Source organism: Pteronotus mesoamericanus, unplaced genomic scaffold (genome assembly GCF_021234165.1).
Source record: "Pteronotus mesoamericanus isolate MK-2021 breed Mesoamerican mustached bat unplaced genomic scaffold, CSHL_Meso_final contig_171, whole genome shotgun sequence".
Taxonomy (NCBI): Eukaryota; Metazoa; Chordata; class Mammalia; order Chiroptera; family Mormoopidae; genus Pteronotus; species Pteronotus mesoamericanus.
The window spans coordinates 1,136,216-1,277,400 of record NW_026555070.1 but is presented as its reverse complement, the minus strand read 5'-3'; the positions used below and the strand labels follow the sequence as shown (position 1 = coordinate 1,277,400).

The following is a 141,185-nucleotide window of genomic DNA, read 5'->3' as shown; positions in this document are numbered from 1 at the left end:
CAAGGTCCTGCTCCTTTCCCCCATTTTTGGCCCCACCCTGGCCAGCCTGTAGGCCCGGGTATCCTAACAGCTGCTCCTTCCCCACATTCCTCCCACCCCATTCAAGGACCTCTCTACTCCCCGCCCCGCCGTCTGCCGGCCATGAGTTTAGCCTCCTAGCCTCTTTTCCATCGTTGATAATCCAAACGATACAGCAACACCCAGCACCCTGGCCTCTCCCCAATTTCATACAACCTGCTGGAACCCGACCCAGGGGCCGGAGGGCTGCGGGAGGTGCATCAAAAGGGCAGTATCAACTGACCCCAGACTCTAGACACTCCTCTCCCTTCCCCCCAGTTATGACCCTGTCCCAGCGCACCAGCCTGTCGACTCCTCCCCTCTGCGACTGACCAACAGGGGACATTCGTCCGCACTAGGCCATCTTCTTGGCAACCCCTCCCCGTCCCCGACTTCTGGCCGCACCCCTACAAGCCCGTTCTCAGCGAGCAGCGGAGTCCCAGGCCCCACCTCTGCTCCCCACTCCGCCGCCCCGTCTCCGCTTCCCGGGGACCAGCACAAGCCGGGATCCCGGGCGCCAAGACTCTGGGCTCTCTTCGTAACGGGCCGGCTCCGTCCCCGTCCAGGCGGTCTCGCTGCTGCCAGTTTGCACCTGCAGCCTCGAGGCCCGGCTCTTCGTCCCGCCGATCCTCCCCTCCGCCCGCTCCAGGTCCGGCCGCCGCGCCGCGGAACCCGTGGGGGGCCGCTGATTCAGAGGGCGCTCCGGGCCGTGCCCGCGGCCTCCCAATTCGCACCAAGCCCCCGGCTCCGCCCGCTGCCCCGTAGCGGCCCGCCCCGCGGTGCTACTGGCCACACCGGTCTGGATCCCTGCGCGCTGATTGGCCGGCGTTTGGATCGCTCAGGCTGGGAACCGCGGCGGCGGCGGCGGCGGCGGCGGCGAAGGGAGCCGGACCGGAAGGGTCGAAGCGCCCCGGCGCCCCTCACACCCATTGCGGCGGCGGCGGCGGCGCGGCGGGGCGGGGCGGCTGGCCGAGCCCGGGCAGGAGCCGCCAGCGCCAGCGCCGCCAGTCCGCCCGCCCTCCCTTTCCTGTGGTGCTGCGGCAGGAGGCGAGGTGAGTCCGGCGGCGAACTAGGCCCGGCGGGGGCTGCTCGGACAGCGCCCCGCCCCGCCGGGGAGGGGTGGTGGGAGGGCCGCGCGGCCGGGGTGCTAGGGGTGACGCGCCGCAGGACCAGGCTCTGCGGCGCGGCTCCGCTGGCGCGGGCGGCCCGGCTGACGCCCCTGCCCTCCGGGCTGCCGCAGGCGCCCCCGCCCGCCGGCGGTCAGCAGCCCCGGGCCGCGGGCCCGCTCTTTGCCGGGCCTGGCCTGGCCTGGCCGCGCGGACCTGCTGGGGTTCTGCGGGCGCCAAGCCTCCGGATTGCGTGCACGCAGCGGCACCCCACGCTGGGATGCTCAGGACTCCGGGTCTGGTTCCCGCGACCTTGGCCGTGGCACTGACCCTCGCTGTTCCTCGGTTTTCCACTCGGGAAATTGGGGGAAATTCCTGCCCTTTTGGACAGGATTGTGGTCAGGTTGTACGACTGTGTGGTAAGGCGCCTGAGCAGGAGCCTGTGCCCAGCTGCGGGAGACTGAGAGGGAGACTGCCTCCTGCTGGCGTGAGTGTGGCAGAAGCGCCCCGCGCACCCGCCCAGGGTCCCCCGTCTTCGCGCTCTTCCCGTGCCTTGTCATTGCTCAGCCAGTGTCCAGAGTGGGTCCTGACCACCTCCCCTCCGTTCCCGCAGCCGGGGCTCCGCATCCCTGTCCCAACGTCCTCTTACCTGCCTGGAACACGCAGCCTTGTTTGTTTACCTTTGGACCTTTGCACTTGCTGTTTTCAGAGCTTGGAGTTGCCGCCGGGTTCTGCGCACAGGTGTCCGCTTCTGGTTCTTCCGTCTGGTCACGTGTCTCATTTAACACGAGGCCTTCCTCGACCACCCTCTTGCATCCCTTAGTCGTTCGATCGTTATTTTGTTTGTTTTTCCTAGCATTCATTCTGATACTCTTTATTTGCCTATTTATCTCTGTCTCCCGTACTAGGATGTAGCTGGAGGAAAACAGGTTGTCTGGTTTGTCCACACTGCTCCATCCCCAGTGCTTAGAAGCGCACGGTAAGTGCTCGGGAGTGTCGGGTCGGAAGGTGAATGAATGAGCCTGCATCCTGTTGTCTCTGCTTCATCTGCTCGTTAGTGACGTCCCATTTGTGAAACATGGAAGCAGATGGATGCTTGTTCTCGTTTTGTGAAACGTTTTAATGTCCTTGACCCCTTTATTTGGTAACACTCAGAACAAGCTGTGATATAAAAAAAATCTTGCATTTTTATAATGGTTCGCTCTAAATTTCCTTCCGCGCATTCAGGAGACGTTTACTGAATTCTACATTATTTAGGTCAGGCTTTCTGCTCAGCCTTGGGGACAGAAATACAGTAGCCACAGGGTCCCTTCCTCCAGAGAGCCTGAGAATCGGCCTTAGAGAAGGCAGACGTGCACACGCAGTGCCAGGGCCGCGTGGTGCGCGCTGCTGGGGAGGGGCTTTGCATGGACGTGCGGAGATGGCAGTGGATGCTGGCGTTGGCCCTTGAGGGGTGATGAGAAATTTGCCAGGGAGGGAGAGGCACGAAAGTGGGAAAGGGCCAGATAAAGGAAGGACCTTCGCCAGCGTGGGGCGGGAGTCAACCTGTAGGGCCAGGCGTGAGAGAGACGGGTGGGAACCCTGCGGAACCAGTGTCCCCTAGCAATGTGTAAAAAGAAGTCTGCCCTGGCTGGGTAGCTCAGCTGGTTAGAGCCTCATCCCAGTAGGCCAAGGTTGAGGGTTTGATCCCTGCTCAGGACACATACAAGGAGCAACCGATGAGTTCATCAGTAAATGGAATAACGTATCGAAGTTTCTCTCTTTCTCCCTTCCTCTCTAAAATCAATAAATAAGAAAATAAATTATAAAAAAATTTTAAAAAGAAGTCTGAACTCCACATTTGTTAAGTCCACTCTCTGGATTTTTAAATGTTGGCAGTAGCTAATTAAAAAAATGTTTTAAGTACTGTGAGCCAAGCAAAATATAGAGGTGATTCAGCTTGGTTGCAGGATTGTGGATCTCCAGGGAAGGCAACCCAGGAGGGAAGAGGTACAGTGAGCGGGAAAGGTAGCTTGAGGCCAGGGGAGCGAGTTTTTCCAGGAACTGTCATTTAATTGTCACTGGAGCCCTGTGAGTGGCCACTCTGAAACCCGTCTCTACAGAGCAGGAAGGGACGGTTCCCAGAGTCTCGGTAGCCCGGTTCAGAGCAGGCAGCTGGGAGGCGGAACTTGAATCCAGGCCTCCCCAGATCAGCACACCTTCCTGCGTCGGTCAGCTCTGATATTCTTTGGGCTTTAAATTTGTTCTGGAAGAACAATATCTGATCTAGATAATGTTTTCCTTCATTTAACCTGTTTGTTTTTTTTAATGTTTGTTTCCTTCGCAGGAATCCTTCAGGGTTAAAAAATAATCCTATTTTGGCATAGTTTTCTCTGGAGAGCTTTGATTTTTTTCTTTTTTTCTTTTTTGACAGATTAAAATGTGTTTATTTGTCCCCCCTAAATAATGTTAAAGGATATCTTTCAGTTTGTATATTTAAAATAAACTTAATTTTCTAGATAAAAAAAGTTTCAGGTGAAGCAAGTGATAGTGAGTAAAGCAGTTGTTTTCATGATGCTTAAGGTAAAACTTTTTTTCTTAACACTAGTGTTTCAGCAGTAGGGCGGCTATTTTTGGTCTAAATACGTAGTGATAATTTACTCCTAGTTAAGAAGGTGACATTTTTACCTTTTTTTTTTAGAATAATTACATTTGTGCTTGGCGTTTTGTGATTGTGCGAACTAATTTCAATATCAGTCTTTAGTTCAACTGTATATTATGAGGACTTTCAAATATATATATAAAACAAAACCTAGTAGTATCCACCTTCAACAATTATCAACTCATAGTCAACCTTGTATCATCCCTAACTTCAGCTACTTAAACCTTTCCTCACCTCCTCATAATATTTTCAAGTAAATTCTAAATAGGTCATTTTAAACTTGGAAAAGCAATAATTTCTTAATAGAACCAAGTTACCAGTCAATATTCAAATTTCCCATTGTCCCATACATTTTATCATTTCTTTAATAGTTTGTTTATTGGAATCAGGGTCCAGCTAAGGTCAATACATTATGATTGGTTGATAGGTCTTTTAAGTGCCTTTTAACCTGTAGATTCCCCCTTCTAGTTCTTTTTTTTGTTTTCCTTGTAGTTTTATTTGTGGAAGTGATTGGGTTATTCTATAGCATTTCCATAGTTGGGTTTTATTGATTGCATCTCTGCAATGTAATTTGATGCGTTTCTCTGTATTTCCCCAAAAGTCATAGTTGGATCTGGATGAGGCCCCCTCCGGGTCAGGGCCCCTCCTAGATGGGGGCGCTGTCCTGTGCGGGGTGTTGGCAGCAGCCGACGTCCGTCTTGAGCCCAGTGAGTCTTCAGGGGGATGAAGTGTGTGGGAGGCAGGTTTGTGTATCTGTTGCCCACGGACTCATTTTTTAAAAAAAGAAATGTGGATCTCCAATTTTTTATTGGCCTTTGAGTTGCCACGTAAAATGTTAATTGATGCCTCATATCCTCTTTGGAAAACATTTGAATGTAAATTAGTAGTAAATACAAAAATATTGAGGAAGAGTAGTCACCGTTTTAATATAAGAATTCTACATTAAGGAAGTTTACTAAATGTTTGAAGGTGAAATTCAACAAATTTCATGTTATTTAATTCGCTTTTTTGTTTGTTTGTTATTTGGTCCTATAAAATATTCTGCCACCACCACCACCACCCAACTAATTTTACCTTAGTATCTTAAGCAAAGACTATGTATTCTAAAACATTTCAGCACTCGTAAAAATCGATTCTAAGGATAGGTGGATCACAGATGCGATAGCTATTATTTTTTCTTGAAAATGAGGCATTCATATTGACTTTTATGTTAAATAGGTTCTGAAATAAGTTCTGAAATTGCTTTTAAACTTTTTTTCTAAAACAAAACGTTTTAGAAAACTTTTACACACACGTACACACACACACAGGGTCTGGCAGAAGTAAGGATTGCCTGCTTGAGTGTGGCTGGTGGGGTAATAATATGGGCGTAATAATTTATAGTTTTAGTTTGAACATTTCACCTAAAATGTCATGTGGTGTGCTTCATTGTGATATTGTTATGTTACAGAATTACATGCTTATGGTTTTGTAATAAAATATTTTGTAATAAAAAGGGGCATTATTTTTGCCAGTCCCTGTATATGTTTCTACAGAACTGTAAGTGACTTAATTTGTTAGGCTATTTAAATATTGTGTATCTCAATTGAAGCTACTAGTTTGATTTTTGTATCTACGTATGAGAGTGCAGCCCAGTGATAAATCCACCAGCTCTTATTCTGGAATCAAAATCTGTTGCACCAACTTTTAACTGTACTCTCAGAAACATAGCTACTATTATATGTTGCAAAGCATATGTCTTCAAAAAAGTTCCTGAAACATGCACCGGCCACACCCTGGAATGGAAAGTGAGTTCTGTACTTTGCCGTCTGTCTGTCTTCTCTTTTTCTGGGGCGCTTACCCAGTGTTAGTCATGTCACCAGCTTTTGCACCTCCCACATTTTAGTTCACATTTTCAGAATTCAAACGTGTGTTTGGGGAGCAGCAATGGGTGTGGCAGTATCTGTTCCAACGTCAGCCGACACCGAGACGGCGACCTGGGCCAGGCCCAGGCCTCTGCCCCCCAAGGATGACTGTGCAGGTGCCCCCGTTTGCCAGATGAGCGTGATGGCTCGCCCAGGGTCCCCCAGGCAGGTGGCAGGCCCCTGCCCTCCAACTCCAGAGTCCTGATCTTTTCTTAATGTAGACACCTTTTATTGTATTATGTACCACGATTAAAAATTTGAATATATAAACTCCAGATAGCTGTTCTGATAATTATTGTGGGAAATATACATTCTAAATGTTACATCTGTATACTGTAGTTTAGAAGAGAGTAGTATATATTTTTTCTTCTTACCTTTTGATCGCCTTCACCTGTTTCTTTAATTTTATAAACTTTTTAAACTTTTAATTATATTTTATTGATTATGCTATTACAGTTATCCTAGTTTTTTCTTACCTCTCCTCCTCCACCCAGCACCCCCCACTCCCTCAGACGAGCCCCCTCCCTTGTTCATGTCCACGGGTCATGTGTGTAAGTCCTTTGGCTCCTCCATTTCCTACACTGTACCGTACTTCCCCATGGCTGTTCTGTGACTACAGCTGTTACTGTTACAGCTGTGACTATAGCTATTCTATAACTATAGTATTTAATACAGAATGTTAAATGTTCTATAACTATGTACTTCTTGACCCCTCACCTCTTCACCCACCCCCAGGGCCCCTCCCGTCTGACAGCCGTCCAGATGCTCTTCGCATCCATAACGCTCTCTCTGTTCTTCTTTTCTTTAACCTTTAGCATTTTAACTGGGACGTGTCTTGGAGTGGCCTCTTTGCATCCATCTTGTTTGGGACTCTCTGTGCTTCCTGGACTTGCATGTCTATTTCCTTCACCAAATTAGGGAAGTTTTCTTTCATTATTTTTTCAGACAGATTTCCCATTTCTTGCTCTTTCTCTTTCCCTTCTGGTACCCCCATGATATGAATGTTGGAATGCTTGACGTTGTCCCAGAGGCTGCTTATACTATCCTTGTATCTTTGGATTCATTTTTCTTCTTGTTCTGATTGGTTGTTTTTGGCTTCCTTATGTTCCAGATCATTGATTTGATTCTCAGCCTCATTTACTTTATTGGGTTTTTTCCTGTAAATTGTTCTTTATTTCAATTACTGTGCGCTTCATTTCTGACTGGGTCTTTTTTGTATTGCTGAGGTCCTCACTAAGTTCCTTGAGCATCCTTATAACCGGTGTTTCAAACTCTGCATCTGATAGATGGCTTGTCTCCATTTTGTTTATTTCTTTCTCTGGAGTTTTGATCTGTTCTTTCATTTGGGCTATGTTTCTTGTCTCCTCATTTTGGCAGTGTCTATTAAGCCATGTTTATGGTCCTGTAGGGCCCAGTGGCACAGCCTCTCCTATCACCCAAGCTGGGTACTCAAGGTGCACCCTTCATGTGGGCTGAGTACCCTCACCTCTTCTGGTTGAGCCTTGGTTGCTATTAGCAGGTCAATGGGAGGGATTTACACAGGCCAGTCAGCTGCAAGGACTTGCTGTGACCACTGACCACCACCCTCTGCCCTCCAGGTAGGATCAGCTGTGCAGGGGCAGGGTGGCGGTGCTCTGACGTGGTCTGTGGCTGTCCACTGGGTGCACAGGCTCTGGGGTTACCCGGCTGGTGCAGGCCACGGTCAGCCCCCACCTGTGTTTGCCCGGGGCCACCCTTCATGAGCTATAAAGCTATCTGAGATGGCGGCTACTTGTGCTGGGCTTGGAGATTCCCAGGTAAAGCCAAGCCGTGAATCTAGGCTGGCTGCTGCTGGTGCTGGTCCTGGAGCCACTTAGCAAGAGGTAAGGGGGCTGGGGACTCACTGAGGCTGGCTGTTGCTTGTTTGAGAAGATTTAGAAAGTTGTGAAGCAGGAGCTGGGACCAACTATTCAAGTGGAAAAGCCACTGTTAACAGCCTGGGTGGGCCACGAGTTGGGTGGGGTGGAGCTTCTGATCATCTCCGCTGGGGGTGGCAAACAGTGTTAGCCAGGCTGATGGAGTCTCAGATACAGCACCTACCTGCCAGTTCCGTGGCTCTGTTGTGGGAGGGTTCAGAAAAGGGAAAATGGCCTCTGCCCACCTTTCTGTCTGAGAAGAAGCTGTCCCCCAGCTCTCACCTTGATGGGCAGACACTTCAGTCCCTCCCTGTGTGCCCCTGGTGCCTTTCAAGCTGCTACCCCAGTGCTGGAGCTCACAGAGAGTTAGTCTGAATAAGTCTGTGTGTGGGTTCTTTTAGGGGAACTGCTTGGGACTCTAGAAGTTTCTTCTACTGACTCAGTCCCCACTGATTTTTATAGCCATAAGTTATGGGGACTTCCTGGCACTGGAACCCTGGGCTGGAGGGCCTGGTGTGGGGCTAGGGGCTCCTCGTTCCTGAGACATCCCTTCCAAGTTTTTATCTACCATACATGGATATGTGACCAGCCTACTCCTCATCTGTGTCCCTCCTACCAGTCTGGATCGACGTGGTTTCTTTAATTCTGTAGTTGTCAGACTTCAATTCAACTCGATTTCTGACAGTTCCAAATGATCGTTGTTGTATAGTGTAGTTTAATTTTGATGTGGTTGTGCGAGGAGGTGGGCCGTGTTTACCTGTGCCCCCATCATGATGTGAATTCCCACCTGTTTCTCCTACCTCACAGCCCTCTTCCCTGGCATCTGTCAATGTTCTCGGTAACTATAAGCTTGGATTTTTTTATTTGCTAGTTTTTGGGGGAGGGTTTTGTATTTTGCATATAAGATTGTATGGTATTTGTCTTTCTGTGTCCAACTTATTTCACTTAGCATAATGCCCATGAGGTCTGTCCATGTTGCTACAAATGGCAAGACTTCCTTCTTTTTTATGCCTGAATAATATTCCATTATATATACCACAACTTCTTTATCCATTCATCCATTGATGAATACTTAGGTTGTTTCCATGTCTTGGCTATTACAAATAATGCTGCAGTGAATACGGGGGTACATATATCTTTAAATTAGTGTTTCATTTTCTTTAAATAGATACCCAGAAGGGGAATTACTGAATCGTATGGTAGTTCTATTTTTAATTGTTTCGAGGACTCTCCATATTCTTTTCCTTAGAGACTGTACTAGTTTGTATTTCCACCAACAATGCACAAGGGTTCCCTTACCTCCACATCCTCACCAACATTTGTCATTTCTTGTCTTTTTGATACTATCCATTATAACAGGGGTGATCTGATGTCTCATTGTGGTTTTGATTTGCATTTTTTTGATAATTAATGATGTTGAGTATCTTTTCATGTACCTGTTGGTCATCTTTATGTCTTTGGAAAAATGTCTGTTCTGATCTTCTGCCCATTTTTAATTGTACTGTTGGTTTTTTGCTGTTGCATTTTATGAGTTCTTTATATATTTGGGATATTAGTCACTTATAAGATACACATGACTTGCAAATATTTTCTCTCATTCAGTGGTTGCCTTTTCAATTTGTTGATGGTTTCCTGGCTGTATAGAAGCTTTTAATCTGATGTGGTGTCACTTGTTCATTTTTGCTTTTCTTTTTGGTGTCAGGTTCAAAAATCATCTCCAAGACCTATGTCAGGGAGCTTACTGCCTGTGTTTTCTTATAGCATTTTTATGGTTTCAGGTCTTACATTCAAGGCTTTGATCTATTTTGAGTTAATTTTTGTGTATGGTATAAGATAATGAATGAGTTTCATTCTTTTTCTTGGGGTTGCCCAGTTTTCTCAACACCATTTGTTGAAGAAACTGTCCTTTCGCCATTGTGTATTCTTGCCCCCTTTGTTGTAAATTAATTGACCACATACGTGTGGATTTATTTCTGGACTTTCTGTTCTGTTCCATTGATTTATATGTCTGTGTTAATGCCAGTATCTACTGTTTTTATTGATGCATTAATTGATTCTACTCACCTGAGGACATCTTTTGATTGCTTAGAAAGAGAGGGGTAGGGGGAGAAACATCAATGTGACAGAGAAACATCGACTGGTTGCCTCCTGTACACACCCTTATTGGGGATTGAACCTGCAAGCCAGGTATACATCCTGACCCGGTATTGAGCTGGCAGCCTTTCAGTTTACGGGACAATGCTCCAACCAGCAGAGCCAATTGACCAGGGCACCGTACTGTTTTTAAATACTATAGCTTTGTAATGTGTTTTGAAATCAGGGAGCATATACCTCCAGCTTTGTTGTTCTTCCTCAAGACCGCTTTGGCTATTCAGGGCCTTTGGTGGTTCCATACAAATTTTAGGATTATTTGTTATATTTCTATGAAAAACGCCATTGGAATTTTTATAGGGATTGCATTGAATCTCTACATCGCTTTGGATACTATGGACATTATTTAACAATAACGATTCTTCCAATTCATGAGTATGGAATATCTTTTCACTTATTTGTGTCTTCTTCAATTTCTTTGATTGATGTAATATATACTACAGGTATTTTACCTTTTTGGTTAAATTTATTCCTAGGTATTTTATTATTTTCAATGCAGTTGTAAATGGGATTGTTTTCTTAATTTCTCTTTCTGATAGTTCATTATTACTGTATATGAAAACAACAGATTTTCATGTATTGATTTTGTATCCTGCAACTGCACTGAATTTGTTTTTTAGTTCTAACAGTTTTTTTTGGAGGAGTCTGCCTCTGACTTCACAGTCCTGATCTTCAGCACTGCAACATGCTGCCCTACCCATTTATTCTCCCACCTATTTATTTACTGTTTTGCCTTTACCAAATGCTCACTGGGCACCCACTGCATAGTTAGTAGGGGACTGAAATATGAATCGGACACATTTTCTCCCCTCAAGGAGATCACAGAGTAGAAGTAGAGCTAGACTTGCAATGCAGTATAAAAGGAACATTGGTAGTGGCGGCAAAAAGGGAGCATGCCTGGCATAGTTTGACGGGAAAGGCTAGAGGGGAAAGCTTGGAGGAGAACAGGTGCTTGCCCAGCGTTTGGAAGGAGGACGAAGATTGGCTGGAACAAAGGGGGAGGGAGGCCGTGTCAGGCAGGCAGGCCTACCGTGCGCACTAGCCCGGGTGTCTGCTGGCGCCCGTGGTCTGATGCTGCCTGAGAGAGGCCCAGAGGGCCTATGGACTCCTCTGCTGTGCTAAGGATTAGAATTTTATTTTCAAGGCAGTTGGTCACTGTTGAAGGAATTTAAATGGAGAGCAGTATGATCATTGAATATTTTTAACATCTTTTTTTTTTCTTTTTTAATTCCTTATCTTGAAATATAGAGTCACCAGAAATTGCAAAAAAATAGTACAGAGTGGTCCCGTCACCCAGTTCCCCCAATGGTTGTGTATTTACATAACAATATCCAGCACCAAAACCACGAAAGTGGCATTGGTACAGTGAGCGCTTACAGTTCCGTCATTGTGGCCTGTGTGAAGATTTGTGTAACCACACCGCAGTCAACATACAGACCAATTTCATAGCCCAGAGGTCTCCCTCGTGCTACCCCTTGTAATCACACTAACTCTCTTCCCCTCCTCCGCCATCCTTAACCCCTGGCAACTGCTAATCTGTTTACACAGTATGGAGCTTTTGCGATTGGCTTTTTTCACTAAGTATAGAGCCCTTTAAGATCCACCCACGTTGCTGTGTCTTTTAGAAGTTCGCAGCAATGGTTAACGATTCACCATTGATGGACATCTAGTTGCAGTGAGCATTTGTGCACAGGTTTTCGTGTGGACAGGCCTCTCTTTCTAAATGATGTGGGCATAGTGATGTGGAGGTAGGGGGACCGGAGGCTGGGAGAGTTCTTTGGCTGTTACCGTGTCCAGGGGACGATGAGAAGGCCCTACTGCGAACACCGGAACAGGGGCTGGGGATGGGGAGCGTGGGCAGGCCCAGGGCCTGCGAGGCGCCGGTGGAGGAACCCACTGGATCGTTAGGATGCAGCCATGGGTGGCGTGATAACCAAATACTCGTGCTCTTCATCGTAGTGTGTACGGCAGCTTATGAGCCGACCTTCAGAAGGATGGTCCGGAGCTGCTCTAGGTTCTGGATTATCGAAGAAAGATTAAGTTGTGTTGTGATATTTTTTAATAAGAATTAAAGTGGGAAAAAAGAATTTGATTAAAATTTTAGCAGCAAGTATTGAAACAGAGGGTAGTTGAGGAAATTTGCCTTTAACCAGCACAGTCAGTTATTTTAAATATTGCGTGTCCTTGGTATTCTGAAGCCTTAGTGTGATCAAAGGCTTAACTGAGCCTCGTTACTGAGTCATCTTCAGCAAAAGAAAACGTGTCTAGTGGAGTGAAGCCAACAGGTTGAAAGGTGAAGACCTGTGGTTTTCAGGCCTGGTTCTGGCCTAGTCCTTGGACACCTCGCTTTCCTTCCTCACTAAAATTAGAGATATTAGAGCGGTGCACTGGAAAGAGCACGAGCACTGCAGTCAGCCACACCGGCATTCAGATCCGGGCCACGCCACCCCCAGGGCTCCAGGCTGTCCCCTCATCTGCGGACCCCACTGGGGCAGCCGCGCGCCTCAGGTGCGGCTCAGAGATCACTACCCGCTGCTGCCCAGCGCCCGGCCGCGCTCCCGCCTCCAGCACCGCCTGTCCCCAGCCCAGCCTCCCCACGGAGGCCAGAGTGACCACTCTGCAGCTTTTCATTTAAAAGTGTTTGTTTAGTTAGTTTTTTTTAATGTGAAATATGTGCATGGCTACCAAAAAATAAAAAGGCCCAGAAAGGTGCAACGGGAAGGGAGCGGTCTCACTCCCGTTGCGCTGCGCACTTGCGAGCTTGTGTGTGTGCATGCGCATTTCTCCATGGGTTGATACTTGCCTTGCGCACTCTTCTTTAGTTTGCCTTATTTCTTTTACATATTTTAGATATCGGTTCATATCAATACATGAATTTCCTCCATTGTTTTTAATGGCTTTATTGTCCTTTTATGCCATAATTTGTTTAGTCTTTCCAAGTGTACATATTAGGTTATTTCTAATATTTTGCCTGTCAAAAGAAGTGCTACAAACATCCTTGCACAAACATCTTTGAATATTTATACACCTACTTGTTGAATACATGTGTAGAACTGTAGTTGACAGGTTAAAAGTCATGTGCATTTGAAATTTTTGTTAGATATTACCTATTTTCCTTCCAAAAAATCTTTTACCAATTTTTCCTCCTTCCTGGCATGTATGAAAGGATCAGTATCTTCACACCTGGGTTGACACTGTGAACAAACTTGCCTTCAAGTCTTGCCTCCTCCAGGAAGCCCTCCTGTGCATCCACCTCTCAATCACAGGCTCCATCCACTGGGTCACACCACTCTGCGGCGCTCCTGCCGTGCAGCCTGTCGGTGCCCCGAGGACACTTCAGATGTGGTGTGATAATTGTGCTCTCGTGGCTCGAGGGAAGGGACTGTCTGGTTAGTGCTTGCTCTCAACAGCCCCTGCCTCATGCTTGGCACACATGTGGCCCTTGGGAAATGTTTGTTGAGAGAACTCAGTGAATGGTAGCTGATGTCCCCATGAGAATGGGACTATATGTTCTGCAAGCTATAGTTAGAACAATTTTTTTAATTTGTAAAAAGTAACCAAACATTTAATATTATGTTTACAATACCTAAATGGCTTATACTTAGAAGAATATTAGATTCGGAGAGGTGTTTTTTTTTTAAGTATTTCTTACTGTAGGTTCTAAGCAGGCAGGAATGTTCCCACCAGTATTTATTTAGAGTTCACTCCAGTATTTGGAGGGGATTCTAGAAGAGTCCCAGTCTTAGAGAAATGGAGATTTTGGATGAGAGCATGTCATTCAGCAGGCGTCCAGGAAGTAGCATGGGCGGTGGGGAGGCGGTGGCAGGAGCCAGAGCCCCCAGCAGAAGCCTTGCCGACCTCTTCCCCCAGGCGCACACTCAGCACGCGCAGGCCTGGGGAGACCCAGGGGCGGGGCGTGTCCCCAGGCGCCTTGTCCGCGGATCCCTGGTGGGCCCTGGACATTTCTTTGTTTACCAAGCGGTGCTGCAGGAGAGGGAAGACAGGGCCTCCCTGCTTTGGAGGAGGGCCTGGCCTGGCGGGCACCAGGCCCCACTGCCGGGAGTGAGGTGCAGACCCAGCACCCACTGGGGAGGGGCGTGGAGGCAGCGAGTGCAGCTTCAGTGTTGTAACATGTTTGCACGAGGAGTTCTTACACTTCGCAATTCGTAAACTGTTCTCTAAAACCCAGTTGATAATCCATTTTGTTGAAATACAGTCGCAGCAGAGTTGATTTCACCAATAACTAAATTACACGTTTTCTCAGGTCCTCTGCAGGTTCTTTGTCTTGTGGTCATGAGACCCAAGCTTGACAGAGAGGCTGGCTCTGACAGGTTTCTCTTAGGCGCTTTCTTCCTGCCTAATAAGGAAACTTATTTTAATTTTAAAATTATTTTAAACCTTGAGATGAAATTATATTGATAATTCTTGAACCTAATGATACAGTGTATTCCCAAAATTCACAAAAGCTAACCTAATATTGCTCCTGTCAGGCTGTAGGTTACAACAGCTATACCAGAGAGGGTCCCCCCTTCCTCAACAAGGCTGAGATTAATTGGTGCCCGTCTCAGTGTGGGCAGGGGGACCAGAATGGGTGCCATCTCTGTGCTACCAGATCGTTCGGAACACTGGCTGGTGGGGGGCTCTAGCATGTGACTTCCATCTCAGTCTGTTACTGCTCATCCCCCAGCCGGCGGCAGGGGGACAGGTTGGACAGCAAGCAGCTTTCTGTTAAAAAAAGATCTGGAGGTAACACGCAGTACGTCTGCTCGTAGCTCACTAGCTAGAAGCTGGTCACTGGCCACACCTGGCTACCAGGAAGGGGGCCAGAGGCCGTCTCTCGTAGGGCGGCCATTTGTGCGGCTGGGACAGGGAGGCTTCTGTTCCTGGAGCAGAGAAGGGAGGGGTGGGTCCGGGAGCGCCTCAGGAGCCCGTGCCTCTCCTGCCACCTGTGCCTGAGGTGCTTCGGGCTCCCAAGCGGAACCCACAGCCTCGGCCTGGGCCTCCTGCCAACCTCCGGAGGCTTCTCCGCCTCTCCTGTCTCCTCTGAGGGCAGTGCGTTAGGTGCATCTTCCTCCAAATTGTGCGGCGCTCTTCCCCCACCTGCCAGGACCGTCACTTCTCCCAGGTCTCTTCGTCTTCTGTCCTGCCCACTCAAATCCACCCCTTTCTAGGCTTCCCAAAGGAGCGCTCTGAAGAGCACGTCAGAGCACATGCCCCCTGTGCTTAGGTGGCTCCACAGCCCTCAGCCCTCGGCCCTCAGGCCCAGGCCCAGGCCCAGGCCCAGGCCGCTCCCAGCAGCAGCTGGGCCCCTGGCAACTGGGCCTCATTTTCTCTCCAGCCTCTTTCCCCCACTACCCAGTAAAACCAAATCTCACATGGCTGGTCATGCTCAGAGGCATCTCCAGCTCTCTGCGCACTCTCTTTTCCTCCCTTGCACCCCGAAGCTTCTGCACCCCCCCCCCCCCCCCGGTTTAGGGCTTTCCTGGCCTCGTGTCTCTCTGAGTATGCCCACAGTGTGCACTGTCCGTGCGCTTGCCGAGGACAGACACACCGGCTGCCCTGGCACAGGACCTCGGCTGCAGCGGTGCTCAGGACGTGCCTTAAGACCTACAGCACTGCTGATGTGGCTACAGTACGGCGGAGAAACAGCAGGTCGAAGTGGCTACTGCCTTTTTGCCAAGTCTGTCTCTGATGCTTTCCCTCTGTACCGCACTCACTCAGCTGAGCAGCTCACCAGGTCTGAGCAGTCAGCTGGAGCCCTGTGCCTCCGCTATCTGTCTCTGGCAACACAGTCCAGGCCAGATGCCACCTCCTCCAGGAAGCTTTCCTTGTCTCCTACACTCTCACCTGTGGGTAGAGCCTCTGGACTCGGTTACATTTTGCTTATGGCCCTTGCCTCACAGTCACTTGTATTACCGTGTGAATAACGGATGCACTCCTCACTTCTCCCCGCTTCGTGAGCTACGTGCGGCCTCAGGGCTGCTCCCTGGCTGCTGCTGTGTATCTCCTACATGACTCGTTGCCAAAGGCACCCCATAAATGTTGAGTAGAATTGTGTATAAATAAATTAATCTTTAGAAGAGGATATTCTTTCCTCTTCTAAAGTCAGTAAAATGAGCAGCATTGTGAGGAAATCATTAGATGCTTTATTCCGGGTTAGATCGACAAAGGTCTGTCGATCGCCCTGTGAGTGTGGGATGCCTGGGCGGGCAAGACAGCCCCGCCCCGTCCTCCTGGAATACGGGCGCCCTCCCCGCAGCAGCATGACTCGGTGGGCTCTGCTGTCATGAGCACGTGTGATGGTTCATCGCTTCACGTGCAGGGTGGGCCTCCCCGGACGCGCGGCTCGCAGTCACAGTGGCTGGTGTCACTGACAGCAGTGCCTGAGCCACTGCCTGAGAGGAGTAAAAACCTGAAACAGTGGTCAGTTGGAGAAACTAGTCATTGGACTTAAATTCTTTGTTTAGACTTGTCATTAATGCATTTATTTCCATTTTTAATGGAAATCTCAGACATCGTGTTGAAATACAAATCATCACTCAAAAAAAGTCGGGGTAGATATTAAATATTAGATCGTAGAGCAAACAGGCAGGAATTTGCTGGTGGTGTAGAATAACATTTAAATCTGTGTTTTTAAACAGCATAGGACGTTCACATAATGATTCAGTTGTTGGCCTTTAAAAAAAAAAAAAGACAAATGGCTCGCTGACCTGTTAGTACACATTGTCAAATAAGAGCCAGGGAACCGTGAAAATAAAGAATTGCGGCCTGACGATTTTCTGTATGAAATCACGTGGGCTCCTGCAGAGTGGCCACTTGTGCCTCTGCCCAAAGCCCGGAGGCTGCTCCAAGGCTGCCAGGTTACACTCAGGCCACACGAAGGCGCATCGTGGCGTCCGTGTTCTTGGTTGTCCTCTAGTGACGGTGCGGGGACGCAGGCACGCCATGACCGCTCTCCCCAGGCAAGAGCACGCCCCTGAGCAGGCGCGGCACCCCGTGTTTCCAGGGCCCTGGGAGCCTGCTCTTCAGCTTCCCTCTTTCCGTCACTTTGACACAGGGCTTGTTCTCTGGCTCATCTCTTTAACCTGCATTTATGGACTTAGAAGCCTGGTCCCTTTGTGTTTCTGCAGGAATTGCAGGTGTGATTATTTGAAACAGCGCCTCCTCTCCGACTGAGACAGCTTCCTGTCAGCGGGCCCACGGAAAGCAAGCTGGTGAGAATCTGCAGTGACATATGAGGCCTGTCCAGAAGTATCCAGCCATGTAATATGAAAAATAGAGACATTTGTTGAAGAAGATACGAGATACAAGAAACACTGTGCATAGGACAGTGGCACCTCAGTCCCCGTCAAAGCAGGCACCTCGGGACCTCACACAGGTCTCCCTGTCGCCATCAGCTCCGCCGTCATATTTTTCTGAATCTCATTGATGGTCTGAAATCTCTTCCCTTCCAAAGGGGATTTTAGTTTTGGGAAAAGCCAGAACTTCTCAGGGCACCAAATCTGGACTGTAGGGGAGCTAAGTCACCTGGGTGATTTGACGTTTCACCAAAAGACTCTGCACGAGATTTGGTGTGTGAGCAGGCACGTGGTCATGATAAAGCTGCCAGTCACCAGTTACCCCTAGCTGTGGCCTTCGGCATCATCAGAATAGTTTCTGCGGACCGTCGGTCCAGCTTAATGCAAAATTTGACGCAGATTTGTTGCTCTACTTGCTCAGTCATTTTGAATGCAACGGCCACACAGCACACACGCTCACTCAATGGCATCTACCGCCCCCCCTGACTAGCACAGTGAAGTCCTCATTGTTCACACATGCGCAGTCCAGTCCACTCGCCTTGGCTGCCAGGTGACATCAATGCCGCACAAGCTGTTCTTGTTATATTAATGATGGCTGGACCTTTTCTGGACAGACCTCGTAATCTATGCATGACTAGAAAAAATGTGCAATTTCTTTTCTCCAAAGGGGGTTATTTTCTAATCCAGCTCCATAAAATGTGGTCATGCAGGGCCTCAAATTTTCTTTCTTTAATAATGGCCTTGTACCAGTGAAATGTCTTTGCCTTTTTCATGTGTTGCTTAAGTTCAGAACTTGGTCCAACTGAATTTATGAACTTACAGCCACATTGTCTTATGTACTGATCTATTTGAAACACTATTAAGCTAGCTATATGTATAATTTCACTAAGACTGTATATTCATTCTGTTTTTCTTTTAAGGAATCTGACAACGGCACAGCCTTTGGAATATTACATGACACTACATCATGAGTGACAGTAAATGCGATAGTCAGTTTTACAGTGTGCAAGTGGCAGACTCAACTTTCACTGTGCTAAAGCGTTACCAGCAGCTGAAACCAATTGGCTCTGGAGCCCAAGGAATTGTCTGGTAAGTACTGTCTGTCTCAGTAGTGCACATTGAGTTGTTTTTGTAATAAAAATGAAGTAAAACTAAGTCATTCAGAATTCAGAAATGCTGATGATGATATTCTTTTCTTTGCCCAGGTTTATGAGCGTAATTGAATCAGCGTCTTGCTCTAGTTATGTGTAGTCAGACTGTAGGATACAAACCCAGATTCTTAGAATGCTGCATAAATTAAATAGGTAGCGGTTTTTCTTTATTTCTTTTTCTTTTTTTCTTTTCCATTCTCCCTGCCATTATGATATTAGAGTGATAGGTATGACAGTGAGTTGTAACAGGAATTACGAGTTTGAGTCATTTCTTCATCCTGGCCACCCTTCCCCGCCCCCTTTTCTCCCCAATCACTGCTATTCATTTCTAGGCACCGTCACTGCAGTGCCTTGCCCTTCAGTGGCAGGATGAGGCCAGTCAGTGTCATTATCACCCCATGGATTAACCAGGAAGGGGTGCTGTGTGAGGGGTGGGCTGGCCGTCTCCTCCCTGGTGTCTCACTTTAACTGTGTGTCCAGCCCAGGACGTCAGAACCGTTGGTCTGACCCGACCCTTAGTCTCTTGCATGGTAAGACAGTCAGCTGCCGCGGCCTCACTGGCCAGCTAAAGGTAAAGTTTTTCACATGTTTTCTAGATTACCATTATCAGCACTTCCCAAACTTCTTATCCCTTAGTTTTTTGGGCAAAACTTTTTTTTCCTTTTTTGGTCAATAAAAACAAAATTGTCTTTGCATCTAAAAGAAACTGATGAAGCGAAACACACAGTGTTTACAGCTGGTAGCAGTGGGTTCAAGGTGAAAGGGAACTCTTGAATATTGTGGTAGGGGAGTTTGTTTTCCTTAGAGATGGTGGGTTTAGAGAATCCTCAGCAGCATTTGTAACGGATCCTCTATTATAGTGACATGTGATCAGGGAAGTGGGTGGTTTTCTTTGGCCTAGGTGGCTGGAGCCCTGCCAGCTAAGAGGAGATGGGGCAGTTCAAGAGCTTCCGGGCAAACTAATGTGGGAGAAAGGCTGGGAGGGATGCACAGCTTCTGTCTAAAACGGTGGTGACCTTCACTTTTGAACGATAACACGCCATCCTGGTATTTAAAACCAGTGTGCCAGGAGAAGCTATAAAGCCAATGGGTGGCTCCTGTTAGGGCATTTTGATGTTAATAAAAAGTTCCTGATGATAAAACATTCTTTTGATTTTAAATCCATCTCTTATTTGAAATTGCACGGTGATCTGACACCGGTAATTCCCCAAGACTGACATCAAGGACATTTAATGTAATACCTACATTAAGAGGCTGACTGCAAGTTCATAATTAACTGTAAAACTGAAGGCTGTATACAGATAGGCAGTGAAAATTAATGACTTCATTATACATGACTTCAGTGACAGTAAAATCATGCGCTACTTTATAAAATACGGTTTTGCAGAGATTGGTTTCAATTTTCAATTTGCATATGCTACTTCTCATCTTTATTTTTTAAAGAATGTTTAATAATGAAATTATGAGTGTTCATTATGGATGTATATTTCTCATTTAAAAGTTCTAGTTTTGAAATAAAAGTTCCTAATATGCATTATAAACAATCTCTGGTAAAAGCAGTGGTAGAATTACAGGATGGGAAGATGTGAATTTATTTAAAAATTTAAAAGCTGAGAGTACAGAAATAAGTCCGTACACCTATGGCCTAATTTTCAAAAAGGGCCCTGAGATTGTGCAGTGGGAGCAGAGCAGCCTCTTGGGGCAGTGGCGCTGGAACAGCCGCACCCACACATGCAGGAGAGTGAGGCTGGACCCTGTCTCACTTGGTGGAGAGGTCAACTCAGAATGGGCCAGTGACCCATGAAACTCTTAAGAGGAACACACGAGGGGAATACTTCATGACTTGGGATCCTTGGAAATGACACCAAAAGCATAAGCAACAAAAGAATTGGACTTCATCAAATTGTGCATCAAAAGACACTATCAAGAGTGTAAGAAAGCAACCTACAAAATGGGAGAATATTTGCAAATAATGGACCTCCTCAGAGTCTAGTATCCAGAATACATAAAGAATTTTTATAACTCAACAACAAAAAGAAAAGCAACTTTAAAAAAATCAGGCAAAGGATTTGACTAGGACTTTTCCCAAAGAAGATACACAAATGGCCAATAAGGACATGAAAAGATGTCAGTCATTAGTCAGTTTGGAAATGTAAATCAAAACCACAATGAGACACCACTTTACACCCGCTAGGATGACCATAGTCAAAACCAAAAATGACACTGTTGAGAACAAATTAGAGCCCTGCACACTGCTGGTGGGAATGTAAAATGGCACGGCCACTGTGGAAAACGCTTCGAGGCTCCTCAACAGGTTAAACATAGAATTACCACGTGACCCATTAGATACTCCTAGATAAATACCCAAAAGAATTAAAAACAATTTTTCAAATGAAGACTTGTACACAAATGTTTATAGCAGCACTATTTGCAGTAGCCAAAAGGTGGAAATAGACCAAATGTCCATCAGTGGGTGAAGGGATGCGCAAAGTGTGTAATATACATACATGGAAGATGAGTCCCAGAAAGGAATGAAGCGCTGACCCACGCTGCCGCGGGACGGCCCTCAGAAACCTGCCCAGTGAAAGAACCCAGACATGGAAGGCAGCATATTAGTCCATTTGTGTGTGTGAAATATCGCAAGTAGGGGAATCCCCAGGGACAGGCACAGACTGGCAGTGGCAGGGGCAGGAGGGAGTGAGTCCTGCGGAGCTCCGCTCACTGGGCGCGGGGTTTCCGCTTGGGGCCCTGGAACTCGTGACGTTACATTGCTGCAGAGGGTGCACAAGAACGTGAATGTATCCGACGGCACGGAATGGTCCCTTTGAAATGGTTAATTTTATGTCTGTGTGAATCTCACTTCCATAAAAATTATTTTTAAAAAAGTAAACTGGAAGGTACCTTAAACTAAGGATATTTGTCATTGTTAATGGATATTTAACCCTTAATACTACACTATTATATATAATGATATTTTCATGTTATATTATGCATACGTTGTGATTTTCTTGTAGTAGCTTGTTATATATTGACAGAATATTTACAGTGATTTTATTTAACTCAATACTCCTATTTTCATTTAAATGATTTTATGGCAATTTTATTAGTATTGTAGAAGCAGCTTTCATGTCACATACAGAAAGGTAGGAAGAAAGAAGTATAACATTTTAAAACCATCCTAAATCCCATCTTTTGGAAATCCCCATTTCTATAGCTTGAGTTTTGATTCTAAGGAAAGGTCAAAAGTGTGTTTTGTTCTTCACGCACAGCTAACAATCACGATCTTTAATGTCATTAATTCACTTAATTTTGTAACCCAAGCCAGTTATTCATTACAGATGAAAACGTTTTTGTTTGGTTTACTTTACTGAATACATGGAAAGGAGCGAGTTACTTACCTTGATTCAGATTATTGATATTTCCTTTTAGAAATGTGCAATTATGAAAATCGTTCTTAGACTCTGGGTGTGTTTCAGTTTTTGGCCTTTAGATGAAGTGCCATCACAGTGTTGGTCGTAGATGTTTGGAGACCTGGTCTCTGATTGCTCTATGGCTGCCTTCTCCTCCCAGAGCCTGCGCTGGCGGTGGGGGCTGGGCGGCGCTGGGCGCCCGCCTTCGGGTCTGGCGTCTTGCGCGCCTGCCAGGCTGCGGCAGGGGCAGTGCTGGGAGCGGCGGTCCTGGGCGGACAGGAGAGAAGCCTCTCCTCTGATGATACTCCCCGCCGTGTCTTCTGAGGACTTTTTCCTGGCTCTGTTCTGCCAAGCATCTTGGATGTTAGCATTATGCTTTAAGTCCTTTGTAAGAAAAGAATTCTGTACATGCTGTAAGAAGAGGTTCTCTTACCTCTTCCTGCTGTTCGGATAGAACAAGAAACTCTTAACTGGTGCCAGTCAGGCCCCTTTCTTCCCCATCAGAGAAGGGAGGACCTGAGTGTCCCTGTCACTGGGTCCTAACTTTCATAGAACCTTTTCTCTTTGGTGACCCCCTTCCCTGAAGACAGGGCAGGTTCTTCCAACCGTCCCTCGCCTGTGTCTCCTGGTTGGACTCCTCTCTGAACAATCCCCCATCCAGGTCTGTTGAGACACTGTCCCTGGTCTTTCAAGACTTTTCTACTCGATGAAGGGTCCCTCAGGTGATCTCAGCTCACTCTTGGGAGAGAGCCTCCTCTCGGATTGACCCAAGGGCTTGGTTGACGTGCGCGCGCACAGGTGCACTCCAGAGCTGTGAGATAAAGTGTTGTAAACCAGTAAATTTGTGGAGACCTGTTACAGCAGCAACAGGAAAGTAATACAGGGGGAGGTATGATTTAACATTTTGAGAAATACAGGAGCAATAGTACTTGTTTATAAAACTTGTTAATTGTCTGCTTAAACTAGGGCTTTATGAAGACACAGGAGCAGGCGTTCAGGTTAGCCAAAGTGCAGGTCCTGGTACCAGGTTGAATGGGAGAGCTGGAATTAGAATAAAATATTGGACTCCTAATTTTGATTTGTTTTTGCAGCTGCCTTTGATTTGTTATTTCCGTGTTTTTGTTGTTCATTAAAAATGTTAGTACAATTATTTCCTTAGGTGAATGCCTCAGTCTTAAATTTTCACATCAAGAGATTTATTTTTGGTTCTTTTCATAAATGTCTACATTGTTTTTCTTGGGGTTTTTATTTTTATAATAGATATGGAATTTTACTTATTATCTAAATTTATTATTATATTGTGTTTATCAACTTTCTGTATTATTAAATGAGAATATTTTTCCTAAAAAAGCTAGTAAAAATAATCAGGAAATGTTTTTAAATGTTTACCATTTTGAAGTGTTCATCAATACCAGCAAGTCATACTGTAAAATTAAGTAATTCTAAGATTTTGCAGCTCTAATGAGGAAAATGTGTGTATATTTTTTTCATACATATTCAGTTTTTCTTTTGCCTCCTATAATCTCAAGTTGTTCAACCAAAATAATAAAAATTACTTATTTTAGGCAACAGTTCTATGAAATGTTGAGCTTTAAAAAACAAGTCTTTAATATCAGGTCTGGCAGCACTTAGAAGTAACAGTTAAAACCTTAATACGAAGTGGTTGTTAAAGCTCTTATTTCTTTTTGCTGCAGCTTGTTCTGTGCAAGCAGGAAAACTGGCCTGGTCCCACACCGTTTTAGTGTCTGCGTGTTAGTGTGAATGGAAACAGTGTCTAGCGCGCCCTGTCTGTGATAGGGGGTGTGGGACGGGGCTGGAAGGCTGTGGAGGCGGGGCTAGAAGGCTGTGGGGCGGGGCTAGAAGGCTGTGGGGGAGGGGCTAGAAGGCTGTCGGGGGCGGGGCTAGAAGGCTGTGGGGGCGGGGCGTGGGCTCTGCTTAAGCTCTGAGCCTCACAGCGGTAGTTTTCAGTGACCCGGGCAAGTCACATGTCCTCATGGGCTGTGATCGTTTTCGCCTCTAAAACGACCAGGACTTCTCATATAAGATGGTGGCTCACACGCTTAAACAAAGAGGACAGTAATCAGTGGATGAGAACTTTTTACAAGTTTCTGAAACATAAAACGTAATTATAAACGATGTAGATAAAAGAGCAGAGGAAGTGAGAATGAGTGGATGAGACATTTGCAATGAGGAAGAGAACCTGTGTATAGTAGATCCCCGAAGGCACTGTGGGTATAGAAGTGGCAAATACAGAAAACGAAGATGAAACGGCTGGCTAGAAATAGTGTGTCTGTGAAGCAGCCGTGCCAGTCAGCTCCCCACACGCGGGCCCCCACCCCCACGTTCAGCGTCGGCCTCTGTAGAGTGTGTAGGTGAGTGAGGAGTTATTGGGCCAGGATTCGCGGAAGGACAGAAGCCTAAAGAGGGGAGCCCCGGGTTTGAGGCTGTCTTTCCCTCGAGGGCATTTGAAAATTCAGTAGCAGGCAGCGGAGAGAGCGAGTAGTGCTTTGGCAGCTCTACGGCTTGGAGACCGGATTTGAAGGTCGCGTCCTCTAAAGGGCCCTAGTGAGCTTCCTTTGCTTTGAATAGGTACCAGTAAAGGGCTGCACCCAGGAAGTAAGAATGAACCAGGAAGAAAGAGGCCCTTGCAGGAATTGCCACTCAGTTTCAAATCATCTCATTGGCTGAACTTGAACTTGAGGAGAACCCACATTGCCAGAGCTCTCGGGTAACTAATATATAGCAATCGAATATGAAGTTAATGGATGGGTTTAACAGCATAGCATATTAGATATAACTGAAGAGAGAATTAGTGCTCTGAAAGATAGGTTAGAAAAAATATCTAGAATGAAGCCTGGAGAGATAAAAGGGTTGAAAAATACAGAAGAGAAGGTTTTCTGTTGCTGCATAACAGATTGCCACAATCTTGTGGTTTAAAATAACACCCATTTACCATCCCACAGTCCCAGGGCTCAGAAATCTGAGTGGGCGTGCCCAGGTTCTCTGCTCAGCTTCACACAGGCCGAAGGAAGGGCGGCACCTGGACCGGGCTGTCATCGGAGGCCAGGGAAGACGGCGTCCGGGTGCTTTCAAGTTATTGGCAGAGCCCGGCCGTGGCGGCTGTAAGCCGGAGGCCCCGCTCCCTTGCTGTCAGTCAGCCAGGGCCGGCTCTTCTCCCAGAGGCTTCCGCCCCGTCTCCCTTTTGTTAAAGTGAAGAGTATGTTTAGCTCCCTTGCAGGACATATGGTCAATATACAATAATAATGATAGTAATAATAATATGCCTAGAAATTGGTAGGACGAACCACTTTGGAAAGTAGTTTGGTGCTACCTACTAAAATAAAAGACATGCAATCCCGCTGTTAGCTATCTACCCACCAGAAACGCACGCATGGGATACCCAGAGCAGTGTAAGAGAATGTCTGCAGCCATGTTTTTTGTAATTGCTTGCAAATTGAAAACAACAACCTTATGTCATACAGTCGTGCAAATGAATATTAGAGCAATGACACAGAATGAAGGCCAGCTATGCAAAACAACAATGGATGAATCTTACGAGTGTAGTGTTGAGCGAAAGAAGCCAGGCACAGATGATTTCAAAATCCAGGCAAAAATAAACCATGGGGTGGGGCTTAAAGATGCATGTTTAGCTGGTAAAAGCAAGGAAGTGGTTATCGTAAAAGTCAGAAACGGGGAAGGAGGGACAGTGATTAGCAAGGGGTGTGGGGTGATTGGGGATGCTGACAAAACATGCTCTTTGTGATAAGTCATTGAGCTGAGGAACAAAAAAGGAAACAAAGGAGTGGCTGTCAGGCAGACAGAAGCCTCATCTCCAGCAGTGCCCGGCGTTGGAAGTCCATGGCGTTCCGAGAGACGACTGGTTTTGGACTTAGTGGACAAACTGTCAAGGGCTAGGGCAGAGGGAGATCAGTTATCTCCCACACACGTTTTCTGAGGATATTCCTCGAGGGCGTACGCCAAGGAAAAGAATGCCAGCACAGTGACACAAGAAACAGTGAAGGCCAGCGACACGAAGTTCCAGGTGGTAGCTGTGCAGCAGGCCTTGAAAGACACCCCAAGAAAGTGTCTCCAGAAAGAATGCAATAGGTTCCAAACAATAAGTAATACGAGTAAGAGGGTAGGAAGTACCAGTGGTAGGCTTAAATAGGTATGTTAATGTTTTCCTGCTCTTAATAAGGGGAAAAAGCATTTATTAGAAACTGCAGTGGAAAAACTAGAAAAAATCATGGTCTAAATATAAAACAAATTTAAAGGATATGGTGTTTGAACAATTGATGGAATGTAAGAAAACAGACTGCACTTGCCCTTGGTGCTGGAAACAACCTCCTCTCATGAACAGCAGTAAGAGTCGTGTGGTCTTTAGGAAATGAAGTAAAATCCCAGCTCTGCAGCCAGCACTGCTCAGATCTGCATAGACACACGCGCCCCCTGCTGCTGACTTTCTACTCTCAGTCACAGCCTGAGTAAGAAACTGGGAGGACTCAGTGACAGAGATCACATCGGTGTTACCAGGGCTGGCCGTGTAAGACAGAAGTTTGGAGCAAGGAGAGTAGGGAGCTGGAGGAAAAAGGACACGGAATTTAAGTCCCATTTGACGCACTGCGGAGTCAAGTGGGTCCTTTGGAAGTTGATGGAACAGAAGTTTGGGCATGTTATTCAAAGTTACTTGGGTAACCAAGGGAACGTTAAAAATAACACAAGAGCAAAGAACTGGGAGAAGTTGAGGTTTCCAGTAAGTGACTAAATTCTCCATTTTTATAATGGGGAATGAGTAGATAATTTCTAAAGTTGATAAATGAGAAAATAGTGATAAAAGTATGTTCTTTGGAATTTAGAAATGACTGCAAGGAGTAAAACCAGGCAGGTGGTCGCTGCTGGCGTGGGAGCCGGGGTGGGGCAGTATGTGTCTGCTCAGCTACCCAGAATTGGTCTGTGGGGCTCGTTTTGGACAAAAACTGTAGAGACCAAAAAATATGTATCTTTTTTCACATTCCTGAGACTGGGAAATATAGGTACAAATACACATGCGTACAAGTACACTAATTAATGATTTGTTTCACAAATAGGTTTTTTTCTTTAACATTTTATAATTTAGGCGAAAGGTGCATTTATATATGATCATGAGAATTTATATATGTGTGAATATGTACGCATGTGAACTGAACTAGTGGAAAAATAATTCCAGAGTGACATGAAGTTTGTAGCCATTCTTAACCAAATGTTACAGCCTTCAATTTAAAAGCAGGTTGAATTAGGGTTTTTTGGCCAAAACACATTATGTATAGAATTGCCTGAACATAGGCCATGTTATAAACTGAATAGGATAAAGCAACAGGAGCAGTACTTGAAATGTTGCTTGGGTTTTCAGGGGGGTCTTCAACAGCTTTTAGCCCCTGATGGGGAGCCAAACGATAATCACATGAATGGTGCTATTAGTACTCATTTAAAATTAGTACAAAATGTGCAATCAGACGACTCAGTTTTTTTTTCTGTCTATTTTCTGGAGGAAAATCAACGATAAATTTCGAGTAGGAACTGGAGATGCTTGGAAACACAGGTCCTAGAAGATACTGTTCTTTCTACACCAGCATGAGGCGGTTTCTCATAGAATTTTATATATAGCAATTGATTATGTTAGGGATTTTGTATCTTGGCGATTTAGCACGAGCTGAGATTTTGGCTTCTGTTCCTCTTAGATTCTTTCTGGGAAAAACACAGTCAATCAAAACGTGCATTGTGTTCTTCCATGAGCTCAACCATTTCCTCCACTGTGATACTCTGAAATATAGTTTATCCTGTGATAACTAGAGGCTTTGTTACAACTTACTAGCATATTTAAGCTGAAGGTTTCATTTCTTGATCGATGTTCCATGCTCTGTATTAAGTGACTTGATTCTGAATGTAATAATCGCAACTAATATAGTGAGAAGCCAGCATGCCCAGGATGGCCGAGCCCGGTCCTAACGGCAGCTGCCGTGTCCTGTCCACGTGGCGCGTCAGTCTGCGTGCGCCCTGAGCCAGCTCACCTGGCCCTCCCTGTGGGGAGTCCCTTGGGTGGAGACAAGCAGGAAGATTTTTCCTTGCTTGTTATTCATGTAAAAAAATTATACTTTGTACATTTTGCATTGCTGTATTTGCAAAATCATTCTAATGGATTGCTTCTTATATTTCCTAATTACAGTGCTGCTTTTGATACAGTTCTTGGGATAAATGTTGCGGTCAAGAAACTAAGCCGGCCTTTTCAAAATCAGACGCATGCAAAGAGAGCTTATCGGGAACTTGTGCTCCTAAAATGTGTCAATCATAAAAATGTAAGTTATGCCTGTGCTTCCTCAGTGTGCTTGAGTGTTGTTAGTGGTGTGATAATCTTGTAGGTCACATTGAGTCCAGACCTAGGGTAACCTGGTGATAAAAATAACTATTTAGTCCTGGCTGGTGTGGCTTAGCGGATTGAACACTGGCCTGCAAACTGAAAGATCTGCAGTTCAAGTGCTAGTCAGGGCAGATGCCTGGGTTTCGGGTCAGGTCCCCAGTTGGGGGCGTCCAGGAGGCGGCTGATTGATGTTTCTCTTGCACATCAATATTTCTCTCCCTCTCTTTCCCTCACTCTGAAAATAAATAAATAAAATCTTTTAAAAAGTAACTATTTAAATGGTTATATTTTATTGATAAATTCTTTCCAACATTGGGGAAATTGCGGTGCGCAAGAGGCACTGCAGTCTGCGGGAATTCAGGCCCCGCGGCGGGTGGGAGCGGCAGGCGACCCTGTAGCCGCCTGGTTTCCACGGGCTCTGTTCCTATTAAATGTCATCAGTACTGACTGAGCAAATTAAGAAACAGCTAAATGTTTTTTAGAAAGACATTGTTCTGTAAGTAGCTTTTTACCTTATAATACATTTCAGTTTTAAATAAATGGCAGTAGGCGGTGTTATATTCAAGATGGCTGTACCCGCCGTCCCCGCAGAAGTCAAAGCACTGTCCGCTGTAAGGAGAAGAGGTGTCTTTACAAAGCGGGTGCTCGGGCGCGGTCTGTGCTCTTCACTGGCCTCTGGGCTTGCTTTCCTAACTGCACTGCAGCACAGTCGCGGTGATAAGTCCCGAAGGGCCTCTGGAGACCCCCCATGTGATCTCTGTTTGTTGTGGGGGATTACGATCACAACCAGTGTTTTAGTGGGTCTTTAAAGGGTCCCTGCGGAATACCCAACCAGGTGGTGTCATTCTTTTGAGTCTGTGCTTTCAGTCTGATTTTAATTTCTTTGAAGCATGCTTTATTTTACTTATTTTAAAAAATGTTTTCAGATCACAAAAATACGGTTATTATTTTTAAAAGTTCTAACATTGTAAACAAGAAAGCAAAACACTGGACTCCCACCCCTCTGATCCCCATCATTGACGCTCTGGTGAGCGTCCTCGAGCGCACGTGACCTCCCACGCGCACGTGAACAGCTCAGTGGTGTGGCCATGCACCCTGCTTCGCCCCTCATGGAATGCCGCTGGGTCTCCTGTACATTAATGAACGCAGACAGACACCATTCTTTAAATGGCTGCCCAGTACCGGTGCCCAAGAACTTCCTTAACCAGTCTCCTGTTACTGGAGATGCCGGCTGCCTCCAGTCTCTCCCTTCTCTGAGCAGTGCTGTGGGGAGCAGCCTTTCACATGCATCTTGACACAGTCACCAGCTGGATTTCTGGACCAAAAGCGGGGGGTCCCAGAGTGCGCGCACCCCTGATTTTGTTACACGCTGACAGATTGGCTCCGAGGAAGGCTGTCAGCTGTACGCTTTCACTAAGAGTATCTGAGAATGTCTCTGTTTCAAAATTTCCAGCCTCACATACTGTTGGTCTTCTGGCAGGTGACAAAAGAAATGTTTTTATTTGTGAAGTTAAATTTCTTTCCATTTATTTTTACTTCTTGAGAATTTGTCTTCCATGGCCTTTCTCCGTTTTTCCTTTGGGCTGTTGACCTCTTCCTCACGCATTTATGGAACACCTTTGTATGTGTCAGCTGTTAACCCTCACTTTTTCTTTTCCATTTGACCTTGTTTAGGTTGCTTTTGCCCAACTGGTTTTATTTCTGTCGGGTTGATTTTAGTTTTGGTTTAATGGAATCAGATTTCCTAGGTTTCCTGTCATACTTACAAAAGGCTTTTCTATACAAGGATTATATAAATGTTTATCCACATTTTATGCTTTCATGCTTTAGGATTAAGTCTTTGTTGCATTCCAAGCTTATCTTGGTGTAAATAAAGATGGAAGTGTAGATCCAGCTCTATTTTTTCCTTGGTTAGCCAACCACCCCAGTTCCACATACTGAGTAATTTCCCTTTCCCTCGGTCGCTTAAAATGATTGAGGATGCACGTTTGATGCCCAGGCAGCTCCGCGCTGCCAGGACCAAAGCCCCTTCTAGAACCCTCTGTAAGTAAATATCAAATGCTCTGGGGCATTTCATTGTCATTATCCCAAAGACATAAGCTCGGCCTTCATATTTCAAAACGTTTTAGAAATTTGCACACAGTATTTACATTTTCGGAGTATGTTGCTTTATTTAGTGTTTTTATGCCCATAATTCCTACTTTTGTATGTTCAGAGTTAGAGACACAATATATGTTAGAATTATTTAATAATAAATTAGTAGGGACGCACAAAAATGATTTGATTAAAAGTACATCTTATTTCCTAGGTGAGAATCCTAATCATTAACTTTTTTAAAATATGGTGTAATAGAATGTTTTTGGTAAAAACAATAAAAATAAATACTGAGCTCTGCTGTAATTGTTTTTATTTTTAATTTTGATATGTTAAACTTAATTTTTAGAGTCATCTGACATTCTGAGGTTTAACTGATTTTCTCTTTCCAGATAATTAGTTTATTAAATGTGTTTACACCACAAAAAACTCTAGAAGAATTTCAAGATGTGTAAGTATCATTTTTATTCAGTAATGTACTATGCATCAAAGACTGAATACTTAGAAAAGAAAGTAGCTGCTTTTTCTTTACTTATGAAAGTAACTGCTGTTTTCTTCTTTTTTGCTTTGGGTAACAGTACATTTTTAATGCTGTCTTGGCTCCTTTCTCTGTGGAAGGGAACCGTTAGGGAAATGGACAGTGAGCCTCAGCCGCCTGCACCTGGGTACTTGTCACCTCCTCAACAGACGCGGCTCTTCAGAGCAGACAGTAACCATTACTTCCACTAATTTGCTTTACTGAATATTAAACACTTTGTTCCAGTTCCTCAAAAGCCAGGATTGTAGAATTCAGGTGTTTACAATTATTATTTAAAATGGTTGTCATTACACATTGTGTTTCCAGAATCTGAAATAGAATTATCTTACTAACAATGAAATGAAATATGAATTTAGTCTAAATTTATTGGTGTATTCGTTCATCCAACAAATACTTGATGGCCAGCCCTGTGCGCGCATTCGCTTAGACTTGGCATACTTTAGTAGCCAAAGCAAGAAAAACATCCTTTTTGTTAGTTAAGAGTTGCCGGTGGTCAGCCTCCTTTCTAACGGGTGCAGGAAGGCCAGGGAAGAGAGAGAATCGACCTTAAGAAGGACGGAAAGGTGTCATGCATGGGTGTGGCTGTGCTGCGGGGGAGGTGCAGCTGGGTGGGCCACCTGGAGTGCTGGCGTTAGGGCTCAGGTGGGAGTCTGAAGTCAGAGGGTTGGGGCTGGGGTAAGACCTCACTGGATGGGCGACACTTGGAGAAAGCCTTGGAGGGGGCAAGGAGGTGGGTCCCGCAGAGATTTGGGAAGATGGACGAGTCCGGAGAACAGGCCCTGCGAAGGAGCAGGAGTGGGAACGCGCCTGGTGTGCCGTGAGAACAGCAGGGGGCCCGTGCGCGGGGCCAGGACGGAGGGTGAGAAGGGATGGGGCCAGCACTGTCCGTCCTCCAGGCCGGTAGAAGCGGCTCCTTCTGTCCTCAGGCAAGTGAGTAAGACATGCAGCAGAGGGAGGCGCTTACCTGACTTTCATTTTTAAAGACTTCGGTTTCTGGGTTGGGAAACCACCATAAGGTGTGGGGATACAGACGACCAATTGGGCAGTGATTGCAGCAGTTCAGGCGAGGGGTCACGGTGGCCTCGTTTAGACCAGAGGGGTGCTAATGTGGTCCAGGGATGAGACTGGATGCCGAAAGTGCCAGAGGGTGGAACTGCAGCGTTTGCCCTGGGAGAGGGCATGTGGTGAGAGAGCCGCAGGTGGCGCCTGGGGTTTGGGCGCCCTCCTGCTGCTGAGAAGGCGCTCCATCGGGACAGAGGGTGCTGCAGGGAGAGCGCAGGCGGCGCGCTCGGGGGCCAGCTTTGGACGTGACTGAGACGTCTGCCGGTCTCCCACGTGGAGCTAGAAGTGAGCGCTTAGATAAAGGAGCCTGGAGAGAGGTCTGGGGTGAAGGTATGAATGTGTAGCTGGTGGTCCGTGGGTGGTACTTAAAGCGTTGAGACCAGAGACCGGGGAGATCGCCAAGGCTGTGCCGGGCCGGAGGCTGAGCGCCGAGCACGAGCACTGGCCGCCCCGAGAGGAGCAGGGCCCTGTCGGCCAGGACTTAGCAACACGGAAGTCACTGGGGGGCCTTGAGGGCGGTCTCAGCAGGGGGAGGGGGCAAAAGCCTGATCAACGCGGGACCAAGGCAAAGGGGAGAAGTGGAAATGGTGAGTGTAGACACCTCTTTGGGGAGTCTTGCTTACAGATGGAATAATAAAGGGGGGCAGAATAGCTGCTGGGGGGACTGAGGTCAAGTTTGTTTTTTTTAAATTAATTTATTTCCCAATTACCAGCAACATGCAGTATCATTCAGGTGTATATGCAGTATCTTCAGGTGTGCAGCACAGTGATTAGACACTGTATAATGTAAGGAAGCGATCCCCTGATAAGTCCAATGCCGACATGGCACCACATTTGTTACAATATTATTGACTATTCCTTTTACATCCCTGGGAATCAAGCTTTCTTAAGATAAGAGAAATAACAGCAGGTTTCTATACTGGTAAGAATGATTCCATAGCACAAAAATTTCAGATGTAGGAGAATTTGGATGTTTGAGATTCAATTTACTATGATGTAAAAATTGTTTTTGTTTTTAACTTGAAAGACATTGCATTGTTAGTTGTGTGTTTAAAAAAAAAAACATTTACAAAGTTCCATTGTACATTTGCTTCTTTTCAAGACACTTTATAAAGTGTTTAGACAAAGGGTATTTTACTTTAGCCAGTGCATTGACTAGGGAGTAAGATATTACTTTTTCATAAAAATTCTGGCTTAATAGCCATAAAGGAATTTTGGATGATTTTTATGTGTACATGACTGGTCTTTTTTCCCTCAGGTATTTGGTTATGGAATTAATGGACGCTAACTTATGTCAGGTTATTCATATGGAGCTGGACCATGAGAGAATGTCCTACCTTCTGTACCAGATGCTCTGTGGTATTAAACACCTTCATTCAGCTGGTATCATTCATCGAGTAAGTAGTGATGCCATATTCATTTTATTTTTAAAATCACAATCATTTTGTTGTCAGAATCTTCCAGATACAAAAGAACTTAATATTTTTTTAAAAATTTATCGGTGTTGAAAAACCACATAAACTATGGGATTGAGTTGAGTTTCCAAACATTTCTGAGATCAGAAGAGATCTGTGTCTGCCTGGCTGGCCTGGGCTCGTGTGGGCCGCGTTAGAGGCAGGCCAGCGCCAGGCGCTCGGCTTGATACTGCAGAAACATGGGACAGAGACCTCCTAAGTACCATTTACCCATATTCACCTATTGTTACTCTTTTTGCTATATTTGAAATCCCATGCTTAATGAATCAAGGGATTGGATTTGGAGTGGGGGGAAATGTAGAGGCCAAGTAGTAAATGATAAAGGTGTTTGAAAAATCTTGCATAAATTATGGCCCAGATTCTGTTTCTTCTGTTGTAACTCTGCCACTCCAGCATCCACCCGGCTGGGCCTCTGGACTAACACCGGGGTTTGATGACAGTTGCCTGTACTGTCAGGAAGTAACAGTTAAAAGCCAGGGAGATACAATGGAATTCTCTAAGCTGGTTGTATGAGTTTTTATTTTTTGACTTGGACTGCTTTATAAGCAGAGCATCATGATAGAAGTTCTGAAACAAAGTGTTGAGTGAGATTAGAGGTGGAAATAATGTAATTTTATTGGAAGCATTTATAGCATTCTCTAAATTATTACCGTACTAATTTTGTTCACAGCCTCTTTAGATACTATGTTTCAACATCAAGAAATTGTCATTTCTTGGAACTAAATCTGTATGCGGAGGAAGATAGTGAGACAAGAACAATGAAGCCTATTCATACAGAGAAGAATAGAGATTTTCAATGGTGTAGTAGATCCTTTAGGTGCCAGGAAAGGTTGGTCCCATCACAGCTGCTGAATGGAGGTCTCCATGGTGACAGAACCCACCCACTCAGAGAGGGCGCAGCATTTGCCCCTGCCCTGAGCCTCAGGTCCGCAGCGTGAGGCCAGCACGCTCGAGGCTTCCCTGGTTCTCCCCGGGCCTTTCCCTGGCTGGTAGGCTGGCTGGTGAGCACTTGGCGCCTGACCAGAGAGCTATTAAGTAAAATACACCCTCTGCTGCCACCAAGTGTTCAGTTAAAACAACACAAGTTCCGTTGAATCTTTCAAAATAATACTTTTTTAAAAATTAAAAATGAAGATTTCCCAACGTACCATGTATTTCTCTCCTAAAATTTTCATGGATGTTTATACAATTTAGGCATTCTGAATATCTCTTAAATATATTTTATATTAAATTCATGCTTTGGAATAAGTGCCCAGATTACTATGTTAAGTTGTATTAACTTTGTAAGGGGAAAGGGTTTGCGTTGTTTGTTTCTTCCCTCTTAAGCCCGGAGATTTCTGGGAAAATACCACCATCCAGTGCCCAGGACCTGGTAAGAGGTGACAGGGGCCAGTGTTAGGGGTTGTGCAGACCCTGTAGCCTGGGCCCACAGCTGCTGACCGGAAGTCAGCTGTGGTCCAAAGACGGAGTTCAGAAACCTGAGAAGACCTGAGCAGATGATTCCGTGGGCCAGCTCTCCATCCTGTTCACACCGTCCAGAGCCTGCCAGGCTCCCTGCCTGTGAAGGTGCCACATGCTCATGTTGGAAAAGCAGATAAAACAGAAGGGAAAGGCCATGTGTGCCCACCTCACCCTGCTCCAGGTCCTGAGAGGTGAGGCAGTACAGTTAACCTTTAGTCTGTGTACCCTCCCCATCCTTTGTCTCGGTGCAGTACCATGCACATAGGCGCACACTTTCAGTCAGTGCCGCGCGCACAGATGCGCTTTCAGTGAGTACCGCGCACATAGGCGCACACTTTCAGTCAGTGCCGCGCGCACAGATGCGCTTTCAGTGAGTACCGCCCACATAGGCGCACACTTTCAGTCAGTGCCGCGCGCACAGATGCGCTTTCAGTGAGTACCGCGCACATAGGCGCACACTTTCAGTCAGTGCCGTGCGCACAGATGCCCTTCCAGTGAGTACCGCGCACATAGGCGCACACTTTCAGTCAGTGCCGCGCGCACAGATGCCCTTCCAGTGAGTACCGCGCACATAGGCGCACACTTTCAGTCAGTGCCGCGCGCACAGATGCACTTTCAGTCAGTGCTGTGCACACAGGTGCACTTTCAGTGAGTACCGCGCACATAGGTGCACACTTTCAGTCAGTACCGCACATAGTTTCATTCCTGGCACACACTTTCAATTTTACTCAGAAGATGACTTTATACTCTGCGTAAAATTTTAGTTATTTAAAAATAAAACAGCATAGTCCCACCACTTTTTACTTTATATAATTTGAAAAATTAAGAATCCCTAAGCACTCCACTGCCACCTGGAGGCAGCCAGTGCCGGAGGGTGGGGGAGTGGGCAGGGAGGAGGTGTTTCCATCCTCACTTCAGGTGGATACAGACTCCCTACGTAAGCTGATACCAGTGTATCTGTTTATGCTTATGTCTTTTTCAACTTATATTTCAAAAACGGTATCATCTTGTATATAATTGTCCTGCAATTTTTTAATGAGCTGGTTGATTTGTTTTTTATTTTAATCAAGGATCAAATAGTTCTACAAATATTTATTTAAAAAAATAAGCAGAATCCCAACTCCTCCCTCATTTTTCTCTCTTGCCGGAAACAAGCTCTTTCACTTCTTTTAGCTGTTGTTTTGGTGTTCATCTCCATATCTTGGAACAATATGATTAGATCTCTGTTGACTTTTTTTTAAATTTGGAGGCTAAGTTGCTGATTTAGTTTTCTTTCACCCTCCATGACCCTCACCTGTCCAGTCCCCCCGCCTCCCAGGAGATTCTGTAGCTGGGTTTGGATCAGAACCCACAATGTGGTTTTCATCGTGGTGACCAGTCAGTGCTTTTCACAGGCTGCGCCCCTCACCCACGCCCCTCCCGGGTCTTACACCAGAGGATCTGTTGGTCTGGAGTCTGAGTCCCTTCTGGACAGTTGGTTTTAGCTCTTCTAGGTGATGAGCCAGTGAGAGTAAGGAAGGAGCCCCTCTCTTCTTGGAGGTCTATCTCTGCCTTCCGGAACCCTCCCTCAGTGTCCCTTCCTGCATCGCCCTGCCATCCCCAGTGCCCGCCGCTTGCTTCCTGGGCCTGGGTGTCCCTGGGTGTTGGTCTGGACTGTCTCCCTGTGGGCCACTCATACTCCCCGGTGGCCGCTGGGGGATGCCACGCTGTATTAGCTGTCCCTACACTCTGTGGATCAGGCCCCCAAATTCAGATGTCATTTGTATTTTCACATGTGTTCCTGGTTTTCTTGTTTTGGACGGTTTTTAAGAGTTAAAGAGGCAGAGCTGTCTTTACTCTGCTCCCTTAAAACTGCAAGTCCAGTTCGTCCTGGAAAGCCGCCTCTGGCCATGTGTGCAGCTGATGGGAGTGGGGCTGGCCACCATCAGTGGGCAGCCCTCCTGGGCCCTGCCCGCTTTAAGCCCTTCTGACCGGCCTCCTTGTTTGCATTTTATCGCCATTTCCCAGCAGATGGCGGTAAAGCGTAGTCACCCACAGGATCAGACCAACACGGCAGTGTTCGCACAGGTGGATGCCTTGGAAACAGGGGGCCTGCTTCCCAGTTCACTCAGGCTCTGCAGCTGGCCGCAGCAGGGCCCCGTCACCCTAGTTCGTGCGGCTCTGCTGTAGTTCAAGGCCAGGTTGGGTGGCAAGGGCTGCTCTGTGTGTAGACATTTTAATTGTTTAAAAAATCAGCCTCCTAAAAAGGCCTCAGCCCAGGCTGAAGGGTCTGCTTGGGTCCCTGCCACCAGTACAGGGCATTGCTGTGCTGCTCCTCATTGTCTGAGGTTTTGAAAGAAATTTTCTGTGAAGTTGAGCATTATTTTATCTTTTAGTTATTTGTATTCTGAATTGCCTGTTCTTGCCATATTCTTGCCATATTCTTTGATTTTTGAAAAAGGAAACTAGAAACAAATTGCATTGTTCTGTGTTAGCTGCCTTACTGTGTGCGTCTTCTCACAGGGACAGCTGCCAGGTGGATGTGACCAACCCTTGCCCGGCTGCGCCGCGTGCGGCCAGTGGCTGGGGTGGTGGTGGGGGGGGGGAACGGGGTGGCCTGCTCCCCTGGGACCCACGTTGGACGCGTGCAGGGCTCTGGGACCTTAGGGGCCAGGGCGTCTGCACAGGACTTGGGAGGATTTTCGCTGTTTCCAAAAAACTGTTTATAATTTCTGTTTTCCTGAATCAGAAATTTTAGAAGGAGAGTATTTAATAGTAATAGAACAGAACTTTAGCTGTTGTAATTTTTAAATGGTCCTCTGCTTATCCCAGCAACACTTCACAGCATCAGACGCCCATTTGCGGCACCTGAGCTGGAAAGTTTTAAGTCAGGTAGTGGGCCTGAAACTTCCCACTTCAAGCCCCCTAGGCGCTTCGGTGAGGCCCGACTTGGCCGTTTGACACTAGGCATTGGGAAACGCTTGTGAATAGAGGAGGAATGGATTGGTCAGAAGTCACAGTTTCTAGGGTGGGTTTGTGGTTGGCGTCCCCAGGCAAAAGTACATTCCTGTGGCCTGAGGAAGGGGCTGGGCTGTGGAAGATCAGCTTGAAGAAAGGCCTCCGAGTTGGAGGGAAGAGCGACAGAAGTTGTGTGAAAGCAGTGAGAGTGGTGGGGTGCGGCCTTGTGCCCCTCAGCAGGCATTTCCCGAGTGACCCTGTCGGCGCCGTCCTGAGTGCGGAGCGCAGCAGGGCCGCCCCCCGGAGCCTGCACGTGGGGTGGGGGAACAGCGAGGGGGCTGTGCACGTGCGCAGGCCAGGGGTGTGGGTCGGGCCGGGCCTGGGGTTGGGGGTCACGGAATTGTCTACCAAGGGAAGACGGCGCTGGGGGGAGATTGCGGGGGGCGGGCTGCGAGCCCGGTGCTGTCCAGTGTGGTAGCGCCTGTCACCCAAGGCTACTGAGCTCCCAGACTGTTGTAATTAAAATGACAAATAATTCTGTCAGGCAAACTCAAAAAGAGCCTGGAGGCTTTGGTGAGAAATAAATGATAGATTTATTCCAGGGTCTTAGTTTTGCATACTGGGAACACACTAGGCAAAAACCCAGAAGAAAGAAAAGTTGAGCTTCTGTAGTAAAAAGCGCATTCCTGGGACCGCTCTGCCCTAGGACTGGCCCAGGGTGGCCGTCCGTCGGGGGCCAGGCGGCCTGCTCCCGCCCCGTGGCCTGGGCCCGGGATGGCAGGGCGACAACAGGTGGCCTGCAAACCTGAGTCCCTCGGGCTCATCAGAGGGTTGTCCGGGGCTCTGGTGTGTGTCCAGGCAGTGACGCGGGTCTGGAAAGTTCAAAAAGTTTAAGTTCTCAGGCTACTCAGAACAAGAATAGAGTCTTTCCTTAGGCCTCAGACTTCATAATGTTAACAATTTTAGCAGCTTGGTTAAAGTGACTCCATTTTATTTATTTCCTACCCGCATTCTTTCCTCCATACTATGGATATATTGGATTAAATAAAATGTATTGTTACAATAAGTTTTACCTGTTTCTATTCACTCTTTTTAAGGTAGCTACTGGAAAATGTGTTAGTACACCTGTTGGAAGCAGGGAAGAGCCATGGTGTTGGGAACTGAAAGACGACCGACCGGGCGTGGAGGGAGGCGGGGAGGCAGGGAGGTGGGGGAGGGGTGGTGCGGAAGCCCTCAGAAGGCTTTTTTCTTTACCGAGAAGAATGAGATGGTAAAACATCTGAACACGCACACTTCTTTCACGTACAAAGTTTGGTCAAGCACCCAGTGAATACACAGAGAATTCGAAAAGTCTGCAGCAAACTGAATACATTTCTTGGGTTCTAACATTTAAAAACAATTGTCAGACACAGTTTACCTTCTAAAGAAATTTATTTATGGGGACAGACTACTTTGGGAAGATGAACGTAAGAAGGAACGGGAGGAAGGGAATGACTGCTCCGAACTGCAGAAACAGACTGGCTGCCAAACGTGGCCCAAAGAAAGAACTCCAGTGGGGAAAAACCGTTGACAGCAGATTGTAAAACTAGAGCCCTGCTCCAAGGTCAACAACCTGAACGACCAGAAAAAGACAAAGACCTTGCCCAACTCTGGGGTCAGCGAGGGACCCGGAAAGGAGTTACGTGGTGATGGCCCCCCCAAGAGCAGGGAGCAGCGCTCGTCAGGGGGCACGCCTTGAGCCTTGATCGGAGGCCCAGGCACCCCCAGCCGTGACCCAGAGATTCACTGCTGTGCTGGGAACAGCAAGCGCGCCTAGGGCTTGGGGACCAGCAACAGGCACGTCCCGCGTTCATTCACTTGTCCCCCCGAGGGTGGATGTTGAGTCTCCTACAGCTCCTTGCTAGAAACTTGGGTTTTTTTCTTCCTCTTCTATGTAAATCATAGGTACAAATTGAACATCCGTACCTGTCACATCTCCTGAGCCGAGAGCAATAAAGGATGATGGCTTAGAATCAGTTGCTAGATGTATCTCCATGGAGGAACCGCCTTCACACAGGGTTTCCATGACAGAGGAGGAGAGAGGCTGCCGGTGATTTTCGGGAGGCTGCCAGCGGGCCGCGGCTGAGCAGACCAGTCACATCACAGGAAACAAGAACCAAATCCTCCACACAAATAAGTGAGAACTTCTGTGTAAAACGGTGCTTGCACATAGGTATATGAGTGTCCCAAGTACCCCTAGAGAAAGATCTGAGAGCCCATGGTGCCAGCTGCTAGCAATTTGGCACTGGGTTAGAATGGAATAGTATCTTAGATTTTAGACAATTTTAGATGCCAGCATCTGGTGTTCAGGGCCTGCTCCTGAAGGCTGTCAAAACAACTGCCTTGAGAGAACATGCGCATTCTAAGAGGCCAAACATTGCATCTAGGGGAAGGGATGGCTTTACTCATGAACCTCAAGAACACAAGAAAACAACTATTTCCTTGAATATATGCAACTATTGAGGCAAGGCATTTTCCTATATAAAACATCGTCGTTTTCCCACTACTCCAAAGAACCCAGGGCCCCGAGCAGTCGCAGCGGTGGAGGTGCCCAGAGTGCCAACCCCTCCGCACGCCATGGCCAGCAGTTTGTCTTTTTCGAATGTGACCCACTGGTGTTTCCAACCTGCTTTACAGATCAGTCCCAGCTAGTGAAGCCGCGGGGGTCGGGGGCGCAAAGCTAAAGCATACAACCCAAGAAGTGGCCAAAGCCAAGGTTCCACGCGACGCTTCTCTTCTCCCAAGGGACCAGTGCCTGCCGAGGCCTGGCCTCAGGCCTCAAGGGCTCCAGCCACGTGTGCGGCAGGTCTTCTGTGCCCAACATGAGAGAGCTAGGGAGGCTCTCTTGGCACCGTATTTTGCTATGGGGTCCCTATCGGGGAGGGTGTGCAGCCCGCCCTGGGATGTGGTCCTGCATTTAGCCAAGCAATTCAGAGTGATCTTCGACTGCCACGAGGAGGCCCTGGATCACCCCAGCAGCCGGCTGGGAGGCGGTCCCGGGGACTTGCTTGGTGGCGGCTGCAGCTGTCGGACCAGCAGCCATCCACCAGCCACCCCTTCCCAGCTCGTCCGTCTGTGCCGCCTGTGCCGAGGGCTTCCCTTGAACGGAGTTCCGGCACTTGTCGCTGAACCCGCTGTTAAACTGCGTTTTCCACGGGATGGGCTGACACAGCCTTGAACCTGGAAGAGATCCCCATCTGTCCCTGCCCTCTCCTGCTGCTCAGGAGGCAGCGCCACGCCAGGGACGCCATGCCTGCCAGCCGGGGCCTGGGCGTGGGGTGGGTCGGGGTGCGCCTGGCGGCGTGCCCCTACCCCCCGGCAACCCCGTGGCTTATGCCGGGTGCCGGTCCCACGGCCCTCCGCCTAGCCAGCGCCCCTCGCAAGGCTTTAAGCGGGGAAGGATCGTTAAGGCTCCCACGTGGGGGTGAGAGCTACCATCTGACCTCTTCAGGGTTATTTGTATGCATTTCAGTTTGAGAGTAGGATTTCCCACGTTGTCCAAAATGCCACGGTTTGCTTCCCGCCCTCCTCCTCCTGCCAGTGCTGTCCAGTCCTTCAGTGGTCACAGGCCTCACCAGGCCTTGCCCGTGTGAGGCTGTTTATTTAGCATGCTGATTCATTTTATTCATCTAAACCGTTTCTGTCCCAGGATTTGAAACCTAGCAACATCGTAGTAAAGTCAGACTGCACCCTTAAGATCCTGGACTTCGGCCTGGCCCGGACGGCGTGCACCAACTTCATGATGACCCCCTATGTGGTGACGCGGTACTACCGGGCGCCCGAGGTCATCCTGGGCATGGGCTACAAGGAGAACGGTGAGTGCGCAGGGGCCCGGGAGAGGCGAGACGCCTCCCGACAGTGCCGCGGCCCTCCCGGGTGTGTCTCCTTCCTGTGAACTCCGGGCAGTGTAACATGGGGACTGTGTCACACACAGGTTATCATAATCCACATGTAAGAAATCATTACTTCTGTATCTCCATGAGTTACAGTCATTCACTTTTGAATTTAATGTTTTTGGACGTTTAGCAGAGTGTGACGTACCTACAGGAAAGGTTGCAGGCCTCCGTGGGCACCCGCCGGAGCGCAGCCACAGGCCGGCGCCGCCCGGAGCCCGGGGTCCCGCCCAAGGGCAGCCTTCGCCCTACTTTCTAGCACCATGGATTGGTTTTGCTTATCTTTGCACTTGATATAAACAGAATAATACATGTTCTTTTTGCATAAAATTGGTGTTTTTTAACATCAAAACTTATTTTAGCAATATCAGAGGTCTTTCAAACTTTTCACAATTTGTCAAAAAGAAAGATGGCGGGATGCTGGTCTTTTCGACGAGCCCTGCCCTGCGGCCTGTGCTCCTGCTCTGAGAGGCAGCACCCTGTGGGCTCCTGCCGTTCCCTGGGGAAGGGGAGGAGATCGGATTCCTGGTTACCTCCCCCCACGCCCCGCCCCCGCCCCGCAGCAGGCGCCCTGCACAGCCTCTGCCTGCCCTGCGAGGCCTGGGCGCCAGCCGGCCCCACAGAAAAAGGGGAGTCCCGGCAGCGCCCACCTGGAGCCCAGGAAAGCCAGCTGCCTCCTTGAGGCCCGCTTACAGACTGCCTAGAAAAGGGCCATTCAGGAGGCGCGGGCGTTTTACAAGAGCTCCCGGTAACCAGTGGGTTCGCGTGCGGGAGGGGGTCTGAGGAAAGAGGTGTGGGTCTCCTGCTGGCTTTAATCACCTGGTGTTTGGTAGTGGACATCTGGTCTGTCGGGTGCATCATGGCAGAAATGGTCCTCCATAAAGTCCTGTTCCCAGGAAGAGACTGTATCCTTCCCAGGGAGACCCTGCCTTGGCCACGGGGTTGGGCAGAGGGGGTGTGGCCGGACGCAGCCTCGGGTGGACAGGCACTGCTTGCTTCGGGGGTTTCGTTTGTTTTTTAAGCTGTAAAGTTTTGGCGTCTCCGGCACTGAAACCCCAGGTTGCTGCCCGCTGGCCGCCCCGGTGAAGGCTGACGGCGTTCACACTGTGTGGGGTCCACCCTTCGCCATTTGTTCTTCCACGTTTCTGTGTTCAGTGCGCTGTTAGAGTTCCTTTTCCTCACCTTTGTTTTGTTCATGGCACTTTATAATTTTATCATTTCATTTTATTTTCAGTTGACATCTGGTCAGTGGGTTGCATCATGGGCGAGCTGGTGAAAGGTTGTGTGATATTCCAAGGCACTGACCGTATCCTTCCTGGGACCTCCCCGCCGCGCTTCCCTTAAACCCTCGGGCAGCCCGCGCTCAGAGGAGACTGTCCCAAGTGCAGGCTGGGTTCACGGGGGCTCCATTGTGCTTGTTCAGTTAGTATTACAAACCAGACCGTTCACTTTGACGTTTCCTTTTTCACTTGACTACCTCTAATGATTTTATCGAGCTTTGGAGTTAAGTTAAACCAATTATAATTGGCTCTTAATGTTATCATAAATAGCTTATTAGAAACTTATTTACTGTTTGATTAATGTATTCTGATATAAATGAAAATACTGTTTATTTAGTTCATTCAATTAATTTAACTAGGCAAGTTGCTATCTAAATCTAATAGGCCAGTATTCTTGCGTTATTTAATTAATACACCATTTTGTTAACTATCCGTGTACATTAGAATATCTTCCCCAATGAACTAAAGCACACGGCGTGCAACCTGAATGAAAAAGATTGAAGTGAAAGTTTGTAAGGAGCAATATATGGTAAATTTTCTTGTTTGTTACTCTGCTGACATTTTGTAGAAATTTTTAAAAGATCCTTTTAGCAGGTTATTTTGTGAGACACTGTGAGGTTAAAATAAATTTGAAATACGAAAGATTAACTTATCCTGTGGTCAGGAAATCATATTAATGACATAGCGTAGAGTAGATAATATATCTTTCTTTCCTCATATTCCTCATATTCTGCCATCTTTAATATTTTTTACTCTAACATTGTTCTTTACATAATGTCCTTTTTTATTTGTGTTCTAACCACTTAATATTTTCATTAGTCTTTGATTTTGTTTTTTGTTATGAAAGCTTTAAGTGTCTGAGTTCATTGCCGATTGATAGCTATTTTTAAAGGAAATCAAGGTGTGTAGTCAATGGTTATATTTTGTTAAAGTAATTTTAGTTTCTTTTTATAATTTTTTGAGGGTGGTTTTCTTGTATTTTAAATTCTTCACAACACAAATTTGGAATGAAAAGATTTTGTTCCTGTAATTTTATTTACCTTCCTTTACATTTTCCACATCACAGATTTTATGTGAAGTTAAATGCAGCATTTTATTTTGTTCTAATAAGTATTCTAGCGGTTTCCCATAGCCTACCCTAGATTCCCTTGTTTCAAAACTGTAAGGAGGCCTTTATTTTGCAAATAAAGTCAATTAAAAAGGGAAAAGTTGACCTATTCTAAAGATAAATAATTTGGAAGTATCTGTTTAACATTGTTTGTCTCAATTCTTACTCATTTTGTGCCTTCCCTTTTTGTATTAATTAAGAAATGTTTTCTTCAGAAAGTATAAAAATGAAAAGTATGGGTACTTTTTAGTACATTAGTAATTTAAAATTCCTGCTTTACATATTAATATCTTGCAATGTCAGTAATTAATAATTATATATAAGGTCACCTAATGCCATTCTCAGAACACAAATGGAGATTATCATAATTTTCCAAAGATAATTTTGCCAATTTTTCAAGCAGATTAAGAATTATTAGGATAGAAGAAGATTCTGGAACCCAGATTGCAGTTCTTGTAGATTATTTTAGATCTGTGACCTGGAGCAGAAAGGAACCCTGTCCTGACGTGGCCTATGAGAGAGAGGAGGCTTTAGCCAGACCACCATGGGTCGAGCTGTGACTCGTCCGTGCTGTCTGCATCCTTGCAAAGCCAAGGCCTCTCTGAGCCCCGGTTCCTCTTTAGGATAATGCGAGCACAGAGGCGCTCACACACCAGGACACCAGCCAGGCCACTGGGACTCCCCTCCTGCTGCCTACCCCGCTGTACCCTGTAGACATGACCCTTTATCACAGATTTGTTGGCAGCGAGGATAGCCCCCCAGGTCAGACCGGTGGGGTCAGTCTGGACCGTGGTTCAGCAGCCTCTGTGTTTGCGTTCTGGCCAGGAAAGAATTCAGAGGCGAGACTCAACTATAAGAGAAAGCTTATTTAGAAAGTCACAGAGGTAGAGAAAGTGAGCGGTAGAAGAAAAGGGCTCAAGAAACAAGTTACAGAGGCAAAAGAAGGGTCCTTGGGGCTCAGGCCAGAGAAAGGTAAAGGTAAGGCACTGAGAGGAAGAGGCGGGGAGGGGAAAGACGCCAGGTGCCCCAAGGAGAGCCTGCTGGGTCCTCCTCCGAAGGGCTCTGAAGGGTGGAGCCCAGGGGAGGGTGTCGGTACAGCAGTCCTTGGCTTTGCAGGTGTGTCCTTTCGGGGTCGTGGTCTGCAGACTGGTTGGTGCCGGGGCAGCCAGGGTGTCACTTGTCTGGTCTTCCTGCTTTTCTGGGCCTGGGGCTGAGGCACAACTGAGGCCTGGACGTATTTGATGCGGGTCAGGACCTCCCTGTCCTGGGGGCTCCATGCTGAAGGGCTGTTCCCCAGCTCCTTGTTCGTTCCCATTCCAAGGGGTCTAAGCTGCGTGACTGGTGACGTGCCAGGGGGGAAGAGGTCATCCTGGGGGCCAGGCCCTTGTTTTCCCGGTGTTGCCCGTTGCCCGGCACCCGGGGCTTTCCGCCCGGTGACCTCCAGCACCTGGCCCACCGTCCCTGTCCTGCTCTAACTGCTGACCACAGACCCAGTAGCTATTGAGCACCCACCTGTTCCTAGGCACCCATCCGACTTTCAGCGGGAAAGGGTGGCCCAGCTGCTGAGCTGAGGGTTAGACTGGCGAAGGCCACAGGCTGAAGCAGGGAGGCCACCAGGACGGCAGGGGCGGGGCGCAGAGAGCTGGGACACTGCAAATGTTTTGAAGCCTTCAGGAGAGGCTTGTGGGTCCGAGCCGTCTGCAGACCCTGGGGATATCAGAAGCTGAGCTCAGGAAGGAGGCACAGGATGGCATTAAGGGGCGGTCCATCCGTGGTGCTGAGTGGAGCCAGGACACTGTGTGGAAGGCTGCAAGGGAGGGTGAAGAAGGGGGCCCCCGGGGGGAGGCAGAGAGAAGAGGATCAAGAAGGGGGCAGAGGCCCCTCCCATGAGGGGCCTGAGAGGCCGGGTCGGGGAGGGGCGCGGGCGGGGGGGCCGGGCGATGCTGTCACAGAGGCGAGGAGTGAGGGGCAGCGCAGGCAGCCTCCATGGGCCAGTTTTCAGGGAGTGATGGGGGAAGGCCTGACAAGAGAGTATTCAAGAGAGAGCAGGAGGCGGGTTCAGAGATAGAGGTGTAGACAACTCTTTTTTCCCCCCTGCACATGGGAACCGCAGCTAAGCGGCGGGTGTGGGCCCTGCCTCGGGGGGCTCTGCGTCCCTAGCTGGGCGCCGAGGGGTCCCACAGGCCTCCCCGCTCCAGGGGCTTTGGATCTGACCTGGCTTCAGTATGAAAACTGACTTCAATGTGCCTGTGTCACTGCAGTCTAATTCAATGTATGAGCATTTCTGTCATTGGTATTCTTCAGTTACGAGATAACTTTAGTTTGACCTAGAATAGGACGGCACGTAGACCACATTGTGTTATTTTAATAAAGATGCAGAGTATAAGAGTTTGTTTCTTTAATGATCTAAACTTGGACACTCAAACCTTATTTGAATATTATTTCAAAATGACCCAGTACGGTGGCCTACTTACTTGTTGGCAGGTATAAATATAATTTATTTGTCTTTGAATGATGCTACTTCATGTAATGGGAATATAAGACACTTCAGTTGTATTTTCCTCAAGAGACTCCTCAGATATTGATCAGTGGAATAAAGTCATTGAACAGTTAGGAACACCGTCTGCAGATTTTATGAAGAAACTTCAGCCAACGGTGAGGAATTATGTAGAAAACAGACCAAAGTATCCAGGAATCAAATTTGAAGAACTCTTCCCAGATTGGATATTCCCATCAGAATCGGAACGAGACAAAATTAAAAGTAAGATATCCTCTTTTCTTGTACTGCCTTTCATAATCTGGGTGAAGCTTTCATTTTCTGTGTTTGCATTCTAAACTCTGTGAACACTGGGAGACAAAACAGTTGCAACAGAAGCCGTTGGCAGGCCAGCATGAAGCCGTGGGCGGGGAAAGCCTCACGACCTACAAGTTGCGTCCTTGGTAAAATGGCTTAACTAGAGGCTTTGGCCAAAATAAAATTACTCCTGCCAGTCAGAAGGCTCATGCGCTAACTACAGCAATGGGAATTTTGCAAGTTTTCAGGTTTACAGAATGCTTGACCAATGATCTAGCCCAGTTGAAAAGTCAGAAACAGTGCAATAGTAGTTCCAATACAAAAGCTCCTTCGCCATTTCTCCTGTGTCCATCACCAGAATGTGCCTTAAGGGAGAATAGGTTTCTCTCCACATCAAGGTTAATTGCCCCTCAATGAGAAAAGATCCATCTCTCCTTTGCCTGTACACGTCAGATTTAATTGCCATAACCTAGGTGAGGCTTGTATTTAAGTTATTGAACTTACTGTGTTTTTGTAATTATTGAACTAATCTCTAGATTTTTTTTTTTTAAGTGAATGTTGACAACATGGTGTACAGTTAGGCAGAGCAGAGGCATCTGTGAAGTGTTCTGTTCTGTGTGAGCGTGAGGCTATCGAGTGGCTTGTAAGGTCTATTCCGCACCAGAGCAGAGGGCTCGCCTCTGCGCCCTGCCCCAGTGGGTGGCAATGCCGCCCTGGCTGGGGCCGTGCCGCCCGGGGCCTGCCCTTCTCAAAGGCCCATGACCAGCAGCTGAAACCACATTTGAAAGCCCAGTTTCTAGTGAAAGGGGGTGCTTCACTTATTCTTGAAAAACGCTCTGTTGATCTTGAACCAATCAAAAAATTATCAGTTACTACATCTTTGTTATATGTGTGCTGTCACCTTTAGTTTTTCATTGTGCAGTTTTCAGACAAACAGCACTAGTTACTAATCTAATATTTGTTTGCACTCTTTCCCTCTAGCAAGTCAAGCCAGAGACCTGTTATCAAAAATGCTCGTGATAGACCCTGACAAGCGGATCTCCGTGGACGAGGCCCTGCGCCACCCGTACATCACCGTGTGGTACGACCCCGCCGAGGCAGAAGCGGTAAGCGGGCAGCTGCGGGGGAGCCTGACGTAGTCTGGAGGGCCACGTGAGGACAGCGGGTCGTCTTTAAGAGGATCACAAAGGGGCCACAGGACAGGGCCCGCAACCCCTTTGGGACACTTGTTGCAGGGGCCCTGGCTCAGGGTGCCTCGGGAGCGGGAGTGCCCGAGCCTGTGCCGTGTCTGTGGCAGACGGTCGTCGGCTTGGGCGCAGGGCTGGCACGTGGTTATCACGTCACCATTCCTATGCCCTCCAGTGTGCGCCTGGCCCTGGGCCTTGGTCACGTTGTCTTGTTTAGACCTCAGTCAGGCTAAGAAACCTGCTGAAAATCCCGGTGTGTTTGTCCCTCTCGGGGCACCTGCGGGGGCAGCTGCGCTCTGCCCCTGTGCACCCCCCGCCACGCTCCAATGTGGGCGGTCTGTCGCTGTGAGTAAGTCACGTAGCACGCACCTGGATGTCTTGGCCTCTGGATTTAATCACCATTTTAAACAGTGTTTTATATGAAAAGAATCCGATACAGAAACATGGGATTTTTAGGCACGTTTTGGGGCAGTGCTTGGAGGAGTCAGTGCTGGGCTGGGCGTTCTGACGGGAGAACCGAGCGTCTGCCTGCGCCCCGCCGTGCATCCCCCCAGCAGAACAGGCGGGTCTGCAGCAGGCAGCTGTGAGGGCTCTTTCTATGGCAGCGCTGGGGCAGCTCTCTTTAGAGTGTCTCGAGGTCGTGTGATTATAAAGAGGATCATGATAACTCCATTTTTTTGGTTATTTTTTCCTTAATTACCATATTTTGGCGTGTATAATGTGCACTTTTTGCCCACATTTTTGAGGGAAAAATAAGGATGTGCATAATACATGGGTAGTCCGAATTCTCCATCTATGTAAATGTTTTTAATTATTTATGCTTATCCCTTAAAAGTGTAACACTAGAAAGCAGTAACGATATCCATATGCAAAATAATACCCTGGAATACGATAATTGGTTTTGTTTCTAAATATAAATAAATAAAATATTGAATTAAAAAATTGAAGGATTTTTTTTTCTTGAAAGTTTGGGCCAAGCACATGAGTGTGCATTATACACAGGAGTGCATTATACGTGGCCCAAATACTGTATTTTGATTCTAAAACTTAAGTGTGATATATCACACTTAAGAAGAAATCTTTCATTAGCAATGTTTGAAGGAAATTACCCTATTTTGCTGTGTATAATGCACACTTCTTTGCCCAAATTTGTGAGAGGAAAAATAAGGATAAGCATTATACATGGGTAGTGCTAATTCCACATATATGTGTTTTTAATTCTTTTATTTATGCTTATGTGTTCAAAGTGTAACTCAAGAAAGCAATAACGATATCCATATGCAGAATAATATCCTGAAATATGAGCATCAGTTTTGCTTCTAAATATAAATAAATAAAAAATTGAATTAAAAAATTAAGACAAAAGATTTTTTTTCCCAAAAGCTTGGGCCAAAAATGTGACTATGCATTATACACAGCAAAATACAGTAATTCCCATGTGTAATTCACATTATACATGGAATTAGTACTACCCATGTATAGTGTGCATCCTTGTTTCTCCCTCAAAAATTTGGGCAAAATAATGCTCATTATACACAGCAAAATACAATCCATCCATATTAGAAATATATGCGAAGGCCTCCAAGAGATCCTGCCTTTTCTTCATGCCTCATTATTATGTGAACTGATGACTTTACTTGTAATTTAATTTTTAGCCACCACCTCAAATTTACGATGCCCAATTGGAAGAAAGAGAGCATGCAATTGAAGAGTGGAAAGGTAAGGGCGAGGTTATTTCGATCCTTACTTAGGACATTTCCTGAAGTCCCATGAAGGGGCAGCTTTTCGCTTTTCAGGCCTTCATCCTCAGTCTTCCCGCTTCCTGAGAGAACCAGAGCTTGAACGTAACAGAATTAAAGAGGAACTGTTTATTATTGACTTCAAAAGAGAAAAATACGGGCTTTTCCCCGTGACTTTACATGATCAAATCCTGGTTTGTAAACCAAACTCGGTAGTGATTTCACACCTACCTTGACAACATGCTGCAAAATGCGGAATAACCCAAGTTCGCACGGCCCAGCGCAGGCAGGGGTGGCCTTTGCTGGGGCCAGGCGAGCTCTGCATGTGTAAGTCATGGAGTTGGATGTGTGTTTTAAAATAGAATTTCAGCAAAACTGTGGATCACAGATATGCAAATAGTTTTTATTACCAGTATAAGATTAACCAAGCAACCCACAGCAAACTAAACCAGCAATAAAGAGAGTGAATGAACGATTCTTCATTGAAGATGAGAGTGAGCGGTGACTGAGCGCCGTGATTACAGTCAAAAGCGGTGGTAGCCCAGCCTGGGGCCAGAGGGCCCGTGACCCGCGGCCCCCTCTCGACCCGGCCCCCTCTCGGCAGGGCCCGCACGGCCGCGCTGCATGCAGAGCCTGGCGCCTTTCAGTTCATGAATACGGAACTTTCAAGGACCCCTAATAGCTTACTCAACAGGTAGCTGTTTTTTTTATAAGTGAAAACTGAGGAAAACAGAGGTTGAAACCAAGAAAAAATTTAGTTAGGTATTTGGATTAACTTCTGGTCAGTCTGAAGGGGCTTCTAGCCCTTGTGGATGCTGGTCACGTTTGGAGAACAACCCACAGGAACAGCAGAGAGAAACGTGCAAGTGGGGGTGACAATGTCCAGCACTCTGAGGTGTCCTGTGAGAGTCACTTTGCTAGTTCTCTCTCTCCCCCTGTCTCCCCCTGCGCCCGCGCCCCCCCCACCCCCGCCATGTAAGATCCCTGCGTGGATTAGAACCACCTAGATTTTTGGCAGCCTTAATATCGTTGGGTTGAAAAGATGTAATCGATTGAAACATGCAGTTTGGTCCAGGCAGCCCACCTGCATGGACAGCCTGTGCATCCCGGTGCCAAGTGGCGCGGCACAGGCCCGGGAGCGCCCCGTGGGCCTGGAGGCGGGCTCCGCGGCTCCCGCAGGCCCACGCAGCCTTTCACTTGCACTTGTGTTTGCAGAGCTGATTTACAAGGAAGTGATGGACTGGGAAGAAAGAAGCAAGAACGGTGTTGTCAAAGACCAGCCTTCAGGTTAGTCTGTGCTTTCCGAGCGCCAGCGCGTTTTCCGGCCTGTCAGCGCCTGCCGAGGGCGGCGGTGTGTGAAGGCAGCTTGAGGGGCCCTGGGATTGAGAATTCCTTCTGCGACTTAGTCTCCCCACTTTGGGTTTGTCCTGGGGGTGGTGGCTGACATTCTTCTGAGCTGCCAGGCAGTGGACGAACCTCGTTACAAACAGTCTTGTTCGTCCTTGCAGCAGCTACTGTCTGCCCCATTTATAGATGAGGAAACTGAATTTAAAGCCTTTTCAATGGGCATGACCCACTTTGTACTGGCCCCACCCAGTTAAACTAGAAAACTAATGCGAACTTCGGTACAATGGGATTGTTTTTCTTTTGAGAAAATGGTTCATACCATCATCCCACTTGTCCTTGACCTTCCTAGTGCGAGCAGCTGACTGGCAGTGAGGTGACTGTGCAACCCCAGGGACCTGGGGTCAGCGTGCGGTGCTCACGCCTGTGCAGGGTGCTATCTGCTTGGTAACTGGGGCTCCTCGGACAGAGCTGCTCCCTCACCGCCCCCAGCTCCGCCCGGGACGCATGCGCTGCGTGCTCCTCACCCTGGCGCGTTACCGGTTCAGCCCGAGGGGGCCCGGCCCGGCAGCCCTGCAAACTGAGCCCCCGTTGCCGACTGTAGACTCGGACATCTGGCAGCCCGGGTGTTTTCCTTGTGCCCAGACCAGACCAGTGTGGAGAATAGGAAACGGTGATTTCATTTGCCTTGAAATGTTGGTTTTGGAGATTTCTCAAACAAAAATGAACAAGCGGCCACACATTTTCCTTTTTTGTTTGTGTGCAGCCCTTCTCTTAGGTGGTGTTATTGCGGAAGAATTCTTCAAAAGTTGATGCTGTTTTCCTTGGATTAAGTATTTGAAATTATAATCGAAATGTCTGATGACATTTGAATCCTATTTGGGCTTAAGCCTTTTGAGATATTGATAATTTTAGGATAAATTCAGCAATTTTCTTTAATATCCTTTTTAAACCAGCAGGTATTTTTAAGTAGTTAACATGATTATACATGAATTACGTATGTGATGCTTAGCCACTGGGAAGAAAAGGAGAACGTTGCAGGGAAAGACAGGGATATGTGGGGTTCTAGGCCTGAAGACAGATTCCAGGAAAAGCTCAAAATGCGCAGTCCGCCGACCCGTTTACGCTAACTGCTGGGACCACACGGGGCACGCCAAGGCCACGCTGCCTAGCTCTGCCGCGGGGTCACGCCTCAGGTTTCATTACGTTTGCTTTTCTTAGCACAGATGCAGCCGTAAGCAGCACCGCCACGCCTTCTCAGTCGTCCTCTATCAACGACATTTCATCCATGTCCACCGAGCAGACGCTGGCCTCGGACACAGACAGCAGCCTCGATGCCTCCACGGGACCCCTTGAGGGTTGTCGGTGATGAGTTAGAAATGGCAGGCTTGTCGTCAGTGAGGAACTCTCGCCTCCACGGGCCTGAGGTGCCTGGGAGTTGATGGAACCAAATAGAAAAAGTCCGTGTTCTGCATGTAGGAAACACGGCGCCCTGCCCTGCTCAGTCCTAACAGCATCGCCTGCCTAGGTTATAAAGTGAAGCAGGGTATGTCTGAAGAGATTTTGTTCAAGGTCATTTCAGGTGAGCAACTAGAAAGGATGAATTTTTTTTAAGTTGTAATAGTCGTGACAGTTTCTCACCCTCAGTAACTGTTGGGACTTACGTGCATGTGACCACAAATGCTTGCTCCAACTTGCCATCTGTCACTTTGGAAATCAGTATTTAAATGCCCAGTAGTCTCCCAGGTAGTGCTGCTTCTAGAATTATCTCTTAATACTCTCGAGTACTTTGCTCTCTGTCCAGAAAAAAATAGATTATGTGTATTAATTGGCCACCACCATATTATTGTATCTCACCTTCTTTTATGGTATGATTTATTCTATCTTTTGTATTTCAGAAGGAATATAATTAAATCTATTTAATAAATAAAAAATAGAACTTTTAAAAAATGTATCATGTTTGGGGCTGAGAATTCTCTGCTGAAACTGCGACACTTACCCTGCACACCGTGTTCTCCCAAAGCCGTCGTAGTCTGCGACGGTTGCGCATTCGGCCTTCCTGCGTGATACAACTTCAAGTTTTGTTTTGTGCTGCGTAAGACAACATATACCTTTAAAATGTTACCCTAGCTCTTTTTCTCTTAGTCTTCTGGACTTACCTTTAATTTAAACTGCTACCTAGAAATTCACCATCTTGTTAGCCACCACTTCAGAAGTGTGAGGGCAGGTAGCTCTGTGGACCCATTACCTGCCTCAGAGTGGAATTTCACAAAATGGTCCCCAAAGGCAACCCCAGGCACCTCCGAGTGCCCGCTGTGCCCGCTGTGCCCGCAGCGCCACAGGCCCTGCTGACGCCATTACACAAGGTGTGCGGGAAGTCACGGCCGCTTTCCCCCGCACGGCCTGCGGAGCCCACAGCGTCGTCAGGGGCTGTCGAGGAGCTGGGCGGAAGCGACGCCTGCCGGTGGCTTTGCACTCGGGGGCTGGCGGCGCCTGTCCCCAGAGATCCTGTGTGTTCTGGGAAAACTCTTCAGAGGGCTGCCGGGGAGATGCCCAAAAGGGTAGTGACCAACTGTTAAATATTCCCTGACTCAAGATGCTCACCTGAAGTGGCTACTTTTGGACTTTGCATGTGGAAATTACTCACAGTTCCCTGAGATCCTGAGGATCCAGGTGTCACTGAAGAAATGGAACTGCCTTGGTCACATTTGGCTACCTGTGCGCATGGTGCTCTTCCCTTGAGTTTATTCTGTTTCAGATTCGTATCTTGTGTTCAATTATTTTGGAAGCTGTTATGTCAACATTCTATAGGATTGTTATGAGGAGAGACTTTGATAAGAAAGTTTATTATAAATATTATCTGAAATATATGATTCTCTCTGCACCAGTTGTACTTATTGGTTGGCATCACTGGAAAGTGAAACCTTTGATGAGCAAACTTAATATTGACATGGTAGTTTTATATTGTGAGATTTAGACACATTCAAGTACAAGATGGAAATAGTAACTTGGACTGAGGCAGAAATACCTTGTATGGGACTTGGGATTACTTTGTTTCTGGAGGCCTGATGGTGTAGGGAAGAAAATGATTACATATAAAAGCATCTTAAAAAGTCCTCTGTAGCCTACGTTCTTTCCAAAAGTAAATCTATCTTTAAGAAGAAAAACAATGAAAGGGGAGAGGTGTTAAAGTGTGCTCTGTGCTCGAGGCTGAAGTAAGCGCAGCGCCCTGGGCCGAGGGCGCCGGGAGGCCCCGCTCACCAGGCGCCCCACAGACGGGCGTCCGCTCACGCCGTCCTTCCTCCGCGTGCTCCCGATGGAGCCTGCGTTGTGCGGACCGTTCCCTGCCGAGGCCACCTTCCCCGGCCACACCCCGAGGGCAGCCCACAGGCTGCGGGCAGCAGAGGCCGGCAGGAGCGCCTCCCGGCTGACCGCAGGGCCCTTGCTCCCGGAGAGTGGAGAGCGGCCGGGGCCGGGGGAAGTGCGCGGGTGAGTGCTGGTGTGGGTGAGGGCTGAAAATGGGCTCACTTTTTCATCTTCTCTTTTATTTTTATAATTTATACTGTACACAACTCTGGAAGTAACTATTTTGGACCCATATTTTTATAAACCAGGTAATTTGTTATTAGCCTGGAATTTGGACTAGGTTTTGTTTTGTTTTCAATCAGGACGGAAATGCCTGCCTCGACTTTGCTGGGTCTTGATTTCCAGTGCAGGCTCCAGAGAGCGGAGCCCGCCAGGCAGGAGAGCACCCTCGAAGCACATGCTGCTCAAGCGCTGTGGTCTGGAGAGACGAGCTGGCTCCTCCTCCTTTTGGGGATGCAAACTGAGAGCCCCAGCGCTGAAGGAGACACCCTCAGCAGGGCCCTTGCCCACAGCCAGAGCCCCCAGCGAGCAGGCTGTCAGGCAGTGAGGCTTGGGGGTGGTCCTCACTGCCCATGCAGTGCCTTCGATGCTTCGTGCTGGCAGGAAATACACGGGTGATCTTGCAGATCACGTACCTCAAAAGTAACATTGCCTAATGCTTTATAATGAAATGTGTTATGTGTGTTTTGATTGGTGAAAATAATACAGACACATTTTAAAAGAGACGCGTATAGCATGCCTAATGTGTGTGTGTGTTTTTAAATGACAATTGACTATTTCTACATCCCCATCTCTGCCCACACATTTAACATTAACACAGGTGGATGTTGACATGTCATCCTTTCAGTCAATACTAGCGAATGTTTCCAAACTGAAAGATGAAACATTTCTGTTAGATCTCTTACTGAAAATCCCCTCAGGTTCCTGGATGTAAGTTTTCAAAATTATGCAGCACAGAATCAAATATCCTGCGCCATGATGTGCTTGTCTGCTCACGCAGTGTGGCCAGGAGACCCCGCGGGCCGCCACAGCGCCGTGTGCCGGGGGTCGTGCAGCAGGTGAGCACTCAGCTTCCACCCTGGGTTCGAAGGCACTTCAGGACGTCCACTGCTTAGAACAACAGGAGCAGAAGAGCTCTCCACGGCGCACTGTCTCTGCTTAAAAAGGCTAGAGTCCTTCCAGGCAGGTGGGCACCAGTCTTACCTTTAGAGGCTCTTGGAGAAGGAAAGCTTGATACTGGTCTTGGTTCTAGTTCTCTGTCGTACCCCTTTCCCATTTGCAGTGTAGACGTGACCGAAACACTTTTGTAATCGACTGAAATGCTATGTATCCGTAGGCGGCGGGGAGGGCAGGGGTGATAGGGAAGGGGCAGTATTTGAAAATGATTGGATGCTGCCCTGCAGGTTCACTTGGCACCTGCTTGTGTGAATTGGACATAAGGCGGCCTTTGACTCTAAGGCAGTTCTTTGATATTGTTTGGTTTTGATCGAGAAAATTGGTAAATGAGTCATAACAGGGACAGAGTGGCGACTCACGTCTGCTTGAGGCTTCACGCAACCAGGGTTGAGAGGGACAGGCCTGCTAAGCCATTGGGAACCAGTCATTCGCTCTGCCCTCAAGGCCCAGGGCCACGCACCCCTTCGTAGCCTGAAAGGTCACGGCCCCGGGGCCCAGGGTCCTTGTGAGCGCGGTGTTTGCCACCCTGCTCTCTGCCTTGCTGCCTTACTGCCTTTGAGGGGGGAAATTCTGAACCAGTTCTCCATCCACACAGCGAGGAGGCTGCAGCCCCCGGAGGGAGCCACAGGTTTGCCTGAGTGTCCAGCTTGCTCTAATTTTAGTCATAAACACCTCAGAGACACCGGGGAAAACTCTGAGCCTCTCCCTAGATAAGGGCCACAAGCACAGAATGTTGGCAAATTTTCAGATGAGTCCTGGCGCCTGGGGGTGCCTGGTAGGAGCCCCTTCCCAGAAGCGGCAGCCTGAGAGCCTCGCCCCGGGCGGGAGCAGGGCCTGCAGAAGGGCTCCGGCATGCACGCAAGTCCTGGATGCGGCCGGGGCGCCCCCGCCCCGAGCCCCAGCACTGGCCGCGTCCTCAGGTGCCAGAAAGAGAACATAAGGGCTCAGCTGTCATGAGATGCGCCGTTTCCGTCATCCCTTCCTCGTGGGGCATGGTGTGCGAGGAGGCTTGTAACTCACACTCCCGGAACCGTGGAATGAAGTGCTGCTCCTCCTTTTCAACAAGTCCGTATGACCCTGGCTGGGCGGCTCAGTGGGTTGGAGCATCGTCCCATACACCAAAAGGTTGTGGGTTCAATTCCTGGTCAGGACACACAACTAGATTGTGGGTTCGATCCCCAGTAGGGGCCTGTGTGGGAGACAACCAATCAATGTTTCTCACATCTTTCCCAACCCCCTTCCTCTTTTTCTAAAATCAGAAAACATATCCTCGGGTGAGAATTTTTTTAAAAGTTTTTTAAATAAGTCGTTACATAAGAAGCTTTGAAATAAACTCTTGGTTTAAATCCCTATCTTTTCTTAATTGTTCAATTACAGTTGTCCCCATTTTTCCGCCATTACTCGCCCCCTGCCCTACCTATGCCCCACCCCCCGCATTCAATCCCCGCCTCGTCTTTATCCCTCGGTCCTTCGTGCATATCCCTTGACTTGGCCCTTCCCCCTCTTTCCCCATTGTCGCCCGCCGTCCTCCCCCCTGGTTGCTGTCGGTTTGTTCCTTATTTCCCGTCTCTGGTTCTATTTTGCTCACTTGTTTATTTTGTTGATTAGATTCCACTTATAGGTGAGGTCATATGGTGTTTGAATTTCACCGCCTGGTTTATTTCATTTAGCATAACGCTCTCTAGGGCCACCCATGCTGCCGTAAAACGTAGATGTTGCTTCTTTCTTTCTGCCATGTCGTGTTCCACTGTGTAAATGTACAACAGTTTTTTGATCCACTCACTTACTGATGGGCACTGGGGCCATTTCCAGCACTTGGTTACTGTAAGTAACACCACTATGAACATTGGGGTGCATAGGTTCTTTGGAATTGGTGATTCAGGATTCTTAGGGTATAGTCCCAGCAGTGGGATTGCTGGACCGAAAGGCAGTTCCATCTTTAATTTTTTGAGGAAATTCCATACAGTTTTCCACAGTGGCTGCACCAGTCTGCATTCCCACCAACAGTGCACTAGGGTTCCCTTCTCTCCACAGCCTCGCCGGCACTTGTGGTTTGTTGATTTGCTTATGATGGCCATTCTGACCGGTATGAGGTGGTATCTCATTGTGGTTTCTTAACTTGTATTTCTCTGATGGTTAGTGTTGCTGAGTGTCCTTTCATATGTCTCCGGGCCCTGTGTATGTCCTCCTTGGAAAAGTGTCTGTTCAGGTCCTTTGCTCATTTTTTAATTGGATTGTTTGCCTTCCTGGTATTGAGTCATGTGAGTCTTTTATATATTTTGGAGATCAAACTCTTGGCCACGGTATCATTGGCAAATATATTTTCCAATACAGTTAGTTCCCTTTTCATTTTGTTGATGTTTTCTTTAGCTGTGCAGAAGCTTTTTAATTTGATACAGTCCCGTTCGTTTATTCTTTCCTTCATATCCCTTGCCCTAGGGGACATATCGGTGAGAATATTGCTGCGTGGGATATCTGAAATTTTCCTGCCTGAGTTGTCCTCTAGGACTTTTACAGTGTCACAACATATTTAAGTCTTTTATCTATCGTGAGTTTATTTTTGTGTATGGTGTAAATTGGTGGTCGAGTTTCATTTTTTTGCATGTAGCATCCAGATCTCCCAACACCTAAATCCCTATTTTAAAGTGTTGACTCTCCAAAACCGTTTTCTCCCCTTCTCCTACAACTCCCCTGTGACTGTCTTAGAATTTTCACAAGTGTGCCTTAAAATTAATTTTATTTATACACTTAGATGTCGCAAACAGTGAAGACAGAGGGAGAAGTCCTCTGGTTCACACTCGCATTCAGGGCAGGAACCTGCTGCTCAGAAGGCTTGGATCGGGGTGTCCCACTGGACACTCTGTAATTTTGACTCTTAGAAAGTTCTTTCTTAAACTTCACTGAAATAGAGTTCCCACAACTTCCACCCCTGAGTCCCAGGTGTCTCCTTTGGGTGAAATAGAGTGAGTCAGACCCATCTTATGAGACAGGCTTTAAGACATTAGTTGGAAAGGTAAGCTCCAAAGCTTCCTGTCTCTAGATGAAACTCAGTGTTCTTCCAGCCCTCTCATATGAAAGAGCCCCCAGAGGCTCTCTGCTTCTGTGCACCCTGGAAAACTTGCCTAGTTCCCAGACCAGAAAAAGCTAAAGGAGTTCATCACCACCAAACCAGTAGTACAAGAAATGTTAAAGGGACTTCTTGAAAAAGAAGAGGAAGAGGAGGAGGAGGAAGAAGAAGAAGAGATAAAAATATGAATAATGGCAATAATTACATACCTACCAACAATCATTTTAAATGTAAATGGATTAAATGCTCCAATCTAAAGACATAGGATGGTTGAATGGAACCAGACCCAAGGGCCAGCCCTTTGACAGACCAGTACGTAAAGGCATGGTACCTACATACGATTCAACAGAATGCCACTTGGCCATAAGAGAATGAAATCTTACCATTTGCGACAGCACGGATGGACCTGGAGGGTATTATGCTAAGTGAATAAATCAGAGAAAGACAAGTACCATATTTCACATATACAGAATCTAAAGAACAAAAGAAATGAACAAACAAAACAAATTCATAAATACAGAGAACAAACTGATGGTTGCCAGATTTGGGATGGGGTCGGGGAGCTGGGGGAAAGGGGAAGGGAGTAAGAAGTATAGATTGGCAGTCACAGAACAGTCGTGGGGATGCAAGGTAGAGCATAGAAGTCAGTAATATTGTAATAGTGATGTATGGTGCCAGGTGGGTGCTAGGCTTATCAGGGGGAATTACTTTATAAATTATATAAATGTCTGATCACTGTGCTATACTCCTGAAAGTAATATAATAATGTCAACTGTAATTGAAAAAAATTTTAATACAAAAAGAGGCAACAAAAACATAAAAATATGGGTCCAGAAGTGAACACACTATTCCAGCATGTTCTCCAAACAAGGTCCCCCAACTAATTAGTGCAGTCTCAGGTGGTCTTCGCTTTAACAATCACGTCACACTCAGAGTTACTGGATTTGGTGAAGATGCAGTTAATTAATCCTGATTCTGTCATCGTTCCTCTTGGCCAGCGTGTGACCTGCATCAGGTTTATGGCATGCACATCCCTTCTGAAGACTCATCCGAGTGGTGATGAACAGCCTTGAGCGGCAAGACAGGGCCATAAGGCAGACCCAGCGGCCACAGGCACAGGACCCCCCGTCAGGCCCCAGCTCCACAGCACGTTGTTCAGCCCGCGTGCAGCGTGGTGGTACCAGAGGTCAGGGAGCTGGATCTTGGTGGACACCACCCAGACGTTGTGGCCATGCCCCAGCTCACGCTCTGGTCTCCTTACCAGTCACGGTTCGGAGTCGTGGGTCAGGGACGGAGTTCAGCGCCGTGCATTGGTTCCCAGAGTTCCTTCCTGGCGTCCTTCAGCAGGAGCAGGTGTGCGCTGCAGGTGGAGCTGGCCTTATTTTGTCTCCACCCGAACACAGAGGTGGTGAGTTCTGAGGGGCGAACAACCTGTGTCCATCGGGCAGAGCCTGGCACAAGGCGGGTATGACTTCAGAGACCTGTCCGCTCCATATGGACATTCACTAATAGTTAAGTTTGGGCAGCTTTCCATTTCAAAGCTGATTCCTTTGGGGTTTTTTTTTAAGCAGTATATTATCATACCTCAAGATGATATAAAAACTAAGTATTTGAGCAGTGACACTCAGCTGTGTGTGTTTATTCTCAAAGATGGCTCTCTAAACATTTGACTCAGGAATAGAGGACAGTGACTTGAAGTGTGCCCCCTCTCCCCTCCCCCACCCTCCCCTCAGCTCCCTTCACCCCGCACTTTATGGTGAGGGGACCGTACTGCTGCCCCTGCCCAGGCCCAGGACCCATGCCCTCGCCCGCTCAGGACCCTCGGCCCCACCATAATCTCTTTCTCCTGTGCCATCACTGTCCCAGTGTCCTCTACCTTTTCTGTCTCCCACGTAAAAAAGAAAAAGCTCTTAACCCAACATCACCCTTGAGTTGCTCCGCTTCAAAACAAGTCAAGAACAGCCTATATTTACTTTCTCCACCTCCTCTTCTCCCATCTGCTCCCTAATTTTTAAAAAAGATATATACATAATCAATAATATATTTTTATATTATAATATACACAAGGTCTATCCAGAAAAAGTCTGGTCATTGTTAATATAACGAGAACAGTTTGCACAACATCGATGTAACCTGGCAGCCAAGGCGAGTGGACTGAACTGCGCATGTGTGAACAATGAGGACTTCACTGTACTAGTCAATGATGGTGGTAGATGCCGTTGAGTGAGCATGTGTGCTGTGTGGCCATCGCATTCAAAATGAGTGAGTAGAGCAATGGATCTGCATCAAATTTTGTGTTAAGCTTGAACTTCCTCCATGAAAACTATTCAGATGATTCAGAAGGCTGCAGCTCTAGGCAACTGGTGATGGGCAGCTTCAACTTAACAACATGCCCACTCACACATTACATCTCGTACAGTTTTTTGGCAAAACATCAAATCATCCAGCTGTCTCAGTCCCACTACAGCCCAGATTTGATGCCCTGTGAGTCCTGGCTTTTCCCAAAACTAAAATCATCTTTGAAAAGGAAGAGATTTCAGACCATTGATGAGATTCAGGAAAATATGGTGGGGAAGCTGATGGCGACTGGGAGAACTGTATGAGGTCCCAAAGTGCCTAGTTTGAAGGAGACTGAGGCATCATTGTCCTATGTGCAGTGTTTTTTGTAACTTGTATTTTCTTCAATAAATGTCTCTGTTTTACATATTTCATGGCTGGATACTTTCTGGACAGGCCTTCTATAGAAAGTCAAGAATGAGAAACTAAGAGCACCGGATTCCGCTGTCCAGAGATCAGAGCTGATAATACCTTAGCATCTATCATTAGGTAGTTTTTTATGGACATATACACACCTGGGTTTTTTGCCCAAATGAAGTCATACTATACATGTTTCTTGTAATCTGCATTTTTCTGTCAATGATTTTTAACTGTCGATGTCTGTAAATGCTTATCTGGTCTAATGCCCAGGACTTGGGACTTCCCCAAAGTCCCATACTGGTCTGTCCAGCCCAGATCCAGCAGAAACCCTTCCATCCTGGTGACCAGTGCCTGGTCAGCGGATGACGCCAGGCTGGTTGTCCTGCAGGACAGGTCCCTCTCACTCTGTGTGGCATACATACAGGTGTACATACATGCATGTGTTTGTATGTATGGATTTTTTTTACAAGCAGATTTTTTAATGTCTGTAAACTCACATATGTGAGGAACATGCATGTACTTTATAGACAAAGACACAAGGATATATAGGCAGTTACATAAATACTTTATCCACTGCAGCATATTAGTATTTCTAAGTAGCACTCATGTGGGTAAATATATCCACATGACTTGAGAGAAGCCTACTGACGAACCAGTGTGGGCGCACCTGCCTGTGTGTGTATGAAGTGACTGCGAGCGCCATGGGGAGAGAGATGAGTGCAGCGGGGGCCGGAATGCGCTCCCAGACACGGGCAGGCCAGGCGGATGGAAAAGAGCGAAGATCTAGAGGACCAGGTACACCGCCGCCGTGCTGAACGTGGACTCGCAGAGGGCACGGTACCCCACCCGTGAGCTCCGTCTGCTCACACGGGAGCTGGGAGGAGACCCGCCCGCGTGCCTGGCCACGGGGGGCCCTTTGGGAATGCGCGGAGGAGGCTTTTCTTTGACAACGCAATAAAGTCCAAGATAAATGAGAAAAGATTTCACACACCAGGACTAAAAACACACTGAGGAATCTGTGCGAAAGAGGAAATCATAAGGAAAATTATGAAATTCCTGAAAGTGCTTGATGTCCAAAAACACTACGTGCTAAATTTTGTAGGACCCAGCTAAGGCTTAAACACTTTTTATCAAAAAGTAAGATGGATTTTTAAAAGCGAGTCCAGCGTTCAGCTCAGGAGGTCGACATAAGAACAAGAGAGCCGGCCCGAGACACAGCAAGGAGCGGACAGTCAAGGAGAGGGCGATGGCAAGGAAGCGGAAAGGGAAAGAAACAAGCAAACCCAGAAGATTAACAATAGACCTCTGGCAATATTGATCAAGAAAAAAAGAATATGCACATAACATGCAAAGCGGAAAAGCAAAGGAACTGTAAACAGAAAATGTACAGTATTCTAACCAATGAGAGGATCTGCAAGAAGCAGGTAAACACCTGTACAAAGCCCTAAAATTCTCTCGGAAAAAATGATGATAGCACATCATGCATAGGAACTTATTTGTTCTTCTCTACAGTTCTTCTGAGGTCGGTACCCTCACCTCCATGGGAGGCTGGGGAGATGAGGCAGGAAGAGAAGACAAGTGCCCACAGCCACGTGGGCAGCAGCAAGGCCTGAGGCCGGCCGGCCAGTGCCCGGCCCTGTGCTCTGGGCGGCTCCCAGAAACCCCGAATGGACCTGTGACCATCAGAGGAAGGGCGGTGTCAATCAACGTCCACCCTCCCCCCAAATACTCTCCGGGGCACATCAATCTTGTGAGTCAGTTTTTACTAACCTTTCAAGACAGACAAACCCTATCTTATCCAAGATTGTCAAATCAACCAACCTAGTTTAGGAGGCTGCTATAATTTTTCCCCCCTTTAATTCTCATTTGAGGACATGTTCATTGATTTTTAGATAAATACCTAGAGAGGGGGGTCAGGGGGAGAGAGAGAGAAACATCGAGTGAGAGAGAAACATTGACCAGCCGCCTGCTGTATATATTTGAACTGGCGATCAAACCTGCAGTCCAGGTATGTAGATGTGCGCCCTGACCAGGTATCAAACTGATGACCTTTTGGTGTATCGGAGGAGGCTCCAGCCAACTGGGCCCCCCAGCCCGGGCAAGGCTGCTATAATTTTTATTCCAAAATTGGATAAAGACAAGCGCTAACTGAATCCAATATTGTATGATTTATTCCAAAATGCAAGAATGACTCAACACAACTGTTTCAATAAATAACCTTTTGTGGGTTTTTTTTTCCCAAATGCTCAGAAAACTCTGAATAGAAAAATAAAACTTCACTTGGGGAGTGGTGAGGCTTATTCGAGGGAGAGCAGGAGGAGGCAGCAAATGTCAAATGTCTCCAAGCCGTCTCCCCCCGGAGATCAGGCGAGGGGAGGGACGCTTCTCCCTGTGTGCGTGCGCAGAGCACGTGTGCATAGCACGTGTGCATGCGTGTAGGCCGCCCGGTACGCAGCCGACCCGGAGCAACTAGGGCTGCAGTGCGCTTCGTGCAGCGAGAGTACACAGGGGCTTGCGCACTGTGAGCTGCGGACGGAGGCCGAGCCCCGCCGGGTAGTGCTGGGCAGCAAGGACAAGGCGCAGCGCATGTGTCCCGTTGGCTTGCCAAGCCCTGGTCTAGAAACAGCCAGCAGCCGGGGGAAACCCTGCCGCCTCCGCGCGAATCCGAAGGCACCCTTCTCCAGGAGGACCACGTCGGGACCCTTCAGCTGGGCTGCGATGCTTGCTTACCGTTTGCAGGAGGACCACGCCTGCCCTCTCTTTCCTTCGCCCAAATACAGGCCATTCCTCTCTCACACGCACCTTCACTTGTACATTATCAGGGTGGCGGGCCTCACATTTAGGACATCTGGAACCTCAGCCACACTCTGTCTGCTTTTTCTGTTGGTCGATTCTAAACAATCGAAGGTTGTTCATGGTGATGGTACGGTGCTGCAAGATGCAGATTCCCGGGCCCCACCCGACCCCTGAGTCTGAGGTCTCAGCGGAGCCTCGGCATCTGTGTTGTAAATGAGCTCCCAGGGGAGCCCAGTGCGTGGGCCTGCCCTCCCCCCACCCCCACGCAGGGCGTGGGGGTGGGGGTGGGGTTGTGGCAGTCCCTGCAAATCACAGTTGAATGACCATGTCAGGAGGCGAGCCCAGAAGAGCAGCCGGGGCCTAGCCCCGAGGAAAGGGGGTGGACCGGGCATTGGGGTGCCAGGGGTTTTCCAGGGAAGACAGCGGGGGATTAGTCCGGGTGCAAAGTCACGGAGGAGCCATGCTCAGGGCGCAGGGGTGGGAGGCGAGCCACAGCCGAGGGCTCTAAACACAGGACGCTTGCCCTTGACCCTGAGGTGAGGCGGGTGGGCAGGGCCTCTGGGGTTCCCCAGGCTCCAGAAGGGGCGCGGGAAGCGCGCCGCAGCCCCACCCAACCCGCGAGCCCCGCACCGCCCCCCGCGTGCGGCCGCCAGGGGGCGCCGCACCGCGCAGCTCGGCAGTGAGAGCTGGGCGAGCTGCGCCCGGGAGCCGCGGGCGGCTGGCGGCCCCGGGTTCCCTGACAGCGGTCGCAGCAGGCGCTGCCCATGGGCCGGGCCCTGGGTCCGGGCGCGCCGGGAGCCGGTGAGTGAGAGGGCGGCCGGGCGGGACGCGGGCACTGCGGCCCGGAAGGGGCGGTGGCGACGGGCGCGGGGCCGAGAGGTCTGGACGCGGAGGTGCGGGGCGGCGAGCGGCGGGGACGCGCGGCCTGACTCGGGGTTCAGGTGCGCGCGCGGCCGGCAGTGTGCGCGGTCGCCGGGCGGCGGGCCCGGGGGCGGCGGGCGGGCGGGGCTGCGCGGCGCGGGTGCGGGCGCCGGGCGTGGGGCGCCGGAGGGCCGGGGACCCGCGGAGGACACACCCCCGGCCGCACAGAGAGGCCGCGCCCCCGAGCGCGGGGAACAAGCTTCTTCAGGCTCTGGAGGCAGGAAAAGCCAGCCTGGACCCCAGGCCTCCACGCCGCCCTGGGCCTCAGTCTCCCGGTCTCTGAAATGGGACCGGCAAGCTGACCTGCCGGGTGCTCGTGAAGGAGGGAGCGGCCTTGTCTGGGGGGCGGGATGGGGGGACAGGGAACTGGTGTCTCTGAAGCTGGGATCGAGGGAGGAAAGGATCGACTCTGCCATCGGAGAGCCTGGGGGACCACGGTCAGCTCGGGTTCTGGGCGTGTCCCCCACGCTGGGAGAGCTGGCGGGGTCAGGTGACCCTCGGCCACCCCTCCCTTTTTTCAGGTGGGGAAAGGGATGCCCCGCCCCAGCCCCTGCTCAGGGTGGGGGTGGTGCGCAGAGAAGGGGCAGGGCAGTTTGGGGTGTGGAGGGGCTCACCCCAGCCCCCCTCCTCCTGGACACTGTGAGGCTGGCGTTCTGCTGAGCTTTGGGAGCCGAGGTGCCCCGAGATTTACCTGCCCGGGAGGTGCTGTGTCCCCGCCTTACAGTGCAGTAACTAAGGCTCAGAGAGGTGGCAGGACTTGCTCAAGGTCTCAGGACAAGGAAGTGGCAAAGCTGGGGTTCCGACGGGGGTGGGACTGGCTCCAAAAGCCGTGCTCTCGCCACTGTGCCAGGCGCCCCGGAGAGGCCTACAGTGGACGGCGCACTGGCCGCCCGGCCTTCGCGGAGCCGCTGCTGGGCCCCAGTAGGCGCTGAGCGGCGGGTGTGGGAGGGGCGCCCGCCGCGATCAGGGGAGAACTGGGTCGTGGCAGAGCGAAAGTGCCGGGAAGAAAATAAAACAGGGTAGCTGGGGCGGGGAGAGACGGAGTGGGGGCAGGACCTTAGCCTAATCAGGGAGGGCGGCCCTGAGCAGCAGCACGTGCCCCCTGGCTGCGCCGTGACTGGAAGGGCAGGCCCGCTGGGAAGGTCCGCGGGAACATCAGCTGCGTGGCCCCCGCAGCAGCAAAGCTGCTGGGTGGGAAGAGCTGCGAGAGCCTGTGAGGGGGGCTATGGGGTTTGGGTTTTTCTCGGGTGCCCTATGAAGCCTTCGCAGGGTTTCGAATTTGGGAGCTGAAAGGAAGACCCTTAGGCGGGTGCAGCAGCGGAGGAGAGGGGGCCTGGAAGAGGCTGCTGGAGTCCACCAGGGGTTTTCGAGGGGGCGTCCGCAGGCTGCCCCTATTTGGGGCCGCCCCGTGGGGCCTGCAGCCGCACGGCTGCCTCTGGCCTGGCAGGCCTGGCAGGCGAGGGCGGCGGGGTCTTCTGCAAGTGGCCCAGTGGTCCGGCGTGGTGGACAGGGGGCGGGGGCGGGCTCCAGCCCTGCCCCTCTCCCTGCGCCCTCCCCGTGCCCGGCAGGGGAGGGGCGCCCTTGTAGAGTTTGCAAAGATGGGGTGTTTGGGCAGGCTCTTTCTGCCGGTCTCCGTGTCTTTCCGCCGCGTCCCGGTCCTCGCCTGCGCTTCAGCCCAGACCCACAGGCAGCGCTTCCTCCAAGAAGCCTTGGCGGCTGTCCGTGGGGTGGGCCCTAGAAGCCAGGGTCTGGGCCGCAGAGGTGCCTCTTGCCACCGTGGCTGCCCTGCCTTGGCGCCCTCTCGGTGGACTGAGGCTAGAAGTCTTTTTAACAAAAATTAAATCTACCTATTTCCTTTCTCCCACAGTAAGAACCTGGTTCGCCAAAACATCAATATGTTTAATCATTTGCTTTGTCTTAGAATGCACCCAAAATGATGCTCAATCGCTGTATCCAAATCACTACCAACCAAACCCTGCGAGGCCAAGGTCAGGATCCCTTGGGGCAGTCAGCCCCGCGGGAGTGTGTCGCCCGCTTGATGGCCACCAGCGTCCTCCCTTTCTCTTTGCACTCAATTCCGTTTTTCCCTCTTTCACTTTTGACAGTAACTTCATTTGTTGAATAAAAGTCCCTGTCTCTTCCTCCTTGCTCCCACACTATGGGTAACCATTTGAAATACAGTTTACCCTCCCTGGGTTTCTTTGCAAAACAAGCCATTTATGCCGTATCACAAAAGTTAGCATATACCTCTCCCTTGCACCTTGCTTTTTTCAACTACAAGTGTCCGAGCAGTTCACGGGGTCCCTTCTCACTTTCTGTGCAGTCACATGAGTGCCCCTTGATGCTCGTTCGGCTGGGTCCTGCGGATCGACGCCTGGCTTCTCCAGGCCTGTGTTATTAAAAATAATAAAGTAACGGATCACCTCGCACCCAGGCTGTCCGGAGTTGCGCGTGTCTTTAGTTCCTAGAAGAAGGAGAAAGTGTGTGCTTACCTTGGTAGCTGTTCCCAGGGTCCCTCACCCCAGGTTCTGTGTGCTCACCCGGGCCGGCTTCCCTCCCGCCCACCTCTCAGAGCCGGGAAAGGGCATTTCCGCGCATCTTACTTTACATTTCTGTCACTGTGAGTGAAACTGGACATCTTTTCATGTGTTTATGAGTCATTTCATTATCTTTTTCTGTGAGTTTTCTGTCCATATATTTACCCATTTCCTATTGGAGTTCTGGGGTTTTTTTTCACCTTAAATACAAGTTCGTTTAAAATACATAGCAGATTATTAGTGTTTTACTTTGTTATATTGCAAATGTTTCCCCCAGGTGTGTTGGCTTTTTTTTACATTATGTATAGTGGGTTTCTCCATTAAAAACTTTCCATTTGTATGTAGTTGATTTAATCATGTTTCTCTTTTATCGCATCTAAAATTTTTCTTTATTGAAAGTACTGAGCTGGCGCCAGCTACCGAAGTCACCCGGGTGCGGCGCACAGGCCCACAGCTGGTCCCCGCGCGGCCGCGTGGGTCAGCCAGGGCTCCTCCCGCCGCCGGTTATCCCCCTTTTCCCGCGGGCACCTCCCCCGCACCCTGCGGTCGCCAGGCTGTCGCTGTCGTCCGTGACTGGGTTCTTTGGCTCGTCTCTCCACCCCCCACCCACCCCTCAGCCCCTCACCGCGCGCACGCGGCCCGCTGGCAGCCCGCTCTCTGTGAGTCCATCTCTGTGCTGTTTGTCAGTTCAGTTTGTTCCTGAGATTCGTCATGTGAGTGAAATCACGTGGTACTTGTCTTTCTCTGACTGGCTTATTGCACGTGGCATAATGCTCTCCAGATCCATCCATGCTGTTGCAAAGGGTAAGATTTCCTTCTTTTTTTAAATTAGACTTTGCTGATTATGCTATTACAGATGTCCCAATTTTTCCCCCTTCGCACCTCTCCACCCGGCACCCGCCACCCCCTCAGGCACTCCCCCGACCCTTGCTCATGTCCACGGTCATGCGAATATGTTCCCTGGCGACTCCATTCCCTATACGGTAATTCCCGTCCCCACGGCTATTCCGCAACCACCTACCTGTGCTCCTTAGTCCCCGCGCTTCACCACCCTCCCACATCCCTTCCCACCTGGCAACCATCAAAAAAGATTCCCTTTTTCATGGCTGAGTAGAATTCCATTGTGTGAATGTCCCATAGTTGTTTTACCCTCTCATCTACTGATGGGCACTTGGGCTGGTTCCCTATCTTGGCTGCTGTAAATAATGCTGCTATGAACATAAAGATGCATATGTTCTTTCAAACGGGTGTTTCCAGTTTCTTCAGATATATTCCCAGAAGTGGAATCACAGTTCCATTTTTAATTTTTTGAGGTATCGCCACACTACTTTCCACAGTGGCTCCACCAATCTGCAATCCAACGAAGTGCAGTAGGGTTCTGCTTTCTCCACATCCTCACCAGCGCTTGTTGTTTGTTGATTTATTGATAGGTGTGAGGTGATATCTCATTGTGGTCTTAATTTGCATTTCTCTGATGATTAGTGATATTGAGCATCTTTTCATATGTCTATCGACCATCTGTATGTCCTCTTTGGAGAAGTGTCTCTTAAGATCCTTGTCCACTTTTTAATTGAATTGATTGTTGTTGTTGTTGCTGCTGCATCTTATAACTTCTTAATAAATTTTGAAATGTTAACCCCTTTTCACATGTATCATTGACAGACATGTTCTCTCATTCTGTGAGTTGTTTTTTTCATTTTGTTGATGGTTTCTTTTGCTGTGCAAAAACTTTTTAGTTTGATATAGTCCTATTTGTTTATTTTTTCTTTTGTTTCCCTTTCTCAAGGAGATATATCAGAAAAATATTGCTACAAGCAATATCCAAGATTTTACTGCTTTGTTTTCTTCTAGGATTTTTATGGTTTTGAGTCTAGCATTTAAGTCTTTAGTCCACTTAGAGTTTATTTTTGTATGTGGCATAAGAAGGTGTCTAGTATTTTTTTACATGTATCTGTCCAATTTTCACAACATCATTTATTAAATAGACTATCTTTAGCCCATTGTATGTTTTTGCATCCTTTGTCAAATATTAATTGACTAAAAAGGTGTGGGTTTATTTCTGGGCTCTCTATTCTGTACCATTGATCTATGTGTCTGTTTTTATGTCAGTACCATGCTGTTTTGATTACTATGGCCTTGTACTATAGTTTGATATCAGGTAGCATGGTTCCTTCAACTTTGTTCTTCTTTCTTGTGATTGCTGTGGCTAATCAGGGTCTTTTGTGGTTCCACATAAATTTTTAGAATATTTGTTCTCGATCTCTGAAATACACCATTGGTATCTTGATAGGAACTGTGTTGAATCTATAGATTGCTTTGGGTAGTATGGACATTTTAATAATGTTAATTCTTCCTATCCATGAATATGATATATTCTTCCAGTTATTTCTATCTTCTTCAATTTCTTTCTTCAGTGTCTTACAATTTTCCAAGTGCAGGTCTTTTACACCCTCGGTTAAATTTGTTACTAGGTACCTTATTTTTTTTGTTGTTGTTGTTTTTGCAAAAGTAAATGCTTAATTGCTCTTTCTGATAGTTCATTATTAGTGTATAAAAATTCCACCAATTTCTGAATATTAATTTTGTATCCTGCTACTTTGCTGAATTCATTTATTAGATCTAGCAGGGTTTTTTTTGTAGACTCTTTACAGTTTTCTATGTACAATATCAAGTCAACTGTGAATAATAACAGTTTAATCTTTTTCCAATTTGGATACCTTTTATTTCTTTTTCTTGCCTGATTGCTATGGCTAGGACTTCCAGTTCTATGTTGAATAAAAGAGGTGAAAGCAGACATCCCTCTCTTGTTCCCCATCTTAAGGGAATCACTTGCAGTTTTTTCTCCATTGGGTATGATGTTGGCTGTGAGTTTGTCATACATGGCCTTTATTACATTGCTGTATGTTCCCTCTATTCCCACTTTGCTGAGGGTTTTTAGCACAAATGGGTGCTGGATTTATCAAATGGGGTTTTTTTTTTTTGCATCTATTGATATGATCATGTGATTTTTATCCTTTATCTTGTTTCTGTCCTGTATCATGTTTATTGATTTGCAGATACTGTACCAACCTTGCATCCCTGGAATAAATTACACTTGATCATAATGTATTATCTTTTTGATGCATTGCTGTTTTCAGTTTGCCAATATTTTGTTGAGGATTTTAGCATCTATGTTCATCGGAGATATTGACCTATAATTTTCTCTTTTTGTCACATCTTGATCTAGTGTTGGAATTAGAATAATGCTGGCCTCGTAAAATGAGCGTGGGAGTCTTCCCTCCTCATGTTTTGAAAAGCTTGAGAGGGATAGGTGTTAGATCTTCTTCGAATGTTTGGTAAGATTCACCTGTGAAGCCATATCTGGACCAGGACTTTTGTTTACTAGGAGTTTTTTATTATTGCTTTAATTTTCCTGGGTGTAATCAGTCTATTCAGATTCTCTGATTCTTCCTGATTCAGTTTTGGAAGATTATATATTTTTAGGAATTCATACATTTCTCCCAGATTGTCTAATTTGTTGGCATATAGCTGTTTGTAATATTTTCTTAGAATCTTTTGTATTTCTTAGGTGTAAGTTGTTACTTCTCCTCTTTCATTTCTGATTTTATTTATTTGGTCCTATATCTTTTTTTCTTGATGATTCTCATTAAAGATTTGTCAATATTGTTTATCTTTTCAAAGAACCAGCTCTTGGTTTAATTGATCTTTTGTATTTTTTAAGACTCAATTTCTTTTATTTCTGCTCTGATCTTTATTATTTCTTCCACTCATTTTGGGCTTTCTTTGTTGTTCTCTCTCAAGTTCCTTTAAGTGTAAAGTTACATTGTTTATTTGGGGTTTTTTGTTTGTTTGTTTGTTTGTTTGTTTGTTTCTTGAGATAGACCTTATGTAATGCTATGAATTTCCCTCTTAGGACTGCTTTCACTGTGCCCCATCAATTCTGGATTCTTGTGTTCTCATTATCATTTGTTTCAAGGTATCTTTTGATTTTTCCTTGACCTCACTGTTAACCCATTAATTGTTTAGTAACATGTTATTTAGTCTCTGTGTGTTTTTCAGTTTTCTTCTTGTGATTGATTTCTAGTTTGGTATCATTATAGTCAGAGAAGATGCTTGGTATGATTCCAGCCTTTTTAAATTTATTGAGACTTGTTTTGTCTCCTAGTATGTGGTCTATGCTAGAAAACATTCCACGTGCACTTAAAAAGTATGTATATTCTGCTGCTTTGGGGTGAAATGCTCTGAAGATAGAATTATATCCATTTGATCTAGTGTACCATTTAATGCCACTGTCCCTTGTTGATTTTCTGTCTGGAAGATCTATCCATTGATGACAGTGGATCATTAAAATTCCCTGCTATGACTGTGTATGTCTATGAAGATTCATGTCCATCAAGATTTACTTTACATGTCTAGGTTCTCCTATATTGAGTGCATATATGTTTACAAGGGTTCTCTCCCCTTGTTGGATTGCTCCCTTTATCACTATGTAGTGTCTTCCTTCTTTCTTGTTATATAGCCTTTGTTTTAAACTCTATTTTGTCAGATATAAGTATTGCTACCTGAGCTTTATTTTCCCTTTCCATTTGCATGAAGTATATTTTTCCATCCCTTTACTTTTAGTCTGTGTGTATCTTTCATTCTGAGATGGGTCTCTTGTAGACATCATTTATGTGGGTCTTGTTTTATTCTCCATTCAGCCATCTATGTCTTTTGATGTGTCTTCTGACACATCAATGCTCCAATTCTGTCCACAAAAGACATGTGTCTTTTGATTGGAGCATTTAAGCCATTTACATTTAAAGTGATTATTGATAGATACGTATTTATTTCCATTTTATCCTTTTTACTATATTCTTCCTTCTCCTTTTCCTCTTCCTCCTCCACATCCTTCTTTCAGGCCCTTTAACATTTCTTGTAATACTGGTTTGGTGGTAACAAACTCCTTTAGCTTTTTCTTGTCTGGGAAGCTCTTTATTTCTTCTTCAGTTCTAAATGGTAGTCTTGCACAGTAAAGTAGTCTTAGTTTTAGGTCCTTGTTTTTCATCGCTTTGAATATTTCATGCCAATCCCTTCTAACCTGAAATGTTTCTGTTGGGAAATCAGCTGACAGTCTTATAGGAACTTGTAGATAACTAACTGCCTTTCTCTTGTGGCTTTCAAGATTCTCTCTTTGTCTTTAATCTCTGCTGTTTTAATTATGATGTGTCTTCGTGTGGGCATTTTGGGGTCCATCTTGTTTTGGGCTCTCTATGCTTCCTGGACTTGTATGTCTTTTTTCTTCACCAGGTTGCGGAAGCTTTTGGTCATTATTCTTCAAATAGGGTCTCAATCCCTTGCTCTCTTGTTTCTCCTTCTAGTACCCCTGTGATGTGGATGTTGTTATGCTTCATGATGTCCCAAAGGTCCCTTAAACTATCCTCATTTTTTAAAATTCTTTTTTATTTTTGCTGCTCTGATTGGGTGTTTTCTCTACCTTGTCTTCCAAATGGCTGCTTCAGTCCTCTGCTTCATCCACCTTATTGTTTATTCCTTCTAGTGTATTATTTATTTCAGATATTGTATTTTTTCATTTCTGACTGGTCCTTTTTTATAGTTTCTGTGTCCTTTTTTCATGCTGTTGAGCATCCTTATTACCAGTCCTTTGAACTCTATATCTGATAAATTGCTTGCCTCCATTTCATTTAGCTCTTTTTCTGGAGATTTCTTCAGTTCCTTCATTTAGAGGCTGTTTCTTTGTCTCCCCACTTTGGCTGTCCCCTTGTATTTGTTTGTATTATTAGATAGACCTGCTATGACTCCCAGTCTTTGTGGAATGGCCTTATATAGTAGGTGTCCTGTCGGACCAGTGGTACAGTCTCCTTTTTAAAAGACATATAACTTCACTTATATGCAATTTGCTTTATTTTGTGCAGTGCATGCATATTTTTCAATTACGGTTTACATTCAATATTATTTAGTATTAGTTTTTGGTGTACCCCATAGTGGTTAGACAGCCATATACTTTACAAAATGTTCTCTCCAGTATTTCCAGCACCCACTTGGCACCCCATACATAGTTATCACAATACTACTGACTATATTCTCTGTGCTGTACTTTACACCTCCAAGACTATTTTGTAACTACCAAATGGTACTTCTTGATCCCTTCACCTTTTTTCACCCAATTCCACAATCCCATTCCCCTCTGGCCACCATCAGTCCTCAATATCTATGAGTCTGTTACAATTTATTTATTTTGCTTGTTAGATTCCAAGTATAAGTGAAATCATACATTATTTGTCTTTCTCTGTCTGATTTATTTCACTTAGCACAATACTGTCTAGATCTGCCATGTAGTTGCAAATGGTAAGATTTCATTCTTTTTTCTAGCCAAGTAATATTCTATTGTATATTTGTACCATGCTTTTTTAATCCACTGTCTGTTGACACACACTTGGGCAGTTTCCATACCTTGGCTATTATAAATAATGCTGCAAGGAACACAGGGGTGCATATATTCTTTTGAATTAGTGTTTTGGGTTTCTTTGGATATATACCCAGAAGTTGAATTGCTGGGTCATAAGGCAGTTCAATTTTTAATATTTTGTGGAACTTCCATACTGTTTTTCACAGTGACTGCACTAATCTGCATTCCCACCAACAGTGCATGAGAGTTCCCTTTCTTCCACATCCTCAGCAACGCTTGTTGTTTGTTGACTTATTGATAATAGCCATTCTGGCAGATATGAGGTGGTATCTCATTGTGGTTTTATTTGCATTTCTCTGATGATCAGTGTCATTGAGCATCTTTTCATATGTCTATTTTCCATCTGTATGTCCTCTTTGGAGAAGTGTCTGTTTATGTCATGTCTTTTGCCCATTTTTAATTAGATTATTGGGGGGGTTGGCATTGAGTTTTATAATTTCTTTATAAATTTTGGATAAAAACCCCTCAGCAGATGTGTATTTGGCAATTATGATCTCTCTTGCAGTGGCTTGTCTCCCCTTTGCTGTGCAAAAGCTTTTTCGTTTGATGCAGTCCCCTTGATCTTACTGCATATGTTTTCTATTAAGAGTTTTATGGTTTCAAGTCTTAAATTTAAGTCCTTACTCCACTTTAAGTTTATTCTTGTATGTGGTGTAAGAGGGTGGTGTAGTTTAATTTGTTTGTATGTAAATGTCTGATTTTCTCAAGACCATTTATTGAACAGATTCTTTACACCATTGAATGGTCTTGAGTCCTTTGTCAAATATTAATTATACAGAAATGGGTTTATTTCTGGGTCTTCTCCTCCGTTGATCCCTGTGTCTGTTTTTATGCCAGTAGCACGATGTTTTGATTACTATGGCCTTGTAGTAAGGTTTGCTATCAGGTAATGTGATACCTCCTTCTTTGTTCTAAGAGATAAGCCATTTTTAAAATTCCAGATAGTGGGGATGATGGAAGTGGGGTGGGTATGAAGGACCGCACAGGGGGAGGAAATGGGCGACTTGGTGATAGTCCCGTCGTGCGGGTGGAGGGCTTCCAAGTGTCTAGTTTGTTATTGTGCGGACATGTGACAGGTAGTCTTCTTATGTTGCAAATATTATGTAACCAAATCGCTTTCGATAAATGCTAACTAACGTGCTAAAAGGAGTTTCCATACTCCTCCCATTGGTCTGTGCTCTGGGGACACACTGCCCACTTTGGAGACCACTAAGTTAATCAAACCACGTGGCCACCAGGGCACCCTCCCCGCTGGCCCTGGTGAGAGGCCCAGGGTGTCCTGAGCTCACGCTGGGGTGAGCAGGGCTGAATTCGGGCAACGGAGGGAAACTGCGAGAAGAAAGTCGCGGCGCAGCTGCTGTGGAAGGCCGAGCGGCAGTCGGCACAGCGCGGGCGGGCGCAGCAAGGGCCCGGGGCGGCAGCCTGTAGACCCTGGCAGCCGAGCGCCCGCGCTCTGCCCCCGGGCGGTGAGCCGCCCAAGGACGCCACGCTGCTGCCGCCGGCCTGCCCGCAGGCTGGACGTGTGTCAAGGGATGCGCAGGAGGACTGTGGTCCTTCTCCACCGGCTGCTTTGGTGTCCTTGGCCACCCTCTGCAGGTCTGAAGCCCCAGAGCGTGGGCCAGGGGCCGGGGCGGGGCCGGCGGCGTCCCCGGAGGAGGTTAACCGCACTGCAGAGGCCTGTCGGGAGCTGCGACCCGCCTGTCACAGAGGCCCGTGAAGATGGTTGAACGGCCGTACATCCTGTGCTGTGTAAGGGTGCCCGCCGCCAGTCCCCAGAAGGCCGGTGCGAGCGCACCAGGGGCCTCCCCGGTGCCGCGGTCCCACCACCGGCCGGCCTGCTCTGGCGCGCCCCTTGAGAGTAAAACATCGCCCGCACAGGGCCTGTGTGGCTCCGGCCGGGGCGCTGAGGGCGGCTGTGCGGGGCTGTGCGGGGCTGTGCGGGGCGCTGCGGGCGGCGGAGGCGGCGAGTGCGCGGCAGCTGCTGCGGGTCGGGCCGCGGGGCCGCGGGGCCGCGTATCGCGCGTATCGAAGCAGGTGCTCCTGCGCGAGCGCAGGCAGGTGGCATCCGCTCTGGGTGACCAGAAGGGCCTGACGCGTCTCCCTGTCACAGATCTGAAATGTTTGCCAGAGAAATGCCTTTCTATTTTGCAAGCTGCAGGCGTAAAGAGGAGCAGGTTAGGTTCCCGGGCCGTAACCGGTTCCCGAGCGGCGGCGGCGGCAGATGCGCACGCACAGAGCCACCGGGACGCGGGCGGCTGTCGCCCGGGCGCCGGCCCGGCTTCTCGCTGCGAGGAGCGCGGCCCGGGGTCGCGCGGCGCCGGCGGCTTTGAAGGAGAAAGTCACAGGCTTTCCCTGTTTTTTCTTAGGGAATGTTGAGAGTCATAAACAAACAAAGAACAGTGGACGGACACGAGCCACCAGGTACTCAGCTCCCGACTCCAGGCCGCCCCTCCGCGGGCGCGCAGAGCCGGTCCCAGCCCCGCCAGGGGACCCTCAGGCATTTGCTTGGCCGCGGACACACCTGGTGAAGTTGATCATATTTCTTAGTATCACCTAGTCGCCAGCCCATCATCAGTCAGATGCCCCAATTCTTCCAAAGTGTCTTTTGCAGATCATTTATTAATAGTCCCATCAGGGCTGAAGCCAGTCGCGCCGCTCTTCATCCCCAGGCACTTTCATCCCGTCGCAGCCCTCCTTCCCGCTGCCCTGTTCTGTGTGAGTGTCGGTCTCCGTCCCGTTTGTCTGTTGGGGAGACCGGGGCCCGCGTCCTGCGGGGGGCCCGCGTCCTGGACTTGGCTGGTCGCCTCCTGCTGGTGTCGCTGCGCTCGCCCACCCGCGCGGCCCCCGCGCGGCCGGCCCGGCCCCGCCGCGCTCCGGGCAGCGCCACCCTGCCGTCCTGCGGCCCTGTGGGCTGGTCTTGTGGCCACATGGTAAAAGGTGGAATTAAGAGGAATGATCCACTTTATTTACTATGTTATCGTTCCAACCTGTAATCAATTGTAGAAGTTACTGATGATATATTTTACATTCTTTTCTCATACTGTTTTCAAAATCAGATGTGCATGTTGGGCTTACAACACATTTCAGTTTCAATGTTAAGTTTTCATCAAATTTAAATTTCATGAAAATTACAGTTAAGTTGAAAAACATGCTTCTTTTTCAATAATTATTGAATATTGGGTTTTATAAACTTTAAAAAATACCTATACAATTCACATGCAATAAAGACGACATATGTAATACTTGTAAAAGTGTCACTGCAATCAGGAGAATAAATACAGCCACACAGTATTTATTCTCTCAGTGTAATAATTTTAAGGCGCACCTGTGCTTTTGGGTGCCACAGTAGCTTCTTCCCTTAATGGTGCCCTTGGGAGGCAGCGTTCTAAGGTTGTCCCCCAGGCCCGCCCCCGCCCGACGCACACGGGCCGCACAGTCCCCTCCCCTTGAGCATGAGGGGACCTCTGACTAGGAGAGGATTTTAGGTGATGAGGTTCCGTTACATGACCAGAGGGACTTTGCAGCTGTGATTAGGGTTACTGGTCAGTGACTCTGAGTTCATGAAACGGGTGATTATTCTGGGTGTGCAGACCCTGACGGAGGCCGAGGTCCTTCCTGCGGTCAGACAGAGTCAAAGCCTGACAGACTCTCCTCCCGGCTTGCAGACGCGAACCGCCACCCTGCACGCAGGCGGGCGACCTCCTGGAGGTGAGGCCTCAGGGCTACACTGCAAGGAACTGAATCTTGTCAATGACCAGTGAGGTTGGGAGAGTGTCCAGAGGCTCAGACGAGATGGCAGCCCCCACTGATTTCAGCCTGGGGTCCCCTAAGCAGAGGACCCCACCAAAATGGCCTAGAATCCAACCTGTAGAAACTGGGGGATGATAAATGTATGTTTGTTTAAGTTTTCTATTGTATGCGAGGTTTGTGGTATTTGTTACACAGCAATAAACAACTTACATATATGGTTGCAGGTTTGATTCCCAGTCAGGACACATACCTAGGTTGTGGGTTCAGTTCCTGTTTGGGGCACATACAGGAGGCAACCAATCAATGTTTCTCTCTCACATCCTCTCTATTTAAAACCAATTCACATATCCTGGAGTTGAGGATTAAAAAAAAAAAACTCATGCGTGTGTCCATTGCACCTACTGATGAACTCGTGGGTTGTTTATGCATTGAGGTTATTATAGAGAAAATTGCTTGCATTGGCTGGTGTGGCTCAGTGGACTGAGTGCCAGCCTGCACACCAAAGGGTCATCAGTTCAATTTCCAGTCAGGGCACATGCCTGGATTGTGGGCCAGGTCCCCAGTTGGGGGTATGTGAGAGGCAACCGCACACTGAGGTTTCTCTCCCTCTCCTTCTTCCTCCATTCCCCTCTCTAAAAATAAATCAACAAAATTTTTAAAAAATAAAACTGCTGTTGACATTTACATGCACATCTCTAGATGGTTATATGTTTTCATTTTTCTTGGATAAATACACAGGAGGGAAAGGGCTAAGTAATGTGGTAAGTTCCTGTTTAATTTTTTAAGAAACTGCCGAATGCTTTTCCGCAGCGGCTGACCACACAGCAGCGTGCGGAAGCCCCACCAGCTCGGCGTCCTTGCCCGGGGCGCGGCCTTTGCCCTGGCCTTTCCAGTAGCTGTATCGCGGGGTCTTGTTGTGCTGTGGTTTCCATTTGCATTTCTCTGATGGCTAATGATTTTGGACATGGTTTCTTAGACCCATTTTTCATCTGTATACCTTCTCTGATGAAATATCTGTTCAAATATTTTGCACATTTTTACCAGGTTTATTTTCTTACTGTTTTCTTACTGTTTCTTACAAGTTCCTTGCATACTGGATACAAGTTCTTTATCAGACAAGTGAGTTATAAATCTCACCCTCGCTATGTCATTTGATTCTTTTCATGGTGTCTTTTAAAGAGCAGAAGTCCTTAATTTTGATGAAGTCCTCCTATGTTTTCTTCTAAACATTTTATAGTTATAGGATCCATTTTGAGTTAATTTTTGCCGGTGATGGAAAGATGGGATCGATATGAATTTGTTTGTGTCCCATCACCAGTTGTTAGAACACCATTGGTTGAAATGACCGTCTTCATTTGCAGAAGAATCGCATCTGCGCCCCCTTCTAAACCGTCAGTTGGCCCTAGGCCCCCGGCTCCATCTCTCGGCTGCTACACCTCGCCGACCTCTGTCCCTCTCAGTGTCGACCCCCGCTCTCTTGAGTACTATAGCTTCAAATAAAATAAGGCTCGAAATGAGTAATATAAGAACTCCAACTTTGCTCTATATTTTTCAAAATAGTTTTTTGCTATTCTAGTTCCTTGACATTTCAAAATAAATTTTGAAATCAGCTTATCAGTTTGTAATCCATAGATCAGTTTGAGAGAATTGCCGTCCTGACAATACTGAGTTTTTTGATCCATCAACGGATGTTTATTTGGATCTTTAATTTCCCTCAGCAATGTTTTGTAGTTTTCCATGTAGAGCTCTTGCACATCTTTCCTCAAATTTAGTCTTAAGTATTTCGGTTTTTTGTACATTGTAACTAGTATTTTTAAATTTCAATTTCCAATATTTCGTTTCTGATACGTAGAAATACAGTAGATAACTGTATATGGACCTTGTGTCCCACGACCTTGCTGACCCCGCTTACTAGTTACAGAGCTCTTCAGATTTTGTAGAATTTTCATCATGGATGGTCACATCGTGTGCAAAGAAAGGCAGTTCTAGTTCTTCCTTTTCATCTGGATTCCTTTTATTCTTCATCTTGCCCCACCGCAGAGGCGCCCCGCTGCAGGGTTGAATAGAAGTCATGAGGCCAGACAAGCTTGTCTTCTGCTGATTTTGGGGAGAAAGCGTTCAGTTTCCTGCCATTAAGGAAGGTGTCAGCTGTGCCCTTTTTCAGGCTGGAGACCCTTCTCCTGTTTTTAGTTGGCTGAGAGTTTTTATCAGTGATGTATTTTGAATTTTGTCAGATGCTTTTTTACATCTATCAGATGATCATGTGGCTTTTCTTTTTCAGTCTGTGAATATGGCAAATTACCAAGGCCGTGTAACTACTGTCTCTATCTAGTTCCCAGACATTTCGTCACCTCCGTATAAAGCTCCATCCCCAATGAGGAGCTGCTCCCCACACCTCCGCCCGCCCACCCCCCCCCCGCCCCGCCCCGCCCCTGCCTCCCGGCCCCTGGCAACCGCCAGCCTGTGTTCTAGCTCTGTGGTTGTACTCGTTCTGGATATTTTCTATAAATGGAATCATACAGCATGTGACCCTTCATGTCTGGCTTCTTTCACTTAATGTTTTTTGAGATTCATCCATGTTGTGGCATGTACCAGCATTTCATTCCTTGTTTTAGCTGAATAATACTTCATTATATGTATATACCATGGAAGGTTATTCACATCTTTTGGCTACTGTGAATAGTTCTGCAATGAGTATTGTTAGAGTCCCTGTTTTCCGTTCTCTGGGGTATAAAACTAGGAGCAGAATTGCTAGGTCATATGGTAATTCTGTGACCACTGTACTGAGGAACTGCCAGAGTGTTTCCCCGGCAGCTGACCATTTTACACCCCCACTGGCCGTGTGCGCCGGCTCAGGTTCGCCGCGTGCTCACCAAAGCTCAGCGCTCTCCGTTCGGTGGATTGCAGCCGTCCTGGGGAGGGTGAAGGGGCGCCTCCGTGTGGTTGGATTCGCATTTTCCAGCTGACTTACAACACCGGTCATCTCTTCAAGTGCTTGTTAGCCATCCACATATGTTCTTTGAGGAAATGTATATTCAAGTCCTTGGCTTGTTTTTAAAAATTAGATTGCTTGTCTTTTTTTATTTTGGAGCTACAGGAATTCTTTATATGTACAAGATACTAGACCTGTATCAGATATATGATTTGAAAATATTTTCTTCCATTCTGTAGTTTGTCCTATGACATTCTTTATGATGTCCTTTGATACAAACAAGTTTCGGTGAAGTTTAATTTATCCACTTTATTCTCATGTTGCTTACACTCATATCTAAGAATCCATTGCTAAATCCAGTGTCATGAAACTTATTCCCCTATATTTTCTTCTAAGTGTTTTATAGCTTTAGCTTTTATATATAGACTGCTGATCAATTTTGAGTTAATTTTTTGTATATGGTATGAGGTAAGAGTTCAAGTTTATTCTTTTCTTTGTGGATATATGGTCTTCCCAACACCATTGGCTGAAGAGACTGCATTTTCCCACTGGATGATCTTGGCATCATTTTCAAAAATCAACTGACCATAATGTACAGATTTATTTCTGGACTCTTGATTCTATTCCATTGATATGTATATCTAGCTATATGCCAGTACCACACTGTTTTGATTATTGTAGCTTTGTAGTAAGTTTTGAAGTCAGGACGCATGAGTCATTCAGCTTTGTTCTTTTTAAAGATTATTTTGGTTATTTGTGGCCCTTGTACTTCCATATGAATTCTAGTATTTTTGAAAAAAAAAGGCTATTAGAATTTTGGTAGGGATTGCATTAAATCTGTAGATCACTTTAGGTAGTATCTCGATCTGGAGTCTTGTAATCCATGAACATGGAATACCTTTCCATTTATTTAATTTTCTTTCATTTCTATTTAACAATATTTTGTAGTTTTTAGTGTACAAGTCTTTCACCTTCTTGATTAAATGTATTCCTAGATATTGTCTTTTTTTTGGGTGCTGCTGTAAATGGTATTGTTTTATTAATTTCTTTTTGAAAATGTTAATTGCTAGTGTATAGAAACACAACTGATTTTTGTACGTTGATCATTCTCTTTTTTTTTCTTTTTAGCTCAGTCTCACCCCTGCTTGCCCAAAGATGAGTTCTTTCTCTTTTTTTTCTTTTCTGTGTGTTTATCTTGTACCCAGAAACTTTGCTGAATTTGTTTATTAGCTCTAGTAGTTGTTTTGTGGATTCTTTGATATATTATACATCATGTCAATGTGAAAAGAGATAGTTTTACTATTTCCTTTTAATTTGATATCCATTATTATTATCATCATCATCATTAGTACCTATTCTGGCTACAACTTCCAATACAATATTCAATAGCTGTGGTGAAAGCAGGTATCCTAGTCTTGTTCCTGATTGAAAGTTTTTAATGACATTTTTATTTTTTGAGAGACATAAGGCTATTTAATAGATTATCTATTTCTTCTTTCATGAGATTCAAGAGTTTGTGTCTTTCAAGAAATTTTTCCATGTCATCTGAATTGGCAGTTACTTGGCATGAAGCTGTCCATGGTATTTTTGTTGTCCTTTTGATAGCTTTAAAACTTTTAGTAATGTCACCTCTCTTGTTTGTGATATTGGTAATTTGTATATTCTCTCTTTTTCCTGATTAGTCTTCTTAGGAGATAATAAAATTTCTTATCTCCTCAGAGAGCCAGCACTTTGTTTTGTTGTTTTTCTGTTGTGCACCTCCCAGATTTCTGCTCTAAATAGTTTCACTTGCTCTCATATCATTACTATCGGTTTTATTTCTCCTCTTCTCCTAGTTTCTTAAGGTAGAAGCTGAAGTCATTGATGTGAGTAAATGACTTGACATCCATCTTTATTATTCTACAATAGGCATTAACTGCTATAAAATTTCCTCTAAGTACCACTTTAAATGCATCCCACATATTTTGATATATTGTGGTTTTTTAATTCAGAAAAAATTTAATTTATTTATTACTTTTATTTCACTCATAAGTTATTTAGAAGTATACAATTTAGTTTCCAAATATTTGGGGATTTTCCAGATATCTGTTAACAGTATCTAAATCTTTTGTAGTCAGAGAACATGCTTTCTATGAATTGAATACTTTTAAATTTACTGAGACTTGTTGTGTGGCTCTGAGTATGGTCTATCATGTTAAATGTGCATTTGAAATGAATGTGTGTCTTGCTCTTGTCATGTGAAGGGCTCTATAAACACCAGTCAGTTAAGTTGCTTGGTAATGTTTGTAAGTGCTTAATATCATTCTTGGTTTTCTATCTGACGTCTTCTGTTCACTATAGGACAGAAGGGGTGGTAAAATCTCATCTGTCACTTGTGGAATTCCTTCTTGAAGTTCTTGCTTATGTATTTTGAAGCTCTGTTATTGGGTGAGTACATGTTGAGGATAGTTATGTCCCCACGATAAATTGACCCCTCTGTTATGATTAAATGGCCCTCTCTATTAAAATATTCTTTGCTCTGAGATCTATTGTCTAATAATAATGTAGATAGGCCAATTTTCTTTCCATTTCTCATCCTTTTACGGTTATCCTACTTGAGTCTTTATATGTAAAGAGGGGTTCTTGTGGGCAGCACCTGTGCGGGCCTTGCTTTCTTGTCCTGTCTGAAAATCTCTGCCTTTTAGTTGGGTTTTTAGACCACTTACATTTAATGTGATTATAGAATTTTTATTTTTATTTTTTTGGATTTAAATCAACCATTCTGCTAGTTATTTTTTACTTGTTTTTTCTTTAGTCCTTTTATCTTCTTTTTCTGATTTCTTTGGAGTTGTGTATTTTTGATGATCCCATTTTGTCCTCTTTGTTGACTTATTAGCTATGTCCCATTGTTACGTTATTTCAGTGCTTGGTTTAGGTGTTATAATGTACATACATTGTATTACTTTCCTGTTGCTTTCTAAAACATTAAAGTAACCTTGGCAGCATGGAATAGCACACATTTCTTAGTGTGGTCTTCCCCTGGGTCCGGTTCCAGGGACAGCATAGCTGGGTCCTCTGCTCGGAGTCTCGCAGCCTGAGCCTGGCACTCCGCCTGCGTCTTGGGGACCCCTTCCATGCTCATGGGGACGGTGGAGGAGCTCGCAGCGGCCTCGTTCTTCAAGGACACCCAGAGATCCTCTCTTGTGAGTGTCTGCCCTGTAGCCCTTCTTTTAAAGAGCACGCAAGATTAAGTCAGGCTGATCCAGGATAATCTCCTTCTTGATTAACTCAAAATCCATTGAATAAGGGCCTTAATTAAATTTGCAGAACCCACCTTTGCCATATCATGCGAGTGGCATTACCGTGTCCGTGGGTCCCACCTGCACTCAGGGAGAGGGATTGCACCGGACGTGCGGGAACCTGGGGCGTCGGAGAGCCCTCCCACCCCAGCAGCGGCCCTGACTCAGCATGGTCTGCCTTTAAGGGACATTACACTGCTTCACACACAGCATGGAGACCTTGTGCCAGGTCCTCCCGTTGCCTCTCTCAGGCTGAGTACTGGCACTGATTTCCGAGGTTGCATAACAAAGTGCCATAAGCTGGGATGATCAATAACAACAGAAATTTATTCTCTCATAGAGAGGAAGTCCAAACTCAAAGAGCTGACAGGATTACCTCCCCCTAAAACCACCAGGGAACCTTTCCTTGCCTCTTCCCAGCTTCTGCTGGTTTTCCCGGAATCTTCGACACCCCTTGGCCTGCAGCTCCAATCTCTGCCTTCATGGTCACATGATGTTCCCTGCGTGTCTGTCTTCCAATGGCCATCTTCTAGGAAAGACACCAGTCACGTAGGATTAGGGGCCCATCCTACTCTAGAATGTCATCGTAACTAATTACATCGGCAGTGGACCTACTTCCAAATAATGTCATAGACGGAGATGCTGGGGGCTAGGAATGTAATGTAGCCTTTGGGGGGATCTTGTCCAACCCATAATAGTGCTAGTGTTATCGTTTATTTTTAATGTTTACAAATCCCACACTACATTATTTTTGTTTTGAACAGTTGACTACATTTTAAAGATATTTAAATAGAAAAAAATGTTCTATTTTCACCCATGTAGCTGTTGTGCTCTTGATTCCTTTGTGCAGACCACGGGTGGTGCTGAGGCTGAGCAGGCCCCGCACGCATCCGGGGCAGCTGCCCCCGCACGCCGGTGCGGGCCAGGGCGGGCCGGCCGGGCGAGCAGCCCCTGCAGCCGCACGGCGTCGGGCACGCAGGGCCCCTCACCTCCTTCTCCTGGGTCCGTGCACAGTCCCGCAGGGCTGCAGCCTCAGGCTTTGTTTGAACAGCCATGGCTGCCTACACGGTGGTCTCTCTTCACATTCCTTTGCGATTGAAGTTCAGAGTTAGCGAGTGGTCAGGGGCCCAGCCTGAACTTCCAGGGAGCCAGCGAGCGGCACACTTCAAGTGTGTGGGCATGTCAGGGTGTACGTGACACTTAAATAAAAAGTCAAACGAAGGAAGCAAGCAGCACGCTCTAAGGCTAACCGGGAACCTGAGGGCCCAGGCCCTGCCCCTGGGCGGGGCGGGGCTGTCCGTGGCAGGGCGTGCCGGGCGCCCATCGGTGGCCAGCCTGGGCTGCAGGCAGGGGCTGGTGCTCAAGGGCAGTGCCCTTCCGGACAGGACTCTGCAAACTTCAAAGTGTGGCGCACACGCCAGTCTCACCTCAGAATCGCAGTTTGTCTTCTGGCTGCTTTGGGTCGTGATGCTCTTCTCGGGAGCGGTGACGGTGACGGTGGCTTTAGAAAAGGGGTGTCTGCAGCTGCTGTCCTGGGGCAGGGGAGGCCCCTGCGCACAGCCTCTGCTTTGACAAATGACGTGGAATCGACCATCCCTGCTTTTTGTGAAGCTCAGTGCTTGCCTGTGTTACTGCCTCTGCAGACCAGCGAGTGGCTGGGGCGGCGGGACACTGTGCCCGTCGCCTTTCAGTGGCACTGACTGGCTTCCCCAGGGCGGCAGCCGGTTCCGATGCCCAGGGGCCCCGGCCGGCCGGCCGCCGGCCATGCCACGCCACCTCCGGCTCCTGTGTGCGCTCTGCTGGTCTTTCTTTCTCCCAATGAAATCGCCTTGATGCTTCTCTGGGCAAAAACCAGTTACTAGGTCCTTAAAGATGAGATAATCCCTGCTGTCACGGGGGCACCCGCACTTACCCCCGGGTGCACGGGGCTCCTTCTCGTTGTTCTTCCCTCCAAAGGTCCACTGGTACTAAGCAGGGCCTGAACAGGACCTGGCCTTTCTCACCCCGTAGCTGGCATTGCTTTCGGAACCTCCTGTGCCCCTCCGGAGGCTGCGTGCAAGGCCCCTGGGGAGCGGGGCTCTGCTTGGCCAGCACCTCCCGGGGCAGGTGCCAGGGATCACACGCCCGCCCTGGAGAGTGTCCCCCAGGGATCGCTAAGGCCAAAGCTGTCACCTCAGGCTGGCATCTGCCAGCCGGTGTGCGTCCCCTGGGAGGGTCCTCGGAGCCTGGGGCACCCCTGCTGCGCCCCGCTCCTCCCCTCTCTGATCCGCTTTCCCTCCTGCGGCCCCCGCCACCCCACACCTCTCCGCGTCTCCTCCCTGCGGTCTTCCTCGTCTCGGTCAAGCCATCCAAGTGGTCAAATGCAGACCCAGAGACCAGAGGGCCTTTCCCGTCAGCGATGCCCCTGCCGTTCAAACGTCCGCTGGCCTGTGAGTGTCGCCCTCCGGATCTGTCTGGACGCGGCCTTGTCTCTCCACCCCTGATCCGCTCGCTCTGCACCCACGACTCTCCCGGCAGTCGGAGCCCTTCCAGGGCCGCCGCCTCCTCCCACTGCCTCCCGCTCCCACGCCCACAGTGAGCCGGGAGTGTCCTTGTCCCCGGCTCCAGCCACAGCTTCTCTGGGCTCCTGGCCTTGTCCCCGCTGTCCCTGACACCCACCCTCCATGTCCTTCACGGCGTTCAGACTGCACGCCAGCCTGGAGCTGGGGTTATTGGGCCTGTTTTCCAGGTAAGAATGTGAGGTCTTATGACCTCCTCAGGTGTCACCGCCGAGGAGCAGGCCCGCCTTGGCCCGGTGGCTGGCCTGGGCAGAGCCAGTGCGCGTCCCACCCCCCGCTGGGCCGCCACAGCCCTGCTGCCCGCAGACACCCGGCTCCGCCAGGCCCGCGCCCCAGAGGAGGACGTTCGCGTGGCCACATAAAAAGCCCATGGGCACGTCGGGCAGGGCCGGATCTCTGCCTCTTGGCTCCTTTCACGAGGAGGCCCTGAGCAGCGGCACACTGATCCCCTGTCCTTTCCTTGACCTGAACAGAGAGACAGGCTCTGCTCTGACAGTCCAGAAAAATGTCCCAAGAACTGAGTCTGGTGGCCCACCCATGGGGCATGCCTGCCGTGAACCTACCCCCAAGTCTGGGAGGGCGGCCAGGCCTGGATCGTATGCCCATTCCACACCATCCTTGGCCCCGGCACCTTCTGCCCTGAGTGGCCGCTAGGGCCACGAGCCCTCCTACCACTGGCACGAGAGGAAGGACGAGATGCCAGGAGAAGGGGAGGCGGATGCTGGGGAGGCGGAAGCCACAGTGACCTGAGCCCTTGGGCCGCGGCAGCAGAGCCGGGCCCCACGCAGGCCTGGGAAGGGGCCCCAGGCTCCCGCTGTGCCGGCGGTGCCGCCGCAGCTGGCCGCGCTCTGTCCTGCACGGCCGCCCAGACGCGCCAACGGCCTGTGCAAGGACGTCGCTGGGGCAGTGGGAGGCAGCCTGCCTCCTGGGGGCGCTGCAGGGTGAGCAGAGCAGAGGCAGCCAGTGAACTTGACTGGAGAGAGGGAGGGCGGCGGGCGCTGGGGCGGCCCGGCCGGAGCAGGGTCGGGGCTGCTGAGTCAGGGCTCTGCTGTGCAGCCGGCCCCAAAGATGTCCTTTCTCAGAATGTTTCTGGAAGCAGCTCCAGTAGCCCCGTGGCCCTTAAGCCAGCCTCCCCTCACTGCCTATCCCCTGCCCTCCTTCTCACCTGAAGCCTCACCTCCCGCCGCGGGCCCCACATGCTGCAACCTTGCTGTTCCTAGGAGCCCCTCTTGCATGTAGACCCTCCTGCAGGGGGCCAGGTAACCAAGGCGGGGACAGCAGGGGACCCAGGTAGGACCGGCCCTGCTGGGCCCCGGCAGCTGCCGTCGCCAGAGCAGCGGCGTTTTTGTAGCCTGTGCCGCTGAATCTTTTTGAAGGAAAGTGTTTGCCCTGGAAGCTAAGCCCCGTCACCTACACAGCAGGCCGTGGGCACCAGCAGCAGCTCCCCTGCTGCACCCAGCCAGGCCCAGGGGCAACGGGGTCACGGGGCCTGTGCAGAGCCCAGAAGTTGTCCCAGCAACAGACTGACAGCACTCAGGCGGAGTGTGTGAGGTGGCAGTGGCCCTCAGCGTGGCCAGGTCATCGGCGCCCTTGGCCCTCCTCCGGCCACCCCAGGCAGGGGGCGCTGAGGTCCATCCCCGACCCCGCGTGTCCTGGGCGTCCGGCAGGGCTGCTCTGCAGGCTGGCCAAGGACTGCCGGCCACTCGTGCGCTTGCTGCTCAGTCACTGGCACACGCCGACCTGCTTATTTTTATGGAGTTTAAGAAGCTTGTAGTCAGCACATTAGACCCATGAGTTCATGGACACTATTGGTAAGAAGGATGTGAATTTCACAGTGTGGATCCATGTGTGGCGCATGATTAAATGAATAGCTGTGTGCAGGGCTGTCAGGCCTGGAAATGTCCCTGAAGTGACCCTGGAGTGCCTCGCTCGGCCAACCCTGAAATCAAGGGTTTTGTGTCGTCTGAGCCTGAGGCCAGGCTCTTGGAGGGGCCTGGGGGCTGCCCAGCAGGGGTGGTGGCTCAGAGGGAGCCCCGCCCAGTCACCCTGCCGGGACCTGGCCTGGCGGTCTCCGCAGCCCTGCGGGGGCTCCTCTGTGCACTCACTCGCACAGGCGGCCCAGGGCCCAGCGTGAGGAGGAGGGGTGAGCTGGGTTCCGGGTCACGCCCCGCGCCGTGGCCTGGCTCCCCCACGCCCCCGCACCTTGCTGTACGGGTGAGTCACTCAACTCCAGTGGTCCCGTGGGAAATGGAGGCTGGGAGCAACCGTGCGGAGCAAGGGCAAGGACCAGGTGGGCGGGCGCAGGGCCGAGGCGCCCGGCCAGCCTGCGCTGCAGCCCCGACTCCGGGCTCCTGCCGTCCGACTGCCATGACAGGAGGGCAGGTGAATCTGGGAGGGGGCACGGGCCACGCCTTCTGCCAGGGCGCAGTGCCGCTTTCTTCATGTTCATGTGCTCACTTTCTAGGGCGTGCGCTAACCATGCTTGGACTGTGGTTTCTCTGGTGCCCAGCATCTGTCCTCACCTGCCCCTCCTGTCCCCTCCCGTGTGAAGCAGTGCCCTTCATTAGGAAGCTCTTCCAGGGAAGAGACTTGTCCCAGGGCTCCTGGGTGGCAGGTGTAGCAGGTCTGTGAGTCCCCAAGTCCTCCTTCTCTGGATGAAGTTTCTGTCCCCTGCCAGTACAACACTTTCCCGGCGAGGAGGGGGGGTCCCAGCCTCCAAGGCAAGGGCTCACTGGTTTCTGCAAAGCTGGCCATGGCCAAGTGACCTCTCATGTAGGACTCAGTCTCTAACACCGTCGCCTCCTTGACCGTCCTTTGGGAGGCTGTGGCGCAGGTAGCCTGGGCCTCGCCGACACACACCGCCTGGGGTCTCTGCCCGGAGACCCCCTCAGGTCGAACCTGCCCCTGCCCGGTATGAGTCGGAGTCTCTGGAAGGGGTGGCTGGGGCAGTCCTCCCCCGCTGCACTCCAGCTGGGCGCCCTGGCACAGGTCAGGCCCTCCCTCTCTCTGAGACTCCATTTCCCCTTCTGTGAAATGCAGATAATGACAAACTGCTCTTCAGCAAGTCTTAAGGAAATCAGACTTGCGGTTGTGTGTTTGCGCACATGCCGCCCAGGTGCTGGCTGTGGGTGTGGGCCCCACTGTCCCAAAAGCGACAGCCCAGGGCAGGGACTGCGCCCCGAGCTCCAGGCGGAGCCACTGGGCCAGGGGCGCAGGCGCATCTGCTCGCCAGCCTCTCTGACAAGGGCCTCTTCTGTGTCCGCTGCGTGTTTCTGAGAGAAGCCAGGGAAAAACAGTGTGTTTCTTTGTCTTATTTTAACACTGATGACTTCATCGTCCCTTGTTTTTCCCAGAAAAGACGATGACAAATTTGTTGAAGTTCAGCTGTGAGAGCCTCCTCTTATAGCAAGAATGAGAAGAATTTAAAAGCGGCTTCTGCTCTGGGAGTCATTTTCAGAGAAGGGGCCCTGCCGGGTGTCACCCAGGTCCCACGCAGGCTCGCAGCCCCTCCCGTCCCCACACCCGCGGGAGGGCAGCCTGGGGGCGCCCAGCCAGCTGCCCTGCTATCAGCTCCCGCCTCCCTGGGGCACCGCCCCCTCATGTGTCCAGGCCCCACACCTGTGAATCCCAGTCGCAGGTCACCACTAACAAAAACTGCACTGTTTTTAACTTGATCCCCAAATTCAGGGAGAGAGGAAATTATTCCTGTCCTTTGAGATTTCCCAGACCCTTGGCAGACATCTATGGCCAGAAGGAAACGGCACTGACCGCTGGGGACCCTGCACCAGCATGCCCTCCACTTCCTTGGCCACCCCTGGTCCCTGGTCCCTGGGCCTTGATGGGGACAACCCCAGGCACACGCAGCCAGACCCTGGCGCGGGTCTTGGTGAGAGGCCAGGGCAACACAAGCTGGGGTAACGCCCCGGCTGTCTGGGCACAGCAGGCCTGCGTGTCTCTTGTCACAGAGGGTGGTCCCACCTGTCCCCTCAGTCCACCTTCAGGAGCCGGGAACCGGGCAGGGTGGGGTGGGCGGGCTGCACTGAGGGACACTGGCCCTGCTCCCAACCCGGCAGGTGCACTTACAGGCAGGCTGTTAGGAGCCCACTTTACAGCTATGGAAACTGAGGCTTGAGCCGGGGAAGGGGCTGTTCCTCAGCCAGTGGGGGCGGACCCCAGGGAGCTGCACACTGCGCCCACCCCGGTAACAGGCCCTGGGCCTCCCAGGCTTCCCCGCCCCCCAGAGCACTCTTTGAAATGACTCTTAGAAGCTCAGGGAGAAAACAAAGCGTTTATTTTTACTGACTGTTCCCCGTCCTTGAGAGCTCCCGGGAGGTGTTTGTCAGGAGGTGTGAGTGACTCATGCAGCACTTGGGGAAGGAACTGACTCTTTCCGCCCCAGATCCAGATTCGGGGGCGGTGTGGGCGGCGTCCCTGCGGGGCACTCGGGCCGCCGGGGCTGGGCCTCCCGGAGACAGCAGCGGGCGCGGGCACAGCGCTGCCGAACCAGCCCTCGGCCCCAAGGGCAGGCTCCACGTGGGCGCGGTGCCCACCGGCTCCAGCGTTGCTCATCCTCTCAGGGGTGTGTGGGGCCCCGGGCCTCAGGGGAAGCAATGAAGTAGCCTTTACTGATGCGCCCCTGCGGCCTGCAGAATCTGAACACAGAGCGCCGCCCCGGCCCTGCCCCTCCAGCGGCAAGGCCCCGCCCCTCCATTGAGGAGCCCCGCCCAGGCCCCGCCCCTCCAGCGGACAGCCCTGCCCCAAGACAGCCGGCTCCCACAGCCCAGAAGCTGCCAATGGTGTTCTCCCCTGTGCTGTGTTAGGTGCTCCCGCCCTGAAGAGGTTAAGGGGTCAGGGGTCCACTCGTGCGCTGGGGGAGGGTCACAGGATACCTGGAATTGGGGACAGGGCCTGTGTCTCCGTGTGTGGTCCCTGCGCCCTGGAGCGAGGCCTGCACCCAGGCTATCCCCTGCGCGGCCACTCGAGGACCCCAAAGAGCAGCAGCACCTCCATGCGGCTAACCCTTCCCTCCAGACCCCCGCTGGGGAGGGGCCGCGTGGGGCCGTCCAGACTCCACCGGCGGGAGGGGGAGGCACACCACAGCCAAGGTGAGGTGGGGGGACAAGACCAGAGCCCGCAGCTGCCCCGCACTGGGGACTGGCCCTGAGAACGGGAGCAGGAGTGGGACGGGCTGGCTGCCGGAAGGGCTCCGTGCCCGCAGCACGGAGGGGCTCGGAGGCGGCGGGAGGCAGGGCGCGGGGAGGTGCAGGTGGCTCAGCGGGGGACGGGTGTGACGCTAGAGGAGCCGGGCCGCGCGGGGGCGCCACGCGGGGAGGAGGCCCTGGGCCCCGCAGGCGCAGGCAGGCTGCGCCTCGCAGCTGGGGGTCGCGGGAGCGAAAGACTCGACTGAGGAACAGTTAGCGCTTTCTTTCTGGTCCTCCCTTCACATGACTCAGGGGCAAATGTGCTTTTCACACAGTCTCGTATTCATTCTCCGTGGTAAATAAGTGGCTTGTTCCCTCACAAAGCAGGCCGCGCTCCTCCCCGGCAGCTGCCGCCTGGCTGGCCGCCGGCAGGGCCGCCTGGTCACCGCTGTCAGCTGCGGCGCTGGCCGGGCGGCACGCAGCGCTTTCTCCAGCCTCCTCCATCTGCTGCTGCACCCGGTCGCCTCCCAGAGACGGCCGCTCATCCGTCCACCCTTCCAGGCATTGATCCAGCAAGTGTGCACTGAGCCCTGGCCTAGGCGCTAGGGCTCGGTCACGAGCAGGACTGATGGAGGCGCCCCAGGTGGGCTCGCGGTCCGTGGGGAGGGCAGGAGACGAACACGTAAACAAGACACATATAGCGATAGGCTCAGGCGCCGCAGGGACATGCAACAAGGTCCGGCGGAGAGCGGCTGGGCAGCGAATGCCCCGTGCATTGGCGGTCAGGGACGGCCTCTGATGGAGGTGGGAGGGAGGCAGCCAGGAGAAGGCCTGGAGGAAGGGCGCCCCCTGTGGGGGACCAGCAGGCATTGGGCCTTCGGCAGGAAGGAGCACACGGTACCACGCCCGGGCGAACTGGGCCGATCTTAGGGAACGGCCGGCACGGAAAGTAGCTGAAGGTGCAGACCAAGTCCCATCGCTGCGCTGGGTGTGTTCTCTCACAGCCTCTCCCGCTCCCGAGGGCTATTAGCCCTGCTGCGCACAGTGGGAAACAGGCTCAGGGGTCCACAACACCCCTGCCGCTTGCGCCTGCCATCACCCGCCCCGCCCTCGCCTGGCCTCTGTCTCTAACCCCAGCTACCCAGAGGACCCTTTTTTCGCACACTTCCTCTGGTGGCCACCCGCATTTTTGAAGGCGTCTCCCAGGAGGGGACACTGCAGCGAGAGAAGGATGTCCTAAAAGGGAGGGAACAGTGAAAGCCTGGCTCCCACAGGAGTGTGGCCCGCGTGTCTCTGGGGCACAGCATGCAGGCAGGGACCTCTAGTGTAGTCTTGCTTACTGATTATTGAAAAAACAAATTATTTATTAAAATAAATATATTTTTAAGGAAGTTTTATATTCCCACCTAAATCAGTAGCATCACTTCCCAAAAGAGAAAGTGAACATAAAAATTAATGTAATGAAAGCAAACATTGTTGAATTTTAAAAAGAATAAAATCACAAAATAGAACAGAAGTGCCCGCGTTCTGGTTCTAGGACGATATAAACTCTACCCCCCTCAACGAGTGCAGCTTAGAGCCTGGAGTGCGTGATGGAGCAGGGACTTCATGTTTTTCTCCTGCTGGTGTTTCTCCGCCTAAGCCCAGAGCAGCCTGAAACCCAGGAGGACCACCAGCACCCACAGAGGTGATTCCAGGGGGATCCCCTGGTTCTGGCTCAAGGAGCCCCAGTGGGGTCTCATTGCTCAGAGGAAGTAAGAAAATCCATTTTAAAATATCTTTCGCTGGCTCTTTCACATCCCAGCCCACAAGCAGTACTGAGGGAGCATCTCCTGGGCCCTGGAGCAAGGAGCCTTTCTCTCTGAGCAGGGGCTGCGCCGCAGAGGGCAGGGGAGCCCAGCGCCCTCTCTCTGTCCTGCCACCACTTGGCCCTGGGTTCCAGCACAGTTGTGGGAACTGTGCAGCAGAACAACATAAGAAAAGCCCTAGTTTTCTGGCTAGAAAATAAAAAATGGGAGGCCCAGGAAACTGAAAGAATGCCATTGAAATTGTAGAAACAGAGGAGCTCAAGAAAGCAACCCAATAAGGTTGCTCATGGCTCCGGGCTCGTCCTCGGGCTGCACGAGGCTGTGTCTGACCCTGCACAGCACCCTCAGGCTTTGATAACTGAAGTCCTGAGTGGACCATGGCCCAGGCCTCAGGCTCCCCAGGAGCTGGCACACACATCTGAGTGCCGACTCAGTGGCCATGAAGGCACAGCTAACATCAAAACCACAACCCATAGAAGCCCCGTCAGAACAACTGGCCTGAGCCGAATTGGGTCAGTAGCCTGCAAAACCAAAAGCAAATACTTTCCATAGGATTTAAACAGGAGCCAGAATTTCAAAAGATAGTTTTCAAAATGCCCAGAGCACCACCCAAAATTACTTGACACGTAAAGAACTAGGAAAATCTCAGCTCTCGTGGGAAACAGCAATAAGCAGACGCCAATGCCGACATGACACAGGTGTTCGAACTATCTGACGCGAACCACAAAGCAGCTATTATAAAAATGAACCAGCAAGTGAAGGCAAATGTTCTTAAAGCAAATGAACAGGTAGAAAGTCTCAGCAAAGAAGTAAGAGACATAAAGAAGAGCAAATGGAAATCTTAGAACTGAAAATCTATAAACTGACTGGATGGGCTCAGTCGCAGAAAGGAGATGACAGGAAAATGCCCAGTTGCACTGAAGGCAGTTAAGTAGAAGTTACTCAGTCTGAGCAACAGCATCTGTGGGGCAAGAGAGAAAGGTCTGACGTTGGTGCTGCCATAGTCCCAGAAGGGGAGGGGAGAGGGTGCAGGGCAGTCAAAGTATTCAGAGAAATAATGGCTGAAAACTTCCCAGCTCAGTCAAAGACATAAACCTACATATTCAAGAACCCCCAAGCAGGATGACTCCCAAACAGAATAAAACAAAAAGAAATTCACACTCAGGCAGATCACAATGAAACTGCTGAAAAATAAAGACAAAAGAAGCCAAGAAAAATGATGCTTTACTTATAAGGAAAGAACAATTCGAATATCTGTGGATTCCTTAATAGAAACCATAGCAGTCAGAAGAAAGTGGAATAACATTTTTAAGGTGCTGAAAGAAAAGAACTGTCAACCCACACTTCTACATGCACAGAGCACGACCTTCGGGAATGCAGAAGTTATAAGCAATACTCAGGCTCTTTGCATTGCTGAGGGAAGTTCTCCTGGTAGAAGGGACATGACACTAGGAAGGAAGAGAAACAGAAATGATAAATATCTGTATAAATACCACAGACTGTTCCCCTCTTGAATTTTAAAATAGGTTTGATGGTTGAAACCAAAGATGGTAACAGTGTCAGATGGTCTTTTCAATGTATACAGATGTAACACACAGGTGGTTAGGCTTTCTAAAGAGACTGTGAAAAGTTAATTGTGTAAATTGTAATTCCTGCTGCAACCTTGAAAAGAACCACACAAAGAGATAGAGTAAAAAATCAAAGACGTATTTTAAAAGAATGCTAGGAAATGTTCAAATGATTCAAAAGAAAGCAGAAAAGGGAGAACAGAAAAATTTAAAACTGGCAACATAAATAAAAAATGGTTGCTGTGAATCTAAAACTGCTCTGAAAGATAAAGTCTATTTTGAAAGAATAATAAAATATTAGCTCTCATCCAAACACATCAATTAATTCATTAATTGTAAAGTCTAACCTCACCAAATACAAAAATTGTCAGAATGTATTTTTTGAATGATCCAACTCTACTTATTTACTTATGCTGCCTAAAACAAACTCATTTCAAATACTATGACATAGATAGGTTTTTTAAAAAAAAGAACCAAAAAAGGATATAACATGAAAATAAATACTAATCAAAAGAAACCTGGAGTGGTAATATTCATAACAGAGTAAACTTCAGAAATTACGAGTTAAAAAACAGGCATTACGTCATGACAAAGTGGCCACTTACAGTGAGGACATGACGATCCTCAGTGTGTATGCACCTAACAAGCGAACCTCAAAACAGATGAAGCAAAACTGACAGAACTGAAAGGCAATACAGACAAATCCACAAATACAGGTAGAGACTTAAACACGCCTCTCGTGAATCACTACAACTAGCAAACAGGAGTCGGCACGGATATGGAAGGACTGGACACCACCCCCCGCAGCTGGGGCTGACTGACCTTTATGCAACAACGTTCCACCCAAGAGCAGAATCAGCACCCTTTTCAAATGCACATGGATATTCTCCAAGATAGGCCCTATCTGGGATTGTAAAACATGCCTGAACAATTATAAAAGCATCGCACTAACACAAAGTATGTTTTCTGATCATAAGGCTAAGGGCGCAGTCTCCCACAAGGCGGTCCTCCACCCCTTGGGACTCCAACCGGAAGCCCAGGTGGTCACCGCGCTTCTGACCAACTGGCTATAAATCAGAGGTTCTCATACCACCCTCGGGTTCAGTTAATTTGCTAGAGCTCACAAAACTCAGGGAAACATTTATTCGTACTACCAGTTAATTATAAAGGATACAGACGAACAGCCAGACGAAAGGGGCTGTGGACAAGGCATGGGGTGGGGCCGTGGAGCCCCTGTGCCCTCGCCAGGTGCGCTGCTCTGCCCAGGCCTCCCCGTCCACCAGCCCGGAGGCTCTCTGAGCCCGTCGTCCTGGGCGTTTGCGGAGGCTTCATTGCGGAGGCGCGATTCGTGAAACCACCAGCTGCTCTTCCCTCAAGGTCAGGCGGCTGGGACTGAAAGTTTCTACCTTTCGGTCAGTTTGTTGCTTTCCCTGGCAACCAGCCCCCACCCTTAGGTGTGTCCAAAGTCACCCCCTTACCATAAATAGGGTGTGGCTGAAAGTAATCTGTTACAAATATCAAGACAGCTTTATTACTCTTATCACTGAGGAAATGTCAAAGGGTCTAGGAGCTTTGTGCCAGGAGAGGGGGAAGACATTCATTATAAATCCCAGTGTCACACAAGTCCTCTCCGGGAATCCCAGCGAGCCCAGCTGCGGTGAGGGCAGGGAGCTCCTGGCAGACAGACCTGCGAATGCGGCACAAGGTCGCCTTCCAGGGGCAGAGAGATGCGGAGGAAGTGGGACTGTACCCTCTCACTTCTGCCCTCCAGCTGTTCTGTGGAGGCCAGGCAGTCCCCGCCTTCCCAACTCCAGGTCCTGGTCAGTGTGTTCATCCTCCTTCCCCCACGTCCAGGGCTGCATCCAGGGCACTAGGCGCGGAGACCTGGCGTCTGGCACCCTGGGCTCCGTCGGCAGTGCCCACAGTGCATCTGATCCGTGCAGGGAACCTGCTCGGACCCCTTAGGTTTCTGGGGCAGTTCCCGCCTGGCTCCTCGGGACACCAGGAGCTCTGCAAGGTGGTCCAGGACTGCTGGCGGCAGCCCCCCCCCTTCCAGGCCACTTCTCCCCACCTCCCTGGGCACTCCCCTTGCAAACTGGCCCGGGCTCCTCTGGCTTCGGAGACCCCTCACCTGCCCAGCTGTCTTCGCCTCCCCAAAGATGCTCTTCCCACCCCAGCCCCTAAGCCTGAGACAGCTTTCCGGTCAGGATGTGAAGGAGCCTTGGCTGCTACCCGCTGTTTCCCAGGCATATGAATCCCAGAGGCCTGTTTGTTCTTCTGTCTTCCCTGGGGCTCTTCGCCCCAGGGCTGTGCCTGTGGGGACCAGGGCGCCCAGGTGGGGAAACTGGTGACTCAAGGGATGCGCTCTCCCCTTAATAGCCCACCTTCCGGGAGGCCGCTGTGGGCACCCCCAGGAGGTGTTAGGCCGTAAATAGCTGAGCTATGAATATGTATGAGAGCATCAGCGCCGCTGCCGCCGGGGGACTGCGCGAGACATTTGGAGGGAGCGTGAGCAGCAGCACGAGGCCCACCTGGCACTCAGAGGCGGGTTCCCGCAGTGCAGGGATTGCGAACGGGCAGGAGGCCCTTCCTGGAGCAGAGATTCTGATCCTTACCTGCCCCCGCTGCTGTGTTCCAGCTGGAGGTGAGCTTTAAAAACATTGTAAAAATGCTCCTTACGCTGTGTCACGGGCGGCAGGCACGCAGTAAATGGCGATCCCTGGCAGTGGAGCGCGGGCCAGCGAGTGACACCAATAGAGGGGGGCCCCTAGGATAGAGCCCGCCCTTCACACAGCCTGGAGAAGGGGTGTCTCGGCTCACAGAGCAATATGGGCAGGGCCCAGGACAGGGCATCCGGTCTGGAGGCTCCCGGCAGGCAGCGCCACCTGCACATGGGAGGGAGTGGGCACCCTCCCCGACCTGTCCTGGGCAGAGCCCAGGGCTTCTCCCGGGAGAGGCCTGGGAGGGGCACTGGGCTGCGCCCCCGGGGCGGGGAGAGGGGTCTGCAGAAAACACCTCCAAGTTCGCCAAGAGAGCGTCCCACGGGTGCAGCCCTGTCCGCCTTCCTTCCGTGGGATCAAGGAGGCCGCAGTGGGCCGACCCCGAATCCTGCAGGCAGCAGTACCACCTGGGCAGTTTTCTGCTTTCAAGATTTTTTCCACTTCCAGGGACAGAGATCCAGATCCAACTGGCCAAAACAAAAAACAGGAAGTTATGGTTTCACTTAAATCGAAAGTCTGCCAGCAGGGCTAACTTCAGGTGCAGCTGGATTTAGGTCGCCCGCCTGTGCTCAGGGCCGTCCTTCTGCACCCTCAGGCCTGCGGTCACTCGGAGGCAGGAGAGGCACTAGAGAGCCGCCGCTAACTCATTGGCTCACCGCCACCACCCCCGCCCCGTCCCCCCCACCTCCCCGTCCTGCTGGAAATAAGAGGACGGGGCAGGTAGAACCACAAGGTCAGCAAGAGTTGGGGGAGCAATGATGGCGAGGAGCCGCGAAGCCGGGAGGCAGGTGGGTGAGGGAGCAGCGGCAGAGCAGGCCCGAGGGAGCAGAGTCCCCAGCCCGTGGACTGACTCAGGGAAGTGGCAGCAGTTACACCCACAGCTCCTCTTCCCGTCCCCCCAAAGCAGCCCACCCAGGTCCCCCCACAGTGAGCCTGTCCTCAAGCCCTGTCCTCTCCCTCAGCGTGTCTGGTCAGCTCCTCAGGGTCTGTGGAGGCAGCCAAGGGCTTCCAGACATCTGAGCAATGCTCCAACCATGGCAGACAGCCGCCGGGACAAATGCGGGGAAGGCAAATCAGAGGAAGGAAAGGCAATGCAGGAGGAAGAAAACATCTAATAAAAGTTGTTACCAATATATACAGCGAGGTAAGAGAAGATAGTAAATCTAAGAGAAAGGAACCAAATATCCATTTATAAAGGAACATTCAAAGGGAAAATTACTCATGGAAATTAAAAACATGACAGCAAAAACAAACAGTGGAGATTTGGAAGATTAAACTGAAAAACTTCAGAAAGTAGAGCAGAAAGATTTTTTTTAATGGAAAATAAGAGATAAAGGATAAAAAATGGAGGACAAGTTCATGAGGCCCAATGTGAGAGCTGAGAGTTCCAAACAGAAAAGGAAGGAAAGGGATCTCGAGTGAAAGGGCCTAATACCCTCTCGCAGCCTGAAGGGGCAGTCTCCAGCCGCAGAGGTTGGCGGGTGCTCCTCACAGGGGAGGAAGAGACGCATATCCAAGCACGTCATCGGAAGTTCCAGAGCCCTTGGGATGAGGGTGACCAGCTGTCCCAGTCTGCCTGAGACGGAGCGGTTTCTCAGGACGTGGAACTTCGGTGCTAAACCCAGGAGAGCCCTGGGCACGTCAGAATGGTTGACCACCCTTCTGGCAGAAAAGCAATTCTACACAGTTCAGAAAGAAGCCAGAAGGCAAGCCTTCAAACTCTGAAGAACACTGATTTCTAATTTAGAATTCTATACCTTGCTGAACTGTCAATCATATTAGCAAGTAAGATAGAGAAGTGAGAATATTTCCAGGCATGTAAGACCTCAAAAAATTTATTTCTTAAGCACCACTTATCAAGAAGCTACCATAAGATGTGTTCCAACAAAATCAAAGAGTAAAGCCAAGAGTAAAGCCAGATGACAGGAGAGATGACAAAAGATCCCTTGGCAGGTGGTGAAAGGGACCCCAGGATGACAGCCGTGCACTGTCACCCCAGGAACAGACTCACTACCCAGTCCCCCAATTCCATCGAGCCATCTTCCTAACCCGAGGACAGACGCCCGGGAGAACCTGGGCCAGACTCTCGGGAGGACGCGCACAGGGGTCCTCGGGGCCCCGAGAGCTGGGGCGGCCACGTGGGCTCAGGAGCCGGGCCCGGAGAGCAGCCCCGCCCCCTGGCCACCCCGCGGCTGCGTGTCCGGCGCCTGGTCCACACCGCAGTCCTGCCAGGCGCCCGAAGCGGGAGAGCCCTGTTCCCCAGGACCCCTGGCGACCTTGCTCAGACGTCCCCAGAGGGGCCTGGTCGCCTCCCAGGGAAGCGGAAGTCAGGCCCGCCCCCGAGTCGGGCGCACCCGCCCCTCCCCCTCCGGGAGCCCCCGTTGGTCCCTCGGGCGCGCGCGCGCACAGTGGGGCCGTCTCCCTCCCAGACTAAGGCAGAGCGCTGTTTGGGGATAGACACGCAGGTAGAACTAAAAAGAAAAGAGAATGATTAACACAAAGGTTAGGATGGTCCTCACCCAGAGGTCAGGGGCTTGAAAAGGCAGCCTAAGTGGGGAAGGAACAAAAGGCATTTTACGGGATTGGTAGTGCTCTTTTTATTGACCTGGGCAGCAGTTCTCAAGATATTCCTGTTGATTTAATAATAATAAAATGACTATTATTTAAAGTGTAGATCTATATATAGATTCTTATGTTTAATTTTTTGAAAAGAGAGGAAAAAATATCAAGGAAACATCTCTCCTTGATGTTCTCCAAACAAGGCCTGGGATCCACTCTGATGGATTACGGGGGTCCCCACTCCCCACTCAGGGGCCGGGGGAGGGGTGCTGCGCCTTCATTGGCCAGGAGCCGGTTTACCCCACCCGCGCTACTGGCCTCTCCCCAGGGCACGGAAGTGGTTCCCTGAAGCCAGGGAGCGTCGAGGTCAGGAGGCCAAAACGAAACCCTTCTCTCTGGTTTGGGGGAGCACTTCGGCACTATCTTTTGATTCCCTGGAAGGGCTGGTGTCCTTCGGCCCAGTGCCTGTCCTTCCAGAAGGGTGTCCTCAGCCAATAATCGCGGATGTGGACACAGAGTGAGGGAGCTGATTCACTGTGGAGCAGGAGAGAGGCCAACTTTTCACTCTTTGAAAAACTGTTTTTAGTCACCAGACTGCGGCGCGTCTCGGCCCCACCACCCTGCATTTGCCAGATTGCCGGCCTGCACGCGGGGCCCCACGCCCTTCAGGGGCCTGTGCCTCCCCAGCCCTGGCAGCTACGGGCTCCGGCAGCAGCTCTGGGCCAGAAGGGACAGAAAAATAGCTGGGGCCCACCCTCCGCCGCAGCCGGGACAGTTTGGGGGTAGCCTCCCAAAGGCCGGGCCCCTTGCACTCCCTGCCCGGCAAGCAGAAACTCTGAGCTCAGGTGGGGAGGCCCCAGCACCCCTGAAACATCCCTTCAGACTCCAGGGACAGGGAGGGGCCCTTCGTGGGGCCCAAAGTGAAATGAAATGAGTGTCTCAGCTCCAGGCTTTGTCAGGGAAGGGGAGGAGGAGGACCGCAGGGTTAACTGGGACGTGGACAAGATGCTGCCACTGCTCAAAGTAGCCAGGCCTGGGCCGGCCCCATCGCAGGCAGACCCTTTCCTCCCCGAGGGGCCTATGGAAACGGGAAGGGCTTGGCTACACGTCTCTCCTTCCACTGAACCCACTGGGGCCGCTCAGGGGGTTCCCTGCCTCCTGGAGGCCAGGACACAGTGGGGCTCCCAGTATTCGAGTTGCCCTCGCAAACCCTGAGCCTAGCTGCCCCGCTGAGCCTCTGGGCCACATCTGTCTTCCTCTCAGCCTTTATTAGTTTCCTGTCCCAGGACCAGGAGCTGCCTGGAGTCAGGAGCCCAGGGATCAGGGTACTAGGCACCAGCTGGTCACCTTGTCCCCCTACTTTACCTTTTACAACCCAGGGTCACCCATCTGTGAGTGCTAGATCATTTCCATAGGGTTCCCACAAAAGACAACAAAAACAAAAGACACATGAAGCATAACACAGAGTCTGTTTTCTTCTTTGAATTGTAAACTCTGGGGCTCGGAAACTGCCTGGATCCAGTAGAGCAGGGACTTCCTCCAGGACCCTTGGAAACAGCCCCAGTTGAGCTCCACATCCCCCAAGGGCACAGAGGCTCCCCCTGATCCTGCAGAAGCAGCTCCGGGCGAACATGCCCCCCGGGCTCTCCCAAGCACGCCTGGCCTGCCGAGGCTCCGGACGCCCTCCTGGGGAGAAGGCGAGAAAAGCTTGGAATTCAGGCCTCTTCTCAGAGCTTCTGGAGGCTCTGCACAGATACAAGTAAAGCTGAACAGAGGCTGACACGTGGGCTCTGAGGAGGCCCGTCAAGGCCGGGGAAGGAGGAGGCCCAGGGCTTTCAGGACACGTGCAGGCTCAGGAGCTACGTGGAGCCAGTCCTCCGGAGAAGCTGCAGGGACCGCGACCCGGCCTCCTAGGAGAGTCCCCAGCCCCAGCCCTGGGGCACGCCTGGTCCTGAGGGGGAGAGGGAGCAATGTGAGATGCTGATTTTCACCAGTATCATTTCTTCTGGGAAGTTCTGCCCAATGCATTATGATAAGAAAAGGGAGTGAGGTGTAACCACCAGGCAGGAAGAGATGAAGTTACAAGTAGTTGTAGACCTAACTGGCCTCTGGAAAGCCCGGGACTGTTAAAACTAATGACATATGAAAATCCATATATGAAACCCAGTAGCAATATCCAGTTAAAGATATAATAGAGCCCTGGCTGGTGTGGCTCAGTGGATTGAGGGCCGGCCTGCGAACCAAAGGGTCACTGGTTCAATTCCCAGTCAGGGCACATGCCTAGGTCACGAGCCAGGTCCCCAGTGGGAGGCATGTGAGATACAACCACACATCGATGTTTCCCTCCCACTCGTTTCTCCCTTCCCCTCTCTAAAAATAAATAAAATCTAAAAAATAATAAAATTGGGGGTCTTATTTTTTAAAAAGGTATAATAGAGAGACGTCAGGGAAGAGAGTGGAGAGGGGAGCACCAGGATTCCATCTCCTGCTGGGTGACAACTGAATTGGCAGAATCTGTCTGCTGTGACCTTCTTTAACTCTGGAGTCTAGGCAGAGGCTTGCAGTTTCCAGAGAAAAATCAGGACCATAAATCTGATAGTTTAGGTCTCAGAATGGTAGTAACTACCCATCCTCCCCCCTCAGCCTCATGGCAAACAGCCATGGGCACAGCCAGCCAGTGCCCAGGTGGGCAATAGTAGCCCTGTTCTCCACATACTGGGGACCTGGGGGGTCTGATGCTTACTGCTGTTCTGATTGTGGAGTGGCCGATCCGGAGGCAGGCCAGCGTAACTGCAAGCCGCACCGGCTGAAGAGGCTTCCAGGGGGCTTGCCAGGCCAGAGCCCTGGTTTTGCCCTCCTTCTTTTTCCCCATGCTCTCCTTTTAAGATGCAGGATTAGGACATTCAAAAGCAACCACATATAGGAGCGAGGTTTAAAACTTACTGCACATGTTCATGGAAAGGCGCAAGCTAAGAAATAATCCCCAAAGACCTTAAGTTTACAACTCACGCTGATGCCAGCGCAGAGGTACTCTACAACACTTTTACAAAGTACGTCGTGGGAAAATCTGGTGCCCAGAGTTACCACATTATGAGATTCAAACATCAAGTTGTCAACAACAACAAAATCACAGGCATACAGAGAAACAGGAAAGTTTGGTGTATTGAAAAGAAAAGAGATAAATAGAAACCACCCCCAAGAAAAACCATATGATAGACTTATTAGACAACGGCAGCTGGCCAGTTCAGAAAATTATGTATGAATAAAATAGAAATATCGATAAAGAGATGGAAAACCTAAAAAGGAACCAAAAAGAAATGTTATGAAAAATTCACTGGGCATATTCCAGGAGATTTGAGAAGACAGAAGAAAGAATCAGTGAACTTGAAGAGAAAGCGATGGAAACTACTGAGTCTGAAGGACATGGTGAGAGTTCTAGAAGGAGAAGAGAGAGGCAAATGGGCAGAGAGATTATCTGAAGAAATAATGGCTGAAAACTTCCCAAATTTGATGAAATACATGAGAATAAATATCCAAGAATCTCAACAAACTCCAAGATACACTTGGAGATCCATGATGAGACACATCATAACCAAACTGTTGAAAGACAAAGAGAATCTTGAAAGCTGCAAGAAAGACACAACTCATCACATACAAGGGACCTCAACAAGGTTGTTGGCAGATTTCTCATCAGAAGAAACCTTGGAGGTTTCAGAAGGCAGTGACTGGTTGGTATATTCGAAGTGCTGAAAATAAACACATTGCCAACCAAGAATCCTATGTACAGCAAAAATGTCTTTCAAAAAGGAGAGCGAAATAAATGCATCCCAAGATAAACAAAAGCAGAGTTCATTACCACTAGAACTGCCACACAAGAAGTACTGTAAGGAGTCCTTCAAGCTGAAATGAAAGAACACTCACTAATCAGTAACTCAAAGCCATATGAAGATGTAAAGATCTCCGGCAGATATATACATGGGCAATTATAAAAGTTAGTGTTAGAGTGGCTTTGGTCTGTAACTCCACTTTTTGTTTTCTATATGATTTGAGACTAATGTGTTTTTAGACAAATAATTATTAGTTTATGGTTTTGAATATCAAATGCATAATGATATGATATTGTGACATCAGAAACTGAAATGGGATAGGGGCAGAGTTTTGCACGCTATTGAAGTCAAGCTAGTGTGAATCGAAATTAGAGTGTAATAGCCTTTAAATAGTAAACATAACCCCCATGATAACAATGAAGAAAACAGCTATAGAATATACACAAAAATATATGAGAAAAGAATTAAAATGTTTCACAACAAAAAATTAAACACAAAAGAAGGCAGTAATACAGGGAATGAGGAACAAAAATCTATAAGGCATATAGAAAAAAAAGCAAAATGGCAGAAGTAAATCCCCTTAACAGTTGCTCCTTTAAATGTGAATGGATTAAAATCTCCAGTCAAAAATCCAAAGACTGGCCCTGGCTGGTGTAGCTCATGGATTGAGCGCTGGCCTGTAAACCAAAGGGTCACTGGTTCAATTCCCAGTCAGGACACATCCCTGGGCTGCAGGCCAGGTCCCCAGTTGGGGATGCAGGAGAGGCAACCAGACATCAATGTTTCTTTCTCTCTCTTTCTCCTTCCCTTTCCCTGTCTTTAAAAATTAAAAAAAAAAAATCTTTTAAAAAACAAAAAGTCAGAGATTGGCAGAATGGGTTTTTTAAAAAATAGTATCCTGCCCTGACCAGGTGGCTCAGTTGGTTGTAGCATCGTCCCACACTCCAAAAAAGTTGCAGTTTAAATTCCCAGTCAGGGCACACACCTGGGTTGTGGGTTTGATTCCTGTTTGGGGTGCACACAGGAGGCCACCAGCTGATGTTTCTCTTTCACATCGGTATTTCTCTCTCCCTCCCTTCCTCTCTCTCTAAAATCAATAAAAACATTTTAAAGATATATCATAAAATTATCCAACTGTATGCTACAGGAAACTCATTTTAGATCCAAACCCAAATATGTTAAAAGCGAGAGGAGGGAAAAACATCCTATGTAAATAGTGTGGTGGCTAGACTAACAGCAGAAGATAGACTTTGAATCCAAAAAGGTAACAAGTGAAAAGGCAGAATGTTATATATTAAGGTTTGACACAGCAAGAGGATACAAAAATTATAAACATTAACATAACTAAAAACAGGCCGTCAAAAATATATGAAACGAGCTTATGAGCTGTAAAGGGGCAAATAGACAGCTCTGCAATGATGGTTGGAGGGCTCAGTGTCCTGCCGTCAATAATGATAGAAAAACCAGACAGAAGTTAAGTAGGAAATAGAGGATTTGAAGCACATCATAAGCCAACTAGAGCTAACAGACACGTGCCAGATACTGCCCAGAACAACAACATAGACATTCTTCTCACGTGCATGGGGCACATTCTCTAGGATAAACCAGTTTGTGATAGGCCACAAATCAAGTCTCAGTAGATTTAAAAACATAGATGTCATGCAAAGTAACTTCTCCGACCACAGCAAATGAAGTTAGGAACTGGAAAACTTACAAATCTGTAGAAACTAAACAATACTTTCTTAAACAGCCAGTGGTTCAAAGGAGAAATCACAAGGAAAATTAGAAATCCCTTAGAAATTAGAAATGAAGACACAAATACAAAAACCATGGGATGTCATGAAAGCAGTACTAAGAGGGTATTTTATAGCTATAAAAAGGTCTCAAATGAACAACCTAACTTTTTTAATCCTCACCTGAGGTTATTTTTTTATTATTGGCTTTTTTCAAGAGAGAGGAAGGGAGAGAGAAAAATACTGATCTGAGAGAGAAACATCAATGTTGCCTCCCATACATGCTCCAACCATGTATGGGACCCACGACCCCACGATCTGAACCCACAACCTTTTGGTTTTCGGGACAACGCTTCAACCATCTGAGCCACCTGGCCAGAGCTAAACAACTTTTTAACTTAGGGAACTAGAAAAAGAAATTAAACCCAACCCTAGCAGAAGAAAGGAACTAATAGAAATCAGACAAAAAGAGCACAGAGAAAATCAATTAAGCCTAAAATTGGTCCTTCAAAAAGATTAACAAAGTTGACACACCTTTAGCTAGATTGACAATTTAAAAAAAGGAGAGCCTCAATTCCTAAATTCAGAAATGAAAGTGGGGACAGTACTTCCAATTCTGTAAAAATAGAAAGGATTATAAGAAAGTACTATGAACAATTATGCGAGCACAAATTGGATAGCCTAGAGGAAATGGGCAAACTCCCCCAAAAATAAACCCACCAAGACAGAGAAGGTGTGATGACCGGCCTGCGCCTGCACTGAGGGAGCGGCGCCGAAGGCCTGTCGCCCTCTGGGCCGGCGGCGCGGCCAGGGCGCCCTGCAGTGCCCGGTGCGGTTCCGTCCACGCTCATGAGAGCGTGCACCTCGGGGCGTACCTGCAGTTTCCTCTCTGCCGTTTTCCCTTCCTGTGCCGTGGCCCTGTCTGGGGATCGGAGTCGTGACAGCCGTCACTTCCCGGCACCAGCGGCTCCGCTAACGGCTGTGACAGTGCCCTTGTCCGCTCCCCTCTGGTCATGATCCGTGGTGCTCTGGGGCTGTGTTCACTGCTTCAAATTAACACCCAAGCCAACTCCTCTCCATAGCTTTTCCTCTTTAGATTATTTTCTTGGGATGAATTTCCAAGGATTTGATTAGGGTGAAAGGACATTGTCCCACATAAGGCCCCTCCTGGCACAGTGAGCCAAGCCATGTACAATTCAAAGGGACTGAGACAATGCCCACCCACTCCCAACAGTATTTAAGGGCCAAAGAGCCCTTACGTTTTCTTGTCTTGTTCATTTAATGACTATAAAGTGGGCACCCACTGAAATCACACGACGCACACATCTGTTCGCACGGGGAGCCCCGGGCCCTGGCAGGGCAGAGGGCGAGGACTCGCAGTGGCGGTTTCGAGGGGGCAGGCAGAGCACCGGGCAGGCCCCCTCACGTGCGCCATGCGGCTGCGCCGTAGGAGCACAGCTCGGGGAACTGGTGATCTCGAGGACTTTCCCTTGGGGCAGTAAACACTTTCCCATCATCATTGGCCTTTTTTTAAAACTGTGGTAAAATACACGTAACATGAAACCTACCATCTTTCCCGTTTTTAAGCACGCAGTTCAGTGGCACTAAGTGCATTCACGCCGTCGTGCGCCCCTCCCCGCCACCCGTCGCCGCGCCTCGCTCACCTTCCCAAAGCGGACCTCTGTCCCCATTAAACGCTCGCCCCCGCCCCGCTCCCCTAGCCCCCGGGACCCCTCACTCAGCCGTCTGTGTCCATGGACCCGACCATTCTAAGTGCCTCCTGTTAATGGAGCCGTACCGAATCCGTCCTGTTGTGACTGGCTTATTCCACTTGACACAATGTCCTTGAGGTTCATCCATGTTTGTAGCAGGTCTTGGAATGTCTGCTTTTTCTTAAGACAAAATTATTCCATCCTATGTATAGCCCACATCTTGTGTTCCCTCACCCATCGACAGATACTTGGATTGCTTTATCACTGGCTTTCAGAGCTCACCCTGGAAACCCAGACTACGGAAGGCGGCCAGGCGGGAGCCGATAAGGAGCGAGGGCGCTCTGTCCGGCCGCGGAAGGGCTCCAAACGCGGCGGTAGTGACGGGAGCCGGGAGATGCCTACAACGTGCTGCTTTCTTGTGTATAAAAACAGAAGAGAGGGAATATATGTGCTACCTGGTTTGCATGTCCTGGTATACCTGGTCCTGGTGTAAAGAAGCTCCGTAAAGAAAGGAACTCATCAAAGCGGGCACTTAGGGAGGAGTGGGCGCCTCCACCTTCACCTGCTGTAGTAGCTGCACCGCACGGCGCCCCTGGCCGAGCCGCCTCACACGCTGCCCCCCACCCCGCCCTGCCTGGCCAGCCTCTGTGGACTGCCTCCCGCCCTCAGACCTCAGCGCAGAGCCCCCACCCACCCCCCGCCCTGTGTCCCAGGCAGGCCGGCTCCAGCCCCCGCTGCCCGACAGCGGGAGGCCGGCTCAAGCCACCGGCAGCCCTCGCCGCCCCGCCCCTGCCGTCCAGCGTCCCTGCAGGGAGGGGGAGGGGTCAGCCGGCACAGCGGGGCTCTGGTCTCACCCACCCTCTCTGGTGGGAGCATCCAATTCAGGGGGCTGCCCCGTGCTCCCCTCCCTCGTGCCCGCCGCGCAGAGCGCGTGCCTCCAGGCCCACCTCATGCCACCTTAGCCTACTTGTCCACCTTCACTGCCTGCTCTGATTGTCCCCAGGGCCTAAACGGTGCCAGCAGTCACGCCACACCTGCACGTATGTAAACGAATGTTCCTCAGCAACAGCCTAAGAAGCCAGAGCCTTGGGGGGTGGGGCGGGGAGGGGGAGACGACCAGCTTGTCCATGGAGACCCAGGCCTGGGCCCAACTGGGGACACAGTGGCTGGTTGGAGGTCAGAGGGGCCCACTGCAGCCTGTCCAGGCTCCCGGCACCCCTGTGCACCGGAGGGTCCGGCCCCACCCCTGCTTCCCTCCCGCCTCCACCGGCAGCTTGTTGCCCCAGGGCAGCACTGGGTCTGTGCCCTCCCTCTCCCCGACCTGCGCACCTCACGCCCAGCCCCCGTCCCAGGCCAGATCCGGAGGCGCTCTAGGGGCTCCCTAGCTTGTCTCCTGAAGGGTGGCACCCTGGCCTTCACAGGAAGTCCTCTCCCACATCCCTGCAGACCACCCTGCCCTGCAGAGGGGTTTCCAGAATCAGCTCCACCCCTGCGACTGGCCTGTCCTTGAGAAATCTGGACCGATGCTACCCGGAGAAGCTTCCAGGTGTCCACCTGACCAGGGAGGGCAGACCTTGCCCGCCCCCGGCTGTTCTGTCTCGTAGAATTAGGCTCAGGCGCGGGCCCTGGGCACGGGGCAGAGCCGTGCCCTCCCCGGAGCCCCAGGTGCCCGCCCACCGAGACAGACAGGAGGTGGTTTTGTGAAATTTTACAGTTTCATCAGCTGAAATGGAACACTTCCCACTTTACTGGGGAAGGGACAACAGAGTGGTGGCTGTCCCAGGGCCGGCGCGGCCCCCGCTGCTGCCTGCACCGGTTCCCACGCCCTCCCATGCTGGGACCCAGCCCTCGCACCCTCGGCACGCCCTCTGTGGGCTCCCTCTGATCCCCAGCGTCAGCCCTGACTCTGCGCGTCCCTCTATCTCCCCTCCGGGCCAGGTCACCCAGGGGGTGGGGAAGGACGGAAACGGGCCTGGGACAGGGTCTGCCTTGGGGATAGCAGGGGCAAGGTCAGCTGGGCGCGCGACGGGCAGACTGATCTCTGGAAGGTCCCTGTGGTGAGCCTGGAGGACTCCATGGTTAAGAATGTGGGGGCGACTTGCCCTGGCCGGTGTGGCCCAGTTGGTTGGAGCATCGTCCCATACACCAAAAGGTTGCAGGTTCGATCCCCAGTCCAGGCACACACAGGAGGCAACCAATTGATGCTGCTCTCTCACCTCAATGTTTCTCTGTCTCCCTTCCTGTCTCTCTAAAAGCAATGAAAAAAAAGTCCTCGGGTGGAGGGGGCCGTAAAAGAATGTGGGGTTGACTTAAACGCCCAGCATGGGCTGTGGTTAAGCATCCCCAGGCGGGGCCAGGACCTGCGGCTGCGCGGCCTGGGCAGACTCCGCTCAGGAGGACCCCAAGGGCCCGCGGCAGAGCCCGGGAAGAAGCACAAGCCACCGCACGTGCATGGGGTGTGCCTGCTGCGGCCAGGCCCCAGCCAGACTCGGCGCAGGTCTGCGGCCTGCCCTGACCCCCCGCCTGGAGGAGACGTTGCTGTGTGACAACAGCGGGGGGTCTCTCTCTGCGGCGGCCACCGAGAGCAGCGCCCCGGCACGCAGCACTGCCGCCAGGGAGAAGCTGCTGGTCCCCACCAGAGGCCAGACCCGACCTGGGTGGCAGGGGCGGCGTTGCTGCAGGGAAGCAGGGAAAGCCCCAGCCAGGAGGAGGGTTTCCCCGTGTCCAGGTGGATACAGGAGTGGAGGTGGTGGGAGGGCTCCTGCAGGAGGGAGCAGCCCGACAGGTGGCTGGGGCCCCGTCACAAGGAGCCTGGAGCACCAGGCTGCGCTGGAGAGACCCAGCCTTGGGCCCACCAGGGGAGACGCCCGCAGAGCAGCTCAGGCGGAGCAGGACCCAGGGCCCACCCACTGGCCTCGGGACTGTGCTCACTTTCCTGGCCCCGTATGGGGACAGGATGGTCCCAGCAGTGACATTCCACCAGCTCAGGGATCCTGGGTGAAAGAGCCTCCAAGTGCCACAGAAGTTCGGGGTTGCACCTGAGCCCCCAGTTCAGATCGGGCCCCTCCCTCATCCCCTCTCTGTGGCCAGAGCTGAGGCCGAGCGACTGTCAGCAACTGACACAAACACCCTGCACAGAGGCGGCTGGGCCCGTGGCAGGGCCGTCCCTAAGCAGCTTGGCTGAGAGTGGGGGGAGCCGGTTCCCGGGGCGGCTGTGCTGTGGGCTGGGGGTCCCTGGCAGCGCTCACAGGAAGCGATTGCTGGGCCCGGGTGGGCGCAGAAGTGCCTGTGGGAGGCAGGGCCCACCCGGCCAGGGGCCCGGGGGCCAGCAGGCCCCAGCTGAGGTGTGCCCACCTGCTCGTTGCCACCGCAGGCAGGCATGCCCTGGACGCTGAGTGCCTCCGACATGGTCACCCCGGGCAGCCCCGGCCCGCCCCCCACGGAGCCCACGGACAGCCGGCCGGCCGAGCAGCCCCTTCTGGGTGGCGCTCCGTCCTCAGCCTCCCTGGACACCCTGATCCAGCACCTGGTGCCCACAGCCGACTACTACCCCGAGGTGGGTGCCCCCCCCGCCAGTGTGAGGAAGGGGCAACAGAATGGGGGAGAGAGCGGGGCTGGGACTGGCCTTGGCCAGGGGAGAGAGGGGGCGGCTGAGGGGGTGGCGGGACACACGAACCCTGCATGCCCTGGCGAGCGCATGCCACCTTTCTCCCGTGCCCCCAGAAAGCCTACATCTTCACCTTTCTGCTGAGCTCCCGCCTCTTCATCGAGCCCCGGGAGCTCCTGGCCCGGGTCTGCCGCCTGTGCATCGAGCAGCAGCAGCTGGACAAGCCGGTGCTGGACAAGGTGAGGGGCGGGGTGCAGCCGGGCCCCTGAGTGTGCCGGGGGGCTGACACTCCCTCCTGCACCAGCTCTTGGAGAGGCGCTGATTGACCCCATTGTCCTGAAAAGGAATCCCGTGGGGTTTTCTGACTTGTCTAAGAGCCAGGACAGACCTGGGATCTCTAACCCAGGCTGCTGCTTCCACGGCCCTCTAGGAGCCCTTGAGCTCACGCCAAGCCCTGGCCGGGTGCCCCAGAATCCCGCCATAGGAACCCTGCCGCCTGGCATGGCCCCAGCACCTGCTGGGCTTCCTATCCCCCGCACACTCCATTCCAGGCGTCCCTCCGCTGTGGCCCGGCCTTCCCGCGGCACCCCCGACCCTGACCCCATCATTCGGGCTGTGACTATTTACACATGTGTCAGTGGGGCTCAACTTTTGGTGATGGGAACCCAACTACAACGGGCCTAAGGCAAAGGGACTTTCCGGCCTTCCGGACTGCAAGGTCTGGAGCCTGGCTGGCGCCAGGGCTTCACAGGACCTGGTTACAACACCGTGTCTCCGTGCCCTCCGCTCCGCTTTCTCCTGGGCCAGCCTCCCCCGGGCTCGCGGAGGTGGATGACAGGCGGCCTCCGTGGCGCCAGGCTCCCCCCTTCCCCTCTGAGTCCAGCAGGGCCCCGAAAAGCCCTGGGCCCACGGCTTGGCCTAGGCCACTGGGCCGTGTGTGAGCCAATCGCTGTGCCCGGTGGGCACGTGCCGTACTCTGATTGGCCAGCCTGACCCGGGCCCACTCCTGGACCCTGGGGCGCGCCGGCTGCCCCGGCCCCACCGACTGGGCAGCGGGGCAGGGAGGCTCCGAGGGCAACCGAGATGTGTCACCACAAAAAGGGGGTGGGATTGCTAGCAAAAACAGGCGACTCCACCCCAAATGTGCGTGACCCATGCTCTCCTGTGGTCAGCCCCGTCCCCGTGTTGCCTGGCGTTGCTGCGCCCCGAGCCCGGCAGCCGCCGCCGCCCGCCCAGCCGGACCAGGCGGAGCGTGGCCGAGGCGGTGGCCGTCGCAGGCCCAGCGCCCCTTACGGCGCGGGGGCCCCTCGGCCTTGCCTTGCAGGCCCGGGTCCGGAAATTTGGCCCCAAACTGCTCCAGTTGTTGGCCGAGTGGACGGAGACCTTCCCACGCGACTTCCAGGAGGAGTCGGCCATCGGGCCCGTGAAGGACGTGGTGGGCCGCATCGCCCCGTGTGACGAGGTGGGTGAGCCGGGGCGCGACACCGCGCCCGCACCCTCGCCCGGCCTGAGCCGGCTCCCAGGCCCCGTCACGGCCTCGTCTCCCGGCCGCCCACGCTCGCGGGCCTCAGCCCCGCTCCGCCTCGGGCACGGCAGGGCCGGCAGAGAAGGCAGGCCTCTGCCCAGGCCTGCCCCGTGTCCCCTGTCCTCCCTGCCACCTGGCGCCCTGCACGGGGAGACCCGCTCGCGGACTCCCGCGGCGCGTGGTCAGGCCCGCCTGGCCGGACCCCCCGGGGCCTGGGGCACAGAGGCCTCCCCTCCTGCCCCTGCGCCGCGCAGGGCTGACCGGCGGCCAGTGCTCCTGCGAGGCCCGCCGCCTGCAGGCGGGCAGGGACTGGGCCTGCAGCGCGCACCACACGGACGGCGCTGGTGGGAACGGCAGCTACGGGGGGGGGGGGGGGGGGGGGGGGTCTGGGCGGCTCGCCGGGCGCCGGGCGCTCGGAGGTGCTGCGGGGGTACTGCGCGCCCTGCAGGGTAGGGCAGGGAGGACAGAGGCCCCTGGGGCCCGGCCCGCCCAGAGGAGACCTGCGGTTGCAGGCCAGGGTACTGCCGGCACGGCAGGCCCTGTCCTCCCAGCTGCCTTGCTCTGGGGAAGGCACTTAAAGGTCTCCAGCCTCATTTCTCTTATGGGTGACAAGAGGACAAAAGTTCCCTGGGCCTATGGTGAGAATGCAAAGAACAGGATGGAGCCTCAGGTGCCTCTAGCAGGCACGGGCTTAGCCTCCGAGGAATTGCTCCGGGGCCAGCGGCGTCTGTGGGCCTGCGGAGGCATGAGCAGGGGGAAGGGAGGGTCTGTGCATGGGTAGGCGTGGGGGCAAGTGGGTGGAAAGGTGAGTGGGTAGATGCTAGACAGGAGGGGAAGGTGAGTGAGGCGATGGGTCTGTGGGTGGTATCTGCGTAAAAGGGCAGTGCACAGCAGCCGGTGGGAAGAAGGGCGGCTGCGGGAGTGGGGGCGCATGGATGGAGCGGTGAAGGGTGTAGAAGGGGCCACGAGCCCGTCTCCCGCGCCTCTCCCTCCCCCCGAGGGCCCTTCAGCAGAGTGGCGCGGTCGAGGCCACCGACAAGACAGGGCTGCCGGCCCTCGTCCGGCCTGCCTCTGCCATGGGCACAGCCTTTCAGAGGCAGGTCCTGTGGTTCCGGCCACAGTGGCGGGGGCGGGGGTGCGTGTGGGCCAGTCTCCGCGGGAGCCATGCCTCCCCGCTGGCCCCCTGAGAACCTGTCAGGCTGTGCTGAGGGATCCTCCCAGCCACCCAGTGGAAAGAGCCAGAAATGACGGAGACCCAGGCACGGGCTGCTGAGAGCGGTCAGCCCCCAGGTGTGGGTTGTCGGAGCAGAGATACTTATTTGGGGCATTTTTAAAAGATTTTATTTACCTATTTGTAGAGAGAAGGGAGGGAGAGGGGAAGAGAAACATCGATGTGAGAGAGAAACTTCGATCAGTGGCCTGTCCTACGCGCCCCATTTGGGGACCAAACTTGCAACCCAGGCGTCCGCCCTGACGGGGAACCAGACCCTTGACTTCTGCTTCGCAGGGCAGTGCCCAGCCCACTGAGCCACGCCAGTCAGGGCTCATTCAGGACATGTTGCAACCCCTCCCTTGCGGCGTGAAGTGAGCCGGGGACCGGGGCTCCCCAGCCCCTACCCCACCCAGGCCCAGGCCGGGCGCCGGCAAGCGTCTTCCTTTATGGTCCCCGGGCGGCTATCCCCAGAAAGCCCTCGCCCCACGGGGAGGGCCGCTAGGGCCTGGCCCCTCCCTGGTTGCTGCAGGGGGACTGCAGGGACCCCTCCTGGCATGGGCGGGGGCTCGTCTCAGAAGGAAGCAGGGGAGCTCCGCTCCGTCCTGGATGCGGAAGGGTCCTCAGGACTCAGAGGAAAGGGTCTGCGTCAGACCACCTGGGCCCAGGTCCAGGCTTGGGAACCACAGCTGTGTGACCTCGGGCAACATGCCTGCCCTCTCTGAGCTTCAGTGCTTCATCAGTAAAAGGAGACAAGAACTGTTCTCCCTGCACAGCTTTGGGGCAGAGCCCCTGAAGTCGCGTGTGCTCTTATTTAAGCACTTGGTAACATGAGCTCTGATGAAGAGCAAATTCTTTCCAAAAGTCAGGCATATGGGGATTATTTTTAACCTTATAGAGCTTTTCTTATGGAATGTTTCAAACATATACAGACAGAGAGAACAGCAGCCATGAACCCCTGTGTGCTTAGCGCCGGCTTCATCCACTAACATTCCACCCAATTTATTCCCTGGTCCCTCACACACTTCCCCTGCCAAGCTATTTTTAAACATAAGCATATTTTTGCTCCAAAATTGTTTCAGCGTTATCCTGTAAAAGATCCCTTCCCCGGGGGGCGGGGCGGGGGCTGCTGCGAAGTGCCACGCGCAGGGCAGCGCGAGTGTTCTCAGAGCCGTGGGTCTCTGGGCAAGGGGCTTAACTTCTTCGAGCCTTCAATTTCTCTGTAAGAGGGACAGTGACAGTCCCTCCCTCACAGGACTGTGAGGACACCGGCCAGTGGGGCTTCCCCATCAGAGCGGCCAAGAAGGGTGACACCTTGCGCGCGCCCCTCCCCCTGCCCTGGAGCTCCGTCCTCACTGTGCTCCCCCCACCTCTCAGCAGCAGGACGAGGCGCCTGCACAGCCAGGGGGGCCCTTCCTCGTGGCCGTGGGTTCTGGGATGCCCACGGCGGCCTTCCCGGCACCTGGCCACGGCACCGAGACGCCTGCCCTGGGCCGCCCGATGCAGGCGGGGGACCAGGGAGTGTGTCCTGGCCAGCCCTGTGTGTTTCAGCTCAGGGATGCGGTGCCAAAGGCGAGGGAGGCTGGGAGAGCCCAGCGGAGGCACAGAGGGCACTGCCCCGAGAAAGGAGGCGGGACCAGAGGGCGGCAGTGCCCTGGCCACACCTCCAGGCCGTGCAGAGGGGGTGCGGCGCGGGGCGGCCGTCCTGGGGCCGCCCTACTTGCCGGGGGTCCACACAGCCCGGCCTGCCTGCTGGACAGCCCTGCTGCCGTCCCGCTGCTCCCCCGGGCACCGGTGGCCGAAGGCTGACACGGAGAGCAAACCGGCCAGAGGCACAGGGCCTCCCAGGAAGGGCCGGCGGCGGTCAGCCTGCCGGACGCTGACCTCAGGATGGCTCAGGGGGGCTTCCAAGAACCTCAGAGAACAGAGGCCCCTGTCTGGCCAGAAACTGGGGCTCCAACACCCAGTTCAGGCAAACTTGGGGGCACCTGGGGAGCCGCAGCTGCATCCTCGGATGACCTCTGCTCTTGAACCCGATGGTGTGCACGTAGCAGGCGGCTCCATGGACACCTGGTCTGCAGGCGAGCTGCGAGGCAGGGGTGCTGGGCACCTTGCTGGGCACGGCCTGGTGCTGCAAAATGCGGGCTGCTGCTGCCGGAGACAAGGAGCTGTTCTCCTGGCGGGTCTCCGCGTGGGCCCACGTGTGCCGCAGAGCACTCCTGGCCTCCAGCCACAGGGGTGTAGAAATCGGCGCGAAAGAGAAAGTCAAAGACATGGGCAAATCCGTCCTCACGTTCAGAGAGGGAGGCGAAGGTCTGGGAAGGAAGACACCAATACGCTTGAGGTCAACACCACGGGAGAAATTTTCAATGAATCACTCAGATGATTACTCAGAATGAATATTGGTTCAATAGAAGAAAGTCCTGCTAAATTATCTGCATTTTTGTAAACAGGTAAGTGTGTGGTCCTATCAAAGCACAGGCAGGCACAGGCTCACTCTGTCCTCGGCCTCAGGCAGGCCCCATGGTCGAGCCTGGAGAGGCCATTTCCGTCTGTCAGCAAACGCGTCTGGGCCCCTCCGGCCAGCCGGGCATAGCCCTCATGCTGGGGCTGAGCAGCGCGGCTGGTGTGCCGTGCAGGGGACAGTGGGAGGGGAGGCCGGGGAAGCAGTCCCGAGCGGGGCGTGGGCGGGGCCGGTGAAGGACGGGCACGGACACCCACGGGCCAGAGGGTGGAGGGACGCGCCAAAGGGAGAAGGCTGCACGGCCCCGAGGGGCGTGGGGCAGGGCGAGGCAGGGGCCGCAGGGTCGAGGAGCGGCCTGTGCCCGGAGCGCAGGCGCGGCGCGGCCATCAGGCAGGCCTGCGCCGGCCTCGGGGCCTCCCAGCCGGGCAGGGCTCTCGTCTTCATGGAAGAGGCATTTTAAGGAAGGAGGGGCAGGGGTCAGGTGTGCGTTTCGAACAGACCGCTGGCAGCGGCGTGGGGTGGGGAGAGGGTGCGTCGATGCCGCGGCCCCCAGTCGGCCACCCCAGCCGCCGGGGACGTGGCTGCAGCCTGGACTCAGAGGCCGCGGAGGAGGCCGTCGCGTGGACAGGGAGGGGGGCGACATCGAGGGGCGGTGGCAGCGGGGGGGGGGCGGGCTCCAGCAGACGGCGGCGGTGGGCCGGGACGCCTCCCACCGGGGCAGAGGGGAGGGCAGCGCGACTTCTGTCTGCACGTGTTGGAGTGAGGCGGCCCTTTGGCCTTGTGGCCCTGGCCGCCAGAAAAGAAGCTGCACATGCAAACACATGAGCACTGAATGTCGCCCGGGAGGTGAACCAGCCATACAAGAGCGACGTCCAGAGCGACCGGGGAGGACGCTGGGGAGGCAGGAGGAGCCCCAGCACGCAGGCACGGCGCCGGCGGGCACCCCGAGGGCCGACACCGGAGCCCGGGGGACGCGCCCGACGCGGACGCAGCCTGAGCCATGGCCCCGGCTTCAGTGGGGGGGTCCCGGGTCACAGCGAGACTCAGTCGGCTGGTTGACAGAAGAGGAGCCCGTTGTGGGGGTGGAGGGGCGAACAGGGGGTGAGGGAACCCGAAGGCCCGTTTACCCCCCAGGACGACTGGCTGAGTAAAGGAGAGAGACAGGGCCCATGGGGTGTCAGGGCTCACAGGCGGGCAGCTGTGCTGCCCAGGGCCGGCGTGGCTGTGCCCACTCGCCACCGTCCCGGCACGCGGACGAGCGTGCTGCCCGCACGATCGGGCACAGCGGAGCTGAGAGGGACTGTGCCTTCCACGCGACGGAGAGGAGAGTCAGGCCTCCACTTCCCCACGTGCTGTCCTGACACCCAGCGGGTCCTTCCGGGTCCTCGCCCGTGGCTCTGGGAGTGAGGGCTCGGGTCCAGGGTAGCGGCCTCCGGGCCGGCGCCCTGTGTCCGGGGGCCCTGCCACAGGGGCCTGTGGCCACTTCGCGTGCAGGCACTCGTATCAGAGGCTGGCAGATGCCATCTCTGTCACCAGAGCTCTGGGCACCAACAATGCTGGGCCCCAGGGGCCCTCTGAGTCCCATCAGAGACCTGAGGAGCTGCCCAGGCCCCCGCACTCGCAGCCTGTGAACCAGATGCCCCGCCTGCAAAATGCCGCTGGCTTGGTGTGTGTCAAAACTGCAGGGCAAGAGCACACCTGGTCGGAAGCTGCCTGGCTGTGCCCACATTCACCCCCCGGGCCTCTGGGGCCGGTCCGCCTGTGCCTGCTGCCTGACACCTCGGTGCCACCCCAGGCCAGGCCTGCTGCTCCCTGTCAGCCCCTTGGCTGCCGATGGTCAAGTCCACCTCAGGGGGCGCTGTGTGCTGACAAGCTCAGGGGCTCTTTTTGTGGGTTGCTAACTACACCCTTGGGAACATGTGAGCATCTCGCTCAGCGAACCCAGGCAGTTGGACGGTGCCTTCCCTGGACATTGGAGTCTCTGAGGGGGAATTATCAGTTTCCCCTTAGGTGGGAGGGTGGGTGCCCCTTGCGGGTAGGGCCACGGCCTTTTGTCCCTGCACCCAGTCCAGAGTGGCCAAAAGGGGAACCCGTCTGCCAAGCTGCACGGTGAGGGACTCCATGGGGCCAGTAGCGGGGTGTCATGGGCCCACTGCGTGCCTGGAGGCAGCGTGGCTTGAAGCCTGAGCCGAGCAGAAGTCCAGCTGCCCGGGTAGGGCCACTCCACAGCTCCCCGCCCCCTCCTTCCCTCCGCTCCCTGGCGCTGCCCAGGCCGCTGCCCCGCTGCCAGACGGCTGGGCCAGCTTCGGACCCCCAGCACCCTCTCTAATGTCTGCTTTTCTCAGTTCCCATCAGTAACCTTGCAGCCTTCTCTCCTATTGGCCTTCACTGTGGCCCTGGTCCCAACCCCAGCCTGCCCTGGACTGGGTCCTGCGGGGCAGGGGGCAGGTGCGGGCATATCACCGTTGGCCTCAGACGTCAGAGACAGCGGTGGGGTTCAGGCCTGCGCCCTCTCCCCCACGCAGGCCTACAGAAGGAGGCTGCACCAGCTCTTGCAGGCTCTGCACCAGAAGCTGGCGGCCCTGGGCCAGGCGCCGGACAGCCTACTGGGCGCCGACAAGCCCGTCTCCTACAGGACCAAGCCACCGGCCTCCATCCACAAGGAGCTCCTCAGCGTCTGCAGCGACCCCTACGTGTTGGCCCAACAGCTGACCCACGTGGAGCTGGTGAGTGGGCCCACGGCACCCCGGCCCCGACCCAGAGCGGGGACAGCCGAGAACCCCCCATCTGGCCTGTCTCCGCATAACCCAGGCCTGAGCCCCTCCGAGCAGGGCCAGCCAGGCATCTGCAGAGGCCCCTGGCCTCTCACCAACCCTGGGGCCCGGACAGCAGGGAGGGCCAGCCCTGCCCGACTTTTGAGCACTGGCTGGCTTGCGAGTCCCACTCGGGGACGGAACTGGGTTCCGATCGTGGCTCTGACACCAGCTGCTGTATGGTCTTCCCGCAACTAGTGCCTTTCCCACCGGGGCCTCAGTTTCCGCATCCAGGACTCACACAGGCACTTCAGCCACCCCTGCGTTCCAGAGGAGCCCGGACGGCGCATCCTGCTGGTGAAGGGGATGCCTCAGCCGGCCCCACAGCCTGCGGGCTCCTGGGACACAGAGGCCGTGGGGCCGTCCCCAGAGAGGGGAGGCTGGAGGGGGTGCCTTTGCTGTCGAACCTCCACCATTGATGAGTTCCATGCTGCTTCCCAGGCATATGCTCAGCGCTTATATGCCCTATCTCTTCTTTCCACCCCCTGTCAGGTAGTGCTGATATTACTCCCTTTTCACAGGTGCAGAAACTGAGGCCCAGAGAGGTTAAGTACATGTCAGAAGTCACACAGCAGAAGAGAGAGCTAGGATTCAATTCTGACCCAAACTCTGAACCACCAGGCCCCTCTAGGAGGGAGCAGATCACCCCATTTCCAGCCCCGTTTCCTGGGGTATCACCTCCCACGAGCAGCCCTATGAGCTGGCCGCCCCTGCCCCTGAGCGGCGGCAGCCCCTGGGCATGGGAAAGGAGGTCTGCCTCGCTCTGAGGTTGTGCTGAGCTCCATGACGCCCAGCAGGGTTGTTGAGCCCCAGGGAGTAGGGCAGGGGCCCGGGCCCCACCCAGGGTGGGCTGGGAGGCAGGGAGCCCAAGGGAGCACCAGGCCAGGTGCCCCGGGGGCACACACCTCTTCCCATAACCTTTCCCAACTCCTCCTCTCCCTCCGGTACAGGCGCGGCTGCGACACATCGGGCCTGAGGAGTTTGTCCAGGCTTTCGTGAACAAGGACCCTCTGGCCAGCACAAAGGTAGAAGGCGCTTGGACGGGCTCTGACCCGCTGGCCCCTGCCGTAGATCCCCGGACATCCGCTGGGCCAACTTCCTAGGGACCCAGGGCAGGCGATGGGCCCACCACACCCATGCCGCCACCCCAGGGGCTCAGAAAGCGACAGCCCTGAGTCCCCCGGAAGCCTTAGAGGGTCGGGTGTGCCCGGCGGAGTCACCCACCCAGCGAGGGCGGAGGAGTGGTTGGCAGAGGCCCTGGGTGGGGAGGATGGGGGGGGGCGCCCTCTACCCCCTGCCGCGAAAGGACCCCGCGTGCCCGTTGGGTGCTTTGCGGGGGACGCGGGTGCCCTCCAGCGGTCACTCAGGGAAGCGCGGCTGGTGCGCGCCGCTCAGAGAAGGTCGAGGCGCTCTTTCCTGGGAGGTTGGAGCGGCCCCTGGGCCAAGCGCTCCCCACGCGGGCCGCACACGGATTTCAGAGCGCGCCCCTCCTCTCTCAGAGCCAGCCCTCAGGGTGTCTGGTGCTGCTCAATGGGGTCAAATGCGAATCAGAACTGGAAACATTGTGTCTTCTGCCCTGCACCTAATAAAAGTACAAACTAAATATGCGATTGCATTTCCCCCTCTCAGATTAGCAAAGGTTAAACCTTGTATCTGTGTAGGGAAGGGACACCCACACGGCTGGAAGGGGGAAACTGGCACAGCCACTTTGGAGGTCAGTGTGGCAATAGTGTCAACACCCTGGACCCCAACTTTCCACACCTAATACTTTATTCCGCATATATACACACCCGTGTACACACGACCATTCAGCATAAACAGTGTTGACAATACCCTAAGGCTGGAAGCAAACTACCTTCTCATCCATAAGGAATGGATTAAAAATTTTAATACAGCCATACATAAAATATTATGCAACTATTAAAAAAGAATAAAAGCAATTGTAAGTATGAAATAATCACCAATATGCATTGTCGAGGGAAAAAAGAATGAGGATGAGTGACAGAGTATCTGGCCATTTGTAACAACGACGACAGGGCAGGTGCGCGACCTGCAGCCACTCGCACAGCGCGGCCGCGGAGGCCGTCTCTAGGGACGCCGTTGCTGCGGGCGGGAGCCCAGCACCCAGCGGCCGGCGCGCGAGCAGGCTCTGCCGCTCTTGGCTGGTTGGTTGTTTTTCTGTTTTGTTTTGTTCTAGGTTCTTGCCATTTCCAAGCGTTACAGTGACCCATTCTACTGTAGATGAACGTTTGTGTTGTTTCTGGCCTCTTGCCACTGTAGACATTGCTGCTGTGAACATTCGCACATGTCCTGGGGTGCGTGGGTAAAAATTTTTCCGCGGCATCAGTTCTCAAATGCTTTGGTCTCAGGACACCTTTCCACTTCTAAAAATTAAGGAGGACCCCAGAGAACTTTTGGTTATGTTGATTTTATCTGCCGATCTTTATCATTAAAATGGCTATCATATTAGCCATTAAAACCAATAACTTTTTAACATATTTATTCAAAAATAACAATAATAGCCCCTTATATGTTAACATAGTAACATATTTTATGAAAAATACCTGTATTTTCCAAAATAAAAAATTATTTTTTACTTTTCCAAAATAAAAAGGTATAATATTATGTACAATACTTTTACAAATCTCTTTAATGACTGACTTAGAAGACAGCTGCACTCTCTTATCTGCTTCTACATTCAATCTCTTGACATGCGTTATCAGTAGAAAATCCGACCTCTGAAAAATATGTAGAAGTATTTTACAGCCACTTCAGGAAACTGTGACTGTTGTTCTTTGATGCTACTCTGCGACCAGGCGAGTAGTAGTTCTTAAAGATTAATCACAATGTACAATATGAAAATATATCCGTGGCCTTTCCAAACTATTACATTAAAATCCATTGACCTTTCCTTAATTTTTATTTATTTTTTAGAGAGAGGGGAAAGGAGGGGGAAAGAGGACAGAAATACTGATGTGAGAGTGTGGAACATGGGTTAGCTGCCTTTCATATGTGCCCTGTTGGAGACCAAATCTGCAACCCAGGCATGTGCCCCGACTGGGGACCGATCCTCGGGCCTTTCATTTTGCAAGATGATGCCCAACCGAGTGGACGCACCAGTCAGGGCAAACCCATTGGTGGTTTTCTTTTTTCTTTTCTTTTCCTTTTTTTTTTTTTTTTAAGATTTTATTAATTTATTCTTAGACAGAGGGAAAAGGAGGGAGAAAGAGAAGGAGAGAAACATCAGTGTGTGGTTGCCTCCCGTGCATCTCCTACTGGGGACCTGGCCTGCAACCCAGGCCTGTGCCCTGACTGGGAATTGAACCTGTGACCCTTTGGTTTGCAGGCTGGTGCTCAATCCGCTGAGCCACACCAGCTAGAGCTGTTTTCTTTTTCTTTTCTTTTTTTTCTTCCCATGAAGGATTCTGTGACATTATAAATTGGTCATTTGGAAAATATGGCTTCCCTGAATCAAGCAGATTTTTGAAATGTTGGCACATTTTATTATATAATGTGTTTAAATCATATCCATTAAAATACTTACTGGTCTCCTTAAAAAATGAACCTCCCCCCCTGCTGGGTGGCTTGGTCCATGGTGCCCCACACACCAAAACGTGGCAGTTTTTCCCCAGTCGGGGTCACACGGGAATGATCGATGTTTCCCTCTCGCCCTTCCTCTCTCTCTAAAATCAAATAAATGTATCTTCAGGCGAGGAGTCAATAACTAAATAATAAAAAATTTAGAAGTCCTTACATACTAGGAAGCTGTCAAGTTCCCACAGGTGAACACATGTTTTACAAGATCCCAATTTTCTCCTGAAAACTTGAATTTTATCGTTGGCAACAAATACTATCAATTGCTCTGTGAAGGGACAGGCTCATTTTGTTCATTTTCAAGACAATCTGAGCCACCCACTGACGCCTGAAGGAGCATATCGCATCGGTCCGAGTGTCCTTCCAGTGCCCGCGCTGCCGCCTGGGCGGGGCTCCGGACCCCAGACCCCCGCCCCCTACAGCGCGTGTCCCCGACGCCCTCAGGCCCCCGCCTGCCGCGCAGGGGCCGCCCCGCAGAGACCTCGAAAAAGACGTGGACTCAAGGGTCAGTATTGAATAAAACTGGAAACAGCGGTGCCTCCTCGAGGACCTTTCTGAGTCGGGCTCGCCTTTTTCTTCTGCGTGTGCGGCTGGGAGAGGCGCGAAGGCCTCTCGAGGGGGGAGCCTCTCCGCCATCGGGCGGAGGTGGCAGCCGCGTCCCCTCGTTCCCGACAACGCCGCGGGTCGGCGGCGAAGAGGCAGCGACCCTGGGCAAACAGGAAACCAGCTTTGCCGCCGGGACCCTCAGAGCGCCCCGAACCGTTGCTCCAGGGCGCACTGTCTGACCGTGTATGTGTGTAGTCACAGACACAGATAACGCCCCTTTCTTATTACAAAATCATAAGCTTGTAATAAGGATACCACACCCGAGCACACCGTGTGACATCCTAGGTGAAATGCTCGAATTAAAGCTATAAATCATCACTCCCCTGCTATTGCGCTACCCGCCGCGCTCAAGCGGGCGCTGCGCCGCGGGCCCTGGTACCCGGGACGCAGACCAGCTGGCTGGGCTCGCCCTTCTCTGCTGCCCCGGGACCCCCCGCTGGCTACGGGGTGGCGAACGCCTCTCCGAGGGCAGCCCGGCGGGGCGTCTTCCGCAGCCAGTCAGCACGCAGCCTCGCCTTTTGTGCTTCTGAGTAAAGGAACGTTATTTAATAAATATTGCTTACTCAACAGCTTCGCACTCACTGTCAGCAGCGCCGCGCCTCACGCCCGAGGCTCGGCTCGTGCGTGGCTGCGGGCGCAGAGCGGCCCGGGCGCCGCGCGGGCGGCAAGCAGGACGCTTGTCTTCCCACGGAGCTGAAGCAGGAGGCGCGTGTCCCTGGGCCTACGTTCAGTGCGGCCGGGCTGCTCAGACTCCGCGCCACCCGCGCATGCTGGGCGGGGCAGGGGAAATGACGCAAGTGTTATGTGGGGGCTTACAAATGAACTTTTAGGGAGCAGTAGATGAGGATGGACAATTGCGTATCATATTTATATATCACATTAAATTACATCTCTAAATGCAGGGAGAAAAGACTAGAAGATATACATCAAATCATTTGTATTTGTGGATGGTTTTGAGGTTTTGATATTTTCCAAATTGGCTCTGATGATCACAAACTGACTTCATGTTCCAAAACTCACTGACAAAGAGGCTGAGCACAGTCCCTCCGTCTTTCCTAGCCCTGTTTCAGTGACAAGACCAAGAACCTGGAGGCCTACGTGAAGTGGTTCAACAGGCTGTGCTACCTCGTGGCCACCGAGATCTGCATGGTGCGTAGGAAGGCCCGCACGGTCGCTGCTGGGAGGTGCCCGGCTGGGAGGTGCCCGCCTGGGAGGGGGCCAGAAGGGCTTCTGGAGCCCATCCATCCCCAAGTCTGGGGCCAGGCTGGGCACCCCTCTGGGACACCAGGTGTCACTTGGCTCGCCTGCAGTGACACTTCCCCTCAGGCAGAGCCCGGCGCGGACCCACCGGCCTCTGTGCACAGCATCTAGCAGAGAGTGTCGGCGACCGCTTGCCGAAGGATCTGGGGCCTCCCTCTGCTCCCCGGCCTGGGCCGGTAGCCTAGGCTGCCTGGGCCTCTGGCCTGCAGCCCGTTCTGCTGGGCTCACTTGTGGTTTAGGGGTAGAGGCAACCCAACCTGTAAGAACCGGGAGACTGCACGATCAAAGTCCAGGTGTCTGGCTTCTCCTGGGAAGTAGGAAGACCCGGCCAGTCTGAGCCGGTCATGCGTGTCACCGGGCTGGTCCCTCCAGCCAGGCCTGCGCACCCTCTCGTCTCCCTTGCAGCGGAGGGACCCCTCCCCCGAACCCAGTTCCCACCGTCAGGTGACACCCAGGGGCTACTTTTCACAGGGAAAGATTGGAGGCAGCACATGTGCCAGGGTGGGGTCTCCAGAATCGGGTGCCACGACAGAGCTGGGGGTGCAAGGTGTTTACGGGGTGAACGCCTGTGACAGGGGACGGGGCAGGGGCGGGACGGGTAGGAGGAGGCGTTACCCAGGGACGCCTCCGCCTGTGCCGTCTCCTGTCCCGGGGCCCCCAGCAGGCCCCCAGCACTGTCATCAGGCCGCCCCTGGAGGACGGGGCGGGACAAAGGCAGTGGCTCTCTGAAAGGGTTTGGGCCCATCTGTCTCAGAGCCAGGCCGCTTCTCTCTGTTTGGGAAGAGCACAGCGTGGGGTCTGGGGCTTCCCTGCAGCTGACAGGGCAGGCTTACCTGAGGGGGCTGCGAGGAGGCTGCCCTCCCGCCCCGCCCGGCCCCGGGGCCCTGCCTGGGACAGCCAGCTTCCTGCAGGGAGGAGAGGCGAGGGAGCCGCCTTCTGCTTCTGGCGGGGGTGCTGGAGCTGTGCCTGGGGGAGGGAGGGGCTCCCTGGCCGGAGGTGGCCCTGGCCCCCGCAGCTCTCCCTGGCGGTGGGCTCCGCGCTGCTCTGCCCGGGGTGCGCCTGAGACCCTGCGCCTCAGGCTGCCTGCTGCCCAGAGCACAGGTCTCGGCCCCTGGAAGGACTGGCTGGGGGAGGGGGCGTGTGGTCAAGGCCGGAAGGGGGCTCGTCATTGCTGAGGCTCGGCACCCTGTCCCCAGCCATCCAAGAAGAAGCGGAGAGCCCAGGTGATCGAGTTCCTCATCGACGTGGCCCGCGAGTGCTTCAACATCGGCAACTTCAACTCCCTCATGGCCATCGTCTGTGAGTAGCCGGCTCCCAGGGAGGGGGCCGAAGCATGCGGGGCACCAGCCGGGGCGCTCCTCTGTGCAGAGGGTGGGTGCCAGTGGGCCACGCCCCCTGCCCCAGAGGTCCAGGGAAGGTGCCGATTTTGAGGCAAACTCAGCCCCCTTAGGGTGCTAGGTGAGGGTTGGGCAGCAGGTCCCCAGATCCAGGGAGAGCAGAGGCCCAAAGCCAGGCCCAGCCACCAAGTGGGGCCAGTGTGCTGGAGCCTGGGGCGCCCTCGGGAGCCGGGTCCGCCCCAGTACAATGTCTCCAGCGATCTGACAGCTGAGGCTGCTGCAGACCGCGGCCCTGGGCAGGGTGCGGCCTCAGGGGCTGGTCACCTCGGGCCGCACAGAGACCTTCTGCCCGGGGGAGCGGCCGGGCCGTGCGGCCCCCCCCCAAGTGTGCCCTCCGCCCTCCAGCCGGCATGAGCATGAGCCCGGTCTCCAGGCTGAAGAAGACCTGGGCCAAGGTGAAGACAGCCAAGTTTTTCATCCTGGAGGTAAGTAAGGCTGCGGGCAGCCCGGTGACACGGCCGTCCTCCGGTGCAGCTACACAGCTGCGTCCCTCTCTCCTTCCAGCACCAGATGGATCCGACAGGAAATTTCTGCAACTACAGGACAGCCCTGCGCGGGGCCGCCCACCGCTCCCTGACCGCTCACAGCAGCCGGGAGAAGGTAGGTGAGAGGCTTGCCTGGCGCTCGGGCCCCTCCCTGCTCTGGACTGCCTTGGCTCAGGTGGGCCGTGTCCGGGAACCTGGATGCCGCCCAAGGGCGTCTGGCCCAACCTCCCGCCCTTCTGCAGCATCTGTAATAGACAAGCATGTCGCCACCTTCCCAAACAGACCAGCTTCCCCCCCAGCAGTTGTAACTGGTAGGAAGTGTTTCCGCAGGGACCTGCGGTTACCCCCTGGGGTTGTTCCCTCTGGAGAGCCACACAGAGTGAGACTGCCCCCTCTTCTACCCGCTCGTCCTCCAGAGCCCCCAGGCCCGCTCCCCTCTCCTCCTGAGTCAACAGCCCCAGCCTTGCCCTGCCATAGGCAAGGTCCCTTAGACCCCTGAGCAGCCCCGTGTGTTAGAGTCCCTTCTGTTCCAGATCAAAATGTGGTGCCACGTACATAGGGTCTCGCACTTCCTCATTCTAACCTCAGTACTTTCATAGATGTGGCCTCAGGTCACACTGGCATTTCTGGAGATGACTGGCCTGAGCTTCCCGCTGAAACAGCCTCTTCACAGGGCCTTGGCTGACCCTGACCGATTCTGTTTCTCCAAATTCTCCCATAGCCTCTGATACAAGAAGCCACACATAGTCCTGGGGATGGCGGTGACGGTGACCCTCTGGGTTAAAGCCTGTCACCAGCCAGTGATGAGCCTTGTTCATCTCTGTGCATAGCAAATGCCTGCACTTATGGGGGCTCTGGTGGCACCAGGTCCCTGCAGGAGGCCCGCTTCCAGCCCGAGGGACGAAAGGACGAGCTGCCGTCCTGGAGTTCGTGGCCACTCCGGACCTGCATTGGATGGACACCCGTGGTTGGGTTTGGGGCGCGGCCGAGACATGCCACCCCCAACCAGCTGGCCCTTTCTACTCGAGCTGCGAGCACTCCGTCAGCTCTGGTCCCAGGAGAGCTGAGGAGGTGGGGGCAGCGTTCAGTGAGGGGGGCCTGGAACCCAGGCCAGGCGAGCCTTACCCACAGGAGCCAGGAGGCCGGAGAACCGGGCAGCAGGAACAGGGATCTGGCTTCACTGGGCCCCTGACCCTCGAGAGCCACTTGGCCTCCAACCCCCATTAGCTTCTGACAACTGCCCTGCAGGGTGGGCCTCAGCGTCGCCACCTCCCAGCACCGAATCCAACCGCACGGCGAGTAGGCGGCAGTGCCGGGAGTCAGGTTTTAATCTGGCTCTGAGTCGTGTGATCTTTGCACACCGCCAGGTGCCTCCTGTTCCCAGGGCGCAGGTGCCACATGGCAGCCCCAGGGGCACTGGCTGACGGCCCGGGATGGCTGCAGCTCTGGGTCTGAGGTGTCAGTCATGGCACCGCACTCGGCACTGTTTCTCTTCCATCTGTGCCGGGGCAGATGGCCATGGGCCGAGTGAACGCACCGGGACAGGGAAGGAAGGGGGAAGGAAGGAAGGAGGGAAGGAAGGTTGCAAGATGCTCCCACAGCACCCCCACCCCCCGCCCAGTGCTTCTGCAGCTGAATCTTCAGGCTCGAGGCTGCGGCAGGCGCTCTGCTTTCTTCCCGCCTGTGGCCAGCTCCTGTCCACGCTGCCCTCTCCCCCTACCCCCCCTCCTGTCCCCATCGCAGGCCGTCTCTGCACAGGCTTCTCTGGGTGACCTCCAGGCTGGGCCGGGTTCCGATGGAACCGCTTAGCGGCAGAAAGCAAGGGCAGTGGGTTCACAGTGACGCCAAGGCGGGAGGCCGGGAGACCGGCTGGGACGTTAGAGACGGACAGGGTGGGCCTGCACCCACGTGGACAGCCAGGGGCGGCGAGAAGTGCTCGCGCATGGAAGGTGCTGCTGCCCCAGGGACCTGCTACAATGCCTGGCCTCCAGGACGCCGGCACCCAGCCCCTGGGGAGCCCTCTCTGCCTCAGAGTCACCCTGCCCTTAATCCCCATCCTGTCCCAGTGCTTCTGCCACCAACCCCCCGCCCCACCCCCCGGCCCAGCTCAGCCAGCATGCACCAGCCTGGGCCGGGGGCTCAGCGCCGGGAGGGGTGGGGGCAGGCTCAGCACTGCCTGCACCGGACTGTGTGGACCTGGCGCCGGGCGCTGGACCGGCAGCACGTGGGCGCGGTTGTGGGCCCAAGGGCAGGGCTGGCGCCGGCCTCCCGGGGCTGAACACACAGCCGGGCGGCTTAGAGAAGTGTGTCCTCGCTCAGGGCTCGGCCACCGTCAAGGTGGGCGGGCCCGCACTCCCTCCAGAGGCTCCCGGGGAGGACCCTTCCTTGCCTCTTCCAGCTTCTGCTGGCCCCCGAGTTCCTCAGCCAGTGCCCCAGTGCTCCCATCTTGGCCTCCGTCTTCACGTGGCCATCTTTCCTGCGTGTGTCCAAGTTCCCCTCTTCACAAGGGCATCAGTCACTGACTGGACCCTGCATAGCCAGTGTGACCTTGTCTTAACTATCTCCGAATGAGTTCCCACTGCCAGGCGCCAGGGTTTAGGATGCCAACACACTCCTTGGGGTGGGGAGACACACCGTCTGAGCCACAACGGCAGGGTGCAGCCAGCTGGTTCTCCAGGGAGGTCTGAACTGTGAGCAGGCGTCTGGGTCCCCGGCCCGGCCGGGCAGGGAGGGAGAGGCAGGACCCCGCAGGCCGGCTCCCGGCTGGACGCTCAGGAGCCCGCTCCGCGAGCACAGGCCTCCTCGCAGGGCAGCAGGTTCAGATCTCCCGCGTCAGAAAAGACATAAAAGGACAACTTGTTAAACATATATTTGAAAGGAGGCCACAAAATTTCCCAGCAGGTGACTCCCATCGCACGCAGATTTAGTATGTGCGCGGTCCCTCCCACCGGGCGCCGGGAGAAATGTCCCGGCGCCGGGTTTGTGCGCCTTTCCCGCCGCGGGCGGAGCGGCCGGTGTGCAGCAGGGGCTCAGGCAGCACCGGCGCTGCTGGGGCCTGGAAGGAGGCAGCCAGGCCCCAGGGGAAAGGAACCGGGCCTCCTTCCTCGGTGGCTGCCCCGTTGCCCTCGTGGTGCACACTACGTGGCCGGGACCCGGGCAGCCCCAAGGCCAGAAGGGGCCCAGGTCCAAGGGCGGAGGCGGCCGCTGTGCCCAGGAAGCCTCTCCCGCCGATGTATCCGGTGTCCCTGCGCTGGGGGCTGCGGGCCAGGGCTGACCGCCCTCCTGTCCCTTCCAGATCGTCATCCCCTTCTTCAGCCTGCTCATCAAAGACATCTACTTCCTGAACGAGGGCTGTGCCAACCGCCTCCCCAACGGGCACATCAACTTCGAGGTAGGGTCCAGGGCCCGGGTCGGCCGGCAGCACGGCTCCCAGAGCAGCGGCGCGGGCTGCCGGCTGGGCCAGCAGGGGCTCGCGCCCCGGCGCGCTCACCGCCAGCGCCAGGGCGCGTCCTCGGAGTCTCCGCGCCCGCACAGGACGGTTTTCAGCCCTTGACGAGCACCAGGCTGACCGGGGGCAGGTGCTGTGACGGCTGCCCAGGGGCGCCGAGCGTGGGTCGGGGAGGCTCCCCACGGAGGGGCCCGAGCGGCGGGAGGAAGGGTCGGACGCGGGCGGAGCGGGCACGCGGAAAAGGAGGTCTCCCCGAGCCGACTCTCGCCGCTGCGGGCTCCCGGGTCCCCCTCCCGGGAGCCCTCCGACCTCCCAGGCGGAGGGAGACCCGTGCTCAGCAGGCTGGCGTCCCTGGGCGCCCGCGCGCCAGCCGCCGAGCTCCTGCCTCAGAAGCCAGGCAAGGCTGCTCGCTCCGTCTCCCGACCGCCCGGCGGCCCAGCCGGCGCACGGGGCTCTGAGGAGCGGGGGGTGTGGGGCCGAGGCGGCCGAAGGCCCCAAGTCACCCCCAACCCGCGGGCCCACTCGGCCTCCAGTTCGCGGGGCGCAGGGCGTCGGTCCCGCGGCCGCCCTCGGGAGACCGGGCCGGGCCCGGGTAGAACGAGGGGACTGGGTGGGCCTGCTGCGAGGCCCGGGGAGGGCTCCGCAGTTGTTCCCTGGAGACGGGGCGCCCCGCGGGCCGGGCTCCCCGGGGGCCGCGCCCAGGCTGGAGGCGCCGCGGAGCGGGCGGGGCTTGAGAGCGGCCGCGGCCCGGGCCCTGGGAGCTCCTGGCGCCCCGACGCACCCCCGGCGTGGGGCGCTTTCTTTTCCGCCTTCTTGGGGCTGGAGGGCGAGAAGCAAGACAGCGAGGTGCTCACACGTCCCTGATTCTGGGTGCGAAGTGGGGGGCGGGGCCGGCCCAGGGCGGATCTAAGGAGGCCAAGGGTGGGGCTCCCACCCAGTCGTGAGCAGGAGCTGCTATTTATTTAAAATCCTTCTTTAATTTAGCACTTTTTTTCAACTTAAATGAACGTATTTAAATTTTTCTTAAAAATTCTACTTCAATGCATTTACCTAAACTTTACTTAAATACATTTATTTAAATTTATTTGCATATCCTTTAAATAAACAAACTTGACATAAGTAGGGACAACCACAAAAATAGAATGAAACTCAAGTAACCTCACCTCTTGCTAGAGGCACTGCCCGTTAGGGCCGTGGCCTGAGCGCCCGCCCCCAGGCCCCCAGGCCCCCAGACCCCCAGACGCGGCGAGTCCCAGGCGCCGGCGGCTCCTCCGCGGGCCGGCCGAGGGGACGCCGCCAGGTCCCGGGGGGGCGGCGCTGCCATGCGCCGCCCCGGGTTCCACCCGGCTTGCCCAGAGGGGCGCGAGAAGCCTGCCCGTCCAGCCCCGCTCCCCCGGGGAGCTCGGGCCCTGGGAGTGGGCACGACCGTCTTGTCTCTGTGACCCCGGCAGAAATTTCTGGAGCTGGCCAAGCAGGTCGGAGAGTTCATCACATGGAAACAGGTGGAGTGTCCCTTCGAGCAGGACCCCGGCATCACTCACTACCTGTGCACTGCCCCCGTCTTCAGCGAGGACGGTAAGGTGGCCCCTCACAGCTCCTGGGCGACGGGACTCTCGCGTGGCCTCTTCGTCACGCTGCCACTCAGGGCCCCTGGTCTGAGCGCAACACACCGTGCCCACATTTGCTGGCTCTGGGGGGGCCCAGAGAAGGCTGCCCGCCCTGGTGGGGCGGCTGCCACCCCCAGGCGCTGCCCAGGGCCCCCAGGGACTGCGGGCCGGACCTCCAGGCCCAGGCCTCACCCCGCAGACAGTGTGGAGGCCGTCGGGCAGCCCGGGTCTGACCCGCTCACTCGTCAGAAGCGGGGCGGTGCCGGCAGGAGCGGCCGCCCAGGGCGCGCGTGACCGCGTCGTTCGGCAGCCGGCGGGAGCGTGTGCGTGCGTGGGGCACACGGCACGCCAGACGGCACGTCTTTTCTCCAGAGCCCTGCGCGCGTCTGTCCGCCCCAGAGAGTCAGCATTCCTGCCGGGGCATTTGTCAGATACAACCGGGCGGCTTGTGAATTTGCTAAGCGAGGGCACTCCGTGAGCTCCCTGCCGCAGGAAGAGAAAGTGCTGAGGGAGCAAGGGGTCACCCGGGCCGGGGCTGACCCTGCCGGTGGGCCGGCGCGGCCCCACGGTGACGGGCTCCCAGGACCCAGGGCCCTCGAGCCACCCTGGGAGCTTTGTGCGCAGCACAAAGGGGGCCCGGCTTCTCGTCACAGCCGGCGTTGTACATACGGATCTCACTCGTGCACAGGAGAAAATGTTCTGTCAAAACAAAAAATCAGAAGGAAAGAATTTTTAATGACTTTGTTTTTAATTGTTAACACTTTCAACTTTGCCATTTTATTTTTTTTATACTTTGGAGCTAGTAACTCTTTGGAGTCCCTTCCCACAACAACAGCCGGGTGGGTAAACCAGGCGGGGCTGCTCCCACCCCAGCGAGCTCTGGGATGCTGGGCAGACCCCTCGCCTTCGCTGCTGCATCTGTTAAGTGGGGGTAATGAGAGGACACACCTCCGGGGCCACTGGGAGACTGCCTGGACTTGGCACAGCGAAGCCCATAGGAGTACAATCCATCAGCACTAATTGCACTAGTTTCCTATTGGTGCTGAAACAAATCACCACAAACTTGGTGGCTCAAAACAACACAGACGGACCCTCTTACAGTGAGGGAGGGCAGGAACCCACTGGGCTAAAACCACGGGCCGACAGAGCTGGTCATTTCTGGAGGCTCTGGGTGGAGAACTGTTTCTCGGCCTCCGCAGCCGCTAGCGCTGCCTGCATTCCTGGGCTCCCGGACCCCTCCCCGCTCCACAAAGCATGGTGCTCCGACCTCCACCAGCACATCGTCTTCTCTCTCCTGGGGTCACATCTCCCTCGGTCTCCTTCTTCGGAGGACACTTGTGATGGCAGTTAGGGCCCACCTGGATCATCCAGGATTATCTTTCCATCTCCAGATTCTTCTATTTATTGATTTGTGTGTGTGTGTGTGTGTGTGTGTGTGTGAGAGAGAGAGAGAGAGAGAGAGAGAGAGAGAGAGAGAGATTTGTTGTTCCACTTATCTGTGCATTCATTGGTTGATTCTTGTATGCGCCCTGATGGCAGATCGAACCCACAGCCTTAGCATATTGGGACAACACTCTGACCAACTGACCACATGGCCAGGGCCAGATCCTTAGCTCAATCACATCCGCAAAGTCCCTTTGTGCCATAGAAGGTAACATATTCACAGGTTCTGGAGATTAGGATCTGGGTGTCTCTGGGAGCCATTATTAAACCTACAACACTAGTTACTACAGTGATTGTTGTCATCAGCCAATAGACATTAGGCAATAAAATGTGTCAAAGGCACATTAGGAGAGAGACAGAAGGAACCTAGGGACAGGGAGGAGTGAGGAAAGGGCATTTCATTCACTCCTTCAGACAGCAGTATCTCCAGAGAGCCTGTTATGTGCCAGGCAGTGATTTAGCTGTGAACATACAGATAAGAGCCTGGCCCTGCTAAAGCTCCCTTGCAGAGCGGCACCTTCCATTTGGCCCTCTCTCTCTCTTCTGTCCCTCCCATCCCCCAACAGTGAAGAAAAGTGAGAGAAGGGACCTAAGTGGACTGAACCCCATAGGTTGGTCAAAGCCTCTGGGAGAAGTTCTGCCTGCCTTCAGCTCCTAGCCTCCCCAGGCTGGAGGCTCTCTGACACAAATGAAAATATAGAAAATCTTAGCAAGGAAACAAAATATAAGAGCCAAATGGACACTTTAGAACTGAAAAATACAGTAACTGAAATAAAAAACTGGGTGGAGGGGCTCAACTGCAGAAGGAAGAGAAGAGAGGGAAGGGTCAGGGAGCCAGAAGATAAAGCAATGGAAATCATACAGCGGAGCCCTGGGGACCTGTGGGACTGTAACAAAACACCTGGCATCCATGTCATCAGAGTCTGAGGATGAGGGACAAGAGGTCAGGGTGGAAAAGCACTTGAAGAAATAATGGCTAGAAACTTCCCAGATTTGGAAACCTACAGATTCAAGAAGCTGAGTAAATTCCGAAGAGAGTAAACACAAAGAAACCCATACCAAGACACATCATAGTCAAGCTTCTAGAAACTTAAGAAAAAGAAACTAACCTTAAAAGCACTGAGAGAGACATGACATTTTACCCATAAGGGAAAAAAAAATCCAAATGACATCAGATTCCTCATCAGAAATCATGGTGGCCAGAGGCAATGGCACATTTTTCAAGTGCTGAAAGAAAATAACCATCAACCTAGAATTCTATGTCCAGTGAAAAGAACATTCAGGAATTTGCTATAGATAAATCAAAATGTAATTTTAAAAGATTGTCCAGGTATCCCACAGGAAAACAAAAATAAAATCAAAACACAGAAAGAACAAACAGAAAACAAAAAAATAAATAAAATGGCAGACTCAAGCTTTAACATATCAGTAATTATACTAAATGTAAATGGTCTAAATATAACAAGTAAAAGACAGATTGGCAGAGTAAATTAAAAAGCATGACCCTAACTATGCTGTCTGCAAGAACCTCATTTCAAATATAATGATATAGACAGGTTAAAAAGTTAAAAATGAGAAAACAATCTAAGGAAAGCAGGAACAGCAATATTAATATCAGATAAAGTATACTTCGGAGGAAAGAAAATTTCCAGAGACAAAGAGGGATATTATATAATAAGAGAGTCAATCTATCAAGAAGACATAGCAATTCTAAATGTGTATCCACCAAACAACAGAGTTGCAAAATTTATGAAGCAAAAACTGATAGACCTAAAGGAGATATAAATAGATCCACAAAATTATAGTTGGAGACTTGAATGCCCCTCTCAACAATTGATCGAACAACTAGACAGAAAATCAACAAAAAACTCACCAATGGCATCAACTAACATAACTGACATTTATAGAATGCACTTTTTTTCCCCAATGGCCCACAGGACATATACTAAGATAGACCATATCCTGAGTACATAAAATAAACTACAACAAATTAAAATAATTGAAATCATACAAAGTTTGTACTCAGATCCAGTGGATTCAAACTAGAAATAAATAATACAACAGGAAAATCTCCAAGCACTTAGAATCTAAACAGCACACTTCTAAAGAATCCATGCATCAAATAACTTTCCAGAAAAATAAAAAAAAAAAATTGAACTAAGTGAAAATGCAATCAAAATGCAGTCAAAAATCAGGACTGAGAGGGAATTCTGCAGTAGTGAATGCATATATTAGGGGGAAAAAAGGGAACATCTCAAATCAATCATCCATGTTCCCATCTCCAGCACCTAGAAAAAGAGGAACAAAATAAACCCAGAGCCAGCAGAAGGACAGAAATGAGAGAACAGAAGAGCAGAAATCAGCGAAACGGAAAAGGAACAGCAGTAAAGAAAGTTGACTAAACAAGAGCTGATTCTTTGACAAGAAAAGTGGCCATCCCCTAGCAAAGAATATCTTGACAAAGAAAGAGAGAAGATAGAAGTTACTCACACGAGGAATGAATTGGGATACCGCTATAGACTCTGCCAACATGGAAAGGCTAATAAGGCAACACTATAAACAACACTATGCACATACACTTGACTGGTTAGATGAAATGGATCAATTCTTGAAAAACACAAACTACCACAACTCAACATAAAAGACATCACTTGAATAGCCCTAGAGCTATTGAGGAAATCAGGTTTGTGATTTCAAAACACCCAAAAATGAAATCACTAGAGAATTCTATTAAATGTTTACAGAAGAGTTAATACCAATTCTGCACAATCTCTTTTAAAAATAGAAAAGAGGGAACTTCCCAATTCATTTTATGAAGTCAGTATTACCCTGATACCAAACCAGATATTTAAAAAAAGACAGTATAAAAAAATAATAAAAACCAACATCCCTCATGAATACAGGTAGAAAATTCCTTAACAAGATATTAGCAAATAGAATTTGGCAATATATAAAAATAATTATAATCATGACCAAGTGGGGTTTTTTCCCAGAGATGCAAGGCTATTTAATATTTGAAAGTCACCAGCGTAATCTACCATATAATAGGCTAAAGGAGAAAAACCACTTGATTATACTAATTGTAGAAAAAGCATTTCACAAATTTCTTTTTTTTTAATTTTATTTATTTGTTTTTTAGAGAGAGAGGAAGGGGGGAGAAGGAAAGGGAGAGAAACATCAGTGTGCAGGAGAAACATCCATCCGTTGCCTCTCGCACGCCCCCAGTGGGGCCCGAACCCAAACCCAGGCATGTGCTCTGACCTCAGCATCGAACCAGCGACCCTTTGGTTTGTGGGATAATGCTCCAACAACTGAGCCACACCAGCCAGGGCACATTTCACAAATTTCAATACGCGTGCCTGGACAAAACTCTCAGGAAATTAAGAATAGAAGGGAATTGGTCAACTTAATAAACTGCATCTACAAAATCTCTTCAGCTAACGTTACATTTGATTGAGAAGGACTGAATTCTTCTCACGACAATCAGCACCAGGCAAGGATACTTACTCTCGCCACTGTTATTCAACATGGTAGTGGAAGACCTAGTCTGTACAATAAGGCAAGAAGAGGAAATCCAACAGTATGGTGCTTACCGGGGGAAAGGGGGCGGGGGAAGGGGGGCGGTAGAAGGGGGCCAAGGAGGGATGCATGGTGATGGAAGCAGACTTGGGGTGGTGAAGACACAACACAATTTACAGACGGTGTATTATGGAATTGTACGCCTGAAACCTATGTAATTTTATTAGCCAGTGTCACCCCAGTAAATTCAATAAAAATGTTTTTAAAAGACATGCAGCTCAGAAAGGAAGAATTAACATTGTCCCTGTTTGCAGAAATAAAAATACCCCAAGGAATCTACAAAAACTCCTAGAGCTAAGTGAGTTCAGCAAAATTTGTAGGATACAAGATAAAAAAAATGCAAATATCTAATGTACTGACAATGACTATGAAGACAGCAAAATCAAAAATACGATACCATTTATAATTGCTCCACAAAATGAAGTAGGTGTGAATCTAACTAAACATGTGCAAGATTCGTGTGCTAGAAACCACACCGTCCTGATGAGCGAAATAGAGAAGGGCTAACTCTGTGGAGAGACACGATGCCCAGGGACTGACATTCTCAAATTTATTCGAAAATTTATTCTCAAATTTATACGAAACACCAAAGAAACTAGAATAGCTGAAACAATTTTGGGGGGAGGGGTAGAGAATGAAGTGGAAGCAATCACCCTACCCAATACTGAGGCCAATATTTTATGGCCACAGTAGTAGAGGTCGTGTGGCGTTAGCAGGACAGACACGTGGAAAATGTGACAGAATAGGGAACCCGGAAATAGACCCACACAAATATGCCCAGTGAGTTTTGACGAAGGTGCAAAAGCAGTTCAGGGCAAGAGAGACAGCCTTTTCCACCAACGGGACTGAGGCGTTCAGACGTCCACGGGCCCAGAAAGGAGCCTTGACCTCAGGGCCCCACGTACACAAAAATTAACTCAAAGGATCCACAGACTCAAATTTCAAACTATAGAAACAAGTACAGAAAATCTTTAGGATGTGGAACTAAACAAAGAGTTTCTTATAAAACTAAATACGCAACTAAATACGACTCAGCAATTGCATGTTTGGACATTTATTCCTGAGAAATTAATGCTCGCATTCACACAAAAACCGTTCACCGGTGTTGCGGCAGCGTAGAGCGTTGCGGCCGAGCCCTGTAGGCCACGCGGGTGCCCGCGGGCTGCGGGCCGCGGGCCACACACCCAATGCGCAGAGCTCGCCACGCGAGGAGTGGACTCAACACGCCACGGGCAAAGCTCGGGGGAATGCTGCCCGGCGAGGAGAGCCAGTCCCAAGCCGCTGCGTACTGTCCGATTCCATTTACGTCACATTGTTGAAACGGCAGGATTTAGACAGAGAACAGATCAGTGGTCGCAGGGGTCCGGGAAGGGGGGGAAATGGGAGGGAAGTGGGCGGGCTGTAAAAGGCACCGGCCGGCTCCAGGGGCACACAGAGCCTCAGGCCTGTGTCAGCGTCCCCAGCCCAGGGCCATCTTGTCCCGAGTTTTTGCGAGGATTGCCATCCGGAGACACTGGCTAAAGGGTACATATCCCTCTGTATTATTTCTTAACAATTGCGTGTGAATCTACAATTATCTCCCAACCGCAAGTTTAATTTTAAAACTTTGGGTGTAGAACAGGGTATCGTCAACCATAATTGGATAATTTCACTTCATTTTCTGACTAGGTCTTTATTTGGCTTCTTATGAAAGTGAGAGTCCAGAGAATCACACGGAAAAAGAGAGGTGGAAATCTCTCAGGTGAGTCTGTGTGCCCAGGTCGGGGTGGGGGTCGGGGTGGGGTGGGTGCTTGGGGCCTGGACAGGGCTGAGGGGCTTCGCCAGTCCCCAGCTCATCAGCCTCCTGGGGGGCCCCCAGCTGCTGAGGAGAGCGCAGTCCAGGCCATGATCTTGGGGCCGGGGTGGAACTCAAGGCCTGGGTAGAAGAGGAGGCTGGGACCACAATCCCCCCACGGCTGGTGGCTGCCCTGATGGGCGATGAACTTGTATGTCCCCGGGCTTGGAATCCCTAGTCCCCATTCTTGGGCCGGGAAGTGAGAAACGCACCACCGCCTGCTTGTCCAGCCTGTTCACACAGCCGAGCGGCGGGCGGAAGGGACCCACATCAACGGGCCTGAGCCAAGGACCTTGCGCAATGTCCCCTGGGGCGGGAGGCTGCCTGCGGAGGAGGTCACATGCTGGAGAGAAGTATAACCAAGGGCCGGGCCTGTTTAAATCTGCAGGTCTTCTATTTTGGGGAAGACGTGAGGATCAGGGAGCTGGAGGAGGAGGAGGAGGAGGAGGAGGAGGAGAGGAAGCCCGCAGAAGCCCTCTGCAGCCCTGACTCGGCTGGCCCAGAGGTCAGGGGAGGCCTGGGTGCCTCACTACTTTGCCACTGGTGACCCCGTGGCCTCGTGCCTGCCGCACAGACCACATGGCTCAGGAGACTTTTCTTCTCCTTTGGTGGGACCTCAACCCTGGCAGGGCCCAGGGCCTCCAAACTCATGGGCGGCACGTGCCTCGGGGGCCCTGCCTTGAGGACGGTGGTGGCTGCGTGGCTGGGCAGCCTGTCCAGCCTCTGCGAGGACCCGCTCTCACTGGCAGACTCCGGCCGCGGAGGCCGGCACCCCGTCTGCCGCCAGGGCGCCTGAGAGCCTTCGCATCTCCAACAGGCGCTGCCGCGCTGTGAGCAGGGCTGGAGCCCACCAAGTGCCCCCCACACTCTGCAGAGGGCCCCTCGGGATGGGCTGGTTTCTGCAGCCCTGGGCACCCCCTTTCTGGATCTTTCTGGTATCAGGGGATGGCTTTCTGGTGACAGCTGGGACGCCGGTCAGCAGGACAAATTCGGGTCACGGAGGTGATAACATGTACAGTACCTTGTAAACAGTCGAGCCAGTATAAACACATTCGTACACCCTGTGTATCCATGTCCACGTGGCGTCTCTCACCACGCGCGGGCCTGGGAATGCTGTGGCCTTGGGGCAGGTGCAGGCGTGGCGGCCGCTTCCACTGCGCTGCCCCAGGCCGTGCTGGCCGACAGGGCCTGCTGCAGAGCGCGCGCTCGAGGAGCCTCGGAGGAGCGGCCAGATGCCTCTCTCCTGCGGGTGTGGGGAGCAGGGGGCTTGAAGCTGGGGAGGCACCCTCGGCCCACCGTGAGGCTCCGCCCAGGGGCCCCGCTCAGCCCCTGAGGCACCACGCCAAGCTTCTGGGCCAGGAAGCAGATAGGGCGTGGCACTGCTGAGCCCTCACCTGGCACGTGACCAGGTCCCCCGGCCAGCAAGTCAGGGAGTGTGATGTGCGTCACTGTTCCCGGTCAGGAGGTGCTGGGCAGAGAGGGGTGTGCCGGGGGTGAACCAACACAGCCCGCTGGCCCCAGCCACATCAGGCCCCACTATCCGGGCAGCATGGGGACCCCGGGACCTCACCAAGATTCCCAGAGGACCCAGCGGCTGGCGGAGGTGAGGGGCCGCTGTGTGTAAGGGTAAAGCGGGGGCTGCTCTGTGCCCTGACCAGCCCCTCTGCTCCACCTGAGACCTCAGAGAGGCCGAGTCGTGCAGGGAATGGGCGGCAGAGCAGGGACTGGGCTTCAGCCTGCCCCGGCTCCCACCCCTCACACCGCATCCAGCTCCTGACAGGAGCCTGGGCGGGGCCCTGGGGCCAAACCCAAAGCGTCCTGGGGGTCCCTGGAGCTGGCTAGAAGCCCCTCTGCATCCCCCCCACCCCACCCGGCATGCTCTCTTGGGGCCTGGCCTTTCCTGGGGCAATACTAGGCAGGACCCCTGCAGACATCAGTGGGGACTGTCTGCCCCCGGCCACACCAAGCACGGCCTCTCAGGAGTAGGGCAAGTGGCCCAGAAGGAGTTAGTGGCCTTGCAGACGCATGATGGCGGTCCCAGGGCTGAGGGCCTTGGGCTCAGGGACGCCTGCCCAGTTCCCTCCAGAGGGGACTCTGCCCTACCTGGCCACAGGAGATGGGACATTCGGGAGGAGGCTCCCAAGCATCACGGGTCCCCGGCTCCTTCTTCTTACTCCTAAGTAACTCAGTGCAAGGGGCTGTGAGGAAACCCCAGAAGCTGAGCTTCGGGGACAGCAGGCGGGGCAGCTGGCCCCAGTGCCCTCCCGTGCCCTCACAACCCCTCTCCCAGGCCAGGATCCCCATGCTCTCTCTCTCCAAGGCTGGCCCGCAGCCACGCCCCCACCGCCGAGGTCCAGCCCGGCGGCCTGTGTCGGAGGGAGGTTGCAGCAGCCTCCTCCCCGCTATGAGGAGCTCGAGGAAAGGGTGCTGCGGAAAGATGGGCCGGGCCCACGCCTGAGACTCCGGGGCGGCCAGTCCCACTTGCCAGTGCCCACAGAAGGTGAGGCGGCCCTGATGCCCCGGGCCTGTGGTCCCCGAGCAAAGGGAGCACCCTTCCCTGGCTCCTGCAGCCGTGGCCTTGCACACGCTGTTCCCGCCGCCTGGCGTGCTGGTCCCACCTTGCTGATCTCGTCAGAGCTCCCGCCTCCGGGGAAGGAGTCCTGGCAGGAGGCCCCCACCGCACCTGCTCCCTCCAGCCCGCCCGCCCCTCCCTGGCCCCGCACAGTTGGGCATCAGGGGA

The 141,185-nt window shown here is 51.4% G+C and overlaps 2 protein-coding genes across 8 annotated transcripts; both read left to right on the top strand.

Moving 5' to 3' along the window:
* Positions 1-923: 923 nt before the first annotated feature.
* MAPK9 (mitogen-activated protein kinase 9) lies at positions 924-52,908 on the top strand. Of its 5 annotated transcripts, none has more exons than XM_054566283.1 (14): positions 924-1,109; positions 2,072-2,142; positions 16,885-16,968; positions 17,973-18,141; positions 27,816-27,945; positions 30,494-30,552; positions 32,960-33,098; positions 41,263-41,428; positions 42,741-42,812; positions 46,473-46,655; positions 47,670-47,794; positions 49,531-49,594; positions 50,830-50,901; positions 52,185-52,908. In XM_054566283.1, the coding sequence occupies exons 4-14, from the start codon at positions 18,020-18,022 to the stop codon at positions 52,325-52,327; spliced, it is 1,275 nt and encodes a 424-aa protein (XP_054422258.1). In that variant the 5' UTR covers positions 924-1,109; positions 2,072-2,142; positions 16,885-16,968; positions 17,973-18,019; the 3' UTR covers positions 52,328-52,908. The 5 variants fall into 5 exon arrangements, with proteins under 5 accessions (XP_054422258.1, XP_054422259.1, XP_054422262.1 ...); XM_054566284.1 differs by lacking the exon at positions 42,741-42,812 and adding an exon at positions 42,340-42,411; XM_054566287.1 differs by having other exon boundaries at positions 52,180-52,325.
* Positions 52,909-64,512: 11,604 nt separating this feature from the next.
* RASGEF1C (RasGEF domain family member 1C) lies at positions 64,513-139,476 on the top strand. 3 transcript variants are annotated; one of them, XM_054566238.1, is made up of 14 exons: positions 64,513-64,596; positions 110,947-111,129; positions 111,297-111,419; positions 112,505-112,642; positions 118,905-119,105; positions 120,143-120,217; positions 124,452-124,541; positions 125,849-125,951; positions 126,395-126,474; positions 126,554-126,649; positions 129,830-129,925; positions 131,434-131,557; positions 138,280-138,352; positions 138,834-139,476. In XM_054566238.1, exons 2-14 carry the CDS (start codon positions 110,953-110,955, stop codon positions 138,856-138,858), a joined length of 1,401 nt encoding a protein of 466 aa, XP_054422213.1. In that variant the 5' UTR covers positions 64,513-64,596; positions 110,947-110,952; the 3' UTR covers positions 138,859-139,476. The 3 variants fall into 3 exon arrangements, with proteins under 3 accessions (XP_054422213.1, XP_054422212.1, XP_054422211.1); XM_054566237.1 differs by lacking the exon at positions 64,513-64,596 and adding an exon at positions 64,782-64,861; XM_054566236.1 differs by lacking the exon at positions 64,513-64,596 and adding an exon at positions 83,706-83,851.
* Positions 139,477-141,185: the final 1,709 nt, after the last annotated feature.

Coding starts and splice junctions, on each gene's coding strand:
- MAPK9 (XM_054566286.1), top strand. CDS start 18,020: ATGAGTGACAGTAAATGCGATAGTCAGTTTTACAGTGTGCAAGTGGCA. Junction 33,099..41,262: donor CAGCTGGTATCATTCATCGA/GTAAGTAGTGAT, acceptor TTTCTGTCCCAG/GATTTGAAACCTAGCAACAT. Junction 49,595..50,829: donor TGCAATTGAAGAGTGGAAAG/GTAAGGGCGAGG, acceptor TTGTGTTTGCAG/AGCTGATTTACAAGGAAGTG.
- RASGEF1C (XM_054566236.1), top strand. CDS start 83,783: ATGCTCATGGGGACGGTGGAGGAGCTCGCAGCGGCCTCGTTCTTCAAG. Junction 119,106..120,142: donor AGCTGACCCACGTGGAGCTG/GTGAGTGGGCCC, acceptor CCTCCGGTACAG/GCGCGGCTGCGACACATCGG. Junction 138,353..138,833: donor GAGAGGTGGAAATCTCTCAG/GTGAGTCTGTGT, acceptor TTAAATCTGCAG/GTCTTCTATTTTGGGGAAGA.